At 36.9% G+C, this 144,179-nt stretch overlaps 4 protein-coding genes across 4 annotated transcripts; 2 read left to right on the forward strand and 2 right to left on the reverse strand.

The window, feature by feature from the left end:
* Positions 1 to 1,707: 1,707 nt before the first annotated feature.
* LOC131941597 (myosin-VIIa) lies at positions 1,708 to 43,146 on the reverse strand. Its single transcript, XM_059300913.1, has 48 exons — positions 43,068 to 43,146; positions 40,499 to 40,759; positions 38,250 to 38,434; positions 36,791 to 36,912; positions 36,255 to 36,511; positions 35,468 to 35,621; positions 35,080 to 35,156; positions 34,231 to 34,484; positions 33,239 to 33,449; positions 32,018 to 32,153; positions 31,537 to 31,643; positions 31,236 to 31,373; positions 30,441 to 30,686; positions 29,722 to 29,901; positions 29,222 to 29,317; positions 28,645 to 28,767; positions 28,245 to 28,352; positions 27,600 to 27,731; positions 26,786 to 26,806; positions 24,428 to 24,496; positions 23,785 to 23,997; positions 23,202 to 23,288; positions 22,937 to 23,032; positions 22,300 to 22,544; positions 21,715 to 21,832; positions 20,458 to 20,586; positions 18,917 to 19,090; positions 18,259 to 18,444; positions 18,048 to 18,089; positions 17,442 to 17,648; positions 16,560 to 16,768; positions 15,989 to 16,158; positions 15,162 to 15,349; positions 13,983 to 14,098; positions 13,479 to 13,639; positions 12,940 to 13,031; positions 11,564 to 11,625; positions 10,709 to 10,864; positions 10,200 to 10,305; positions 9,821 to 9,935; positions 9,617 to 9,703; positions 9,155 to 9,261; positions 8,602 to 8,720; positions 7,837 to 7,903; positions 7,536 to 7,652; positions 7,005 to 7,088; positions 6,420 to 6,539; positions 1,708 to 5,927 (listed from the first exon to the last, which is right to left on the reverse strand). The coding sequence occupies exons 1-48, from the start codon at positions 43,086 to 43,088 to the stop codon at positions 5,850 to 5,852; spliced, it is 6,549 nt and encodes a 2,182-aa protein (XP_059156896.1). The 5' UTR covers positions 43,089 to 43,146; the 3' UTR covers positions 1,708 to 5,849.
* An 11,400-nt stretch (positions 43,147 to 54,546) lies between these two features.
* Positions 54,547 to 61,309, forward strand: LOC131941586 (putative serine/threonine-protein kinase clkA). The gene is made up of 2 exons (XM_059300901.1): positions 54,547 to 54,631; positions 60,591 to 61,309. Exons 1-2 carry the CDS (start codon positions 54,547 to 54,549, stop codon positions 61,307 to 61,309), a joined length of 804 nt encoding a protein of 267 aa, XP_059156884.1.
* Positions 61,310 to 66,010: 4,701 nt separating this feature from the next.
* On the forward strand, positions 66,011 to 67,873 carry LOC131941596 (uncharacterized). The gene has a single exon (XM_059300912.1). The coding sequence runs from the start codon at positions 66,068 to 66,070 to the stop codon at positions 66,512 to 66,514; it is 447 nt and encodes a 148-aa protein (XP_059156895.1). The 5' UTR covers positions 66,011 to 66,067; the 3' UTR covers positions 66,515 to 67,873.
* A 22,753-nt stretch (positions 67,874 to 90,626) lies between these two features.
* LOC131941573 (WD repeat-containing protein 53-like) lies at positions 90,627 to 94,077 on the reverse strand. The gene is made up of 2 exons (XM_059300881.1): positions 93,977 to 94,077; positions 90,627 to 91,824 (listed from the first exon to the last, which is right to left on the reverse strand). The coding sequence occupies exon 2, from the start codon at positions 91,799 to 91,801 to the stop codon at positions 90,773 to 90,775; it is 1,029 nt and encodes a 342-aa protein (XP_059156864.1). The 5' UTR covers positions 91,802 to 91,824; positions 93,977 to 94,077; the 3' UTR covers positions 90,627 to 90,772.
* Positions 94,078 to 144,179: the final 50,102 nt, after the last annotated feature.

Genomic DNA, 144,179 nt, shown 5'->3' on the forward strand with positions numbered 1-144,179 from the left:
GCTCAACACCAAAACTGTCTTAGGTCAGGGGAAGCTACAATGGTTGACCTTACCTATGATATTATTATCTGACGTCAGACACTTGGGGTGAGGATCTAGCTTCATCTAAATTTAGAATCTCTGTTCGGCTTGTTAATGAATTATTTTTTTAAGGATTCTTTCATACTTGATATAACGTTTCAAAAAGGTGGGGTAGGGGCAGTGGCGTAGCGAGGTCGGGTGTCACCCGGTGCGGCACTTAATGGTGTCATCCCCCAGAGGCGTAGCGACCCTTCCCGGGGACAAATTTTCGATTTGCACCCCCCCCTCAAACTTTCGATTTGCACCCCCCCCCTCAAGTTTTTCTCTATATATTTTGATATTTTTTGCCTTGGTTTCACCCCCCTAAATGGTGTCACCCGGTGCGGTCCGCCCCCCGCCCCCCCCCTCGCTACGCCCCTGGGTAGGGGTGTATATTTGTGAAGATGTTTTGATAGTTGGATGTAGTCTGTAAAACACGAGTTCATTCAGCTTAAATCGGTACCTGGCGTCAGAGAAGAAAAGTTCTTCTGTCCACATATTTTTTCAGTTGCCATTCGATCATCTGCTAATTACATGATGAGCGTTGATGGGTGTGTGTATGTGTGTGATTTTTATATGTGAATGTGTGATCATATGTATCACATGTATACAATCTGTTTGAGTAAAGTTATCCTTTCGAACATCATGGCCCATGGGGGAGGTGAAGTAGAATTCACGTTTCAGTGACCTTGGCATGTGAAGGGATAGTGCGGTCAGCACTATGCCCTGCCGCCTTTACTTTCCTTAAAGTGAGCTAGGTACCCATCAGAGCTGGTTGGACTCATGTACTTAAATTTTTAAAAATATTTAACTTTATTTAATCATTTATGGAACAGGAAAAAAGCACTTTTTTCTGTACATTTTGCAAATTTTTGCCTTGGTGTCACCCTCTCTTAATGGTATCACCCGGTGCGGTCCGCATCCCCCCCCCCCCCTTCCGCATCTGCTCATACCAGTCGACAAAGATGTTTTTAGTGAACTTCTTCACATAAGTATGCTGTGGCCATTTCGACCTTTAGACCAAGGAAGCGCTATGTTCGCTAGATTTTGTTTTCAGTATAAACTTTATCAGTGTGTTGTGTTAATCACCTGCGAACTATCAAGGTCATTAGCGACTGACTCATGAAACAACAGTAACCAGGTCACCCGTGTTTTTACAAAATATGGATCAAGCTTTGTTTAACGAATTAAATTAACGAACATTTAGAAACAAATTCTACTTCTCTGACTAAACATAATGTGTAAAGAGAGGATCCGACTAAGCAACTTAACTATCCCTCCCTCCCGTCCCACAAGCTTTTTTTATTATTGCTAGTAGATAACATTTATAAATCAGTAGCAGTTTGTCCTACATACTTCACCTCAAAAAAGGATTATAATGACAATAAGATTACGTTTAGCTCGATATTATGATATAATGTTCATTGGTAAAGCTGGGTAAACTTTGCTATAGACAAGTAACTTGAAGTAACCCTAAAACGTATCAAATATATTGTACTATTCCTCCTAACCAAATAGGCAAAATTTAACATAAAATGAGATAAATACAGAGAGTTGTAAATTTTAAACTACCCCAGTCATCCTATAGATTCACACAAACAACACATATTATCCATCAAACAAAAAAAACCAAGAGACATTTAGTTAAAAAAAAATTATATTGTGGTATCCATAGTAATTAATTATAATATTTAGGCATGTATTTTTATTGCAAAAAACACAGAAAGAAACCAACGAAGATGCAGACAGTTCCCAGACACCTATGGTACATTTCCAGTGATGACTACAAAACTAAACATACATGCAGGGACATCACTCTTCAGATTTTAACTTTTTGTTTTTTTTACACATGACATGAAGAATACATTTTTTTAAAATTTAACAAAACCTGATCGATCAAAACATCAACTTCTCTAAATAAAATAAAATTGTATACAGTAGTCTAAAGCAGTATCTTAATTCCCCAGGATAGACCCTGTAAGCATATTATCTTTACCTTACAAATCTACTTAAGCAGAGAATATATATTTTAAAAAATATGAAAATACAGCCTTCCCAGTGACATTTATCACCTAAGTATCGGCAATTTTAGAATAAGTATGTTTTAATATTTCAAAGACATTGATTCTATCTCTTTAAAAATCTAATAGTAATAGCCCTGTTTTAACTTCTTCTTTAAGTTAACATCATATGTAGACCTGTATCAATTATTCAATGTATGTTGTTTTTCAGAAAAAATACAGTAGAAAAACACACATTATTAGAATATACCTTTCTTAAATAATGAATTAATTTTCTTGTTTCAAATTAATAAATTATCACAAATCCTAAAATTGTATCAAATTAAATTATTTTGACCCCATTTATTTTTTTTATAAATTATTAATTTAATCAAATAATTCCCATGAGCAGGTTAAAAAACACGAAACTAGTGTGAGCAGATGGGTAGATAGAGTTCAGGCACACAAATCTAATCTTCAGAGATTTGATAAGGCAGGACGTTGGTATACAGCCCACTGTGGGGAAAAAATTGAATGTCTTGTATTGTGGCATAAAAAACACTAAATAAATAAGTAGGTCGAGGGTTGCTATCTTATGTGGATAATCTCTATTTCACCAGCCATATTTGGCCATATCAGAAAGATTTCACAATACTCAAATGGCAAAAATTTAGCCCATTGTGTTATCAAGATGTAGCTAATTAAATAAAGGTGACATGGATAATTTAATAAAGTTGTCCCTTTCTTTGTAAAGAAGCTAATCCACATTTCTTCAAAACTTCTTATCCTTGCAGCTGTAGTACTGGATCTCACAAATGAAGCTGTTGTGATTTCTTTATGTACAGTAAACTTGTGGTACTAGTTGGAAGACCACTACCTCAGTTATGGTTTTAAATGTACAACTTGTACATAGAAAAAATGAATTATAGTCAAGTACATAATTATGACATTCTTCTGACATGACATCCTGCCAGCATGACAGTCTGCTGACATGACATCCTGCCAGCATGACACTCTACTGACATGACATCCTGCCAGCATGACAGTCTACTGACATGACATCCTGCCAGCATGACAGTCTACTGACATCCTGCCAGCATGACACTCTACTGACATGACATCCTGCCAGCATGACAGTCTACTGACATGACATCCTGCCAGCATGACAGTCTACTGACATGACATCCTGCCAGCATGACAGTCTGTTGACATGACATCCTGTTAGCATGACAGTCCACTGACATGACATCCTGCCAGCATGACAGTCTGCTGACATGACATCCTGCCAGCATGACAGTCTGCTGACATGACATCCTGCCAGCATGACAGTCTGCTGACATGACATCCTGTTAGCATGACAGTCCACTGACATGACATCCTGCCAGCATGACAGTCTGCTGACATGACATCCTGCCAGCATGACAGTCTACTGACATGACATAATTTTAAAGAATTAACTCAGGCCAAAGATATACACAGCTGAACCTTGTTTACATCTGTTGTTTACAAGAAACCAAATATACATTTTTGCATAAAAGTCTTTTCTCCAAATTGAGCTGCTGATAAAAATGAGTCCAAATAAAACCCCATCAACATATTTTAAAATGAAACATATCTAGAAAAACTCCAAGAAAATATTTTTCATTTAATATTCAAAAGATGCTTGCAGAAAAAAAAGGCACAGCAACATTTTAGAAATGAATAATTTTTTTTTACATCAATGTTTAAAAGTCAGATAAACCTTTAAGTTGAGAGTATTGACTACATTCATGGAAGAGAGGTTTACTGTGAGTTAGGTGAGACACTAAATAACCAAGAGTTGCTAATACAACAACCAACACGTTACAATTTATATTGGTTGTTTAATTTCAGTTTTATACATGTGTAACAATATTATTTAAAATTATGTAAAGCAATAATTGAACTTTAGTGAACTTATATGTTCGGATAATTATAAAATCTGCTTCTCTTTAGTAACTATGTATTTCAGAAATAATATTTTAAAAAAGATTTATTAATTTTAGCTAAAGCTTTTGAGGAAAAAAAATTCATAAGTGTATGAATGGGTATCAAACTGTAATATTTTACGGTAAAATTTCATGAAGAGTTGTCTCTGATGAGTACATTTTACAATACAAAAAAGGCAAGTTTAAAACAACACACACACATCAGAAACAAAAAGAAACAATTTAGAATCATAATTTCATTTTCACTAACCTAAGCCTTTAACCAAAATCTATCAAAGATTTTTATGTAAGGTAAAAAAAATACTAGGCAATATATTACATAAGTTTTTTTTCTGAGAGGCAAATGAAAAACTTGTAAAGGAAAATTGTGTAAAGTATAACAAAATAAATGTTCTACATGTTGTCACAACATAATAGAGATCAGTCAGCCATGCTGAAAATATATGACCCAGGTACTATAAATAGATTTTTTTTAAGCTAAGCAAATGAATATTCCATTGTAATTATGATACATAAAACAAAATAAATATATTGAGTAATAAAATAGTTGTTATTGGAATGTATACAATTTAAAAAAAAATGTATAAACAACCATTTTCCTCACTCATTCAATGTTTCTCATTTAATATAATATATAGCCCAGGCAGGTAGATATTGAACTAATCTATGGTATAACACACCAGTGTGTTACATTTTATGTGTATAAATTATATTTGTATATAGTTGTTGGGTTTTCGAATATAAACTTGTAAATACAATAATTAAACGACTACATTTTCTATTGGTTTTAATGTAAACTTCAAAAATATAATTAATTGGCCAAAGGAATGTTTATGTGAGCTGATACACGTATGACAACTTGGGATTATAATGTTTTTTTTGTTCCCAAATGGTTTAATTAAAGGGTGACAACTCTAAAATGATATTTTTAACAGGAAGTAATTTTGTAAAGCTAGGTTTAACATTAGAATAAAATAAAACAAACCCAGATGTGAATGTGTATTACTGAACAAAATTAAAATAGCAAGATGCTGCTTAGATATTTATTAAAGGAATACAAATGCTAGTAAGTACAACAACTTGAAACAATATGTTAAGTAAACATTACTGTCACAATCTGGGAGTAGTGTGTAGCATTAAGGTTTGCCCTACATGAATCATTAATTAAATGCACATTATAATATGAATTTATTAAAGTCAATTTTTATATTTTCAACAGAGGAGAGTCATTTTATTACTTGTTTAATTTTAACAAATTAAAAAAAAATCAAAATACAAATTCACAGCACATGATGAAATCGTTTATGTATTTTTTTTATACATTTGTCCGAGAAAAAAATTCTGGCATACATACAAACTTTTGTATCATACATTTATATAGTTACACCTGATTTCAAAAGATACACTGTTAGATTCAATACAAGAATTCTTACAAGAAAAAACATATCTCACCAGTAACGTATCGTATAAATGTGAAAAGAAAAAAAAAACATTTCATTAAATAATTTATTGTATATATATGTTATGATGAACAAAAGCCAAACCATAATATGATGAATAATATGTACAGTGTTCAAGTGAGAAATGCCTTCTAAGCTGAACATTTTCTAACGACAATACATTTTTTGATGAACTTAATGATTCATTTTTTCAAAACTCCTATACTGTGCACATTAACTGCTATAAAATTTTACCATCAGTATTTAAATTTGAGAAACTTTTCATCATCCTTCTTGTAATGGCAAGTTTTATAGCAGTTAAGTTCTTGCCTTTAGGAATTGGTGAGATCTATCACACTAACTATTGTCTAAGTTTGTTGTTGTTAAGTTTTCCGCTGTCGGTTTAGGTTATTCAACATCAGACTGATGTAGGAGGTCAAGAGGTCATCCATTTTGTAACCCTGAATAGTAAAAAAAAAATAATAAAATTGAATTTTACAGCATAAAAAAAGCATGAATCTATACATTAGTTTGCTTCTAAGCACACAAGTTTATGGGATTTTAATGTTTTAGAGTCTAATGCCACAGAAATACTAAAATATAGGCTACATTTCTATTTTTAAAAATGTGTGAGAAAATAATACAATATGGCTTCACAGTCTTATAAACCATTAGATAATTGCACCTTGGAAATCCAAAACTACGCATTAAGCTGAGAACAGTCAGATGTTGCCAATGTATCAACCCCCCCCCCCCCCCCCCCTCCCACCCCACATGAATGATGGACGCAAGTGACAGTAATAATATAATATAGCAACGATTTTTAAGTGAAAATAATATTTGCTCTATAGTACACTGATATAGAATCTCATTGTTTAAGATCTATTTTATTTATTATAATAATAATAATCAGAGTTATTGTTCCTTCCTGCATGCAACAAGCAAGGACTCACCATAGATGTCTCACACAGTAGCTTACTTCCCCTGACCAAGTTGCCAATGGTCATGTGGAAGTAAGTGTTGCCACTGCTCCAGTTGGAGATCTTAGAGAATGGGTGCGTGGCCAGAAGCTCCTGGAAAATATTTGTACAAGAATGTGAGATTTGATGGGAAATTTTATTACAAAAATTATATAACTAATACATGGATACCTGGGAAATTTTTAAACAGAAATTATAAAACTTATGCATGGATACCTGAGAAATGTTAGAAAAATAAGAAAAATGACATGGATGATTAGTAAAAAATGAGAAAAAAAAATGTGTGAAGTTGATATATGGATCTCCAAGAAATATTTCTAAAGTTAGAGCTCATACAAGTCTATAAGAGAATTTAGAGAATTCATGCATGCTTAGTTGCTGGGGTAGGTTATAAGGTAACAAAGATTTTCAGAAGAAAACTTTAGTTAGTAAATTCTGTAATAAATCTAGCTGATAAAGCAAATAGAGGGACACAACTTGATTTTAATCCATTTCAAAAACAGGTTACCAAGTTTTATGATCTACGTAGGTAACACAATGTTAAAATATCAGCCTTACCTTGGTCTGGGGGTGGATCAAGTTGACTCCATTTTTATTTATGGCAATAAGTAGATTCTCAGGGTAGTTTGGTTCTGTTGTTTGCTGTGTTGAGAGAAAATATTGGATTCAATTAATTATCTTAATTACAACAAAACAAAGTAGATTCTCAGGGTAGTTTGGTTCTGTTGTTTGCTGTGTTGAGAGAAAATATTGGATTCAATTAATTATCTTAATTACAACAAAACAAAGTAGATTCTGAGGGTAGTTTGGTTCTGTTGTTTGCTGTGTTCAGAGAAAATATTGTATTCAATTAATTATCTTAATTACAACTAAAACAAAGTAGATTCTCAGGGTAGTTTGGTTCTGTGTTCAGAGGAAATAATTTATTCAGTTAATTATTTGAATTAAAACAGAAAAAAGTGCACAGGATGAAATTGTAATCAGTACATGAATGATACAATTGTTACTGTGGGCATATGAATTTAACATTTTTTTTTAAAGACAAGTACATGAATGAAATAATGTTTTAAATAAAATACCACAACTAACCTTGACGTCAAAGAATGCTGAGCCAAATGTAGGCCACTGGTAGATAAGTTTTAAGAATTCAATTTTTGCATCGTTGGATGATTTGCCTGCATCTTTGTTGTAGGCAGATATTATATTCTAAATAGGGAAACAATTGTAAAAATTGAAGAGCTGTTGAGGTTATACACTGGTAATCAGAATTATGAACTAAACCCACACATTTTGAGAACCAACATTTCCACATTCACGCCTAGAACACAGAATTTAAAAAACCCATTAGATGATGACTTAAGTCAACAGTAGTATTTTGTGTAAAGCTTACCCTCTTCCAGTCATCAGCTGACTGAGCTTTGACCAAGTCACCTGGTATAAGTCGGTTCAAGAGCTCTCTGTGGATCAAACATTTATTTTTATATAAAACAATCCCCTCTGACTTATCATGACAAGAAATGTAAGCAATCATACAGGACAGGGGGAATGATGTACCCAATCATACATCACAGGGGGACTGATGTACCCAATCATACATCACAGGGGGACTGATGTACCCAATCATACATTACAGGGGGACTGATGTACCTAATCATACATCACAGGGGGCTGATGTACCCAATCATTCAGGACAGGGGGAATGATGTACCCAATCATTCAGGACAGGGGGGCTGATGTACTCAATCATACATCACAGGGGGCTGATGTACCCAATCATACAGGACAAGGGGCTGATGTACCAATCATTCAGGACAGGACATGTGGACTAGGATCATCCTATGGGCCACAGCCTGAAAACTGAGCTCTAAGACTTTGGGTGAACAATAGCACCATATACAACTTTTGATAGAGAATTAACTTGCTTATCTATGGTTTAATAAAAAGCCAACATATAGTAAAAAATGACTGTCACAATGAATAAGGATAAAAGATAGATTTACTAAAAAAAATCTTGTAGTTGTAGGGAAAATATGACATAAAACTAGAACTCATAAATATAAACATAAAGCAGAATTTCACTAGAAATAACAAGAGAGAGCTATAACCCAAGGGATGTGTGACAGCTTGTCTTCAGGATAACTCTTGTTGTACTTACGGGACTTTGGCGAGATTAGCCTTATCTTCTCCGTGTATAACCCTGTAGATGAGTGCACCAAGCTGTGCTGCCTCCTCTCTGGTGCACCTGTGATATCCCCTCAGATATTTTGGCAATTCCTGCATAAGAAATAGTAAACACATTTTTGGTTTACATTTTTAAAAATGTGTACAGTATTTTGGCAATTCCTACATACAAAAAGGTGAACATGTTTTTGGTTTAATGTTTTTAGAAAAAACCCTTAGATATTTTGACAGTTTCTTCTACTAAATAGGAGTATAAATATTTAAATGACTTTCAGTCAGAGGTACTGATTTATCTGATGATACTAGAATCCATGTAGCAAATATTTTTTATAAATCACTCAGATTAAAATATGTAATAGTTAATCTTTTTTTTTAGCACCCACATTTTATATGTTTAAAAAAATATAACTGGCAATATAAATAATAGAAATATTTATCTAAAATTATATTGGTAACTTTATTTAATGCCAGTGAGATGCTAAAAAATTGTACAGACAAGATTTTGTGGCTGCAACTCAAGAAATTACCTGGTGATAATGGAAGATAATGTCTGCCTGTACATCTCTACCTGGAACAGTTTTTATCCACAGCTTTTTCATGAAGAACACTTGGTAGGTAAAAGATGGTGGGGCACCTAGTGAAATTATTAAACACAGTCAACAGAAGTCCTGAGAACTTCATTACATTTTCAAGAAAGTCTTTCAGTTGATATACAATAATTTCAAGAAGCATTTCAACCCCAAGAATAATTTCAAGAAGCATTTCAACCCCAAGAATAATTTCAAGAAGCATTTCAACCCCAAGAATAATTTCAAGAAGCATTTCAACCCCAAGAATAATTTCAAGAAGCATTTCAACCCCAAGAATAATTTCAAGAAGCATTTCAACCCCAAGAATAATTTCAAGAAGAATTTCAACCCCAAGAATAATTTCAAGTAATTTTAATTAAGATGATGTAAATGTAGAATTTTCCCCACATGAGTACCTACCTTCTCTGGCTGGCCTGGCCTTACGAATCCAGTCTGTCAGATGTCGGACGAAGTCAAAGAAGAAATCTCCTTCAGGAACACTTATCACTGGAGAGGAAATATTTCTCTGATATATGGGGCTGTAACCATTTATTGTATATATCGAGAATGTATTGATCAGCAGCTATATTAACTTTATCAACAATGTAGAGATGAACAATTTACCTTTATCAACAATCTTGACAAACAAGCTAAAGCCATCTGCTGATTTGAGACCTAACTTGGTGGCAATATTCTGACAAAAATCTTTTGCTCGTGTGCTGGATTCCACTTCAAAACCCTAAATAAAATTTTGTATTGATATAATTTTTTTCAAGAAACCAATCTACTTATAAAACAAAAACTTTTAAAATTATTATAATTGAGGCATTTTTTTATTGAGATCATTTTTTCAAGAAACCATTCTAGTTTTAAAACAAAAATTTTTAAAATTATTACAATGGTGGAAGTTATAGGATTGCCACAAAATTTGCAGTTTATAAATCATGAAGCCTACTCAATTTATATATATAGATATTTTTGAAAAAAAAATGTAAAGCCTTGCCTCATCAGTATCATCAGGGAAGTAAACCTTGTGCAGGATTTGTGTGGTCTTGTGTTGTATGGCCTCCACCTCCACCTGGTGTGGGGGGTACTTGCGCACTCCATTCCTGGAACACACAATTTCAACCAACTTTTTAAAAAATACTTAAAAATATTTGTATTAAAAATTTTTTGGCAGGTTTTTAAAAGATAAATTTGAAGTCTTTAACATAGATTGTTAATTTATTTGATGGATGTTTTTAGCACAATACATAATTGATTCAAATTAAAAAGCAAAAAAAAAACAATGGAAAGATAATTAGATCGAATGGAAAATCTATCATTTAAAAAACAATACAGGACAGATAAATCAATAAATTAGCATACTTCCGTCAAAAATATAATGAACAGTAAAAAAAAAGAAACAATTGAAAGATAATTCAATAAATGAGTCTAACTTTATAAAAAATAAATATTTATAACTGTGAAAAAAAAAACAAGGGAAAGAACTCAAGAAATTGGTTGACAAACCTCAAACACTTCTGTAGCCTGTTGAGGATGTCTGGCACTATGGTGATGTGGGTACGGGTCCTCAGGAACTGCTGCAGCTCCTTCAGGAGGTTGGTGCTGGGGGTGAAGCAGCCAGTGGCCAGCCACATCAGGTCCCAGCCTCTCTCCTCACTCACACTGGGGGCAGGGAGAGAACATTAGTACAGGAGTTCTAGTATAGCTAACATTAGTATGTGAGCTCTAGTACAACCAACATTACTACATGAGTTTTAGTATAACTAACACTAGTACAGGAGTTCTAGAATAACTAACATTAGTACATGAGTTCTAGTATAGCCAACATTAGTACATGTGTTCTAGTATAACTAACACTAGTACATGAGTTCTAGTATAACTAACACTAGTACATGAGTTCTAGTATAGCCAACATTAGTACATGAGTTCTAGTATAACTAACACTAGTACATGAGTTCTACTATAACTAACACTAGTACATGAGTTCTAGTATAGCCAACATTAGTACATGAGTTCTAGTATAACCAACACTAGTACATGAGTTTTACTATAACTAACACTAGTACATGAGTTCCAGTATAACTAACATTAGTACGTGAGTTCTTGTGTAACTGTAACACTGTTGTTGCAAACAGGTCTTCAAGTAAAATTAACACTGGAAGAGGTCAACTAGTACATCTAACACTAGTTTAAATGTATTGGTATATGTTTTCTAAAAGAAACACTGAACTGAAAGTGCTTACAATTGGTTCAGGTTTTTATATAACAATAAATATATTTATAACTCTACATTATTAAACTATTTAAAAAAGGCTACAAAATGATCTTTAATAAAATATTTTTTAAAAATGTATTAGTTACCTGTTCTTGTTATCTGTGAGTTGTTTCATGATCTGGCAGTAAATCTCGTCTCTCAGAATCTCCTGGGAATAAAAGGTTATTTTGGTTGTAGGGCAAGGTGTTTTAATCTCAGTCTGTGGGACAAGGGTCATTGTCTCCTCAGAGACAAGGGTCATTGTCTAGGGACAAGGGTCACTGTCTCAGGGACAAGGGTCATTGTCACAGGGACAAGGGTCATTGTCTCAAGGACAAGGGTCATTGTCTCAGGGACAAGGGTCATTGTCTCAGGGACAAGGGTCATTGTCTCAGGGACGAAGGTCATTGTCTCAGGGACAAAGGTCATTGTCTAGGGACAAGGGTCATTGTCTCAGGGACAAGGGTCATTGTCTCAGGGACAAGGGTCATTGTCTAGGGACAAGGGTCACTGTCTCAGGGACAAGGGTCATTGTCACAGGGACAAGGGTCATTGTCTCAGGGACAAGGGTCATTGTCTCAGGGACAAGGGTCATTGTCTCAGGGACAAGGGTCATTGTCTCAGGGACAAGGGTCATTGTCTCAGGGACAAGGGTCATTGTCTCAGGAATAAGGGTCATTGTCTAGGGACAAGGGTCATTGTCTCAGGGACAAGGGTCATTGTCTAGGGACAAGGGTCACTGTCTCAGGGACAAGGGTCATTGTCACAGGGACAAGGGTCATTGTCTCAGGGACAAGGGTCATTGTCTCAAGGACAAGGGTCATTGTCTCAGGGACAAGGGTCATTGTCTCAGGGACAAAGGTCATTGTCTCAGGGACAAAGGTCATTGTCTCAGGGACAAGGGTCATTGTCTCAGGGACAAAGGTCATTGTCTAGGGACAAGGGTCATTGTCTCAGGGACAAGGGTCATTGTCTCAGGGACAAAGGTCATTGTCTCAGGGACAAAGGTCATTGTCTCAGGGACAAGGGTCATTGTCTCAGGGACAAAGGTCATTGTCTAGGGACAAGGGTCATTGTCTCAGGGACAAGGGTCATTGTCTCAGGGACAAAGGTCATTGTCTAGGGACAAGGGTCATTGTCTCAGGGACAAGGGTCATTGTCTCAGGGACAAGGGTCATTGTCTCAGGGACAAGGGTCATTGTCTCAGGAACAAGGGTCATTGTCTAGGGACAAGGGTCATTGTCTCAGGGACAAGGGTCATTGTCTCAGGGACAAGGGTCATTGTCTCAGGGACAAGGGTCATTGTCTAGGGATAAGGGTCATTGTGTAAGGGACAAGGGTCATTGTCTCAGGGACAAGGGTCATTGTCTTAGGGACAAGGGTCAATGTCTCAGGACAAGGGTCATTGTCTAGGGACAAGCAAGCCAACATCAATTTAATTTAAATAGAAAACAATAACCAAAATATTTGCAAAACTACTTACATTTGTGATTGGACTTGTAAAAATCTGGTCAGTAAACTCATTGGCTATTCTGCTTCTCTTGCTTGGGTGGTCTCCCATGTATTTTAATATAGGTAAATTAGTTAAGGGAAAGAATAAAGGGGAAGAAATCTGAAAATAAAATTGTGTACACCAACAAGCAATTTTACATACATTTTCATATAAGTTGAATTTTTTTAATATTAGCATAATAACCAGCAAGCTAATATATGTATCAAGACATTAAATTAAAACATTACATTTTTTTAATGATACCCATAAAAACTTAAAATGCTGTTATTGAAAGTTTAACGTTTTTATATTTTAACTTTTATATTGCAGTTTCAACAAGACTTATTCGAGAAGTATTAAATTATTGATAAGGTATTAAATATTGAAGAAAAATAATTGTAAGTTTTAATTTTTAAAGAACCAATATCCATGACATAAAAATTATGTTGTTCCTAATAAAAATTTCAAATAATTAAAAATTTAGTTTTAAACATAACCATTTTTGTAATTCATTTTAAAACAAAGGATATCCATAAAGCACATGCAAGCATCAGCACTCTGTTGCTCCTTGCCGATGAGTTTCTTCAACAATGGCTGCTTCAAGGGGTCTTTGGAATGTTTCCACAGCTCTTTGCTGCTGCGCTGACGGGGTCTGTTAAGTGTTCCTGATAGTGTGCGCTTTGGTGGCGCTCTGAGGTAAGAACGAAATTACTGATAGTTTTAAAAAAGTCAGTTTTTCTTGTAAGGTTTATTCTAATTTAATATAGTTTTTTTTTTTGAAGACAAATTCAAGAAGTTAAGGATACAAATTCAAATATACTTTTTAAATAGATTAAAAAGTCACTCAATCACTAAAAATGAGGAAACAAGACATAATATATTAAAGCGAACAATAATTTTAAAAAGTGATAAGACAAAAATATTTTTTTAAAAAGAAACAAAACAAAACAGATAAAATTAAAATAAACCAGAATTTAAAAAATAAAAATCTATTGAAAAACTATGAAAAAAATTAGGTCAAAATGTCACTGTACCTGAAGTGATCATATGAGTACTGCTCCAGTGTGTGAAGGGATGCTGATTTCTCTTTAGAAATTTCTTCCTCAGGCTGGTACTGCTCACTTAGAGATCCAGACTGCACAAACAGGTTCTGTAGAGTTTAAACAAGAGTTCTTGTAGGACAATTTGCTCACAAGTGGGTGGTATATTTCAATAACACAAGGCCATAAGAACAAAATCAACAATGATTTTTAAATACTCATACTATTCATACCAAAATTTCTATGGGAGGTTTGGTGATGGTGGGTAACATACAGACACACAGTTACGTACCAAAATTTCTATGGGAGGTTTGGTGAGGGTGGGTAACATACAGACACACAGTTACGTACCAAAATTTCTATGGGAGGTTTGGTGATGGTGGGTAACATACAGACACACAGTTACGTACCAGAATTTCTATGGGAGGTTTGATGATGGTGGGTAACATACAGACACAGTTACGTACCAGAATTTCTATGGGAGGTTTGGTGATGGTGGGTAACATACAGACACAGTTACGTACCAGAATTTCTATGGGAGGTTTGGTGATGGTGGGTAACATACAGACACACAGTTACGTACCAGAATTTCTATGGGAGGTTTGGTGATGGTGGGTAACATACAGACACACAGTTACGTACCAGAATTTCTATGGGAGGTTTGGTGATGGTGGGTAACATACAGACACACAGTTACGTACCAGAATTTCTATGGGAGGTTTGGTGATGGTGGGTAACATACAGACACACAGTTACGTACCAAAATTTCTATGGGAGGTTTGGTGATGGTGGGTAACATACAGACACACAGTTACGTACCAGAATTTCTATGGGAGGTTTGGTGATGGTGGGTAACACATAGACACACAGTTACGTACCAGAATTTCTATGGGAGGTTTGGTGATGGTGGGTAACATACAGACACACAGTTACGTACCAGAATTTCTATGGGAGGTTTGGTGATGGTGGGTAACATACAGACACACAGTTACGTACCAGAATTTCTATGGGAGGTTTGGTGATGGTGGGTAACATACAGACACACAGTTACGTACCAGAATTTCTATGGGAGGTTTGGTGATGGTGGGTAACATACAGACACACAGTTACGTACCAGAATTTCTATGGGAGGTTTGGTGATGGTGGGTAACATACAGACACACAGTTACGTACCAGAATTTCTATGGGAGGTTTGGTGATGGTGGGTAACACATAGACACACTCTGCAGGGAAATCCCCTTTCTTGTTGTTGGAGACATTCTGGCCAAAGCACCAACCAGAGTTCATGACACTATCTCCATTATGGGACTGATCTAAAACAATCAGATCTCCTTTCTTCAGAGGTAAGAAAGATGAATCTTCTGTAAGATAAAAACAAAATAAACTGGTGAAGGCTGTACATAGAAACATTATTTATTGAGAACATTTTTTGTGGTTCCTATATCTGTTTTTAACATTATTTTTTCTGAATTTTAAATACCTACAGCTAAACAAACTATAAAACCCCATGAAGAATCCAATATCACATGATTAATTTTGAATATGTTAAATTAAAATATACATTTAAAAAGTAAAAAACTGATGTTAAATTGAAAATGTCTTAGAATTTTCATATTGGAAGTAGAAAAATTTTAAAATCTTGTTTAATTAGATTTATGATGTTGCTATAGATGGCATGCTTTAAATGCTGTATTCCTAAAGGGGCATGCTTTGCTAGTGTAAGGCAAGTGATAAGTTTAATTGTGAAAGATTTAATGTTTATGTGATGTAGTGCAAAAGTTGGCACAATGATATTTATATGCTGTAGTAAAAGGTGTTAGGTACACTTGGTATTTTGTACATTATGTAGCATCTTCAAGGGTGCTATACACTGAAATTCACATGGTGTGTTTACAGTGAAATATCTACCCAATGTGCTGTTCATGTTGTAATATTTACCTGGGGTACTGTAGTCCTGTATAGCGATGACGTACATAGTGTGTTTACAGTGAAATATTTACCTGGGGTACTGTAGTCCTGTATAGCGATGACGTACTTTGACCTTTTCTTGAGCCCATCCAGGAATGTGACCACCAGGTCCCGAATGTCCTCCGCGTTGGGTGAGGTGAAGGTGTACTCATCCCCCTTCACTGTGGCCAGTGTAAAGCTCTGACCATGCATTTTACCTGACCTGTGGAGGAGGCAACAACCTTCTTCAACCAATTCCTTCTTATCATCTTTCTCTACATTTATTAAGAAACATTATTTCAAGAATCCATCACTACTAACAAAGGGAGACCATAGACCTAGGAAACAAAGCGAGACCACAGACTTCCTAGCAAATAAAGGAAGACCACAGACTTCCTAGCAAATAAAGGAAGACCACAGACTTCCTAGCAAATAAAGGAAGACCACAGACTTCCTAGCAAATAAAGGAAGACCACAGACTTCCTAGCAAATAAAGGAAGACCACAGACTTCCTAGCAAATAAAGGAAGACCACAGACTTCCTAGCAAATAAAGGAAGACCACAGATTTCCTAGCAAATAAAGAGACATTACTGACCAGTTTCTAACAAAGGGAGACGACTGACCTGCTACTAGAAACAGCTGTGATTTCAGGGAAGGACAACTCCAGCAGTACCTGCTCCTGGTCGTCCACCACATAGACACCTGTCCAGTTGACAGCAATGATGACATCATTCTTGGGCAGGCTGGGACCTGAGAACTTGTAGGCCTCGTAGAACCTGGAGAACAGGAGGGGCCACTTGTACTTGGCATAGCTGACTATGTCTTCCTTCACCTGGGGGAGAGATGATAGAATTAGAAGTTGATAAATTGGAAGATGGTAATTTAGGGGGAAGATAAGTTTGAGGATAATAAATAGGCAGATAATAAATTTGAGAATTTGGAGGCCTTGTAGAACAGAACTTTGAGAACAGGAGATGGTCACTTGTATTTGATGTAGCTCACAGTGTCCTTTTTTTTTACCTATATGCCAGCCAATAAGTTTATGAAGTACAGTAATGGTAGATGTTACAGTATGTCTTGTTATTGTTGCATCCCTTGTATTATATATATATCATAGTTATGTCCCTTGAGCTGGGTGGACTGTACATTGATACAGTTTCAAGCCCAGAATTGAAACAGAGACTTAGTAGCCTTGCGGTTAGTAATTAAGCACTAGCCTGTGCCAAATTTAAAAGTAGAAGTCAATTGTTTCATGCTTCACATAAAATATACGAGAAAGAATACAGACTGCATTTATTTTTTGATTACCTACATAATGAATAATTTTTACGTTTTCATTAAAAACAGAAAAATACTGTTACAATTTGTAAATACAAATGGTAGCTGCAGTGACGTTAATTAACTGTCAACTAAATAGTTAACTGTCTTTAACTTTTGAGGTAACTAACACTATCTGTTTTATTACTAATTGTCACAATTTCTGAAGTTAAAAGACTTTTTGTTACCTTGAGGGGTTCTATCCTGGTGTTCTGGAAGTAAGGACTCTTCAGCTTGCTGATGATGTTGCTCATCCACATCTGGCCGTCACTCTGCTTCTGTAGGTTGGAGTCTGGGATGTACGAGGGCAGCAGTGTCTGGAGGCGCTGGGGCTCAATCTCCAGCCCGTACTCTATGAAATACTGCTGGGCAGCTATCATTGCTAAATCTTCGTCCTGGTCAGATTAGTTAAACACAACATGAAGAAAAATAACTCTTTAATTTAAAATAGCATCAATGTAAAGTATTACATTTTAAATTATGTTACATTGATCATATAAAAAATTAAAATGAAAATACAAAATCAGAATTTGATCTGCTGTTAAAGATTTTGTACTTGATTTTTATTATAAACTCCCAAGCACATCCAGATTAAATGGGTACCCAACATAAGTAAGGACAAAGGGTAGCAGATCAACTACATCAACTAGTGACGATCCAGTGGGGAAAATGAGATGAGATATTCATCAAATATTTTATTGCACTATTCTCCACCAACAGAATGAACAGCAACAATGGGGAAACTATTTCAGCATACAGCCATAAATATAACTAAAGAGACAACCAACACTGACCTTGTCACAACGATATTCTCCAAACTTGATACCCCGGACAACCTAGAAGGAAGAAAGTTACAGTGTTTGACAATAAAGAATAACAAACATTTTTTATACATGTGAAATTTTCTTCAGTTAGTTTTTCAAACACGTGTGAGTTCACCCACCCACCTATGAGCTGACCCACCAACCTAAATGTGTAAAATAAGTGTGAGTACCACGAATGTACCTGCTGATAAATGAGGTGAGTGGCCACTGGGTCCTCACTGGGGTCATGCCAGGGGGCAAATATTTCCTTGCGGAAGAAGAGTCGCCAGGGGGCGTTTCTCTCCTGGGCACCTTGCTCTTTGGCGTACTGTTCACACTGGGATATGGCGTCCATCACGTGGTCACCACCACTGCCTAGAGATGACACCTGTAAACATACAACATAAGGTAACATCATATGGTCACAATCATGGTTAAGATACAACATAAGGTAACATCGTATGACACTAGCATAAAAAAAAAACTTTTTTCTTTATTCTACACATGAAGTTTGATTCAAATTAACTTCTTGTTATCAACCAACAATTAAAATAATTTTTTGAAAATTAAGATTAGCAACAAGCTATCTTGAGTTAGTTTATAACTTTAAAAAAATGAGTTCTCTCTCTTGGAAAACAACACCTCAAGTGACAGAGCTCACAGGCACAGTTGAACTTTCCTTACAGATTTTCAAAAATTTCATCATTAAGCATCAGGGAATCTTAAGTTTATTTTAAAGTAGGAAATTTCTATATAATGCTTACTTCACAATAACATAAAAAACTAGGAAATCCTAAGTTTATTTTTTTAGTATTTTTTGCTCAGTACGGAAAAAACCATGGATGACAAATCTTCCTTACTTTATCAAACAAGGCAATGTACAGGGAGAAGCCAAACTGGTCCTTGAGACCAATTTTTTCTGACAGCTGTTGGCACAATTCCCTGGCCGTTGTTGCTGAGTCTGCTAGGAGTGTTTTAGAGTTACTGTCCATGAAAGTTATTGGCAGTATCACAGGTTTCTTGGACTTGGTTGCCTAGGAAATTTCAAACAATGCCATACAATCAGAAATACAATACAAAAAATGTGCTTGTTCCATAATACTTTTTAATTATCTTATATATAAAGTTCAATTCTGTATGATTGTAAAATGTTTGTAATCGCAGATATATTATTTTTTTATTTGCAATTAAAACAATTAACATCAAACATATATGTGGTGACATATTTACATAGTATAATATTCAATACATAATTGATTTGCATTGATGTCATTACAATTTGTACATTAGTAAATACAAGTGAAAAGGAAAAAACATCCGTGTCAAGTAAATCTAAACAATATAAGAATTTAATAGACCCCATTCTTATAGTGTTAAATGTCTAAAGTGTTTATAGTCTAAATTTATAATTTAAAACATTAATATTGAAGACACTTTAAAACAATTAACATTTTTCATACTTAAAATATTAATTTTAACATATTTATTAAACGAAATTAAATAAAAAATCATCTTTTACACAAATTCTAATTATGTCTGTAAATTATTTACATTTTGTCATTTAGCACTCATTACTTCCCTTGATAAATTAGGAACGCAAAATTACTCCCCTTTATAAAAACCATACCATCAGGAGGAAAAAAAATTTACCTTTTAAAACTTTGTTTTGGTGTTGGGAAAAACAATTTACATAATTAGCATGGATTGATCAAGTGAAATGTGGTAGGTATTTTAAATACTGCCTTTTATTTATTTTATACATTGAAAGTTTTTTTCTTATCATTTTTAATCAAAGAGAGTTGAAGTAACTAAAGACATCTTTATTCAGGAACAAGAATTACCGCAGTTTTTATTTGTGTCTATTTTTTTTGCGCGTTCGTTTTGTCTGTCCTTTTTTTGTGCACGAAGGGGAATTTTTTTTTAAGCAGACGTTTTTAACAGTACATTTAGCAGTATATTAAGTTTTACTACCGAAGAAACAATTGGATAAGAAAGTTTACTTTGGTCTTTAAGTGAATCAAATCCGGGCGTCCTCCAGCGCACAGACAGGGTGCTATTTCAAGCCCTGGGCTTTCCCGCGTTCGCTTTGGCGCCTAAGTTCGTTTAAGTGAGTGCAAAAGACTATGAATAAGTTGGGGTACTTTAGTCGTTTACTAAGCTGAAACAGGTGGTTCCACCGGCACCCTAGCATAGTGCGTTTTGGCAATCATGTACAATACTGTTGTGTTCCTCCCCTCCCCACGTACATTTGGTATTACAGTAACTGTTGTTTTTAAAACAGCCCATTAAGTAACAGTTGTATGAAGACAGTTAATTATGTAACAGTTGTTTTTAAGACAGTTCATTAAGTAACAGAAATTTCCAGATAAAAACAAGTTCCATGTTTGTCAAAATATTTTACCTGTAGTTCTAACCAGCTAGGGGGTTGGTTTCTAGCCCCGTTAGCAAACGTCCTTCTCAGGTGATCCTCGCAGTATGGAGCATAGCCTGGTGGACCCTCTCTAATGAAATTAAGCAGGTAAGGTCGCAGCTGTTGCAGAGAAAAAAATTCAATGTTCCAATGGTTGGTAAACTTTAACAAAAGGCTGATGTGTTTTAAAAAAGATATAGAAAATGTAAATAAAAATTTTTTTTAACACAATGTGGATGTAGTTTAAACTAGTTTGAGGATGTTTTTTTATATTCATCTGTGGCTTGCTAAATGCTTGTACATAAAAAAACAACTAATTTTTGCACCATTCAACATCAAATTGTATCTGATATATTTGATCAAGGTATAATAATCAAAGCAAGATTAATATTTAATATAATTAAAATAAACCGGGAGTGATCTCCCCTAAACTTTCTCGAATATTCTAATATAACACTATGGGGGATGGCAACTCGGGATATAGATCTAGACTTCTAGACATAATTTTTAATCCATTTTAATTACTCAAATTTTTAAAAATAGAATATAATCTAGTAGAAAAAAGAAATGCACACCAAGTGAACGCTAAATAAAGATGTGCATAATAGTGCGCAATCTTATTAATACTTTATAAATTTACATGCGTTTTTTGAGAAATCGGAAATAGCGTAAAAAAGTACTTCCGGTCAACGGAAATTACTCAAAATTTGACAGAAGGTAGAGAATTAGATCTTTTACTTACATATCAAATTTCATTTATCTATCTGAAATAGTACTCAAGTTATAGGCTTTTGAAAAATTCAAAGTAGAAAAAGTACCACTTCCGGTTATCGGAAATTGCTCAAAAGTTGATACGGATCTACGATTTTGATAAAATACTTATATATGAAATTTCATCAACCTAGCTGTAACGGTACTCAAGTTATCGTGTTTACACACGGACACACAGACAGACAGACACACAGACAGACACACAGACATACGGACAAGATTGCAAAATTATGTTTTTCCGTATCAGTGAGGTGTAAAATGTCAAGATTTGTAAAAATCTCGATTTTTTTTTTTTGCACGATTACAAGACTTTATACTTCGTATATACGAGAAAGTAAAAAAGTAGATTATGTATAGGCTGCTGGTATTAGTTATCAAGTTTAATAGTAGGTCGAGTATTTTTATTAGGTTGTGTTGATGTATTTCTGCTGTATTGGCTGTTGTCATAAATCACAGTGTGATGGATGTGTTAACTACCTTGTCAGAAGGCGGGAAGCAGCAGACACACAGGCACAGGAGTATCCAGCCCCTGGCGTGAGAGCTGTTGGAATTGTTATTGGTCAGCTGTTTGCAGATCTGGCAGTAGATCTCATCTCTGGGAAAAGGGAATTTAGAGTTACCTACCCATAGATTTGTTACCTACCTTTAAATTATTTTAATAATTGTTTTTCAAAGATCAGGATATAAACATGGTATTTTAACAGCTTCATAATGTGAATTAATTTCTTCATAAAAAGTGTAAAAACAGTCAAAAAAGCATAATTAACATAATCTAGTTTTAGAGAGGCAAAATCAGAAAATTTACAGAGTCTTTCCTTCTTTATTAGTTTGTCAATGCCAACAATTAAAATGAATTTATTATTGTAATCCCAGCATCTTTAAGATATGTGAATACTTGCCAACATATGCAGAAATTTAAAAAAAGCATGTTTGATTCACAATATTGAAATTAACGTGTGAATGCATCAACCATTTAATTTCTGATGCTGGGAAATTAAGACTGACAAAGCACCAAGCATTAGATCCCATATGGGGGGAAATGCATTGTCAAATTGTACCAACCTCAGTTCTGGTCTGAGAATGCCATGGCCTATGATGAAGTGCAGTTTTTCCAAGTTTGACATGGGCCTGTCCTCAAGCAGGGCATTGCCCCCAGTGGTGGGTCCACTCTCATAGCCATGCTGCAGGCGGTGAGCGACATCCTCTGTGATCTTTGACCTCTTTTTCAATGTCAGGGACACAATCTTTTTCCTGGTTGATTTCTTGGCAGGGTTTCGAGCATATGGAATATTTGTTGCTTCTTTTTCCTGAAACATTCAAGTTTATTAAAATGTTGCAAAAAAAAAAAAAAATCAGGATTTAAAAAGTTCAGATTTATTTTATTTTAAGTGTGATAAAAAATATTGTATCAAATAAAGAAAAAACTAAAATATTTTTTAAAATTGAACCAAAACTTAAGGCTTAAGCAAAAATACTCTAAGTTTAAAATAAATGTTGCATTGAAATAAGATTTAGGATTTATAATATAAATTACATCTTTTGGAAATATTGCTAAAAATTAAGGATTTTAAAAAATCGCATTCAACAAAAACAGCATTAACTTTTTAAGCTTTAATGCCAAAAATTTAAAATGAAATAAATCTTAGTTTCAAACTATTTATAATATGTCAAAACAATTTTAAAATGTTAGAAATTTTACCATCTCCTCCCCCATCCTCATAGCCTCCTCCAGATCCTTCTTGTTAAACTTGCGACCAAGTGTTGAGTAGATTTTTGTCATGACAGGTGTGCTGTCCTGTAACAACAGATTTGGTTGGGTTCAATATCCCTAATGTAAGGTCACAGAAAAAAGTAATTCTACTTTCTACTAATTAATTATTGAGTTGGTTTCCATATCTCTAATTTAAGGTCACAGTTCTTAGATGCCAAGTTAACATTTCAAGTAAAAGAAAATTTTTGTTTACCTTGGCCTCTGTCATTGACGTGTGGTACCTGGGCTCAGGTAGGTCAGACATGAAGCGGAGAATTACAATCCACACAGCCAGGGCGGCCTGGAAAACAGTCATATCATACATCACACAGCATTCAGGTAGATAACAGACAACAACGTTGTATATAATTATTCATGTAAGTGTCATTTTTTATGTCATTTTTTATGGATCAAATGGGATTTAGTTAGGTAATAAACAACAGCATAAAGAAAAAATTCCATTAATTGTCATTCCAAACAACTACAAAATATAATATATTCTTGGTTTTCTACCATTTATAAAAATAATCAAACAGGTGGATAATGTCATAAATGTAGATTGACTATACACTAATAAATTTATTTGTAAAGCTTCTTTAAAAAAATTAATTTAAAAAAATCAGAAATATCTGGATACCTAACTGGTAAGTCAACTATAAGTTTATTTTATAAAAATATAAAAACAGAACTATCTGGCAATTTACAGTTATCCCTTTCAATGGACAGCTGCAATATTGTTAACTGTAAAGCTTATTTTATAAAAATGTTAAAAAAAACAGAACTATCTGACCACGTACCAGTTGATCCCCTTCACTGGCCAGCTGTAGCAGAGGCTGCCTGAGGGCCTTGCGTATGTGCGTATGTGTGGCGTTGCCCTGGAAGTACATGGCAGCAAACTTGGAGAACTTGAACTCCCTGACGTCCTCCCTAGCGTTATCCACTGTGTACTGCATCCTCTCCAGTCCGTCATCAATGTAGCCATTGGTGTCATGGACACTAGAGTCCAGGTCCTGTGAGAAAAGTGTTTCAGTAACATTGTCAATGTGGTTGCGTATGTGGCTGATGTGTGTGTGGCTGACGGTGTGGCTCACATTAGTGGGGATGATATTTAAGTCCAAGGACTGTAACATAAGTATTTTAGCAACATCGTCGATGGGGCTATTTTGAGTGAGTAAAATTAAGATCTATCCTACAACAAATTTTCACTTCAGGATTTACAACAATCTTGTTTATATTTCAGCAACAACACATTTTGTAGATTTGATTACTGCTTTTATTATTACCCCAAATGTCAGTATTGATAAATTGAAAGACAACAAGATTTAGACTTAATACTGTGTTAATTGAGTTGGCACAATAATCTCAATATTAATTAGCGAGCAAACATTTAGGGTGTTTAAAAGTGTAAGACCACCCCCCCTATTGACCAATAAGACTGACCCGAAATACTTCTGGGGCTTGATTGGATCTGTTCTGTCCTGTGTCTGTAAAACTGAACAACTCTTCCACCTGGTAAGGGAAAAAAAAGAATTCAATTCAAAAAGTCACAAAACAAGTCACAAAAATAAGTCACCAAAATAAGTCACCATAACAAGTCGCTAAAAAAAAATCACTTTATTAACAAAAAAAAAAAACAGTGAAAAGAAAATGTATAACGTAAATAAATGCTAGCAGTAAAATCTACTAAAACTATAAGAAATAAAATCATACATACAAAATGTATTATAATTAATTAGAAACTTAGAATATTAAAACAGTAATCAGTAGTATATAACTACAAGACAGTACTAATTTCGAAAAATGATTTTTTTCTATAAACAGAACTACGAATATTATGTTTGCAGAACTTCTAAGAAAGGATATGAAGTGAACATATCATTTAAGAGCTGTGTAAGAAAATATAATGATACTATAATGATAATATACTATTATTAAATGTAAATCTTTTGTCCATTTTTTAATGGAAAGTTGAAGTTCAGTGACCTCACAAATAAACCAGCGACAGTGAAACAAATTTACGAACACACATCAAAGAATTCCTTGGATTTCATCCGGATTTTTTGTTTTTCAGAGCACCAGAAATGATAAAAGCACAGAAGTGGAGATTTAACATTGTGATTGCTATTTATACTCTGTCATTATGTGCCTCTTTTAAAATTTAAAGGCCAAAGGAATAAATACTAATCATAAGAGAACTTAAAATGGTGTGAAAAAAAAGAAATGCATGCAGTTTAACACTTGGGTATATAGTACAAAGACTGTCAGTATGATATTTCAGTAATTCAGGCCCGTTAGTAAGATACAGGTAACAATACAAATATAAAGATATTGAGGTATACTCCTATTTATATCAACATTACACTATTACAGTGCTAGTTCTGTGTTTATAAACCTATATTGTGTATAAATTTATAACACAATTATAGATGAGAAGCATGCTGTTAATTATTGACAGCAGTGGCATAGATCATTTTTTCTATATCTTTTTTCCTTTAAAAAAGTGAGGCATCAGGAAAAGAAGTTGGGAATTTTTCTAAATCATTAGTTTTTTGCTGATAAAATCTTTTTTCCTTTAAATAATTGTTGAAAAATCAGAAAAAATGGTTGGAATTTCCTTTATCCGTCTTTAGTTCTCTGCTAGTAAAACATTTTTTCTCTTTTAATAATTAGTAAGTAGGAAATTTTTTTTTTCTCCGTCATTGATTTGTGGGTTAAAGTTCAACTTTTGAAAACTGAATCAGATGAAAATGTTTTGGATGCTGGCAGAAGAGTGGAATGAAAAGCTAACAAAATAAGAAAGAAAAGGGTTTTAGAATATTTTTAGCACAGCTCTGATAAAATTACAAGTGGTTAATTCTGCTGTTATCATTGCAGTTACGTGATTGAGTAGTTTTTCTGCATTCATTGTAATTGTATAGCATACAATTAAGCAATAACTAAACTGGGATAAGCAATTATGTGAGTAATCACTTAAAAAAAACTCTTATGGCGTTTAGTTTTATTGCTGTAAAATTACTTTCAAGGTACCATTGCAGAAAGTAGAAAACTATTATTAAAGAGTGAATATTGAAGCATTAAACATTGTCACAATTGTGAGTTACCATTGGATAAAATAACGGGCAGATAACTCTACTCCCAGAACTACATAAAACAACGAATATAAATAACCCAATAAAGACAAACAACCTTTAAAATAGTCTCAAATTATTTTAAATCCAAATCTAGGCTTCAAAAATAAAAAAAATTACTATTGAACCACCAGAGTACCAATTTGTTATACTGATTTTTTTAAATCAGTAATCAAAAACTTATATTCAAAAATTAGTAGGAACTTGAAAAAATAATTTTCCATTACAAACAAGCAAAGGAAAAAGAACTGACCACAAGAAAGTTGTTAATTTAATGTTAGTTTGCTTTAAAGTAATGTTTAAGTTTTCTTTGCATATTGTGGTCAGTTTAAATTTTCTTTGCATGTTTAGAAAAAGTAATAAACTAAAAAAACATTTAATAAAAAAACAACCAAAAACAAAATTTCAAAAGTTTACAACATACATTTTTCCAAAAAAATTATAAAATACCTAGCACCTGTAAATACAAATTTCTTATTCAAAGTAACTGATACACATTTTTTTATGAGTATAGATACACAACACTTGTCCAAATAACCTCTATACCAATATATCATAATAGTACAACAAAAATATGAACTTTTGGGGCGAGATAGCTTTGCATAGGCTGTTCATGTAATATAGATCTATGGCAGTAAAAATGGGTGGGGAAGGGTAGCAAAAGTCTTACCATGCCATCATAATCAACCTCCTACAAACAAAATGAAGAACAGAAAAAAAAGGCAAGTGAAAATAAATTAAAACAAAAAAAATTCTATCCACTGATAAATTGTAATATAAAAAAAAACATTTTTAAAGTAGTTAAAAAATTTCAACTAAGTAAAATGCAAAACTACACTACACAACTAAAAAATTTAGACAAAAAAAAATCTGTTTTAGGTTGTTAAATCAATAGTAAGCCTAATTGTTTAGTTAAAAAATTGCTTTTAAGCAAACTACACACAAAAATTATTTTTATGAAACAAATTATATAATTTAAACAGGCAAGAAAAGCTTTCATTTGTGAAGTTAAAATTTTAATTAAAATGTTCAATTCTTAATTTGTGAGAATATTTGATATTTTTAAGGCTATAAAATTTAATTTAAAAAGAAACTACTTAAAAAATTTGATTTACAGAAACTATTTAACTGTTAAAAGAAACATGCATGGGGTTTTTGTTTTTTAAATTTTTATTTTATTTTATTTTAAACATGCAAACAAAATATCAGAAAACAAAGTTTTAAAAAAATTAGTAAGTTAATTACTAAAATCTACTTTTGCAGTTTTTGCCTTTTTTAGGAGGAAATGTTTTTTGTATACTTAACAATACAGGCAAAAAAGTTATCTGAACCTATAGATTTAATCCTGTTTGTAGTAGATACTCTCATTCCAAGCTGATAGAAACACCAGCAAAATAGCTCAGCCAAGCAAAAGATTGAGAAGTAATTACAAGATGCATCCAACAGCTGTTAGAAGAGTTAGGCTGTACGTGAAATGGACCTACCAGTTTAGAATCATTGACTGTGTCATTGAGGCGCCGTTCAGCCTCCTCAAACTGCTTGCTCTTCTGCATGGCCCCCATCTTGATTTGCTGTTCTCTTTCCACAGCCTCCCTCTCAATAGCCAGTAGCCTTTCCTGCATTGTAAAGATGCCAGAAATATTACATCGTTTTTAAGCTTCAAATCAGAAATTTGCTGTATTTTATATAACTAGAGAAAAATTAGTTTTACTTTATAATAAACTAAAAAGGGAACTTTTTCACAAGGCCCTTTTTATTCCTATTCTATCAAAGTTAAGTTATGATCACCTTTCATTTCTTTAGTATAGATATAACATAAACCTAGTATAAACGATGCAAGTAGATGCAAATATAGGTAAAATCTTTAAGAATTTTTAGAACAATCACATTTCATCACTTTACTTACAATATACAAATAACATTATTTTGTAAAAGTTAATAGTTATCTCTCATTAAATATATTTTTGAAAACATTTTTAAGCCTGAAATTTTTTTTTTAGAAGGAAATAAATTAAAACTCCATTACCACTGTAAGAAGGTGATTATTTTCCTACATAATTAAGACAATATAAATGGTTGCCAATTAAGTGATTACATTCCTAACTAATTAAATGGTTTCCAATTAATACCTGGTGATGTCTTTCAGCTTCCTCTTTGGCTTTCTTTGCATTCATCTTCTTCTTCAAGTCTGCTTCTTCCAGCATCCTCAGTCTCTCTGCTTCCAGCTTCATCTCATGCTGAATCAGACAATAGGTTACATCACACCAGGCTTACTACATTGGGTTAACTGATTCTTCATAGTTCACCCCCATATCACACCAGGCTAACTAAAGTAAACCCAGCTATGAAGAGCACCCAACATGTTTGATAATTTCATTAAGCCAGAAAATATTTTTACAACTGAAAATCCAATCTAAAGACGCCCCAACTTTTGAGCAATACTCAGCCCTAACTAGTAACTGTCATATGACCTAGAGTAAACCAGTTTGATACTTCCATTCAGCCAGAAAATGCTTCAACAGTTGATACCTCAATCTTGAGACGCCTCAACTTCTTCTGAGCAATGATGGTCCTGACAGAGGCCTGAATCTGAGTAATTGCTATCATTCTTTTCTGTACCCACTGCCTCACTAGATACCCTCGGCAATATCGCTGTAAAACAAAATTTCAAGTTCAAGAAGATTAGCCAAGTTTTAATAGTAGCACTAAATAAATGAATTTTATATAATGAAACAAATTCTTTACAGTAAGACTTTAAATTTAATTTAACTAAAGATTTTTTCCCCAAAAAAGCACACCTATTTACTTTGAATTGCTATGTTCTTAACTTTATTGAATTACTGTTTAATAATCTAACAAACTCAACTTAACAAAAATTACCTAGAGTTAATAAACCATATTGATAATCTATATACTAACAAAACTTCATGAAAAAAAGACACAAAAAAAAGTCCTTGTAATTACATTAAATAGTTGAAAATATAAATGAACTTGTGAAAATTGTTTATGAAGTATATTAAATAATTGAAATGAAATGACTAAAAAAATAAAAGCCTTTAAGAAATGTACTGATCAAAAAATAAAAGTCATTATGAAATGTACTGACCTGTAGATTTTGTGCCCAGCCTCTGATAACATTGAACCTGGCAGTCAGAATTCTTGACCGGATCATAGCTTGCAGGCGCATGTACCCTTGCCTCATCTACAGGAGAACAACAATAGTTTTATTACTCACAGTGGCTACACCATGGTCAACAGATCAACAATAGTTTTATTACTCACAGTGGCTACACCATGGTCAACAGAACAACAATAGTTTTATTACTCACAGTGGCTACACCATGGTCAACAGATCAACAATAGTTTTATTACTCACAGTGGCTACACCATGGCCCTAAAGGTATTTTAACATTCCACTACAATAACAAGTAGCAATAACTTATCAAAACTTGTTTTTAAGGTACACATCAGGATCTCACCACTAAAAATCTCTTTCTGTCATGGTAGAACTACCATTTTCTAAAGGTACACAGTAGGACATCACCATTCACCACTAGAAATCTCTTTCTGTCCCCATTTTTTTAAGGTACACATCTGACCACTTACCACTAAAAATCTCTTTCTGTCCTGGTAGGCTCTAATGGTGGACTGGACGGTGACGATACACTTTCTCATCTTCAGGAAACGCCTTCTGTAATGCCATGACCTGACCATCTTTTGGATGATTAAAATCTTCTTTGTTAGAGTAATCTCTCTTTGTTGTTCTAGATAGGCATCTTGGGCGTCCTAAAATTGAAAAATAAATAATTTCTTTAAAAATAAAAACAAACTACAAACAATCTTAAGTAAAAAATTGTTTTGAAAGGTAATAGCAAATACTTGTAGCTGTCAATGTAAAAAATATCTTGTTATCCTTTAAGAAATTTGAATACAATCTAATAATTGCACGACACTTGTTTTCACAAATGAACAAAACTAAGTCTCGGAAAAAGCAAAGATTTAGAAAGAAAGTATTTATACAGCTTTGAAATACATTTAAAAAATGTTATTTACAATTCCTTAAACATAAGCTGTATATTTTTAATTAATAAAGCATAAAATTTAAAGCTTGACCTTTGAAAAGATGAAAACTATTTATTTGATTTATATGAATGATTTGTAATTGCATGTAGCATTGGTTAAATACTTTTTTTTATTATAGAAAATATGTAGATGAGCTTAGGTAAGTGAAGAGTGAGTGATTTGTAATTGCACATAGATGATCTTAGGTAAAAGAAGTGTTTACAATGATTATTTTCTCTCCACATATTAGTCACAAAACCTACCTTGAGAAATACTTTTGACTTGCCAAGTTGGTAGTCAGCATTGGTCAGTACAGCCTTACAGATCCTGGCAGAGGCAGACTTACAGTCCTCCTTGTGGGAGGGCCCAATGCCTTCCACCAGCAGCCTGTACCTGTCCACAAACTCAGCAAAATGATGGCGGATGGGGTACCCAGCACGGCGGATCCTGATGGTTTCCATCATGCCAGAGTACCTCAGCTGCTTGCAGCACAGTTCCCTGTCAAACAGCTGAAAGTGGAATTGGTGAATGGTTGAAATCCTCAAATGGTTCAAACTTCTCATACTGATATTGGTATATGGTTCAAATTTCTCACACTTATTGGTAAATGGTTCAAATTCTCTAACTGTATATGGTAAATGGTTCAAATTATCATACAGTATTTTGTAAATGATTCAAATGTCTCAAACTGTATTTGATAAATGGTTCAAAAGTCTCATACTGTATTTGGTAAATGGTATACAATTCTCAAACTGTATTTAGTAAATGATTCAAACGGCTAATACTGTATTTGGTAAAAGGTTCAAAATTCTGTATTTAAGTTTTTAAAATATTTGGGATTATATTTGTGAAATTGATTCAAACAGGGGATATATTTTAAAAATATTGTTAAATCAAATATTTATTATTATCTAATAAATGTGTTTATATTTATGAAATAGTTAAATAAACTATAATATTTCACCGATAAATGTGAGCAGAAAATGGTAAAGACTACTTTTTCTAAACTAGGCTAATTTGAAGAACTCTAACATAACCACAGATTAGTGATGACTTACCAAAGGCTTCTTGTACTCGTTAGGTTTGATACAACGCACAAAGAAAGGCTGGCAGGTACTTAGTGTGGACATGAGCTGCTCTAGAGACTTTTTAAACTGCGAGGCCAGGGTTGGCGTCTTCTTTCTTGTGTCAGTACCCTGTGGTCAGAGAGGCAGAAAAGCTTCATCAAGTGGCAGAAATGAATTAGAACAGCTTTGACAAGTGACAGAAATTATTAGTAATTTGCTTTGTGGAAAAATGACTATAATAAGATATATGTTTAAGGCTACGTTTTTCAGTAAAATTTCATCATGAACATACCATTGTGATGTCTGAGTTGAAGAGGGTGTTGATAAACTTGCTCTTGGAGGCTTGAATTAATTGCACCAAATCAGCACTGAAGGTGTCTCTGTTTTTCTCCAGGAAACCTTAAAAAAATGAAATAATTTTCTTATATAAATAACTGTTGATAGGAAATAAAATCAAATCATATTCTATGAAACTCTTTGAAAGCATTTAATAAAAAATAATTCATAATATTGATAATTTATAAAACAAAATAATAACTTGATAGTAAATCAAATCAAATCATATTCTATGAAACAAAATAATTGTCTTATATAAATAACTGTTGATAGCAAATAAAATAAAATCATATTCTATGAAACTTTGAAAGTGTTAAATAAAAAAACAGTTCATTATATTAATAATTTATAAAACTGATATTCGATGTTTTTATTTTGTAACAGTAAAAAAAAATATTTTTATTCATGAGATGGATATTGACAAAGACAGAACATACCCTTGCAGTCGTAGAACACAATGCCAGCAAAATGTTGCAGGCCAAACGTCTGGTTGACGGCAGCCTTTGGCTTCAGGTAGTTAGCGTTACTGGAGTGGTATTGGTGGAGTTTGTTGAGTAAACTTTCATCTGTGCCCTAACATACAACAATAGAGTTAAATGTTGAGTAAACTTTCATCTGTGCCCTAAACATACAACAATAGTTAAATGTTGAGTAAACTTTCATCTGTGCCCTAAACATACAACAATAGAGTTAAATGTTGAGTAAACTTTCATCTGTGCCCTAAACATACAACAATAGAGTTAAATGTTGAGTAAACTTTCATCTGTGCCCTAAACATACAACAATAGAGTTACATGTTGAGTAAACTTTCATCTGTGCCCTAAACATACAACAATAGAGTTAAATGTTGAGTAGACTTTCATCTGTGCCCTAAACATACAACAATAGAGTTACATGTTGAGTGGACTTTCAACATACAACAATATAATTAAATGTTGAGTAGAATTTCCTTTGTACCCTAAGTACACAATAATTGAAATATGTTGAGTTAACCTTCAACAGAAACAAATTTAGTAAACCTATTTAAACCTTAAGAACACAAAAACAGTAACTTGTTTTGTGAACTTGTATCTGTGCCCTAAGTATACAACAATAGAAACAAATGTTCAGTAAACTTTCATTCATGCCTTAAGCATACAAAAATAAGAACAAGTGTTTTAAGTTAACTTTTAGTTACATCTTAAATGGACAGCAATTAGAGCATGTTTACAAGTTCAAAGTTAGATTTTCTTGCATTGTCATTGTATGTATGTGCTTACGTGCAAAGTTTTCAAAAAAATGACTCCTGCAGAAATGGGTGAAAATTGAGTTACCTAATTTGACCACAAACTGAAGCCAACAGGGATGTCTTGGGAGACGGCAAAATTAATAGCCGGAGATCGGATGAAATGGAAGGAACTAAGTCAAGTAAGTAAATTTGACCAATAACATACAAATACTAACACACAGAAGACTTGGGTCAAAATTGAGTTACCTAAATTGACCACTAACATATAAATACTATCACACAGAAGAAATGGGTCAAAAGTGAGTTACTTTGACCTTTGACACACAAACACAACTTAAGAAAACTGTAAAATAAGAAGAGCCGGTGCTGACTTTTGACACACAAACACAACTTAAGAAAACTGAGTACAACCAGAAGAGCCAGTGCTGACCTTGGGAAACTTGCTCTCCTCATCAATCAGAGCCAGCATGTTCATTGGTTTGGCAGCGATGAGGTCCAGGGCGTCCTGGTTGTCCACAAACTCTATGTGCTGCCAACTGATGCCCTCTAGGTTGTACTCAGCCTGCTCCAGCTTAAAGATGTGGCGCACAAAAAACTGCTGCAGGTTCTCGTTGGCGTAGTTGATGCACAGTTGTTCAAAGCTGGGGGGAAAAGGTAAGTTGATACAGTTGTTCAAAGCTAGGGGGGGGGGGGGGGGAATGGTAAGTTGATACAGTTGTTTTAAGCTGGGTGGAAAAGGTAAGTTGATACAGTTGTTCAAAGCTGGGAGGGAAAAGGTAAGTTGATATAGATGCTGAGAGGTAGTGAACAAAGGTAAGTTGATACAGTTGTTCAAAGCGGGGGGGGGGGGGGGGGGGGGGGGGGAAGAGAAAAAAAGTAAATTATTCCATATGTTCGAGGTGGGGTAAAAGAAAGGTAAGTTGATATTGTTGTTGAGAGGTGGAAGAGGGGGGGGGGGGGGAAGAAAAATTATTCCATGTTAGGGGTGGGGTGGAAGATAGGTAAGTTAAATATGTTAAATCTGGTGAATGTTAAGTTTTGTAATGAAAGATCTACAAATGTAAACTTTAGACACCAGGTCACCTGAGTAATTTATAACCAGTAAACTATAAAATTGCTTGCCAGGTACCCATTTCAGCTGGGTGAACTGTACAGTTACACTTAGAGTTCCAACATCATGTGCATATTAGTTCTAGACCAAGTAAGGTTCTAAAAGACAAAATATTTTATGCTGCATACAAGCTAAGCAGAAGACCAGTATAAAAGCATAAATCACATTTCTTAGAGGTAATGTGTTTTTTAGATGTCTCTGGAACAAAATGTCTGAAAGGAACCCTGGCCTCTGTAATAATGTCATATACAAATTAGCAACAACTCGTTTAATTAACTGGATAATTAATATTTTTAAAAAAGCATAAAAACCTGTTTTTGTCAAAATTTTCAAATCCAAAAATATCCAAGACTCCAATAGACTTGCGATACTGTCCCCCTTTTGGTTTGTAAATGGCTGCATTGATTTTATCCACAATCCAGATGAACATCCGGCCGTAAATTCCCTTGACGAATGCATCCCTGACATCCAGCGACTGCTCCTTGTTCATGGTGTAGGTGACACTTTCACCCTTGGCGAAGATGGTCTTAGTGGTCAGTGAGTCCACCAAGGCTTGGGCATTCACCTGAAAATTTTTAGACAATAATTAGGGCTTGTCATATTGTCAATAATTATACAAATTTACAGTCCACAAAATCTGCTCAGGCTATAGCTCTACAAATGTACATAGTCCTCAAAATATAGTCAGCCTATAGTTTTACAAATGTATAGTCTACAAAATATGGGTCCTTAAATTAGGCTTGGTCTATAATTTTACAAATTTATAGCCCACAAAATATGGTCAGCCTATGGTTATACAAATGTACAGTCCATAAAATATCAAATGAATGAGTCCACAAATTTATTTTACACCGTAAATAATTTAAAGCTGGGCAACTTAATATTACACAATGTATGAGGGAAGTTAACCATCCATGGTCTGAAATGACCATCAATATAGCCCAGATGTTAATTTTCAGATCAAATTGAAAAAAAAAAACAACCCAAAAAAACAAAAGAGAAGCAGATCACATGTGGTTCTAAATGTAGAAGCCACAATGAATCCATGCAGTGTGCACGGGAGCTAATATTCTGAACAGAGAGTTATCTTTTATAAGCCAATGAAAGGTAATGGCAATCCAAAGTGGCAAGTGAAAATGAACAGTTTGGTCACAACTTACCTCCAAGTGTCTGGCAATTTTATTGATGTAAGAAATGTCTTGGATTTCAGTGGCTGCCATGTTGTCCAGCTCAATTTCTAAAGGTTTAGGTAGAAAAAAAAATCTTTAAAAGATCATGTTGTATATAAAACTAAAATATTTATTTTTCCTAGGAATGTTACTAGTTTTAAAACATTATAATTTTAAAAAACTTTCTGTAAACATTTAAAAAAAAAAGAACTCAAAACCTTTTAGTCTTTATGGAAATATTAATAATAGTTTTTAAAATTTAAATACATCAATAGATTGTTTAAAATGATTAATTTCATATTTTGGGGACGCTATTTTAAATAGATTTTGTACAAGTCCAGTAGCATTCTATAACCTTTACATATATTGACATACTGACCATTGTATTTGACATTGCCCAGATTAAGCAAGGCAGATAAAATCTTCAAAATCTCCCAGATATCTGTGTCATTGAACATGAGCACCTTCATGGCTGATCTAATATCTGAGAAATCTTTTTTGTCATCCCTGCCATCGCACACAATACTTCCACCCTGATCAGAAACAAGGAAAATATGGATTAATTGACCATGATTTACACAAAAATATGATTTAAAGTACTTAGATAGACTAAAATGCGATTGAAAGAAAATTTGATTTTCTACATTGATAGATACAAAAATGTGATTCAAAATTTTTTTCTACAATGATAGACATCAAAATCTGACTTAAAGCAAAGAATTAATGGCATACAAGTTTATGATACAAAGTAGATCATATATAGCAACTGATATAAAATGCGTTTCAAACATGATGATAAACACACTAAACTGCCATTTCAATCTTCTATATTCTCTAATGCAAAAGCATGTTTTACTATTAAGCAATGAAAGGTGTGGTTGAATGGTAGAGCTAGTGACTGCTAACCCAAAAGTCTCGAGTTCAGATCCTGGGCTAAAGATGCAGTACATTCCTGAGTCCACTCAGTTATGATGGGTACCTGACTCGCATTTAAAAAAACTAGGGCAGCTGGGCATAGTGCTGACCTTAATATTACTTGTATGGGGAGGTAGTTAAAACATGAATTTTACTTTATCTGCCCCATGTGTCTTGGGAACAAACAGGAAAAGATGATGCTGAATGACAAGTTACACTCATTGCCTTTAAAATCAAAGTGAAATGGTCACCTGTATCAAGTACTCATAGCTTGTAGCACCCTGTAGTTCCAACTTTGCCTTCTCTTCAGCAGTCATACCTGCCAGCATGCAGTAGAAAATGTGGTAGTTCCTCTCATCATGCATCTGGCTGACAATACGAGACTTCTCAAGCAGGTACTGCTCTATCCTGGCCCCTTCAATCACACCTTTCTCGTTGAAATGGATGTCGATGTATTTACCAAAACGACTTGAGTTGTCGTTCCTGATTGTCTTGGCATTACCAAAAGCTGAGGAGAAAAGGCATTACGATTTTTTAAAATGCATAGTTTAGGGTTGACATGGGCCAGTATATTTGTGATATAACATCACAACACAGGGATAAACTAATATACAACTAACAGACTGACAAAACTGAACACAAAAAAGCTTAAGCAGAAATTACAAATTGCTGAAACAATGAGAACGTTTATAGCTAGTTTTCTTTTGTGGAGGGGAGCATTTTTAAAAAATGGATAAAATGTAGATGTTGCAAGTTAAAACAAATGAATTATTAGAACTTGACAAACCTTCCATAATGGGGTTAGCCTCTAAAATCTGCTGCTCTATCCACGAATGCTGCCCTGAGACTGCAGCCAAGAACTGTAGTATAAGTTTGGTACTTTCTGTTTTACCTGCGCCTGACTCTCCACTGGTGGGAAACAGAAAAAAATTATTTTGATTTTATTTTAGCAGCAAAACAGGGATACAAGTGTATAGAAAATCATTTTTACATAATAAAGCGACATTCCAGCAAAAGAACTGTTACAACCATTATTACTTAACAGACAAACAAAAGGGGAATAACCAATAGTTCTATGGGCTACGTAGAGAAGACAAAAAAGTAAAGATATCTTTTTGAAACTCAGTCCGTAGGACAGATGGAGTAGAGTCCAACTGTTTAATTATTGACCATTGTCCTGCCACTGTTACTTTCTCTAACTTAAGTCAGGTACCCATTAAAGCTGGGTGAATTCAGGGATAGGAAACAAACTCAGACTTTTGGGTTGACTACGCTTACTACTGCCTAAACCTACATTTACTGCACTTATCCACAGCAATTATATATTGTTATTCCTAGTGACATTCAAAACAAACATCCATTTCATTTTTCAATGAGATCCCTCTCAGGTTTAAAAAAGTTATATAAAATTCTGACTATTTAAACAATTTAAAGTCTATACAAAAGCCATTAATTTAAACAATAACGCAGCATCAATCACTGTTGGACTGTAGTGGTACTTAAGTAAGAATCAATACTGTCGATGGTACAACAGTATTCTGCTCAACACTCAAACAGTGAGGGAATAGATTTGTCCATTAAACATTGATTGATTTATCCATTGAGTGGAAACTCTTTCAAGCAGGTATTGTCAAGATGATGAAGAGTTACACTGAACTAAACACAGCTAGTGATGGTTAGTTGAGTCTTTTAATGTACTTGAAGGAAATTGGTTAAATTATACTAATTAAAAATTAAAGGGCATCATTTATATCACTGGCTAAATTAAAAACTGTCTGTAGATTAGTACAGGTTTTTTTTTTTCATTTACTTAGAAGTTTTGCTTATTAAATTCTGTCAAATATAACATTGTACTCACAATTTAAAAAAAAAATTACCATTAAAAAAAATTAAAATGTCAGCTCAGAAAAACAAAAAAAAATTAATTTAAAAGATTGAATAAACCACAAACAGTGTGTACAATTATTTTTGACAAAATGGAGGTTAACCACAGGAAACTAAATCAAATACATGTAGTCATTTTCCATCAGACTGTCTCAAAAATTTGTTTTGTTTTTAAACTTTTGCAAAATTTGCTTTAAGAAAAAAAACAGCTGATAATTTGTTGTAGAACAGCTTCCTAGAACAAGAAAAATAAACTAGATCTCATTTGTTCATTGAGTAAACAGAAAAGGAATAGTTTAAAACTCACTTCCCCATCTAGTCAACTACTCATGCCATTTAGAAGGTGAGTAAAAAAAAATTACCTGATGATGACACACTGGTCATGCTGGTACCTCTTCATACTGCCATACGCATTGTCAGCAATGGCAAAGATGTGGGGAGGTAACTCTCCTATCTTCTTCTCCCTGTACAGCTGGATTTGCTCCGTGGTGTAGATGTTGAGGATTTCATAAGGGTTGACTGCCACAAGGATGGACCCAGTGTAGGTCTGGGGAGAAATAGGTCAGATGGTGAGGATTTTATGGGGAGACAAGGTCAGATGGTGAGGATTTTATGGGGAGAAATAGGTCAGATGGTGAGGATTTTATAGCGAGAAATAGGTCAGATGGTGAGGATTTTATAGCAAGAAATAGGTCAGATGGTGAGGATTTTATAGCGAGAAATAGGTCAGATGGTGAGGATTTTATAGGGAGAATTAGGTCAGATGGTGAGGGTTTTATGGGGAGAATTAGGTCAGATGGTGAGGGTTTTATGGGGAGAATTAGGTCAGATGGTGAGGGTTTTATGGGGAGAATTAGGTCAGATGGTGAGGGTTTTATGGGGAGAATTAGGTCAGATGGTGAGGATTTTATAGCGAGAAATAGGTCAGATGTTGAGGATTTTATGGGGAGAATTAGGTCAGATGGTGAGGATTTTATGGGGAGAAATAGGTCAGATGTTGAGGATTTTATGGGGAGACATAGGTTAGATGTTGAGGATTTTATGGGGAGACGTAGGTTAGATGTTGAGGATTTTATGAGGAAGGGTCAGATGTTGAGGATTTCATGAGTGGATGCGGTAGAATTATAAAATGTGTTTAAGAAAATTAAAAATAAAATAACTAAAATAAAATCTCATTTTAACCCTTTCACAACCTTTGAAACAAAAACAAAATTAAATGTGAGTTTGCTTCGAAGAACACCAATCAGATGAAACTATGAATAGTATCCTCAATAATTCAAATCACAATGTGCAATATCCAACGAAGATGGCTTTTAAGAATATCCACAAGTTATCCATTCTGTGAATTTTATCCTTTTCGCAGTAGTATCCATTTGAAACAGAAACATGTTAATCCAAAAGTTGTTGAAATAATTTTATCCATGTAGAATTGTTCTTTAATTAAACAAAGTAGAGATTTTTTTAATTTGGTGATCTAACACAGTAGAATTAAGTGATTTGTTTACATCAATTTTTACTCCAGTCTTATGAAATATTGGAATTCAACATTCAGTTGTGAAGTTTAAAGTGAAGTAGACATATTTACAGACACAAAAGTTCACAAAAAATATCCTGCTCAGGAGTATTCCACCCTGGTAATTTATTTATTAGCTTTTTTCCCACCACTAGCAATGTTCTGTATTTTATAGCTAAACCTATTTTCTTCCAGGGAGTTTAAGAAACATCAAAAGTACCAAATAAATTTGATTTATTTAACTGGAAAGAATTCAGCTATTTCTAAAGGTAGTTTGAGGCAGCAACTTTGAAGCTACATCACGCCATACTGCCCTAATGTACAGAGTGTTTGGGCATGTGGATTTCTGCTTAATTAAAAGTTTTTTTAAATTATAAAATACACACACAAACATGTAAGGAACTTTAAAGCTTTGTTGTGAGCATTTTTGAAAAGTGGAATTATAATAGTCTGGCTATAAATATATAGGCATACATCCATGTATAAACATGTAAGCACATAATTATGTGTAAAAATATCATATATGCAGGCTATTTTCTTTTTCTATCAATGTATCTAAATCAGCCACCAAAATAAGCCAATCAATACCCAAGTTATAAATAACAAGATTAGCCCTATTGTAAACAGTGTCCACATGCTTAACAACAGCTGATGTGGAGCCTGTTCTAATTTTAGCTGTTGAACTCTTGCTGAGGGAAGAGAATTTATTTACTGAAAAGTGGGCAGAATGCTCTTATGGTCAAAGGTTGCAATCTGTGAATTTATTGGTTTTATTTGCTTGGCCCATTTTGTGTGCCATGTTTATAATACTGATATATTGGTTTAAGTCTTATTTTTACTATACAAGAGTTCACTTTATGTGACTACTTGACCTCCTTTTAATACATTTTGACCTACTTGCATAAATATGGTGACTACATATTATGTCTAGATTGACCTTTGACCCACTCATGTATGTGTGTTTAATTTTTGTGGTAGAGAATTTCATGTATCAACACTTTCAAAAATGGCTACAATTTACAGCTCTGGGTTTCACCTTTGACCCACATTCCAAAAATGTATATATCAATATCTGAATGTGATCTTTGACCCACTTACATAAATATGGTGGTCCATATATCGTATAAAAAGATTCCTGAGAATGCCAGATTCGTTCAGATCTCCGAGACTGATCATGTCCTCCACCCCCTCCACGGAGGTGCTGTGCATGTGGCGTAGCACCTGCGACCCATCCACCCAGTGCTCCTGTCCATCGTCGTCCAGCAGTCGTATCCGGCCAGAGTCTGAGGTGACCACTTTGGCACCCAGGGAGACAGTGAACTCCCCGGGCTTTTCTGGTTCGATCCATACGTGATCCCCCTGGGGAGAGAAATGACAATATTTAAGTCTTATGTCTGATGACATAGGATATACGTCTACAGCAATATTTAAGTCATATGTCAGATGTGATAGGTTATACGTCTACAACAATATTTAAGTCTCATGTCTAATGAAATAGGTTGTATGTCTACATCAATATTTAAGTCTCATGTCTGATGAAATAAGTTGTACGTCTACAACAATATTTAAGTCTTATGTTCTTCTGACATAAGTTTTATGTCTACAACTTTATATTTAAGTCGTATGTCTGGTGAAATAGGTTGTACATCTACAACAATATTTAAGTTTCTTGTGTGATGAAATAAGTTATACATCTACAACAATATTGAAGTCTTATGTCTAATAAAACAATATTTAAGTCTTATGTTCTTATGTCTGATGAAATAAGTTATATGTCTAGAACAATAGTGAAGTCTTCTGTCTGATGAGATAGATTTTACCACAATACAAGTCTTATGTTTCATTAAATGGGTTACAGCCAAGCATTAATATTTAAATTCTGTCTCCTTTTGTCATGAATTATGAAATAATAATGAAGTGATTTCTCAAGGGAACATACAACAGTATGTGTGTGAATTCTCTGAGCAATCACACAATATCTAACATGCAGGCAGTACAAGGGAATGCAACCTATTACTAACAGACTGTTAAGAACTACCCTCTAAAAAAATTACAGCAGAATTTTCATGATGTGAGAGATGAGGAGAAGGAAGACGGGTGTTTTAAAAATAACATTATTGTAATATCAGTGGTGTTGGTCTATGGAAATTATATAATTGGGGTGAAAAGGGGAGGGGGGGGGGGGTCCTTAAATGTTACATTTTTGTTATAATATATACACGATCCCATATATGTCTAAGGTTACACGACACCCAAGCTTGAATGTTAAAAATCTGGACCGCTGGAGTAGTCGCCCATTGATGACGTCAGGCACTGAAGGGCCGGGGAAGTGACTGATGTGACCGGACGAGGGGGTTAAGACATTCGTGGGGAGGTGAGGAGGGGGGGGGGGGTAAGGAATTCGTGTGTGGGGGGGGGGGAAGAAAGGGAAGTGTCCGCAAATTCACAATTTTTTTAGCGTTGAACAAAATACTTGATTGTCAATACTTAATTATCAGGTCTATTACTGGTTAAACGTATTCCATCACTCCTGAATAAAACCTACACATCAGGTAACTAATAGACCGGCGACTTTAAACAGCAGAATAAGATATCGCGAATGGGGCTCTAGACCTTTGTCTAACACGCAGAGATTGACAGGCGCACCTTATCTGTTTAATCCAATACCGATTTCCTCATTCCCGCTTCAGCCGACACTATTGAACACTGCACAAAAACACGACACCACCAAATCTAATTACAGAACTGTTTTATCCCCTACGTCTATCAGAACAAATGATTTTAAAACTGTATTACTCCTGGGATTTATCAGAACTGATTTGGTAACTATTATTCCATTGTGCTGATTTTAAAACTGTATTATCCCATAGTTCTGACAGAATAACTGATTTTAAAACTGTATTATCCCATAGTGCTGACAGAATAACTGATTTTAAAACTGTATTATCCCATAGTGCTGACAGAATAAGTGATTTTAAAACTGTATTATCCCATAGTTCTGACAGAATAACTGATTTTAAAACTGTATTATCCCATAGTGCTGACAGAATAACTGATTTTAAAACTGTATTATCCCATAGTGCTGACAGAATAAGTGATTTTAAAACTGTATTATCCCATAGTGCTGACAGAATAACTGATTATAAACTGTATTATCCCAATGCGCTGACAGAATAAGTGATTATAAAACTGTATTATCCCATAGTGTTGACAGAATAAGTGATTTTAAAACTGTATTATCCCAATGCGCTGACAGAATAAGTGATTTTAAAACTGTATTATCCCAATGCGCTGACAGAATAAGTGATTTTAAAACTGTATTATCCCAAAGCGCGGACAGAATAAGTGATTATAAACTGTGCTATCCCACAGGGCTGAAAGAATAACTAATTATAAACTGCAATATTCCATGGTGTTGATTTTCAAACCTGACGTAAAAACTGCACTATCCCATTGTGTTAACTGATATAAAACTGGCTTATTCCATAGTGCCGGGAAAAAAACAACAAACTGATTATAAACCTATAATTCCAAAGTCCTGACACAGAATAACTGATTATAAAATGCATTATTCCACAGCGCTGAAAAACAAAAGTGATTATAAAACTATTATCCCACAGTGCTGAAAGAATAAAACGAATCCTATTGTCGCTATCACTAGTATCACCTTTAGCCTGAATGCCTTCATGGGTCCTAGGCTCTGTCACAACGGACTGACAGCGGTAGAGTGACGGCCTGAGGTGTATATCAATGCGTGCCTTGGTCCCATCTCATTATGTAGGCACAGGTAGAGTTATCTTGTATGGGCAGCACCCCCGGTTATCGTTCGTGTTGTAGTGACTGTATCGGCAACTGTCACTAGGGCTACTTGATACAATGATCGTAGTACAGTAACTGTAGGCCTTCTTGAGACAATGTTCGTAGTACAGTAACTGTAGGCCTACTTGAAACAATGTTCGTAGTACAGTAACTGTAGGCCTACTTGAAACAATGCTATACTGCAGTAACTATGTCGACTACTACTTGAAACAATGTTCAAGAATTCCATTCAACCCCCCCCCCCCCCACCCCCTACACACACTTTTGTTTTAGGCGATGTTTCGACTCAGCGGTTCTAAATTAAAATGACCAGATTTTAAAAAAAAGCACGACCCAAACCTACAGACTATACAACGTCTATTGCAAAGCTGTGTTTTCTACACTGAGTTTGCAGTGTTTATTGCTAAAACTGTTGAAGCCAAGAGTCTTAACCTAGAAATTGAAATAAAATAGTTTTAGAACCACTGGTTCCAGAGTATCTAACCTGACCGCTGTAATAAAACAGATTTAGAACCACTGAAGCCAGAATACCTAACCTGACCGCTGTAATAAAACAATGTCATAAATCACACTCAGCGTCAGTCGTGTCTCTACAAGGTGAAGGATGAGAGTGTACATCATAGGCTGATCATCGCAAACTGGTTTTTGTTTCCCTGCTATTTTTTACACCCATACCGCAACCTTTCTTCATTTCAACGTTAACACCGTCTCTTACTTTTAAGTTACCTCGCTGTAAATAATTTAACGGTGCGTCTGCCTCAATAAAGTAAACATTTTGACACCATGTTAATAAGCACGTTGACATTGTTATAGTCCTTATATATACATTATACATATATAAAAATTTTAATTACATATGTTAGGGGGGTTTAAACCGAAAAGGTGATCTTATTCACTCATCCGTGCACCCTTGCGTGGTGACAAAGGGGTCTAATAAGACCTGAACAAAACTAATTAAAATCCTAAACAACACCAATATTAAACTAAAAATAAAACATAGTAAACACACATAATATGCATTTATTTATCTTTGTTTGACGTCACAAAGGTTTATATGTCAAAAGCAAAAACACAATACGAATAAGACCTGGCCAGTCTTTCATATTCAAGAAAACATCACTTGAATTTCTAATACAAGTCAAAAGGACAAAAATAATCAAACTTACATTTCGATGTGGAATTATTCACCGTAGTTACTGACATTAATTCATCGAAAACACATATAAATGTGGATAGCAAACCTACATTTACACAACTCAGGATTCACACATGTAAATGCCATATCCTCTAGCCCTAACTTAAATACTTGCACTGCTTATGTAATCTCAGAATCACACTTGTCAAAGTTATTCTTCCTAGTCCTAATTTCACTTGTACTGCTATGTAATCTCAAATTCAAAAACGTAAATGTCATCGTCTCTTGTTCTAACTTTACTACTTACACTGTTATGTAATCCCAGAATCACACGGGTAAATGTTATCATCACTAATTCTGATTTCACTAATCAAACACGGTTAAAGTTCATCTATGAATACTCATCAGTACTCCCAAAAATCTAGCTCGATACTCAAGCGGCAGGGAGATTTCCAGCCACCAGAATACAACATTGGGCCACTGGTACAAACATTGGGCCACACAGATAATGGCCACTGGACGAAGAACACATCTACACGGCAGGAAGATTTCCAGCCACTGGAATAAAACATCTGGCCACTGGTACAAACATCGGGCCACAAAGATAATGGCCACTGGAACGAAGAACATATCTACACGGCAGGAAGATTTCCAGCCACTGGTACAACATTGGCCACATGTATAAACATAGGTCACATATGTAAATATCTGGAACGAAGCACATATGTACAGCAACAAAACATCGGCTTGGCCAATAATCCAGCCTTAGTGGCCAGCCATAAGGCTGCCACCATCCGAGGCCTAGACCATGGTGTCTAGCCTATGTGTCTGTCAGAGAAAGAGACCTCAACATAGTCGCCCTTCCTCATATATAGGTTAGTCTCACCCCCCTTATCATCTCCCTAGAGCTATAGAACCCGAGTTGGGCTCCGTACCATCTCTCGACGTTCGAGATAACACCGGTCACTATGCACCCATGCGTTGAACACCCGATAACTGACCGCTATAGATCTTCCCGTTGTCTCAGGGCTAAAGATCGTGTCATACACCGCTCGAGCTAACGCACGACCACGCGGCACTCCCGCCGCGTTTCACACCTGACAACTGACCACAACAGAGATCATGAGTAATGATTCTACCGGGACGTCCAGCGGCATGTCCGAACTCAACTTTAGACATAAATCACCGCGGGTGTCTTCCCAGCATTACGTGCCACTCATGCACCTGCATAGAGCTCGTAGCCCTTAACGACCAGAGTGAGCCAATAACATTTAATTAAATTTTAGATTTCCCCTGGCCTGCTCATCCCCAATATCTTAGATTAACCCCTTGGGTTTCCGTAACTAGTCCTAGTCACCTTAGCCCCTTTAATAAGCACCCAAGTTACCATTTTACTTAAAAATAAACAATATAATACCAGCCAACATGCTTACTTAAGAATCAACAATTTGGTACCAGCCAACACATATATATTTTAATCGATACCCCCATAGCGTCCACTGCACCCCCCTACCCATTGTTTTCATTAACTGCATGTACGCCTGTAGCTATAATTCAATCGTTTGTGGATTGCCATTATTTATTTACTACTTTTTACTTTCAATTGTATTTTTTTACCAATTGAATTCCTTAAAATTAAAATTCGTCCAGAGGCAGATATGTATAAAGTAATTAGAGACTTCACATGGCATTGATTTCCAATATGAAATTAACACTCGATATCGCATTGATTGGTGGGATGACGTCAATAGTCGATAGAGCCCAAACCACAACACGGGCATACATGTTCAGTAGAGCACTCAGCCTAAGGGGACTACTCGCTTTGACCCCTGTGGTTCAAAGGTCACTTTCTCACCCAAACCGTATCTCGGCTGAATGGGTCTACACACCTTGATGGCAATTGGCGAAAATAAGGTGGCCATGTTACTTTATATCAACAAATAACATGGATGTTACTTTACATGCATGCCTCTATACTGCATTACAACAAACCTCATTTTTATGAAAGGAAAATGTCAATGATTTCGAGACCTGCCTGGATGAAAAAAAAATCTCTTTCGAACATAACGGTCCGTGGGGCAGATGAAGAAGAGTTCGCCTGTTTCTCTGACCTCGGCGTATGAAAAAAAAAGGCGTCCTTACTTTCCCTACCTTTAGGTACTTGGCAGAACTGAGTCGACTCATGAAATTCGAACTCGAATCTTACAGGTTGGCAGTCAACCGTTCTATCGTCCGACCACGCCATCCCATAACCGGTCATGGACTCGAACCTTAAATCAAGCACCCCCCCCCCCCCACCCTCATTCCAAAATATGCTCCAAGATTTCAAATAAACCGCGCTTCAGGAAAAATTTCTCCCATCAACCTTCAGACCTACTCAACAACTTTAAGACAGGTAGGAACCCGTTACCTACCACCTACCCACTCCGACTACACCCCCTGCTATAATAAAACAGAAACAATCTCCAACACCGTCAACTAACCCTTCACTAATCCAACACCACCCAGTGTGGTGAAGACAATTCAGGCCACATTTAGTAATTAAAACACCTCGCTTTATCTTCCCTACACCCGGGCGCTTATCACAGCTCGTGTCATTTACTGTTATCTCATGTTTAAACGTTGAATCTGATCTAATTAGTTGGTCAAACAATCAGAGACGGTGACGGCTTCAATCGTGGCGGAGGCACGCGCGAAAGAATACGATATTTAAACACGTTGAAAAAAAGAACTGAGGAGCAAGTTCACGTATCTTTCGTTTTTTTTTTTAACTGTGTAGTATTAGGATTGAACGGAGTTTAAAATTCTAGGTTAAAATCGTAGAAATATGATTACTTTGATCAAAACTGAATATAGCGAGTTAAATTTTGTACAGGGAGAATTGATTGTATTGTAGTTATAGAAAATATAAGATTCTATTTGTGGAAAGGGGAGGTAAAGCAGTTGTGGAAAAGGGAAACAAGCCAGCTATTGAATCGATCGAGACGTGTTATGAAAATGTGCATGTTAAGATATATATATATAATATAACAATGAATCGGGTTGTAAGACAATCCGCCCTGTATCAACAGGGTTGTCATGAAAATTCGGGTTGCAATGATGCCCTGTCTCTGCTGAAAGAGATAGCACTTGACAGGCAGGTACGGTTAAAAAAAATAAAGAAAAAATGCAAATGGCCGCGTCATCCAATCAGGCTCGACGTTTCGTCAGCCTCCGAGCAGCTTCAGTTGCTAAAAATAGACCGCTTTCAATTCCCGCGTTTTTATCTTCAGCTTCTAGAAGTTCGACACAAGAACTGTAGTTACGGCTGTTATCAACAAAAAACTGAAACTTGTATCTTTTGGGTGCACACAATTTTTAAAAATTCATTTCATGTAAGGTAGCCCTTTTTTCTCGCGAGATGACCCCCCCCCCCCCAGCATAGAGTTAAAGTCAAGATTTATTATAAGGTTATATCAAGATTTCAGGAAAACAGAATGATGGCATTGTTTACATACTAGATCAGCGGTTCTCACAATATTTTCATGCCAGATACCGGAACCCCTCACCCTTACCACCCTGGGGGTATTCGTTTCCGAATCGTTAGGTCCCTGGGTCAGCCCTGAAGGTCAAAGGTCATGAAGGTGTGGAGAAGATTACCGGCACTATAGTCAGATGGGCGACAGAAAGCCTAGACCACCTTTGAGAGAACCACTATCAGAACCATCCACACCCCCAACCTACGATGTTGTTTTACTTTAGTCTAACAAGACCCTTTGAGTATTGAAACAACCAACCCAGGACAGCTACATAACTGACTGATACCATTTTTAATCTTAGTCCACTTGAGTATTAAAAAACAACATCCATCAAGAATCCTACCAAATGGACAAAGATTAAGGGGAGTGAGATAGCCACCTTAAATCTGCTAAATAACTTCACCAAATACTAGCAACACAAACCTAAGCAATAAACTAGTACTGTACACAATTCTAGTCTTAACCCTGTAGGTCCACAGGAGTGGGAAGGATCATCCTTATAATTAATATGTAATTAGCGAATCAACATAAACACACGACACTTAACATGAAGTAACTGGGATATTAACGTACAAACTGACCAGCACTCAACATACAAACTGACAAGGTGACCAACACACAATTAACATACACACTGACACTGTGACCGACACAATCGAAAACAAATTCATTTCGAGTTTGTCCTTCACCTTGTAAGATTTCGAGGTCAGAAAGTCAAAGAGCGTGACCTTGTACCCTGCCATGCGGAGACAAATGTCACATGAGTTCTTTGAGCTGTAGTACAATCCACAATGTCATGGCAGTAACGATACCTGCCTGAATTCACTCAGAATCGTTCACAAATAGATGCTACCTCGTGCTGATCTAGACCCAAAAATCCACTTGAGGGTTCAATATTGTGTACTACTATACGACCTTGTGAACGTGACGTTGTATATGCCATCCATTAACTAATTATACTGTCAAGTGAAACACAATATCCACGAACGCACATAGAATCATCGTTCAGTCAATATAAACATTACACCAATATCGCATATCCACATGAACGTTAACAAATTGTGCACTTGATTATTCGTCGATCTTTAACTCATTCGAATCTCCAAATACAAATTTCTAATACTTGTTAGCATAACTATTAACAGCCATTCAACGAAAGCAATTGGTTTCACATTTAAAACATAACTTTATAACATTATATAACCTTGACCTAATTGGAAAGTAATAGTTTTTATCCCATCAAATAATACAATTAAGTTTCAGGGCTGACATTAATTAATTAAGTGCATCAAAAAAAAATACGTCAGGTTGTTGTTGTTTTAACTATTGAACTGGTTGTTGGTCACTCAAATACACAGATATTTTAACTGGACAAGGCTTGACCCCCACACCTGATATCAAAGGGGAGACATGCAACACGAGATGGCGAGTCAACAAGGGATTAGGTAACAGACTGCAGCCCCAGCATTGAAAGTTTACACCTGAGGCGGGGATGTGGTGTTGTGAAGCCACAGCCACATGACAGGGATGTGGTGTTGGGGAGACACAGCCACATGACAGGGATGTGGTGTTGGGGAGACACAGCCACATGACAGGGATGTGGTGTTGTGGAGACACAGCCACATGACAGGGATGTGGTGTTGTGGAGACACAGCCACATGACAGGGATGTGGTGTTGTGGAGACACAGCCACATGACAGGGATGTGGTGTTGTGGAGACACAGCCACATGACAGGGATGTGGTGTTGTGGAGACACAGCCACATGACAGGGATGTGGTGTTGGGGAGACACAGCCACATGACAGGGATGTGGTGTTGTGGAGACACAGCCACATGACAGGGATGTGGTGTTGTGGAGACACAGCCACATGACAGGGATGTGGTGTTGTGGAGACACAGCCACATGACAGGGATGTGGTGTTGTGGAGACACAGCCACATGACAGGGGTGTGGTGTTGTGGAGACACAGCCACATGACAGGGATGTGGTGTTGTGGAGACACAGCCACATGACAGGGATGTGGTGTTGTGGAGTCACATCCACATGACAGGGATGTGGTGTTGTGGAGACACAGCCACATGACAGGGATGTGGTGTTGTGAGAATCACAGCCACAAGACGGGGATGTGGTGTCGTGGAGTCAAAGCCACATGAATGGGCTGATACAAGAGATATAGCACTTAATTCAACAGGTCAACCAAAGCTACCGTATGCTGTTAGATGTATGGCTCTTTATCGTAGATAACAAAATAGCCCTTACATCAAATGTCTTAAAGAGTTTGATTATGTGTGTGTGGAGGGGGTGGGGGCAGTTAAATTAACCGCCAAAAAATCCAATCTTCTATTATACATTGTTGCATGTTTATCCCCTGACAAGTGCTAACAAGGAACGGATTTAAATATCTACGTCATTGTTTAACTCAGTTACATAAAGATAACCGAAATCTATGCCAGAACTAGATCTTTCACACGTTTTTGTGAGAATAGGGCTAGTGTTGGCTAGGCTTTCACCCTTCTAAATTGATTGTCCATAATATTCACCAAATAGCTCAAGCTCGTATTAACCCTGCAGTTTAACATTAGACTACATACACGTTTCTAATCTAACAACAATATCTTTGGGAGATAAGAGGCATATCTTTCCTAAGTTATAAATGCCTTTAACACAAGACAAGAACACACACACACACACATGCATTGTGGTGTGTGATGGATTGATATCTAAGCTCCACGATTGCTTCAAATCTCCCGATGGGTAGTTCTCTAAAAATACGAAGCCTTGTTTATGAAGACGTCGTATAACTGACAGCAGCGTCAACACGACGCCCCTTGTGAAGCTCGGCAGAAGATCTCATCTGCCATCTTTAATTAACCGTCACACATGAACAAGTCTGGTCGATACAGCCCCCCCCCCCCCCCCCCCATCCACTGACCAACAGGTGATACATAATTTACTCGTTAGAGTTAGCGCTGGGTCAGGGGAGACAACAATGAAACGAAATTAGAGGCGAAGAGTAGCACCAAATGGTGAGGTTACTCTTATCAGCTGGACTGGACATTATCATACTAATTACCCAGATGATGCACTTAACATCAAGATAACAACTTAATTGAAATTAAATTATTAACCGCATTAAAGCTATCAACTTCAAATAAGAACATATTACATTTTAATTAACTTGGCTAAATAAAGATCAAGTAATGGTGTTTGTAATAACCATTAGTAAACGACCACTAAAACTAATTACAGCAATAATTTCCCGACTAGGAATTAAGGAAGTTACACATTATCTGAAGATTTCTTGAGCGTTTCTATTTCTAATCTATACATTTTGTTCAATACTCCACCAAGCTTCCAATACACAAAGTAATAACCAAAAACACAATAACTTATCAGATACACGTATTTCCTACATAAAAACATCAGATACACGAATAAATGAAGATCAAAGATAAAAACTAAACAACAGAAATAAAATACCCAGCCAAGCCGTAAATATCTTTAACGCGTAAAGAAGAATTGACCAATAAGTTAAGTAGCTCTATATCAAAACTGTTACACAGAAAAATCCTTTTAAAAATCTTGGATTACACGTTGAAGATCTAAGTTCACGTTAAAAATCTTGAATTACACTTTAAATCTTAAATTACACGTTAAAAATCTGGAATTCCACGACATAGATATTGAATTACATGTTACACATCTTGAATTACACGATACAGAGCATGAATTGCACATTAAAGATCGTAAAAACACATTTCACGGAGTCAATCTAGAACTAAAGGCGATTGGTGAGCGCTCACAGAAAGCACCCAATGTATTGACTGAGGCGAGGCTAACGCGAGGACTTATTTACGCCTTCAACTTTCTACCACGGTGGTTTAGTGCAATGATAAAATAGGCTAAGTGCAATCCATTGTCTGATGTTTTAATTTAAGTATATACACAAACACATGCGTACAGACATGAAAACCACAAACATATACTTACAGACAAGTAAAACACAAACACATATACTGAATGGTATTATAATGGGAGTGACGGTAATATGTTAAAAAAGTTGCTTTTGTAAGGGATTCTTTAGTTGTCAAAACGACGCTCCTAAAACAAACACGTACAAAGGCCGAACACTTGAATAGAAGAGCTCTTCGGCTGTTATGATGTTGAACCAACAACCACCCATATATACAGTACGGTAACACATAGTCTATTTTAACATCATGTCATAATATAACTTATTATTCACCCATATATTACTACATGTATGTTTTCTTTTATCTCTACATGAAAAATAGAAAAATAATTAACAATTTTGTTTTGCCCACAAGACCACCCTAAGGCAATGTGACTAGTCAGGTTATATAACATGTTTCCTCTGCTTGTCACATGTAACCGCTACTGAAGGTAGCCGGGTTGTTCAAACTTGGGCACTTAAGCCGTTTCTTGGCAGGATTGACTACTATGTCGTGCAGTGGCCCTAGGTCATGAAATATGCAGCGGTAGCTATCTCACGGCAAGAGATGAAGTCACCACTAGTCAACGGAGCGGTCGGAATGGTGCAGTTTTATTTCAGCTTAGTTTATAGAAGTCGCGGGGCTAGGGTGGACGAAGGCGTTAGGAGGGGGGGGGGGGTTGAAGAATCAAGATGGCATATTTTCTTTTAAATACCTGTAAGTCAAGACTTATAAAATAAAAAAGCTAGTTGTTTTGCAGGACGACAAAAGCGTTGCGGTACACAATTTGTGTGTGTTAACATCAACGCTGATAGGGTTGGGATTAGGGTCAGGGCTTGGATAATGATACTGAAGAGAAATCGAATACCGAAAAGCCTTCTGTCTAAGACATCCACTGGGCTCCTGAGTGCTGAACTAGGCATACCCCGCTGCTTCACATACATACGTTCTATCAGCAGTAACCCACTACGTCTGGCCCTACATCATTAACCCACTACGTCTCGCCCTACAACATTAACCCACTACGTCTGGTCCTACAGCATTAACCCACTTCGTCTCGCCCTACAGCATTAACCCACTACGTCTCGCCCTACATCATTAACCCACTACGTCTGGCCCTACAGCATTAACCCACTACGTCTGGTCCTACAGCATTAACCCACTACGTCTTGCCCTACAGCATTAACCCACTACGTCTGGTCCTACAGCATTAACCCACTACGTCTGGTCCTACAGCATTAACCCACTACGTCTCGCCCTACATCATTAACCCACTACGTCTCGCCCTACAGCATTAACCCACTACGTCTGGCCCTACAGCATTAACCCACTAAATCTGGCCCTACAGCATTAACCCACTACGTCTGGTCCTACAGCATTAACCCACTACGTCTTGCCCTATAGCATTAACCCACTACGTCTGGTCCTACAGCATTAACCCACTACGTCTGGTCCTACAGCATTAACCCACTACGTCTGGTCCTACAGCATTAACCCAATACGTCTCGCCCTACAGCATTAACCCAATACGTCTGGCCCTACAACATTAACCCACTACGTCTGGTCCTACAGCATTAACCCACTACGTCTAGCCCTACAATATCTGGCCCTACAAGATTAACCCACTACGTCTGGCCCTACAGCATCTATCCCTACAGCATTAACCCACTACGTCTTGTCCTACAGCATTAACCCACTACGTCTGGCCCTACAGCATTAACCCACTACGTCTGGCCCTACAGCATTAACCCACTACGTCTGGCCCTACAGCATCTATCCCTACAGCATTAACCCACTACGTCTCGCCGCTACTTCCCATTCTCCTGTTGTACAGCATTCACGTGAGTCAAACACGTGAACTAGGGTTACAAAAGTTCATAAGCCAGGTTTTTGCGATTACGTTACGTTCACACGGTGATATCATACCGGCATTTTTTTTTTCTCCATTTTTTTAGAGCTGAGGTTCAAAAATTGTTTTTATTTTTTTTTTGCAGGATGTTTTTCTATCCTTATGAACACAATTTTTGATCTTCTCCGGTGAAGAAACGCAGATACAGGATTCTGACAAATGGGGTGGGGGGGGGGGGGGGGGGGGTGGTGTTGGTGTAATGGTAAAAGTGCAATTTATTATATCTATGTGAAGTCCTTTTAAGAAGTGAGGGCCTAAAATTTTATTACGTGTAATGAATATTGCTGGGAAAGGGTGAAAATCAACAAAGAATAAAATGACGTTTTTATGGACGACCCCTCTCCGTGGCTTGATTACAGTAATACGTTTTTTTTTTTACTGTGCGTGTATCTTAGTGCCCCAAATCTACAGGGCAGCTATAAGTAAAAAAACATTTCCTTTTAAAATCTTAATATTGATAATACCTTTTAAGGTCTTTGTATAAAAATTACTGACATAAGCTAATAAAATTAAACACAATAATTTTTACAGCCACCTTAAATACTCAGTGTACAACTAGATTCCCTACGCAACTGTAGGGGACAGCACTCTAAATTAAAAAGTTCAACAACAGTACGTGCCTAATCAAAAGTCCAACCCTACACTCAAGCTTTAATCAATGCCACAGTAGTATCAGACACCAAGGTAGATAACTCCCTGTCAGTGTACCCCCCCAGACATTCTAGTACCTACTATTTATTCGTGAGAGTACAAAGGTCAGGAGAGTATGTCAGACCGGCATTCCTGAGGTACTCACCTTGGATAAGATCACCATGGTGGCAGCCTACGTCTCACAGGTACAACACGAGACACCTGGGGAAGAGAGGAGAATGGAGGTCAATCACTGGACTACAGGAGGTGGGTGTATGTTGGCAGGGATTGTCTGTGTCTTCATAAGTCAACACATGTCAATCATGTTGTCTTCATGTGTGCCCGTATATATATATATATATATATATATATATATATATATATATATATATATACACACACATATATATATATATATATATATATATATATATATATATATATACATATATATAATGTATGAGTATTATAACAGGATAATAACCTACGAAGTAGCATATCTGTGCGTACTACAATGAACCCAATGTGCAAGTGTATGTTAAAAGGTTACATCTTAATACCATTCACCAAGTAAGTATGGCGCGACTATCTGATATTAGAGCACGATAAAACTAAAAGCTGACACGTGAAAAGACACCAAGTAAACACCACACCGCCTACGCCTCCGACTGCCACACTACACCGCCTACGCCTGCCATCGTCACATTACACCACCTACGCCTCCAACAGCCACCTTTGAAGATGTACCTGACACCACTAACCAGTTAGGGAGAATATTAGGGAGTTAATCCGTCAAGTGGAATTACGTTTCATTCACTGCAACGTTATGTAACATTACAAGAAATATGACGGGCAGGTTCCGAGTGTACAGTAAAATGATAGGTTTACATTTCGTGTATATGGTTTACATTTGTATTATTTATAATAATCTTATTTATAGCCTTCTATAGAGTGGAGCTAGAGTACTTGGAGTAATATTTTCATATTCTTTAAAAACACGAATTATTGTTTATTACATTGCCAGAAGTAATGAAACAAATCCCAATCGAAAGTTAAAAGTTAGCTACGACAGATGCAGTAGAATTCGAATTAATAAAATCTCGCGTATATTCAATAAAAACGGCAACATCAACAAGATAATCATGTGACTGATGAAGTGTTGCAACATAATCACTGGCGAATGTTTTCAAGTTAAACTAAATAATAAACATATAACCTATTACTTACATCCTACTAGCGAAACATTGAATCTCCCAACATAGCAGAGATAACGACACGAGAGCAGAGCCTTATAACAACACATCCTTCATCTCGCAAATGAATAGAGAGAAAAAAATGCGAGCTCCCTAAACAAGACCAATGAAAAGCCTTGGCTCTATTTATATAAACAAATATATCGATGTTTTGGAGTAGCGTCCCCTGGAACACAAAGTCCCACAACCACGTTATGAATATATTCCTCCCGCAATGATTCTATCTCCTGCTCGGGAGATGCTCACTAGACAACGTGAGTGCTTTTAACACGCGCGTCGCACCCATAAGCCAAATCCTGGCTGGCAGGGGCGGGTTCATGTATGGACGGGCAAAGGTTAGACCGTTACACTTTACGCTGCATGAGGGCGGTGGGGGGGGGGGGGGGAGTAGGGGGTGGGAAGCCACACAGCTTAATGGTAAATTTATGTCATACAGCCGCATCATTATTTATCAAACACAACATTACGGTAATGGCATCTTGGCTTCCCTAAACTCCCAAGGACCGGCTCGGTACTGTAAAACATCCATTTCCCCAAGTAATCTGGTGGGATGATGAGGGTGGGAGAGGGTATGGAGAGTATTGGAGAGTAACATAAAGCACTGAGCCTAAGGACTTTATTGTAGGTATCGTGCGCTGGGCATTGTAATGACCACAGAATTCCCTTTATGAAGTCTGAGATCAAGACGGACTCCGGCGAGACTCTAGAAGAATCATGCCAAGACTACACGAAATGTCCCGTTGCTGTTTTTTTTACGACGGTAAATATGTTTCAATTTACGCTACGTAAAAAAAAGCTTGGATGTAAAAGCTACATGAAATAAAACTACTAGGGACTCCTGTGTTTACGTTGAGATTAATGCTAATATAGAAAGCTGGACAAGATTTTAGAACGTGGTTCAATAGGATAGAACATAAAGCAACGGATCATGGGAGGCTACTAGCTTAAGTCAATCTATGCTGGAAGCTACTAGGCTAATTATTTCAACTACTTTTTTGCTTTTTCCACAAAGTGGTACATACTATTGATTTATCAATGTTCAGGCTATAATAATATCTTCCCTTTTTAACGCCTAGGTATTTAACCGCATCTATTTTTAAACGCTCAGTCCTTCATACGATAAGTAATAGAATCTAACAAATGAAATTTATTTATCGTCAATAAGTAAATAAAAACTAAGCAAAAAGAAACGACACTTTATAGCTAACCAAACAGAAAATCGCCATTTTTAAATCCAGCAGCCCAAAACAATCAATCAATCAATCAATCATTCCCAACCAGTGGCGGCCAAATATCAATAATCGTGTTACACTTACAATTTAACACAAACCGCCCGCGATGAAATCAGGCATAAAATCGATGCGAGAACATTTCTACCCCCCCCCCCCCCTTTCCCATCCTCCTCTAGCCAAATATACAGTCATCGTAAACTCAGCCATTCTCCAGCGCTAGGCAAAAGCTGAACTACTGAAAGGACTGTCTCAATGATAGCTTCTTCATAGAATAAAAATATAGAAAAATAGAGTTCCCCTCTCCAACCCCCCCCCCCCCCCCCCCCGTTATTATCATAAACCTTAGCCGCTTTAATCTGATAGGATTATTATTAAAAAATAAAAGCCGTTACATTGTTAATTTTAATGCGCTTCATAAAGATTACAACAATGGGAGTAAAAGTAACTTGAAAATGATTGAAGCCAACCACACACCCTCATTGCCGTGTAAAGTGAAACTGGAAATATACAAAATAGACAAGGTTTTGTGTAGATAGCCATACAAGCTTGCCATATTCGCCACAAGGTTTCTTAAAGTTCAAATGAAAATCGCTGAGTAATATTATACAGGGGCAAATATGGTTTTTCCTCAGATGGAGATATTCTTTACAAAGTGCAATGGTTATGACAGTTTGAATATTCGAGGTGGTGCGAAAAAAACGTGGGTTCAGAGAAAACGGCATACAGACATAAAGGTATAGGCTAGATCAGTACAGGATACAAAAGGATAACGCAACAAGACATAGCGGTATATGGTATGGTTTTGTATTTGAATGCCGATATCACTATTAATAACAGAGGTAGGTACTAGCGTTAACATCAATGCTGGATTCAGGAGCAAGGGTAGTAATGTAGCGATAGTAGCAAAAAAATGTAGTGATGGATACATCTGAAGCGTCGTCTGAACAAAATAAGCGTCGGACATGGCGGCACTGCGTGGGTCAGTCATATCCCTGGTGCCAGGTTAAGCATCGCCTGTAGAATCACGTGATGTCAGGTCAACTCTAACATTACGTGGTACCAGGTCAACTCTAACATCACGTGATGCCCGGTCAACTCTAACATCACGTGATCTCAGGTCAACACTAACATCACGTGGTGTCGATCAACTCTAACATCACGTGATTCTAGAGGTCAAGCAGTGTCTGCAGCATGACGCTGCCTGATGAGTGAATCATCCCCCTCCCCCTCTATGATAGGCGGTCAAGGATAAGGTATCCAAATATCGACTTTTATTCCCTCTCTCTCTCACTCCCCCCCCCTCTCTCTCTCTCTCTCTCGCTCACTCTGCAGTGCAGGTCATGAAAACATTTGGGAGAGGGGAGTGAGAGAGGGAGAGAAGGAGTGAGAGTGATGGAACGTGAGAGGGGGTAAAGGGGTATGGTGGCAGATCGTTGTGGTAGAGCCACCAGAGGGACTCCAGCCATGTTTATGATGTGAGATCACGTGATCAGCTCCCTCAATGGCTACATTCAACACCCGTACAGATCCTAAATATCAGTGACAAGCCACAGGATCGACATAAATATTTTCACTCGCTCATTTTTTGCTACATAATTCTGTAGGGTGGTGTGTGGTTAGCTAAAGACGTTACGTGATTCTGTAGGGTGGTGTTTGGTTAGCTAAAGACGTTACAAGATTCTGTAGGGTGGTGGTTGGTTAGCTAAAGACGTTACAAGATTCTCTAGGGTGGTGTGTGGTTAGCTAAAGACGTCACTTGAGTCTGTAGGGTGGTGTGTGGTTAGCTAAAGACGTCACATTCTGTAGCGTGGTTAGCTAAAGACGTCACATGATTCTGTAGCGTGGTGTTTGGTCAGTTAAAGACGTCACATGATTCTGTAGGGTTGTTAGCTAAAGACGTCACATGATTCTGTAGCGTGGTTAGCTAAAGACGTTACATAATTCTGTAACGAGATCCCCGTTAAAGCGTTAAACAACTATGTAGATTAAACCCGTGTTGGGTTATCAGGACAAACTCACTCAGAAAACATGACCTTTGAAATTTGCATTATGCAGTTTCTGTCTATAGAATAAGTTGACACGTGCGTCGCACGAAGCACCAGGGTTCAACAAGTGTATCAAATGTATTGACCTAGAAAACTAGACAGCCTAAATATTTAATCAGGCTGTAAATATTCATGGACACAGTCTACGCAAGGCATCTAATTTATGGCGCACAGGGTTGGCTAGGTATCGACGTCCATCAAGTGTATACTGATGACCAACAAGTAGGTCAGTATATACTGATGACAAACAAGGTCAGTATATACCGATGACCAACAAGAAGGTCAGTATATACTGATTACCAATAAGAAGGTCAGTATATACTGATGACCAACAAGTAGGTCAGAATATACGGATGACCAACAAGTAGGTCAGTATATACCGATGACCAACAAGAAGGTCAGTATATAGCCTACTGATTACCAATAAGATGGTCAGTATATACTGATGACCACCAAGAAGGTCAGTATATAGTGATGACCATCAAGAAGGTCAGTATATAGTGATGACCACCAAGAAGGTCAGTATATAGTGATGACCACCAAGAAGGTCAGTATATAGTGATGACCACCAAGAAGGTCAGTATATAGTGATGACCAACAAGAAGGTCAGTATATAGTGATGACCACCAAGAAGGTCAGTATATAGTGATGACCACCAAGAAGGTCAGTATATAGTGATGACCATCAAGAAGGTCAGTATATAGTGATGACCACCAAGAAGGTCAGTATATAGTGATGACCAACAAGAAGGTCAGTATATAGTGATGACCACCAAGAAGGTCAGTATATAGTGATGACCAACAATAAGGTCAGTATATAGTGATGACCACCAAGAAGGTCAGTATATAGTGATGACCACCAAGAAGGTCAGTATATAGTGATGACCACCAAGAAGGTCAGTATATAGTGATGACCATCAAGAAGGTCAGTATATAGTGATGACCACCAAGAAGGTCAGTATATAGTGATGACCACCAAGAAGGTCAGTATATAGTGATGACCACCAAGAAGGTCAGTATATAGTGATGACCAACAAGAAGGTCAGTATATAGTGATGACCACCAAGAAGGTCAGTATATAGTGATGACCACCAAGAAGGTCAGTATATAGTGATGACCACCAAGAAGGTCAGTATATAGTGATGACCACCAAGAAGGTCAGTTATCTACAGATGACTTAACTAATGTTTATTTCAGACATTGTCTGTGGTGGGGGAAGGGGGGTAATTGTGAAAGTGCATATTTTTAACATATAGCCAGTTGAGTTGATGTTAGACCTTCAGCATAGAGCCATAGACAGAAACCAGTTGCTCCGGTGTTGGGAAACCTCACGAAAATCGTTATTTACCGCTGTGCTATTCAGCTCATAAACAAATAAGAGAGAGATTGAAGAGAAAGAATGGAGAAATGAGCCAAAAGGAAAAAGCGTGGAGAAATCTAGCTTGGAGTTAATGTACAAAAAATGTCTTTGACACGATTTGGCTATAAAAATAAAGTAAACAATGTATTGAACACGATACAACCACAAAATAAACAATGTGCTGTGGAAGATTTAACTATAACTATAAAATACGAAGCTATGCTGAATCCTATTAAATCCCTGATGTCATTCACTACCAGTTATAAAACACGATTACATTGCAGGCTCATGCTACAACATTGCTAAAGCTTTAGTCTAGCATGAGTTCCTATCTTAGCTATAGATAACTCTGGGCCACATAATGATGTCAACTATAGCTCTGGGCCACTTAATGATGTCAACTATAGCTCTGGGCCACATAATGATGTCAACTATAACTCTGGGCCACATAATGATGTCAACTATAACTCTGGGCCACAAAATGATGTCAATTATAGCTCTGGGCCATATAATGATGTCAACTATAACTCTGGGCCACATAATGATGTCAACTATAGCTCTGGGCCACATAATGATGTCAACTATAGCTCCGGGCCATATAATGAAGTCAACTATAGCTCTGGGCCACTTAATGATGTTGTCCAAAGCTCTGGGCCACATAATGTCAACTATAGCTCTGGGCCACTTAATGATGTCAACTATAGCTCTGGGCCATATAACGATGTCAACTATAACTCTGGGCCACATAATGATGTCAACTATAACTCTGTCCACATAATGATGTCAACTATAGCTCTGGGCCACATAATGATGTCAACTATAGCTCTGGGCCATATAATGATGTCAACTAACTCTGGGCCACATAATGATGTCAACTATAGCTCTGGGCCACATAATGATGTCAACTATAGCTCCGGGCCATATAATGAAGTCAACTATAGCTCTGGGCCACTTAATGATGTTGTCCAAAGCTCTGGGCCACATAATGTCAACCATAGCTCTGGGCCACATAATGATGTCAACTATAGCTCTGGGCCACATAATGATGTCAACTAACTCTTGGCCACATAATGATGTCAACTATAGCTCTGGGCCACATAATGATGTCAACCATAGCTCTGGGCCACATAATGATGTCAACTATAGCTCTGGGCCACTAAATGATGTTAACTAAAGCTCTAGGCCACATAATGAAGTCGTCTAAAGCTCTGGGCCACTTCATGTCAACAGCACACACCACAGAGAACCACGAGCATGTCACTTAGAGCATGTCACAGTGACACAGGTAATAAAACAGACACGTCCTGTCAGGGGGGGGGGGATAGGCAGGGGGACGAACCAGTTTTGTCAGTTAGGTGACAGTAGAGCGTATTATGAAGTCAGTGCGTATTATGAAAGTCAGTGCGTAATACTACAGTTGCTGGTATTAAGAAAGTAGTGCGTATTTTGACAGTTGTACGTATACTGAAAGTGGTGCGTATTATGATAATAGTGAAGGGCAGGCGCACTTGACGTATGAGGTTTAAATGGCTCAAGAAGATTAACTCGCTCTGTTCAAGACATACGTCGAACGAACAACACAGGACAATGCATGCCTTCAGGTTTAATTTATATATTCTTTTTTAATGTCTATCTATCTATCTATCTATCTATCTATCTATCTATCTATCTATCTATCTATCTATCTATCTATCTATCTATCTATCTATCTATCTATCTATCTATCTATCTATCTATCTATCTATCTATCTATCCATCCATCCATCCATCCATCCATCCACCCACCCACCCATCCACCCACCCATATATATATATATATATATATATATATATATATATATATATATATATATATATATATATATATATATATATATATATATATATATATATATATATATATATATATACTAGTTCGTGTTCACGTTTAGAAGAGTACTACGCTAAGAATAGATCTCTACCGGGTAAAAATACATGAGGAAGATGGAGGTCGAGGATCGTAAATCTGGGTATTACAATATCAGCATACACAAATCTTCACATCCCTCCACCCCCGCCCCTCCCACACACGTCTTTTGTTGACGTGCAACCACTTGCAATGAATGGGCCGGAATGTTTACTACCCTAGAGGCAAGGGATCCACATCTACATAGGTATTGGAGCTGATAGCTATCTAGCTCTTCCTCTATCTTTTGTTAGCAAGCGGTCTATAGTATGGGGGCTGGTATGGGGCTCCTACACCTACTTTTTTTTCAAACCGTAACTTTGGTAATGATGTCCGCAGAAAAAGACCATGAAAAAACACATTATGGAAATGTAAAAATGCCGACTTTAATTAGTTTTATCTTGCACATTTTAATGGTTAGATTATAACAATGATTGATTAGAGTTTATCATACACTTTCTATAAGCAGTAGGCTATATTCGTTCAACACTACCACGCTGAGTATTAGGGAGCGGAAGTTATAGTAAGCATGTGTATATATATATATATATATATATATATATATATATATATATATATATATATATATATATATATATATATATATATATATATATATATATATATATATATACTTATGTATATACAGGGAGGTGTATGTCTGTGTAGGTCAACACTGATGACCAGACATTCACCTCAGGTAACACACAGGCCTGACATCGCAGGTAACAGACAGGCCTGACATCACAGGTAACACAGGCCTGACATCACAGGTAACAGACAGGCCTTACATCGCAGGTAACAGGCCTGACATCGCAGGTTACAGGCCTGACATCACAGGTAACAGGCCTGACATCACAGGTAACAGGCCTGACATCGCAGGTTACAGGCCTGACATCACAGGTAACACACAGGCCTTACATCGCAGGTAACACACAGGCCTGACATCGCAGGTAACAGACAGGCCTGACATCACAGGTAACACAGGCCTGACATCACAGGTAACAGACAGGCCTTACATCGCAGGTAACAGGCCTGACATCGCAGGTTACAGGCCTGACATCACAGGTAACAGGCCTGACATCACAGGTAACACACAGGCCTGACATCGCAGGTAACACACATGCCTTACATCGCAGGTAACACACAGGCCTTATATCGCAGGTAACACACAGGCCTTACATCGCAGGTAACACACAGGCCTTACATCGCAGGTAACACAGGCCTGACATCGCAGGTAACACACAGGCCTTACATCGCAGGTAACACACAGGCCTTACATCGCAGGTAACACAGGCCTGACATCGCAGGTAACACACAGGCCTGACATCGCAGGTAACACACAGGCCTTACATCGCAGGTAACACACAGGCCTTACATCGCAGGTAACACAGGCCTGACATCACAGGTAACACAGGCCTGACATCGCAGGTAACACACAGGCCTTACATCGCAGGTAACACACAGGCCTTACATCGCAGGTAACACAGGCCTTACATCGCAGGTAACACACAGGCCTTACATCGCAGGTAACACAGGCCTGACATCACAGGTAACACACAGGCCTTACATCGCAGGTAACACACAGGCCTGACATCGCAAGTAACATAGGCCTGACATCGCAAGTACGAAAGGCCTGACATCGCAGGTAAGAAAGGCCTGACATCACAGGTAACAGACCTGACATCGCAGGAAACAGACCTGACATCGCAGGTAACACATGCCTGACGTTGCAGGTAACACACAGACCTCACATCGCAGGTAACATAGGCCTGACATCGCAGGTAACAGGCCTGACATCGCAGGTAACATACAGGCCTGAAATCGCAGGTAAGAGACACATGCATGACAGACACGGGTCTAACAGCGTTAGCGGGATGACCCGTCTTACGTTTCGACCCCCACGCCACACCACAGACGTAAATCATCTTCCACACCACATACGTAGATCATCTTCCTACCTCCATGAGTGTTTGGCGATGTTTAGTTTGATCTTAGCGCCAGATGTGAAGATCGGGAGGGGGAAGGGAGGGCAGTGGTAAAAGGTATCGAGCAGGGTTTGAAGTACACGAGGACAAACAAAGACACAGACAAACAAACAGACTGGACTGAAGAGGCGACTCGCTAATGTAAAGAGCCCAAAGTACAAGGAATTTGGTGGCAATAGGAAGCTGAAGACGGACGATTGAGGCTAGAGAAATTTAACACGAACACCGCAACATGGCGAGTGTTCTGATGGAAACATTAAGCCGGGTTATTAATAATCTCAGGTTATTATTGAACTCACGAGGCAGATTATATAAAAAAAGCCATTCGTTATTTGACGTAAACACAATCTTCTCTTCCTGGCTTTTTTCGGCCACACGAAAACGTGGCAAGAGTTGTGGTTCTTTTCTAACAATACATGTGAAGACGGCTGGCTTATAGATTATGCTGACAATTTGATCAGATGGAGAAAAAAAAAAGAAAAGGAAATTCGTTTTTAAAATTTGAGATAGAAAAATTATTTAGCAACATGTAATATGCCTGCCTTATATATTATTTAAGCAACGGTTTTGATGATATAAAAAAAAATAGACAATATGAATATTAATTTCAAGCAAAAAGTAAAATACGTGGTAGATTTATTTAGATTATTCTGAGGGGGGGGGGAAGAAAAGAATAAATACCCGAATCTGTTTATAAAAGAAAATATCAATTTCTATCAGACAAAAAAGTGGGATGCTAGTTTTATGGATTATTCAGATGCTGGATTTAATCAAGGATAAGACAAGCTGGAAGCAAAGATAAACACGCCAGCAGGCACACAATGTAAAGCGTCTTGTGGTGGCTGTTTTCGTGTATCTGAGAACTAGTTGTGTGACCATATCATTACTGGGGCTGTTTTCATATTTCTGAGAACCAGTTAAGTAATGAATATAACAAAGAGATTAGATTGACAATCTTTCTAAATTAATGATGAACAAAACACTATTTTAGTTGCATTTCACACATTTAAATTTCTAACAGTGATTTAAAATGGAGTGAAAATTTTATTTTCAGTTTAACAGTTCACATATATTTTTTTTCAAAACTGCAGATTAGAGAAATACCGATTTACCAAACAATACATATTTGATGAATAACACAGAGGGAAAGTTAATCTCATAGGTTGAAGACTAACAATCGTAGGGAAGATATACACTACAAAAACACTTCTGGGGTTGAAGACACACAAAGACAATCACAGGGGTAGAAGACTTACACTACTAACGTATTATACCCAGGGCTGGCCGGCACACGCCCATACTTATACACCCCGCATCGCTAGAAATCTAAAGTAAACAAGGTGAAGAAAGGTGCAAAAACTAGTTTTCTTCCGTACAGTCAACACCCTCGTCCACACCTGTACATAATCTTGAGGTAAGGAGAAAACCCATACAAACAGGGGAAGCTATCCAGACAATCAGGGGAAGGCATCCAGACAAGCCGGAAAAGCCAACACAGGCAAGGGAAACCACCCAAATAGACACTATTTATTACACTTAAGTTTATAAAACAATATGGGAGTTCTCTTTAACCAGGTCGGAGAAACAAAATAGCTTTTTTTTTTCTTAAAAGGATAAAAAATAAAACATTACCAGTAAAGGGCTTTTCCATGGCCAAAATTAACCTCTTATTCTCTCTGTAGGGCCTATATAAAAAAAAAAATTTTTTCTTCTTTAAAAACCGATTGGACTAGAAACTATTTCACTTTAAAATAATCTCTCAAGCAAACAACAGCTTGATGTGTCTGCCGTTTAACTTTTAAGCTAAACAGAATATTAATACCACCGTCACGCCGGCAAACTGTTCTTTCTTACTAGCATTTAAATTTAATTTAGGTAAACATGGCATCGGGAATAAAAATCGACGATTCGGTTAAAAAAGCATGGGCTGGATGTAGTATGATGAGTGTAAAATCCAAAAAACTCAAATATGCTGTTTTCAAATTCTCTGACGACGTAAAAAAAGTCGAAGTGGAGAAGACCGGCTCAACCGATGACGGAGAACCGTGCGAATACGATGTTGTTATCGGAAGTCTGCCTGCTGATGATGTTCGATATCTAGCGTATGATTTCGATTTTTGCAACAAAGACGGCACCAAGAAAAGTGAGATGATCCTGGTTTCATGGCACCCTGAGAGCTGCTCTGTCAGAAAAAAGATGATCTGTGCCTCTTCCTTCAATGCCCTGAAATCTGCACTTTCTGTTAGCAAGAATGTCATAGAAGGAGATAACTATAGTGAAGTTGATACTAAAGCAGTTTTAGAGAAACTTGGATGGAAAGCAGCTTAAGATGAAGAGGAATTTATTAGTTAGTATAGGTGTGCTAACAGCTTTTTGAGACATCAGTGTAGGATTCTTGTATGGAGGGGAATTTTTTTAGGTTTAGCAACAACTTTGCAACAATCTTGAAATCTATTTTTTGAGAACATTATGATGGTTATTGGATTTTTATAGAAATATTTTCATTGTTAAATTGTCATTTTTCTAATAGATATGCTAACCATTACACTCATCCTACAAAGACTTAAAGAAATGTTACTACTGGGGATATGTTTTTAAATTTACCAACAAGCATCATCTTTCCCTTTATTTTGCTTATAATGTTCATTACTGTAAAAGTCATTTAAAATCTGTAAAATATAACTTCTATTCTTTTGTGTTAGCATTAGTTGGTTATAAAATGTCCCCTCCAATGTATGTTTTTGTAAAATAATTCATTTCAGTTACGACAAGTTAATAAAAAAAAATAGGCTTTTCTTTTTCTGTTGCTACATAGTAATTTTGAAATTTTCTGTCATGTCTTGTTTCATCATAAAAAAATCATCTCTTGAGTAATTTATTTGTTGATTATTTTTTTAAAGTATGTAACAAATCAGTAGCCTGGTTCTTGTCTTATAGATTGAGAATATTTATATCAAAACCTAGCCACTGTGCTGTGTAATATAATGGTAATGTACCTATATACTGCTTTGAATAATAATTTCATTGTTAAGGCTATCCAGTCTCATTTGTAATATGACAGTTTTCTCTGCTAATTATTAGTATTTATAACATTGTGCTCAATAAAAGTTTTTAAATAAATTAAAATTATACAAAACTTGTCACATCTGTTTTTACCAATGGTTAATCAGTTCTGTTAAATGTTTTAACTCAGTTTGATAATCAGTCCAGAAAAGTGTTAACTGATAATATAGATCTCTGAATTTGTGGTGTGATATTAACAAAAGTAGGTGTGTCACATAGACTTGAACCATCCTGTTGGTGGACAGCATGAATACATTCAACAATGCGCTAAGAAGTAAATTTTTTGTGTATACATTTTACTTAAACTGTGAGCTTGTTTGATCTCTGTATTATCAATGTCAATTGTACAATGAGAACACACTTATTTTGTAACTTCTTGGATGTGAAAAAGTCATGGCATTTAGTGACATCTATTCTTTTTTATAAAACTAGTCAACCGCCATGTTATCGCGGTTAGCAAGTTACTCTTCAGTCTAGAAATATCTAAAACAATATAATGGATGGCAAAACTAGTATAAAAGAACATTGCTGACTGGTGGGTAGACTGATATTCTACTCACTGATGCACACACCTTCTGTGTACCACATTTTATATTCATGCAAATAATTAATAAAACACTGTTACTACTAAAAAAAAAAAAAAAAAAAAAAACAGAATATTAATACAGTAATTACGTCCACATAGTTTTAGTAAAAACTGTTTTTATTGATCGCGCTGTTGTAGCTAATCCCAAACTTTTTATCTAGTCGAATTACTAGTTTACATGGGAGGGTACCTTAGAATCGGCAGAATGAGATCCCGTTGATGTGAGATAACGTGAAAGTAAAGGGCTTCATGTGTTGTTGATAGGTAAAGAATGGCTTCAGAAGAAAATACATTCTCTCATATGGCTTGTTTTAATGGTCACCTTAACTTGGACTTGGATAAAATTAAAATGTATCAGGAAACACAACTAAGATTAAGTCAAGTCGATCTCGTAACATACAACTTAGAGTGGCGGAGAAGACAATCTCATTGATTATCTCTTGTTACGGGTTATCTCTACTTCGATGATATTAATCTCGAAAATCGATTACATTAAGTCATACGAGGAAAACACTAAAACGTGTAGAAAAGTTCAAAATAAACTGGGTCATTTAGTCAAGGTGTGTTAGACACAACTGTTCCCTAGTACGACTGATACAACACACTAGATCAGACGTGTCAACTTAAGGTGGAACAAAAGCGGCGAGAGTCCGGAAAGGGGGGGGGGGGGGGGCGTCCTGGGCGTACCGCAATGTAGAAATGACGTAAGGGGTTTTGGAATAGGGAATCCTGTTGATCCCCAATGTAGAAATGACGTAAGGGGATATGGAATAGGGAATCCTGAGAGACCCGGAAGGAAGAAATCACGAGAGATAATCGGATAAGGAGCTGAAATCTGGAAGAAAAACATCTGTGCAGTAGGAATCTTGAGTAAAGGAACTTAACACATCCCCATCTTAGCAATGTGTTAGATCACAAATATCTTACTATAGCCTACATGTGTAGATGTACCAATATCACTGAAAATAAACTTTTAACACATTATGTTAAAGTACGTCTATTAATATTCTTAAGACAGAAAATAAAGGATGTAAAGTAAAAAAAAAAAATGAAAGCGTAAAACGAGACGAGGCAAACAAAAGAGCGACGTGACCGCAAGTTGGGCCGTCAGCCAGTGTCACAAAAATGTCATTACGCTCCCATCAGTGGCGACACCTGGGGTGAGGTAATAATTTGTCAACATGGGACTTAACGTCAGGGACATGCGGGCTGGCGACACACCAAAACCTGGGGGTGTGGGGGGGGGCATGACGAGATGCAGTGGGCGGGGAAGGGGGAAAGAAAGGGGGTGTGCGCGTAATAGTGATAGGAAGGGAATATAACAGCTATAGAGGGGAAGGGGGGGTGGGCACAGAAAAAAGTCACAGAAATAAAAACCCACCGAATAATGTCAAAGATTTTACTACGAAAAAAATAATAATCACAGAGCAAAGTTACAAAGAAAAAATGTTATCGAAAAAAAAGTCACAGCAAAACAATCACAAAAATCTAAGACATAAACCGTATTTCCAACCCCCCCCCCCCCCACTCTCAGCTATTGCTGTGTATTACAAAACATGTTCCATTTGTGATTTTTTAAACAACCTAATTTTAGCTGTCCTTGAAACCAATAAACCATATTCCCGTAACAAGTTTTTTTTTTTTTAAATCTCATTTCCCCTGTTGTTGTGTAAGAGAAAACAAATGCCTCGAAATGATTGAAACAACCTAATTTTAGTTGTTCTTCTAGCTTGTGAGACAGGAAAAAACAACTCTTGCGAGGCGTCCGTAAAATATGGAGGTAACAAAAAGAAATAGTGTTCGGGCCATAAAACACGGCGAGTCATATTTTTGCACACTTGAACTCTGTATGCGGAGAATGCGCAGCGCTGTTACACTGACAAAACCAGGCAGTGTCACGTATTGATCAACAATAAACGGCCTTGACATTGACGTCCTCCACGCTCAAGTGAAGTGAGATGCTAAATACGGTGACACCAAAAAATGTGTCCGATAAATCTGGCACGAGCTTTTAAAAAAATTATTGACACAGTTAGCAACAGTCGATGGCGTCACATCTGAGAGAACAGACTGCACGGTTCCTGTTACAACAGCGCTTCCCTCAGACCTTGGTGCACGTTGTATCAGAAGATGTGAGCTGAATAAAACCTCAATTTCGTTACGGTCGCTTTCAATTGTGAGCACTAAGGTGAGGTGTAAGGAGAAAAGGGCTGGGTCGGATGGGGGTGGGGAGGGTGCATTCTTAGCCTACCTGGTTTTATGTTGAACTATATTTCTGCAGAATTTTTTTCCAGATACGCATTTCACACGAACTTTGGATAACATCTGTGACGGTTATTACATTACATTAACCCCCTTTGATGTTAATACCTAGACGAACTGCTGCTATTGTTTTAAAACAATCGTTTGAATTTTTTCCCGTTACATGCATAACAATAATAATATACATCAAAAGAAATTAAGCAGCCTTTTTTGAAAAGTCCATTTCTTTCTCTATTTCTTCAAATTATTTTTACGTCTGTTAATGTTTACCAAACGGATTATATTGGACACATCTTCACATGTTTCCCAAGCCCTATTTTGTTTTGTGTAATTTTTATGTTCGTGTTTTCATTTCAAACCACCAGCTCTTCACGTGTTTAACTAACTAGATCGTGTTTCGCATGTTTGTAGTTACCTCATCATACAAAATGTTTTCCCAACCGCTAGCGCAAAAAAAAATAATAATAATAATTTTAAACTCACCTTTCACAAAAAAATAAAAATAAAATACCCACATCCACCACACAAAAAACAAACAATTTACCCACATCCACCACACAAAACAACAATGTATCCACACCAACCACCACACAAAAAAACCAATTTACCCATCCCACCACACAAAACAATTGGCCAGCGCTATACACATCAACGACACTAAAATACAAGAAGCGAATACTCTCATAATCTAGTACACAATCTCGACTCCCAAACGTCGGTAACAAAAATATACCAATCCACCAAAAAGTCAAACCTAGTCTTATACGTGCGATTTAAATTTAAAATACTTCTAAGGCTTCTTGTTTTCAAATGTTAGTATTTATTAATCACAGCTTTGAATGGGAGGCTAATCTGTAAAATATCCCTAAAATACGGCCACAATCAGATAGATAGGCTATTCGTTTCACCACGCCATGTCGAGTCGGTTCGTTTTAGGAGACTGTGCGAACTTTGGCCTTGAATTTGTAGTCATTTCCATAAAGAACAATAACTCTAGTTACCATTTTTTTTTATTTGAATGGACAGGTCAATGCAAACACTGAGGATGTAGCAGTTTGGCAAACAGAGAAAAGAAAGAGTACAGTCGAACGTTGACAATCGGCGCAGAGGTTGGCTTTGTGTAAATAATGTGTAAACCATGTGTACAGATGTTGGATTTTTGTGCAAGGTAGTTTAACAAACAGTACCCCATGACCCCTCCAACACCGCCCAGTGATTTTTTAAAAGTAAAATTTAAACGTGTATTTGTAGTTCACACAATACAGTCCCTCACTGACCTACACACACACACACACACTCCTACAACACACGAGTCAAATTATCCCAACAATCCAGGTCATTTACAGGGGTACGACCTGACCCTGGCCTTGATGAGGGGGGTGTGGGGAGGGAGACAGGCATCAGAAATCAATGACGTGCAATCATGGCATCAAGCTACAAGATGAAGCCGGTGGGTGAGGGGGGGGGGCGGGTTAAGGATGACCTAAAATGGCTCTTGTCAAATTGTCTTTTGGGGGTGTCTTAATTCATATTCAAGTTATGCTGGGGTATGGTTTAGCTCTGAGCTAGGTATGGATCTGGCCACCCGGAAAAAAATGTCTGAAAGAAATACTAATCTGACAAAGCACAGATTGTTGATGCACATATACAACTAATCTCACGGCTACGCGGATATCTGGCTAAGCTCCGTGCTGTGAGGAGATATAAATAAACATTGGAAATCACAAAGCTTGGTCTAACATTTAAACTCGTAGCTTGGTCTAGATATTGAAGAGTGTGTAGCGAGGCAAGCATACTGAAATGAATGTTGCTCAATCTTAGTGTTGGTAGCTAGCTGTACATAACTTGGTACACAACTTAGAAAGCTACGTTGAAAACCGTACCTTACATTCTATACACTGGGATACCCAACATGACAAATAACCCACAAAACAAGTTTTTTTAAACGTTTCTTCATCTCTATCTGATTTGAGGAGTTTATTAACATTGCTGAGCCATTTAATTTATACTTTATTACGTTGTAAAAATTAAGTAAAACGCGTTATAAATCATTCTGCTGTCAAATCGATTTACGACTATTTTTACCACTTCACAATGCGGTAGACGGTATCTGAGTGGTAGAGATAAGATTTTAATAAACTCCCCGGCGTTTTAAGATGACGTCAAAACACACCCGACGGATTAAACACCATCAGGCGATTAGAACATTAGGTGGAGCTTAACATACGTTAGTATTAACCCGGTCTCGTTTATAATCTACGACACACCGCTTTATTTAAAAGCCCATTAACGGAATTAACTATGCATTCCGTTTATTATCTATAGTTCAAGTAAAGGGAGACAACTTTACATTTTCATACTGGCTGGTTCTTGGTGTGTTGTTACGAATAGAATAGAATATGGAGTGTCGCGAGAGGAAATTACTGTTAAGAAAATACTTACAGGTTGTCACGACATCCTAGAGCACATTAAAAGTGTGAAATCAATCCTCAGACCAAATGTATCCTCGCCTCCAGAATTAAAGCACACGATAATCCGTAAAATAATCCACCAACCTACGATTACTGGCGATAATCCACACATAAAAAGTACAATCAGAGGCGTTTCAATAAAATAATCCACAAGCGAAATATACCAAAATAATAAACCAACTGAACCAAAGAGCACCACCAGCCCACGAACACCACCAAAATAACCCACCAGCCTACAACCACCGAGGTGATCCACCGGTATGAGACTATCCCAAAAATAATCCCGCAACTGTTCAAACCGGTTCACTTCACCGTCAAATAAAACACACGTTGTATTTGAAGATAAAACGATTGTGCCTCCTGGCTACACATCGGCTCTAATTGACACGGTACACACCTGCTGCCTAGAATTGACACGGTACACACCACTGTCTAGAATTGACACGGTACACACTGCTGCCTAGAATTGACACGGTACACACCACTGTCTAGAATTGACACGGTACACACCACTGTCTAGAATTGACACGGTACACACCACTGTCTAGAAGTGACACGGTGCCTAGAAGTGTCACGGTACACACCTGCTCTATGTGACACGGTACACACCTGCTCTGACAAGGTACACACCACTGCCTATGTCCACAGGTGTGCAGCAGGAATAGCTGTGTCATTCCTCTTAGCGATAACAGAATTGGTGGCGATGGCATCCAATTAAAGACTAGCTAGTCAAGAAGCTTTAAAACAACAACGGCATTGGTTTCCGGCGTGACTCGACATGAATGGAGAATGTGCAAATGGATGCTACGTGGTGTATGTTCCTTTAAGTAACTGACAGTTATCACATTAACATTAGCTGTCTAGTAACTGCAAATATTATGAGGTTTATGCTTGCGGCTGATGTCATAGTTTTGGGGGATTTCATGATGTTGGTGTGGGACGTTGATCACCATCGTCATCCATGTGGGGCCCCTTACGGGCAGTTTCTTCTAGGCATCTCAACAGTGTCGTCCGTCCGGTCCCCCCCCCCCTCCCCCGCAGAAAAAGGTCTGGAAGAAACACTGCTTACGGGCATGGTAACCAACAATACTTCTCCATAAAGCTTGACTCTTTCAAGATGGATCAAAGACACTCTATCTGCTTGAGCTTCACTGACAACTCATCTTTTCAAAGTGTGTTTAGGCTTTTAACCACTTTCCTCTTTAGTTGGGGATTTGTCCAGTCCAGTCCCCCCCCCCCCCCCCTCCCCCCGCGCGATTGTTTTTGTATTTTTTGCCCAGTTTGTAGACGTAATTCGGCGTTGGTTAAATTTCTCATGCCACCTTATGTTCAATTTTTGTTTTATTTTTTTAAATATTATGTATTACATAAATAGTGTTGTTTGCGTTATCTCTTTATTGTCCCTTAGTTTACAGGGATTCGAAATTTCATCAATACAATTGAATTAATGTTCACTTTGCTAAGTAGCGGCAAGTGTGCAGGAATAACAGTAATACATCTCTTCCTAAAAATGAACTTGTATTTAATGTAGCCGGTACTTTCCTATTGGGTAAGAGTCTAATGATACTTCTAATTAGTTATGTAGTATACATAAGAGACAAAGAGTCGTTTAAGGTTTTCAATACTCATGATTTTAAAAATTATAAACAATGATCCACAAAATTTATTTTAAAACAAATGAATATCTCTGTATGCTTAAACACTTTCAGAAAAATGTCATAGGTTGTACCCCTTTACTATTCAAATATATAAATGGGACGTAACTATTTTGAACTGTCTAAACTTGTTATGCAATTACTCTTATTTAATTATCAATTACAATTTCTTATTGTGCTCTTATATCTGTATTTTTACTTTCTCGTATATACCAAGTATAGAGAAAGTATTGTAATCATGCACAAAAATCAATTGAAATTTTAACAATTTTCACCGTATTACACCTCAGTCCTTCATCACATCCGAAGTATAGAGGACTTATTTTAATCGGGCAAAAATTATCAATCCAGATTTATCAAAATTAAGAGGTTTTATGCGTAATCCAGCCTGAAAAACTGGGCTTTGCAATTCTGTCCGTATGTCTGTGTGTCTGTCCGTGTGTAAACACGATAACTTGAGTACCGTTACAGCTAGGTTGATGAAATTTCATATATAAGTATTTTATCAAAATCGTAGATCCGTATCAACTTTCTATTATCAAAACTTTAAGTTTAAGTATTTAAAATGGATTAAAAATCATGTCTATAGCCCGAGTTCCCATCCCCTGTTGTTTTATATAAGAATATTCGAGAAAGTTTAGGGGAGATCACTCCCGGTTTATTTTACTTATACATTTCTGGAAAACATTTCGCTTCCCAGTTTGGAAAGAGAGACACATAGCCCAGTAATGATGTTTAAATAATACTTTGTAACATGTTCTAAGCGCAAGAATCTTCGAGTGATTCTGATTGGTGTATTTTTGTTGTATTAATCCAGCGTCCTAATACTAATAGCATGCAACAGGGATCTGTATAAACATGTGTCTTGTTGCAGGTCCGACTTGTTTTAGGGGAGGAGTTCAAGTGATAAGCTTGTGCAACCATCTCATTCATTACACATTGATTATTTAAAGAATATAGCTTGATTACGTTGATATGAGCCTGTAAACTTCATGTTTTATATCACGTCCATCGCACCCTTTTGCAACCGCACATTCTCTATCAATAACTACATTTACGGTACACTACATACTGGCTGCCCCTTGATATATGATGCGTAAATTTAAATCTTTAAAAAAAGTTTATTTTTAGTCCCACCCCAGCACAATGACCCCTGACCTTTGTATTACTTGAGGTGTAGCGATGTTGACAAAGTGCTTGAAAAAACATTAAAGTAAAATATTTCAGCACAAGTAGAGTTTGGCGGTCTTTAGAAGTAAGTCAAGCCGGTTTTAGGATCTTCCTTGCGCATTAAGTGCACATATATACGTGTGTATGTATGTATGATATATGTATATATATATATATATATATATATATATATATATATATATATATATATATATATATATATATATATATATATATACACATATATATACATATATATATACATATATATACGTATATATACATATATATACATATATATATATATATATATATAATGTGTCATTAGACACAAGCATAACTAGTATGTAATACACAGGTGTGTGTTAAGTATCTGTACCTAGTACGTAATACACAAAGGTATGTTATCTATTTTTAACTAGTGTGAAATACACATGTGTTATGTATTTGTACCTAGGTGTGTGTTATGTATGTGTTCGAGATATTGGAAGCGGACAACTACCTGACAATGTAGGTGTACAAAGAGTGTAGGTGTACAGAGGTCGGTGTACAAGTGATTCAACAAGGTTTTAAGGGCGGGGCCTACGGCGACATTAACAAGACGCAAGTAGCTGAATGAATAAAAGAATTTTTTTTTTCAACGGGTAAATAAATAGCGTTAAAAACATTTTTATAAATGATCGTGACAGCGGATGTGGCAATACATTACAGTCTAGATCTATCACTGTAAACATGTGGTGTGTGTAAGTTTTCTGTGCATTTTTAGATGTCTTTAAATTCTGCGGCAACTATATTCTTTTAGGTATTTTTAAAAGTAGTTTCAGAACCTTGCGAAGTGTACACGGGATGGTTAAAAATGTAATCTTTACGTCTATGTAAATGTATGTAAGTAACTGATAAAAAAGTTGAAGCAGTAGGCCCTACTTGAGTGTGGTACTTAGCAGCACAGCCGAACAAGGGGAGACAATTATAACATGATAACACCGAGCCAGCAGTCTAAAACGGGACCTAGCTCAAACCTGCGCATCCTAGCTCTCAACCTAACCTTACAGGCCTGTATAGGTCTCAAAAAGAAGGTATCGTAATAAACAAGATTTAAACATAGCTAATTGAAGTAGCTATACACGCAGTTAACACGTCATTAACCACATCCGGCTGGCGGAGATACAGCAAGAGCAACCGCGTCCAGGCACGGACAAATTCCGACACACATCACGTAGTATGACGTAGTTTTCGGCACGGACTGAAAGAAGGGTCGTATGCATTAAGTTCGTTAGGTACTTCCCTAATTTCACAATCGCTAACAGAACGGTATCGATGTTTGTTTAATGGTATCAACACACTGATGGTAACCGTAATTTCTAACAGTAATCCCAAGTTCTGTAATATCTATCGGTTGAGCAAGTCGGTCGATTCTTCTTCTTCTTCTTAATCATGTTCGTGCCTAAGACACATGGGGCAGATGTAGGGTTCATCTGATTCATTGACCTGCTCGGCATATGAAATGATAGTGTGGTCAGCACTTTGCCCCGCCGTCTTTATTTCCCTACCGTAAGTTAGGTACCCATCAGAGCTGGGTGGACTCAGGGACGTTACAGTGATTTGAACCCGGATTCGAACTCGAGACTCTCGGGTTAGCAGTCTGCAGATTAATTAAAATAAATTCTCGGTTTAATAAAAAAAAAGTAATCAAATCTATCAACATTAAAACTATATTTCCATTTTTGTTTCTTTCATTACAGGAAGAATAAAAAATCGACTAGATATGACATCAGACGTTCTTTAAATAACATGTGTATCCTTTTAATCCATTATAAATTACAAGCATATAAAACGAGCAATAGGAAAACCCCTAGATCTAGATCAACATAATATATGCGTACAGCTCGCTACGTTTGTCTGTTATAAAGAAACTGGATCAAATACCCCAACACTTCTAGAGTCAAGCTTCAAAGAGGGACGGTGGATCGTATTCAATTTTTGTTCTGTCTTGATCTAGTAGTTTTGTAGGACATTCCAGCCGAACCCACGCGTGGTAAGGATAGAAGACACACGGCCAAACACGGCTAGTAGGTGGATGGGTGGGGGGGGGTGTATGGCGAGGAGAGTAAACTATTTAGAATGCTACAAAATCAAACTGTTACTGCCTTGCAGATTGTTCGAGGGTGAGTGCATCCAAAAAGAAAAGCAGGCCATAAGGCGCACGAAAAGTTGGTATCAATACATGTTCACGTCTGAGTAACGACAATGATGTAGTTTGTACTTGCGTTTTGATCCCATCCAATGTTATAGTTAATAAGAAGCTATTATTTGTCGGACTTAACTGTTTTACGCTTTTGAATTGGAGATTTCAAATGTAATCAAGTGTTATTATTATTGACAAACCCACAAAACGGTCATGCGCACAGGCAGTTCATCAAGTTTTTTTTTTTTTTTTGCTGCAGCTTTTATTGTTTGTACATCATCCTCAAATTGGCCTCATGGTTTAATTAACAAAGAGATTAATGGACATTTTATGACTGGGAAATACACCCGTTAATCTGTGTTGTTATTGTACCGGGTGGTATAGACGATTAACTGAGTCAATCGTCAATAAAGAAAAATAAACAAGGTGTTAGTCCGTGTATCAATTTGATAGGTGTCAAAGTGTGTATTGATAGTGTTGTGGACGGTGACCTGGACTAAGCGAGTGGGCCAAAGAGCAAAATCCAGTACCATATATCATGGAGACGTTCGTAGAATCTAGTCGTAGATATACGGGGGAGACATTCGCAGTCGTAGATATACGTGGGCGTTGGTAAAGTAGCAGCGTACAGGTGGTTAGCAATGCCGGGCCGTGTTCTGTTTGCATTGATTTAAAAAAAAATGTCTCAAATCTGACTTAGTCATCATTACGTGCAGGGTACAACCCTGATTTCCGGGTGAAGAAATACTCCCCCCCCCCCCCCCACCTCCCGGACAGTCACCTTATACCAAGGGTTACAAAGATCAATGTTTTTTAATAAATCGATAATCGTGTACTAAGATTTGGTTCACACTCTACTTTGGTCCATAATATCGAGGGTGGGTGGAGGAGGGTTGGGGAAACAGAAGATTGGATGCAAATTCAAATTGTGATTTGTTCAGGGCACAGTTGTGTTTTTAAAGAGACGATATGGTGATCCAGTATGATGCTACTATTTACACAATATACACATAGCTATATCCAAGTACCGATTTCCTTGCTTAAAATAGTTATGAAAATAGAAAAAGGTAGGTCTATCATTAAAAAATGAGATTAAATGGATGAATATACAGGAAATAGAAGGACCGACAATCAGAGAAACTCCCCAGCTAAAAGCCAAACATAATACCAGGCTATGGAGAGAGTAATAAAGCAGGCGGTATCTCAGAGACGTCCACCCGGCACGCAGAAGTCCAGACAAATTAGCATTTCAACGCCGCACGCACGCATCAGCTGGCTACAGGAAAGTCCCCGACCGAGGTGTCCCGCAGCAAATATTTGCCAACAGCCGGAAGTGAGCCCGTGAGTGTGTTTAACGCTCTGGACGGCGAGTACAGAGGAGTGGGTGATACGGGCTAATGATATCCGTTGGACTACATGGGGCGAATGATATCTATAAGACTATATGGAGCTAAAGATATCCGCCTGATGTTGGGCTAACGATACCCATGATATGAGGCTAATGATATCCGTCTGATTATGTAGGGCTAATGGTATCCGTCTGATTATGTAGGGCTAATGATATCCGTCTGATTATGTAGGGCTAATGGTATCCGTCTGATTATGTAGGGCTAATGATATCCGTCTGATTATGTAGGGCTAATGATATCCGTCTGATTATGTAGGGCTAATGATATCCGTCTGATTATGTAGGGCTAATGGTATCCGTCTGATTATGTAGGGCTAATGATATCCGTCTGATTATGTAGGGCTAATGATATCCGTCTGATGTTGGGCTAATGATATCCGTCTGATTATGTAGGGCTAATGATATCCGTCTGATTATGTAGGGCTAATGATATCCGTCTGATTATGTAGGGCTAATGATATCCGTCTGATTATGTAGGGCTAATGATATCCGTCTGATTATGTAGGGCTAATGATATCCGTCTGATTATGTAGGGCTAATGATATCCGTCTGATTATGTAGGGCTAATGATATCCGTCTGATTATGTAGGGCTAATGATATCCGTCTGATGTTGGGCTAATGATATCCGTCTGATTATGTAGGGCTAATGATATCCGTCTGATTATGTAGGGCTAATGATATCCGTCTGATTATGTAGGGCTAATGGTATCCGTCTGGTGTTGGGCTTATATTATCAGTGTGACTGTAGTTTCGAAAGAATCAATCGTGTCTGCTAACTTAAAATTAGTTTTTATCTACGGTCGGAGATATAGTTATTAATCCATTAGCAAAACTTTGTATTCGTATTGTGCGAATATCCGGTAGGGATACTTTAAATTAAAGACTATTAAAGTTTCTTATTTGAGTATTTGATATCAAAGAGAATAGATTGTGTGTGTGTGGGGGGGGGGGGGTGAAGGGACGACTCTCTAGCCACCAACGTTATTATAAAGTGTAATGTAAATGCTAATCCGTGTCATTCTACAACAGAGATAGGGCCACAGGAAAACACCCCGAACAAAACTAGCCGTGCAGGTATATCTACTGTTTAGATGGGATTTCTCAGAATTTATCACGGGCTCATCCAAGATGTGTTAAAGAGAACATGGGGTGAAGATTAAAACTTAGTAGGACACACACATTTTTAAAGGCGTGGCCTACTAATTTTAGTCACAGCTCGATTATTGGATACTAATTAAACTCCGGCCCGTTTAACTATTTGATACAAGCTAACACTGATCGCAAATGGACAGCAGTTTGTAGCAAATATCGATCAACCCTTCACACTGGGATTGAAAATTGCTATACTTAGCTGAACAGTTTGGGGTAGGCCTATGTATTAGGTACTTAGTTCGTATGGCGATAGGACGGGGTAGCTAAATATGTAAATAAGCGCAATAATTAAGCAATTAAGCTCCCAAAAAGCATGTTTATGTGTCGAGTTACACACAAGTTAATTTACACATACAAGCGAACAATGGATAATTAAAACCATCCATTAAATTTCAGAACTTCACGCGAACAGCAATTTAAAACGTGTAACTTGCATAGTCAGCACTTATTCAAACAAACAAAAAATAACGGTTTTTATTGATTGCTTTTGACTTGCTAAAGCCAGCGTGTAGGGTACAACCAAACAAGCTTCAGGACTTCAAACATAAATTTGTGAGATACAATACATAGAAGGTAGACTGGCCAGACAATATTTTAAATCTACCCCTATGAGAGGTATGCAGACAGGTACAAATAGATGGGAAAGGACGAGTGGTGTGGATAGGACACACTTTGAAATGCGGTTAAAGGCACAATGGACAAGCAATGGAATCTTGAGGGAAAGAGGAGAGACAAGAGATGTCTTGGATGAGATCGTTTAAGAGAGAAATGGGGTGGTTGGAGACTGGATTGACATGGCGTTTTAAAAAAGTTGCGACAAATCGAGCACTTTGGCAAAGTGTCGTCTAGCCATTATGCTCCTCGGGGGGGGCCGTAAGGTAGAAGGAGAAGATTCACAATTGGTATTGCAGATATCGACGTTAAGTCCATTTACTCTTCAGATTAGGTTTAGTATCAAGGGGTTTGTGGGTATGGAATAAACCTAATGTTCAATTAGCTCGGCCAGTTCCGTAGCTTCCGTGTCTCTAATCTATACAGAGAAAAAAAGATAACTCTAAATACCACAGGGGCGGTGTGGTAAGATAGCCTAGAGCAGTGGTTCTTGACCTGGGTTCGATCGAACCCCAAGGGTTCGATGAGTCCGTTTCAGGGGTTCGGCGGAGGTCAAGACACACACACTCCGCTCATACGATTCACGTTCGAATTGTGTCAATGCAGGTTCGGTGAATGCGCATGAAACAGGTATGGTTCGAACCCCCCCCCCCCCCCCCCCCCCCCCGAGAAAAAAAGTTAAGAACCACTGACCCAGAGATAACCCGGGTACAGCGGCTATTTCGTCACACACCCCAACTAGCCGTTATCTAACACTGATGAAACACTAAATGGACCGCTGGAGGTGGATGTGCAATCATTGATTGCTTGCATAATAAACCCGCACCATGTTTGCCGTAAACACTCTCTAATTTTGCTGGAGTTAATTGACCCCCAAAATCGCTGATTTGACAAATTCGTACCGTAAAGCAAGTATGAATATATTACCCAAAGCCTAAATATAGCTCTAAACTAACGGGCAAATCTATATAGTATACCAATAAAAAATACTACAAGACTTATTAATATCAATCTGGTGGGAACTGAAAAGACTACAGTACTGGCCTGTCGGTGTTTGTACAAGCATCATTAATTTAATCTGATATCAGTCCTAACGGTACAGTCATTAACTAGACCACATTCAGGACAACACGACACCAGTTGTGTTGATCGAGTCAATCACTTCCTACTGTTGCCAGATAAGCGACAGACACAACGACAGACACAAAGCCTGATTGAAACACTAGGGGAACAATCTGATAAGAGAGTGACCATTTTTTTTTACAGACAGACCACAACTGAAGAGGTGCTTAGTACAATTTAAAACAAACACAGGTACCAGGTAAAGGGACGAAGGTGCAGGGCCTTTGTTATAAAAGACGTGGTGGGGGGAGAAGAAGGATTCATTCTCCAGGGAGGGACACCAAGACTGTCTGGTTTCCATGAACTTAAATTTTGTGCATGTATTAGATAACAAGTTATAATTGTAAGCTTGTGTAAAGTAAGCAATTATAAAAGAGGAAAATTTATAAATGAATGGAATTACACAAAGTTTATCTGCAGCCTTATATATTCACTAGCTGCATCCCGTGCTCCGCCACGGTAAATCTTTTTTAAATGTACCAACTTTGGAACAGAACAAAACAAACAAAAACAACACAAACACAAAAAACACAACCACAAACACAACACAACCACAACACAACCACAACACAACCACAACACAACCACAACACAACCACAACCCAACCGCAACACAACCACAACACAACCACAACACAACCACAACACAATCACAACAAAACTACAACACAACCACAACACAACCACAACTTCAACACAACCACAACACATTCACAACACAACCACAACACAACCACAACTTCAACACAACCAAAACACAGCCACAACACAACCACAACACAACCACAACACAACCACAACACAACCACAACACAACCACAACACAACCACAACACAACCACAACACAACCACAAACAAAACACAACCACAACACAACCACAACCACAACTACAACACAACCACAACAAAAACACAACCACAACACAGACACAACACAACCACAACACAACCACAACACAACCAAAAATCAACCACAACACAACCACAACACAACCAAAAATCAACCACAACACAACCACAACACAACCACAACACAACCACAACACAACCAAAAAACAACCACAACACAACCAAAAAACAACCACAACACAACCACAACACAACCAAAAAAAAAAAACAACACAACCACAACATTAGAATCACCACCAAACAACACGCTTTTTTAGGCGTCCGCGCCCAAGGAGAGCCTTTCCAACATTAAAAATTTAAGTCACATAAATAGATCCTACTCCATAACTTACAATAAAACAATGCGATGCAAATGAATGTACGGCAAGTGGTGTTTACTTTTGTGGTTCTAAGAAAACACATTGGCAATGTAATTAGAATTACCACCGAAAAACACGCTTTTCCCAGGCGTCCGCGCCTAGAGAGAGTCTTTCCAGCATTCTCTATACTATAATTATAAAATTTCACCATCTGTTAACACCAAAAAAACAAAAACAAAAAATAGTGATTTTTGAGAAATCATAGACTAATTAGAAAATATTATAAATAATCTTAACATTTTTCTCTTTTAATTATGAACCTTAACATAGACTAATCAATGCGGTAGTAATAAAAAAAAGATTAACTTAAATTATTGTTGAGTTAAATATATTTTCAAATTACCTCCCTTGAAAAAATTACCACAAAAAAAAAGTTGAATTAATTAGTTTTTTCGACCTACTTTTATGGAAATATATCCATTTTTTCTAGGAATATAAACTAAAATGATATTTGACATTGATTTTTTTAATATGTTTTAGCAATGTGCGAATATTTAATATTTTCATAATGTTATGCAAAAAAGTAAACACAGTGGCATTTATAAAATAGCTCTATGCCGTTATATAAACGAACCCTACTCTATTACTTATAATGAGACACTGCGGTGCACTGAAAAGCACAGCATGGTGCGATGCTTACTTTTATGGTTCCAAAAGCTATAGCGATGACAGAAGGAAGGAAGGACTGACACACGCTCAGCCCGCTTATATTATAGATACTTGAATTGAGCTCCCAAAAAGCACATTCTTGTTTCAATGTATGTATATATAATCTATATATAACATACTTACATAGTAAGTATATATATATATATATATATATATATATATATATATATATATATATATATATATATATATATATATATATATATATATATATATATATATATATATATATATATATATATATATATATATATATATATATATATATATATGTATATATATATATATATATATATATGTGTGTTTGTGTTACACACACACACACATTATTTGTTCCTATGTGTGTCAAGTTCACTATCTTACCCTCCACCTCTGGCCTGTCACCATTAGTCAATCCCCCCCAACCCCTCCTCCATTCAACCTTATAACCTAAATATGTTACCTAAGGACAGAAAATAAAAGCCACATAACCCAGCAGTGAATTCCATTTTTTTCCATTCCATTGGATTTGGGCCCAGGTATAACCAAACAGGAAGAAACTATGTCAGGAGAGAAGAATGTCTACACACTATGTAATATATTATTTTTTCTACCCTAGCTGTTTTCTTCACTTGAGCTACCACATAACCCCCTGGAGGAACAAAGATTCTTGTGTAACAGGTTATAAAGAAAACCAGTGGGGTGTGCAGACATAGAGGGGTTAGAGTTGTAGAACTGCTGGGCCTTAGCACAATGTGCAAACAATGTACCATAACATCACAGTATTAGAGTAGTAGGACTTGGGGTGGGGGGGGGGGGGGGGTGATATTTTATCAGATGATAATGTTTAATGGGAGGGATGGGTGGATCAATGGGGGTGGGTATAGAGATGGAAGAGGTGGGTGTATAACTGGAAGGGGGGGGGGTATAGAGTTGGGAGAGGTTGGTGTATCAGTGGGTGGGTATTGAGATGGAAGGGGAGGGTGTATCAGTGTGTGTGGGGAAGGGGTATAGAGATTGTATGGAAAGCCCTGGTAGATGGTAGATGTTGCATGCATAGAAAGGCGGGGGGGGGGGAGGTATATGTAACAGGGAAGTGTTTGGGTTTGTACTGTGGGGTTATGTGTATGAATAGGAAAAGGTGGGTGGGCAACTGGGGATTGTGGGGTATTAAAGGAGGGGGTGTATCAAATGGTGAGACTGAGTAGACTTAAGAAAAAACCAAACAGGGCTCTATAGCCTTGGTTCTTATAATAACAACAAAAACATGACATTTTTATCAATGTCAACTATTTGAGTAACTGTATACTGTTTTTATTTCAGTAACTGTATACTGTTTTGTGCAGATTTGACTTTCCACATGCATAGAAAGTGACTGTTAAATTAAAAATTTTCACACATGCAAAATAATGCATTGTTAATTTGTTCCGATCAAAGTGAAACAATCCATACTACTTTGACCAGTTGGATTAGGTAATTAGTTGCACAGAGAGGGTTGAATCATAGACAATTGTGAGGTAAAATAAAATAATTGATTTATAATAGTTGTGACTTCACTATTTAGTTTAATTAGCTCAAGAATTTTGTAGCATTCGATTTCCAGTAAATTTTTTGACAGAATGGTTGTCACAAAGAATTTAAAAACTACCATTTAAATTGCATGATAAAGCTTTTAATTACTGATTCAGAGGTATGGCAGGGGCTAAAGAGAGATAACTTACTAAGTGTAAACATAATTCAACTGCATAACAAGGTAGACAATCAATATTTAAAGATCATAAAAACTTACTTTAATATAATTTACAAAATCCTAAAGAGCAAATAGATTTTACCTATAAAAATATTAAAGCTGCACAAATAAATAGTGATACATTGAGATATTTAATCATTTTAAGATCATGAAGTAAACATTTATATCTAACTCAACAACAGATACAAATAAAATTGTATTGTATGTCCAAATACTAACAAGATTAAATTTAATTTTTGGATTGGTCCCCTGTATTTGTATAGAGTTAGCAACAAGTCCAACTTCTAAGAACATTGGTAATTGTCAACCTGTTATATGGTGCCGTAAATTGTTTTGACTCTAATTTCAGCCTGCTTTTCTTTCTTTTTGGATTTGCTTCAACAGCATTTCTCCACCTATGTGCAAATTACAATGCAGCAGCTGTTACTCTCCTAGTCTCCTAGACGGATTGCTGTCCCCAGCTATTGTGCCTCCTCTCCCCCGTGGATTCTAACTCGGGACTTTTTGGTTTAGCAACCATGAGGATTAACGACCCAAACCACACAGACCCTACATTTTTCACTGATTTCCAAGATCTTGAACTTTAAGAAACAAATAAAAAATTCTAGTTCTTCACAGGTATAAAAACTTATTTTAAGTTAAGATGCAGCTTCAAAAATAAAAATGGCAATGCAGGTTCAATACATCTGTAAACATTTTATTTTAAGAAAATATTTAGGCTAACAAATTTAATTTATTGCTCAACTCTCAATTAGCCTCATTATATTTTTACCTGAGGTGAAATCTAAATAACTAATTTAGTGAAGCTGCAAAGCCTAGCCAGGCTTGAATGGTTATAAAAAGATTTAAGAGAAAATCTAAAAGTAAACTAAAAGAAACCTTAGTTGATAAATAACAGTGTGACACTGGCCAGATTTACTAATCAATCAAGATCAATTTTGATACTAGGCTTATGCAACTTGTACAAAGTGGCTGTCTTTGTTTTTTACCATTTCACCTAACCAACAAATTGATCTAGATCTAGATCTATCCTATTTTAGCAGCACTTACATACAACATTGCTGGCATAATTTTCAATGGTAGATCTAGATTTATATCTAGAATCTAGATCTAGATGCTTATACTTATTTATTTTAATTTGCAAGAAAATGTAGATGGAAGTAGACTAAGAGTTGACCCTAATAATTATTCAAATTCAATTTGTTTGTAACACAGTAGTTAGTTTAGAACCAGTAGGCCTAGACTCTAGATTCTAGATCTAATACTTAATACTTAATACTACTAGACTAGATCTAGATTCTACTACCTTTTACCTTAGGCAGGCCTAAATTTTTTTTCTCTATTTAGGGGGCCTAGAGCTTGAGTACCAAACTAATCTTAGAACCTTGGGACTTAGCCTTAGGAAGATCTAGATTAGATTTTAGATCTAGATCTAAAAAAATAAAAATAGGCATAATCATTCAAATCAATCATTGATCCATTACTTCATTAGTTTAGTCCTACACTCTACACTCTACACAAGTGGGCCACTTTTATTAATAACTTCTCGTGGATCTATTCTAGATTCTAGAGTTAGAGATCTAGATTTCTTGACCCAAAATGCTGACTGAGCGACTGTAATAAAAACCTAACATCTTTAACTTTAATAGATCTAGAATCTAGATCTAGATCTAGTCTAGATTATTAAATCTAGATCTAGATCTAGATCTACTAATCAAGATTGAACTTAAAAAAGGTGGTTTGGTTTGTGACTTCGTTTTTTTTTAACATCAAGAATCGCTCGATAATTTATTGTTTTGGTCGTTCTGATTGTGCATTGTTAAATTAAAAAAAAAAATGCCTACCTCTTTAAAGCACTGTTAACAATGACTGATTATCTTCCATCCACCATGATTTAAAAGCTCGACTGACCGTTAGATTGCAGACAGGTAATTTAGACACTACCACCACTAAGAGAAGGGTCACACCCTTTCATTAGAGATTATATCAACCATAGGCTTAGAATGAGGGTATTTTTTTTCAATGGAAAAGAACTGCTTCCGGGCTAAGTGACGTCATTGTACAAACTGGTTTATTACAAACATCCAGATTTGTAGCATTCCATCGCATTCAAGAGCCCACCGATCCTCCATGTTCTGTTTGGATTTAGCCGAAATGAGAGAATGTTTTCAAAATTCCCAATAGTATAAAAATTTTAGTCATTAAGTTTAGTTAACACGAGTCCTAAGCTAACATTTATTGCCACCCTTTAAATCTAGAAATAAAATGACTCATTAAAAAAAAATTATGTCCACGCATGCATTAAAAAGGGGAAGTGACTCTATTATTAGGTACTTTTGTGAAGAAATATGTATTGCTGTTACTGATGAATAAGTTAAACAATTCTGAATTATTTTACTGGATTAATAAAGATTTCCAAAACTAAATGTGCTTTTGTAAATATTTTGGATCAGGAAATCCCTCTATTGTGATTTAGCCATTTTTAGAGCAACTCAAGTCATAAAAAATGATGTCACACAAGTTTTACCTCCCCCTGGCAGATTTAGTAAAAAAATAAATTACAAAAAAAATTTCCAGACACCCCTACCACTACAATGACAGATCAATAACCTACAACCACCCCTCAGATCAGCAGTTTTCTTTGTGTCATTTAAATTCCCCCCCCCCCCCCCCCCAAGTAGTTTGACGTTTATAGACGACCCCCAGAGATGCATGTTTCAGTCAATGTCCCAGTATACTCAAACAACTGCTATAATTCACCATGTAATTGCAAGTAGTGTGCAACTCATATTTACAAACAACATCAGATCCAATATGTTTTTTCCATTTTTCAAAGAAATAAGTTTTAATACAATCTGTTCTAAACCTTTTAAATGCGATAAAACATAAGAGCGTCAGTCTTAAAAAAGCTTCCAATTTTTTTTTTCTTAGTCTGGTCACATCCCTGTCTAAACAAACAGCTTTCTGTTGGAGACTGCTGTTGCCAGTGTATGACAATAACATCAAAAGAGAAAGCTTTAAAATTAAACTGATATGAGCCAGGCAAGAGGCAGACACTGGCCCCAGCCCACCCCACTCAGGGAAAAATTATATGGGACACCTGACAAACTGGAAACCACAACCGGTTTGTCCATGAAGTTGGACTTGTTGTCTAATTCCTCCACCATATTCAAAAATTAAGAACGAAGAAGAAGAAGAAAAACTGATATGAAACAAAGACAATAATAATAATTGTCTTTGATGAGATGTTAAAGTAGACATGATGGACAAGTAAATATTTTATGACTGGGCTACTTTAGTGTTAGGCATTGAGTACATTTTTTAACTTGGCTGTGTACATCTCAGAAGCATAAAGAAAATGAAGACAAACACTTTTTAAAAAAATAGTTTATTTTACTCAGAAACTGGGAGCTAAATAAACTAAAAAATTAGCATGAAAATATTATGCCATTTAAAACAAAAAACATTTTGATCATTCTTTAGGTTTAGAAGTGTCTGGATGATTGAAGATAAAATGTTATTTTTATTTGTGACCATTTACTTTACCCTAAAGTAAGCTAAAAATTGAAGAACAACTTTACAAAACTTTAGTATGCTCTATATTTTAAAAATATTTATGCTTCCCCACTCAACATCCTCCATAAAAACAAAGTGAACTTAACTTAATTTATCCAAAGGATGTACAAGGCCTTTTTAAAAAAAAGTAGTAAACATTGACATCATTAGAACACCATTCAAAACATTGTTAAAAACAAAGTGAACTTTACTTAATTTATCCAAAGGATGTACAAAGCCTTTTTTAAAAAAAAGTAGTTAACATCGGCACACTATTCAAAACATTGTTAAAAACAGTGAACATCATTGGAATAATGAACCAGCAACATTCTTAGGTTACAATAACAGTGTTGTTAGATAGACCTCCACTTCCTAAAAGAAATTAGCAAAAAAAAAGATAATTTGTGAACATTCTAATAGTACCTTCAATGTACACAAGTCAAATGTTCATACAGGTAGCTAAACTGAGAACATGATCACTACTGGAGACAAAGTTCCAACAAATAAATGAAAACATTCCTATATCTTGGACTTATACATCTACGTCTAATACTTTTAAAAAAAACTTAGTCATCTTAAAGGACAATGTAAAATAGAATATACTTTAATTACTGTAAACATCATCCAAATATATACAAAGATCATGCTCTTTTTTTTGCTAGTTTATTGAGTTGAAAAAATAGATAACATCAGAACATATTTTTGAATGTTTCCTTTTTTATCTTAAGTTACATGATCAGTAATTTTTTGTTTTAATGTTACCTACATTGATTTAAAGTAAAACTACCTAATAAATAATATGCTAATGATCCACTTTATGGGACGACTTTCTGTTAAAACAAGTTAAATCTTAAATATAATAAACTAAAATGAGAAATGACACCTTAAAAAAGTAATCAACATAATAGATGTACATTATTAAACATGATACATTAACTTTTAAATTATTATGCCTGCACTATTTTAACAAAAGAAACTTTTTATTTAAACAAATTCTTTTTACAAAAATAATTACTCTACTACTACTACTATAAATGCTTTCTCTATATCTATAAAGATATATTGCTGTTCTCTAGTATATTTGTTAAAATGTAAGGTTATTAAAAGCAAAGGTTTATATATCAATATCAGCCAAAGTTCCCTTTTCGAACTTGATGGTCTATGGGGCAAGTGAAGTAGAGCTCACCAGTTTCTGAAACCTTGACCTAAGAAGGGATGGTGTGGTCAGCACTACGCTCAATCACCTATTTAAATTTTTCCTAAAGTGAGTTAGATACCCATCAGAGCTGGTTGGACTCAAGGACATTCTACTGACTTGAACCCGGATTTGAACTCAAGACTTTAGGGTTAGCAGTCTACCGCACTATTGCTAGGCCACGCTATCCCCTAACAAACAAAGACTTAATGAGATTAATGACTGGAGTACAAATCTAAACAAGGAGACTATTATTTATGGGTACAAATAATAAATAAAAATAATTTAGCTTAACCAGAACAGAAAAATTAATTAGTACATAGAGTGCCTAGGCTTAAATATACTCATATCTTTATATTTTACTATTAATATTTTACTACAACTCAGAGCAAGCAGACATCACAGAAAATCTAGTCAGGGAAAAACATTGGTTTGCAGGCAAGTAATTCTAACAAATTTTGTTCTTTAAAAAAAATAAAAACCTAAGTGGACAAATTTAAAATTGTTATATCAGGGGTTTGATCAGCAACATATAAAAATTTATTGTCTTGTGCTACATATGGCACCATCCAGTTCACTTTACACTGGTGGCTCAATGTTCTGACACGGCATAACTCAGTTATAGCCAGATTTCTTTCCTCGTCCGGGTCAGCACTTGCCCCGATCCCATTCAAATAAACAGCGCCTGGTTGATAAAGTGCCGCCTTAGTCAGATCCCACTGATTGATGCAGCAGTCATTACCAGCAGTGAGTAGCATCTCCTCCGTCAGAAAATGAACTTGGGACGCACCCTGCAGGTGCCCGAACAGAGTGTGTTTAGGCTGGATATTTTTCTGGCTGGCATCAATGACTGGGACCTGGCCATTCTCTAAAGCACACGCCAGGGTGTTGCCACTGGGAGAGGTAACCATGTGATGAACAAACGGAGGGTTTATCATGTGTGGCGTGTCACCAGGTGTAGCGTAGAACTCCTGCATATTGAACTGGTTCAGACATTTCGGCTTGGAAAAGTCCCAGTGAACCAACCTGCAATCTAGGCCCCCGGTGAAAATCTCCCATGGGCGGCCAGGACGGAATACAGCAGTTGAGCAGATATTTGTGTGTTTGTGGCGTAGGGTTTTAAAAACTTTCTTGTCTTGTAGGCCGAAAACTTTAGTTTCACCAGAATCATCGCAGGCAGCAAGGAACTGCTCTTTTGCATCCAACACGATCTGATTAACCTCATCTTGGTTTGACTGAAACACAAAAACTGGCTCCTGGAGTCTCTGAGCATCCAACATTAGAACTTCTTGTCCAAACGCAGCATAGATAATGTGAGGATTTTCCCGTGAGAAGACCACAGAAGTGCAGTCTGTGTTGGGTCGGGAAAGTTTTCCTTCCAGTCGACCTTCATTGGACCAGAGACATAAATCTCCTTCCTCACTGCCAGACACAACTTGACCTGTCTGATGCTGGACAGCAACACACAGGACAGACGATGTGTGGCCACCACTTAGTTTTGTCAGACTCATTTGAAATTCAGCCTCTGTAATGCCTATAGAGATTAAAATAAGAAAAACCATCATCAGTCAAAAAAATTAATTTTTTAAGTTACTAGTTACTTTTAACATTCATACCTAAGATGAATTATTACGCTTAGGCCTAAGTCAAATTAAAAACAATATTCTTAAAAACCTGAGAAATTCAGTAATGAAATCAGGTCACAAGCCTTGTAGTTTTTTTTATTATGCAATAAAGATAGGTTGACTGTGACTTTGGACATTGTTTTTGGTAAAGTTAACTTTAATTTAGTTAACTAATGCTTATTTCTAAATTGACTTTATAGATAGTTAAGATAGTAGATAGCTAGTAGTATATACTAGGCCTAACAACATCATAACTGCTGTAGTAACACTGTAGGTAGTAGTAATAAATTCAATAAATTGTTTATGTTTGTTAAGGCATGTGTGTGAGGTAATGGCCTACTATTATTAACTTATTTAAATGAGACTTTTTTGTTTTGAGTTTATATTTAAATCAATCTGCAACTAGCCTGCTGGCCATGGTAGGGCTTGTTCTGCTAGAGATACACTAAATTCATACTAGATCTAGATCTAAATACTAAAATACAAAGGGTCTGCAGTCTACTCAAAATGATTGTGAAAATATCGCCCCAATCCAATATTATTTTAATATTTTAGTTTTCAATGGACACCAGTGAGAAAAGTCTCAAAGGTATTTGAGAGGTGCATAAATTAATTAAAAAATCTTGCACGGCGTAGTTACAATTAACATGGTTATAAAATCCTGCCTGTCTGGGTTTTTTCGGACTTTACTAAAGATTGGATGTATTTGATGTTTTTAATATTTTCGGTAACTAGGCCTAAATAAAATTTAAAAAAAAAGCAAAAACAATTTGGTTTTCACGTGTAATGGCGACATAAACAATGGCATCCTGCTATTGGATAGGCCGCCATAAATTTTATTGTACACATTGTAAGCTAAAAATAGAAAACTAGGTCATGGGGTTTTAAATTTGCATTGTTATTTAAAAACTTGATCTGCAAAGTTTTGTAATCAAATAGTTATCGATCACTAAGTTACTGTACAGCCAATCAATATTTGTCTTACGAAAGTGAAACATCCGGTTATAACTTAGGCTTGATGATGAAAATAAATAGAAATGTAGCCTTAACCATTAATGTCCTGTAACGCCCGCTGCCGCCCGACACCGTTAATGTCCCGTAACGCCCGCTGCCGCCCGCTCACAATAAGCATAGAAAAATTAAATTTGTTTCATTCAAATTTGGCCAACAAATCCTAATTTTTAACTAAACAGGAAGTCGGACAGTTTCAGCATCCTTTTCCGGTCTTCTAATTTCAATGGCGCTTTTGAAAGATAAAAAATAATAGTTTCTTTCTATCTCGAAATTTTAGACTCATCTGTCCTATTTTTAGTAGATTTAATATTAAAAATAAAATAAAATAATGCCCCTAAACGTATCTAGTAATGTATTTTATGAAGTATATATCTTAAACATAACCAAATTAATATTTAACTGTTAAATTCGATGCATAGTTGTTTAGACAAAAATAAATAAAGTTGACTACCGAAAATGACCTGTTTTGAATTTTCTCCGACATTTTTTATTTTTATACTGTACTTGTACCGAATATAATATATTCTATTTAATACTGTTGGAAAGCCAGGTTTATTCCCAACATTAAGCAGTACTTTTTATCTTAATTTTCAATTTCATTTAGACAAAAACAAATATTTTGTGAAACTATTCACTTGATCATACAGAGTTATGCTCCTTACATTGGGCCGTCATGGGTGGAGTTTTGGTAGAATGCATGGGACATTAATGGTTAATTATTAATTAAACTCAACAAATTATTTTCAAGTTCTCTGGATTTGCAACTTTTATAATTTATAGCATTTATTCTAAAAATATAAAATTTCTAAATTAATTTTAGGCATAAGTTTTTATTTTTTATTTTTTTTACGGTCAAAATCTAAAAAGCACGTTTTTATTCCATGTCAACAACATTATGGAAGGAATCTCGTCAACTCGCTTGGTGTCCATTTCAGTGATTAGGCCTAATGAATTTAATTAATGTAATCTCAGTAATGTAACAAAGTGACTACTCAGGAAGAAGCTTCTAGATCTAGATCTAGTAAGTAATCTAGATATATTACTTACTAAGCTAGAAATCTAGATCTCGAGTATTCTAGAGAGTCCACTATTCTAGCCTTAGAGGTCTCAACAAGTTGAATACAACCTCCGCTATTCTGATTCACGCTGTGTACATCTAGAATCTAGAAATTTACTAGTGACTTCCCTTGCCATTTTAGATTTTGTTTCCGAAATAGAAAACCTGGAATGAGTTAGGAAGAAAATAAATATTTTCTAAACTTGATTTCTAATGAGGTTTATGTGATTTTTAAATGTGTTGTTAAATTTATTAGCGACACTATATTCCCAGGCGTGCCTTTCAGTTGGCAAATTTTTAATTAAAAAAACTCCACTGCTCATAAAAGACTCTAACTTACTGCTACGATGTAAGACTTTCAATAAGCATTCATTATGGTTTATGCCTTAATATCGTAATACACTCATTAAAAGGGAATTAAATCGTGCGCAACCAGAAATATATTTGTTGTCCCCCTTACTGCAACAATTCTTTCCGTCTTGTGTAGACCCTATGTAACACTTGAAATAAAAATTTGTTCTAGAATATATATGACTTTTTTTTGGGTATTATTTAAAATTTAAATGAAACAAGTGATTTTTTTCCTTATTTAAAATCTCACGGTGCCTCTTTTTGATAAATGGGGAGTTATTCATATTCCTAAAAATGTATATTATTTTGCATAATGGCAATTGTTTTTAAATATATCTCGTTTGAATACCACTGGAATTTTTTTTTAAAATCCTAATATATAATAGCACATGTGTGCACTTCTGTCTCTCTGTCTCTTTCTCTGTCCGCAATATTTTTTGGCAGCATCATCAGTATGTTCAGCGGTATATGGAGGACTTAAAGATACGGACTTTTGTTGAAAAAATATGGTGGACGTTATAATTGTATAAACTAAATTTTCTTTAAAGAAGGAAAAAAAAAAAAAAAAAAGGCTTTCTAATGTAGAAACAGATTTCTAACTAAAGTGTTTATTGTCGTGACATGAAAGCAAAAAAAAAACAATGACGTCACATTTCACAAGGTTAAACTGCGGAAAGAACACAAAACTAATGGCGTCATCTTCCAATTTTTGGAAATTATAAAATGAACTATTTCATTCAAATTTGATTTAGATCTACTTATCAAGACGTACACTATGAAATGTATACAGTATACAATGTTATAAAAGAATACTTATAAAAATTTACTTTATCTATTTAGATTCTAGATCTAGATCTAGAGCTACGGAAAAACTAGACTTAAGCCAGCCGTAGGTTCACGTTCTCACGTCACAGAAACCTCAGGGTTCACATACTCACGTCACAGAAACCTCAGGGTTCACGTACTCACGTCACAGAGACCTTAGGGTTCACGTACTCACGTCACAGAGACCTTAGGGTTCACATACTCACGTCACAGAAACCACAGGGTTCACATACTCACGTCACAGAAACCTCAGGGTTCACGTTCTCACGTCACAGAGACCTTAGGGTTCGCGTACTCACGTCACAGAGACCTTAGGGTTCACATACTCACGTCACAGAAACCACAGGGTTCACATACTCACGTCACAGAAACCTCAGGGTTCACGTACTCACGTCACAGAGACCTTAGGGTTCACGTACTCACGTCACAGAGACCTTAGGGTTCCCGTACTCACGTCACAGAGACCTTAGGGTTCACGTACTCACGTCACAGAGACCTTAGGGTTCGCGTACTCACGTCACAGAAACCACAGGGTTCACATACTCACGTCACAGAGACCTTAGGGTTCCCGTACTCACGTCACAGAGACCTTAGGGTTCACGTACTCACGTCACAGAGACCTTAGGGTTCGCGTACTCACGTCACAGAGACCTTAGGGTTCGCGTACTCACGTCACAGAAACCCCAGGGTTCACGTAATCACGTCACAGAGATCTTAGGGTTCGCGTACTCACGTCACAGAGACCTTAGGGTTCACGTACTCACGTCACAGAGACCTTAGGGTTCACGTACTCACGTCACAGAGACCTTAGGGTTCCCGTACTCACGTCACAGAGACCTTAGGGTTCACGTACTCACGTCACAGAGACCTTAGGGTTCCCGTACTCACGTCACAGAGACCTTAGGGTTCGCGTACTCACGTCACAGAGACCTTAGGGTTCGCGTACTCACGTCACAGAAACCCCAGGGTTCACGTAATCACGTCACAGAGATCTTAGGGTTCGCGTACTCACGTCACAGAGACCTTAGGGTTCACGTACTCACGTCACAGAGACCTTAGGGTTCGCGTACTCACGTCACAGAGACCCTAGGGTTCACGTAATCACGTCACAGAGATCTTAGGGTTCACGTAATCATGTGACAGAGACCTTAGGGTTCACGTAATCACGTCACAAAGACCTTAGGGTTCACGTACTCACGTTACATGAAACCTCACTCCACTGAGACCTCAGGGTTCGCGCAGTCATGTCACATGGTTCATGCACTTACATTACATAGAAACTCAGGGTTCACGTACGTCACAGACACCTCAGGGTTCACGTACTCACGTCACAGAGACCTCAGGGTTCGCTTAGTCATGTTACCTGAAACCCCAGGGTTCATGCACTTACATTACATGAAACCTCAGGGTTCACGTACACACGTGACAGAGACCTCAGGGTTCACGGTGTCATCAAGTCCATACGGTGCACGAACCCGAGTTTTAAAAATCTGAAGCAACGCAAGGAATCCCAGGCGAAATCTGGCATCAATAATAGATTTAAGTTATAAGCTGAGATTCGATCGATGATTTATGGAGAACAATGGTGGGCATTAACTAGATTAGGTTCAAGGTTTTATGAGCTAGGGACACAATTATAACCGGTATGCTGAAAGAGTTTGATTGTGTTTAGTGAAGTAGGAATCATAGTGGGAGAAGGGGGGGGGGTATGTCATAGGGAGAGGGATTGAGAGGATGTGGACATTTGCTATAGGAAAAGGAAATAGGACATTAGGGAGAGAGAATATGAACCTGTGCCATGGGGAGAGGGAATGTGGACTTATGCCATGGAGAGAGGGAATGTGGACTTATGCCATGGAGAGAGGGAATGTGGACTTATGTCATGGAGAGAGGGAATGTGGACTTATGCCATGGAGAGAGGGAGTGTGGACTTATGTCATGGGGAGAGGGAATGTGGACTTATGCCATGGGGAAAGGGACTGTGGATTTATGCCATGGGGAGAGGAAATGTAGACTTATGTCATGGGGGGAGGGAATGTTTCAATTAATTCAATAAAAACATACTTAATAAGACATCTTGTCATAAAATAGGTGTTTGCCTTGCAATAATTTACTGAAATAAAATGTACCGAGACAGGCATTTTGAAAATTTTGTATAACGAATCTGATTATTAAAATTTCCTGTTTTTTTTTAAATATAAAAGGAAATAGTTTTTAAAACAAAGTTCCTTTGTGATCTATAACTAGAATAGTTCCTATGCAGCTGAATACGTTACTTTTGATATATGTTATCGAAAAAAAAATACATTTTATTCTTATGAGTATTCCAGTCACATCGATGACTCCCCTCCCCCCACCCCCCACCCCCACCACGCCCTCTTATCCGGAGCCCAGCGCCACCTTCCCAAATTCTCATCGGTTCCAATTTCTCACTGCCGGGCACGGCTGGCACCAATACCATTAGGAGCTGTCACCAACGGCCCCAAGACAGGGTCCTGGGAGTGATGACCTAAATTTGACCAAGCCGCCCAAACTAGGGGCGAAAAATGAGGGGAAGTAACCCTGATTGACAGCAAACTTGTTTCTAATATTGGGAATTTTTTTTTTTTTTTTTTTTTTTTTTTTTTTTTTTTTTTGAGGAGAAAAAAATTTAAGATTTGAAGTCTGTAAAGTATTTTACTCTGGGGTAAAAGGAGGCTGAGACTTCCCCAAGAAATTGGCTGGTTGGAGCGGGGACGGGGGAAAAATTGAGTTGTTTTTTAAATAATGTTTTATTCAAGATTTATTGGTCGATTGGAAAGATTGGAATGAAACGAATTCGTGGTCATGAAATATTCGTGTAGCCACGAGCTGTAAATCTTAGTGCGGAGGTAACGATGAACACAAGGACAGTGGACGGTCATCACGTGACTGATATGCTAGTCGTCAGGTCAATGACTGATTCCGTCATCTCTACAACAGTGAAGCACCGGAACAATGTAGCACTAGGATCACGTTACACCATGGCATTGTAGCATCAGAACCTATAACTCCCAGACCTTTTAGTATCATGAACGTGCAGCACAAGAACCCTGTAGCACCAGGACCTTGTAGCACCAGGACACTGGGGCACCAGGACCTTGTAGCACCAGGACACTGGGGCACCAGGACCTTGTAGCAACATCAAGGTGAAGCACCAAGACCTTGTAGCACCAAGTTCCTATGGCACCAGGACACCGTAGCACACCTCTAGCACTATGATACTGTAGCACCAGCATTTTTAGCCTCAGAACCTTGTATGACCATCACCCTATAGCACCAGGACACCGTAGATTCCTCTAGCGCCAGGTTACTGTAGCACCAGAATTTTTAGCATCAGGACCTTATAGTACCTTAACACAGAAGCACCAGGACCCTGTAGCACATGGACATCTAGCACCAGGACCCAGAAGCAGCAGAAACCTAACACCAGGACCTTGTAGCATCAGGACCTTGTAGCACAATCAAGTTGAAGCACCAGGACCCTGTAGCACCAGTACCCTGTAGCACAAGGACCTTGTAGCACCAGGACCCTGTAGCACCAGTACCCTGTAGCACAAGGACCCTGTAGCACCAGGACCCTGTAGCACCAGGACCCTGTAGCACCAGGACATGTAGGACCAGGACCCTGTAGCACCAAGATACTGTAGCACCAGGACATGTAGGACCAGGACCCTGTAGCACCAAGACACTGTAGCACCAGGACCCTGTAGCACCATCAAGTTGAAGCACTAGGACCCTGTAGCACCAAAACCTTGTAGCACCATCACCCTGAAGCACAAGCACAGTGTAGCACCAGATAACTGTAGCACCAGGACAATATGGCACCAGGACCTTGTAGCACCATCACGTTGAAGCACCGAAACCTTGTAGCACCAAGTTCCTATGGCACCGGGACACAGTAGCACACCTCTAGCACCAGGGTACTGTAGCACCAGAATTTGTAGCACCAAGACCTTGTAGTTCCATCAAGTTGAAGCACCAGGACCCTGTAGCACCAGAACCTTGTAGTACCTTCACACAGAAGCATCAGGACCTTGTAGCACGAGGACTTCAACACTCCCTTCTTACGTCACTGGAACGACAAGTTCTAGGCAGTAAACAAATTGCTTGTTATCTATTTAATAATCATCTATTTAACTTGCCGGTAATCTAATATACTGCATAAAACCCAATAGATTCATGTATTTATCTAAAAGCTATTAATAGAAACTTTCTCAATATTGCGAATTAAGAATTTGAAATCCTTTACTATAAATTCGACATTATTACAGTTTTATTTCGCTATCGGATGATTTGATCCATCTTTTTGTTTTACCTCCTGGATGGCCCGAAGCAATAAAAACTCCGGTCCAAATTTAGCTCAGTAATAATTGTTTTCTTTGCAATTTCATACCCGCGGAGCTAAAACGGACAAAGTAATTGCATCCTATTATTGTTACTTCTCCGATTCTTTATGCCAAATATGGTTCGGCACTGTGGGTTTTTATTCTCCTGAGCGTATCCACGGTTGTTTTTTCTTTTTACTTTCTATTTATAGCATCGGATTTTCCTTCCATCTTTCCCCGAGGCTATGCCTGGAACTTGCGGTTTATGGAATACGTGGAAAACATTTTGATTCTGCACGTGCATATATGGAAGGTGTGGGGAGAGGGTATATAATTAAATGAAATAATTAACGAAGTTCCAAAAAAGTCTATTCGGGGCACGTGTTTATTAGCCTATTAGGTATCTCATTAAAGTAAGGTGGCGCCTAATCTACGCTCCACGCTAAAAATTGACAAATTGAGATTTTACTGACAGTTTTATTTAATTTATTAGGGGTCGTCCATAATTGACGTTACACTCCTAGGGGGAGGGAGGGTCGGAAGTTTGTGAGGATGTGTGACAAGGGGGAGGGAGGGGATGTTCAAAATAGTTAAATAATTTCTTCGTAGAAAGTCTACCCCCCCCCCACCAACGAAATGGAATTTATATAGAAAATATATACTTTTAACAGTGCCCCCCCCCCCGCCCAAAAGTTTCAAGTCCCCCCCCCCCCCCGAGAAAAAAGTCTGGAAGAAATACAGGTTCAGAAATGGTAACGACCCATTTTTGAATTTAGAAACTGATGTTACAAACTGAATTTCAGCAGTTATTTCGCATTTTTAAAAGGGCTGTTTTTGTAAACTGTCATAGAGTTGGATTATTATTCTTCGGGTGTGTGTGTGTGTCGGGGGGGGGGGGGGGAACCTGATACTTTCTTGGGAGGTTGGGCGGACACTAGTAAATGTATACATTTTCTAGATAAATTCTATTCCCCTCGAATAACACTGGTTAGACGAGCGAGGTGTGACGTTATTTTATGGGTGGGTGTCTGGTTGTTTGTGTCGATGTGTGACGTATTTTAGGAAGAAATCAATTTAAAAAAAACCCCAGAATCTGCGAGTTTGAGAGGAGTTAGAAGCTGAGGTGTGGCGTTATTACGTTGTTATATTGTATGGTGGAGGGGGGGGGGTGTCTTGCCTGTTTGTAAGGATCTGGGATGGGGTAAAATTGACAAAAAGCGTGACGTTAATTATGAATAAATCTTTAAACGAAATTAACCTATCAGTCAGTAATCTAAATTTGGATAACATTAAATTTTCAGTAACATTTGAAAAAAAAAATTGAAAAAAAAAATGAGCAAAATACGTTTTTTTAAAAAAAAAAAAATCAAATTTTTAGTAAAATTAAATAGCAGGATATCATTTTTTCGCAAATATCCCTGGCACTAACTAAAGCAGCCAAAACTTGTATCGTAGTAGTGTTCACCCTCTATACCGTACTAAGCTGTGTACTCACTAAAGTAACTATGGCAACCTAATTACTTTGAGCACGACCCGCGAGTAAAATCCACATACACAGAGGTTAAATGTTCAACTGCAGATGAAGCAGAGTTTCTGTGACGATTGCACTGGATATCAGCACCATCCCCCCCCCCAGACGTCTTTAATTCCCAGACTTAAGCCAGGTACTATTCAGGGCTGAGTCGGCTCAGGGGTGCCTAATAGAGTAAAACTCGAGACTTCCACGTTAAGAATCGCACGCCGCAGAATCCCATTGTCCACCAAAATTAGTGGAAGAAGATCTTGCAGACGTTCCCAACTCCCCAACAGAGCGCCGCCTCGCGGATCTATTTCCCCCTATTGTAGTGCGAAATTTAATTTACGCTTGCTAATGCTTAAATGGATCCCCCTCCTCTTCACCGACAAAAAAATAAAAAATAAAAGAAACTCGAGTTTGTTTCTAAATCTTGAAACGTCGTTTGACTGAGAATGCGATCCTGGAAGGTTAAGTGCGTTAGGTTCAACGTTCGTGTAACTTTGATTATAATTAAAGGCGTTAGGCAAACGCACGTGAGTAGGGTCACGGTGACCTGGTGCTGTAATTAGAGGCGGGGCTTATGTTTTGTCAGCCCCCAAACCTGGTCACTAGATTGATGGCGTCTCCAGCAGTTTTTCCCTATCGAAGCACGCCCTGCAAACAGAGCAAGTCGTGAGGTAAGTGCATGTCTCTGCTAATACCTCGAGAAAAATGTTTTTTTTTTTTCAAGTTCTATAGTTGGATAAAAGATTTCTGGGAATTCCGAATGTAGAGTAGAGCACAGCTAGGAAAAAACAAAATTATCAAGCTATTTCTGGTTGAAATATATCTGCTTGAGCAAATTCTTGTCTTAACCAAGTTTTTTTTAATGGGACTTGGTTTATAAGTGTAGACAATAAATCGGAGGCATATAAAAAGATAAAAATCTACTTCACCTCTCACAAGGTGGGTAAATTTTAACAGGGTACCTTCTACCCCCCCCCCCCCCCCACACACACACACTTTTTACTTTGTGACGCCACAGAAATGGTGAAGTTTCTGTTTTCTTCATAAAATAAAAAAAACTCAAATATTTCAGAATGAATATATTAAACAAATTAAATTTAAAAAAAACAACCCATCAATTACAAAGTTTATATTAACATGTAGTGTCAATATTTACCTGCAAAGTTATTACAGAACTCACGCGTAGATTATGTTCGTTACCTGGGGACAGCTACCTAAAGCTACCCAGAACTCCTAAAAATAAAAAAAATAAAAACTGCTACCTTGTATTTGGTTGTTTGGTGGACAATTCCTATAAAAGCAAATTCGAAAAGAAAAGCAGGCTGAAATCAGTCAATCGGCCTTATAGTACGTAACAAGTTCACACGTAATACTAAATTTTGTTAGAGGAAAACCTTTCCAACATTACATGAAATTAGAACATAGAAGAACTATTACATTACTTTCTTACAATTAGCCACAGAAGTTATTACATTAAAAATACCCACATTAATTAATTGTCTACATAATGTAAAACAGGCAATGCTACAGATATACCCCATTCATTAAATAGAGTTTAAACTTCAGCAATACACCTGAGTTTAATTCCACATGTGTTGGTGTTAACCTGGAAAAACTAACACGTGGTGGTGCAAACGGACATTCTCAACACGTCTGCTTAATTTTATTTTATTTACAGTAATTATTTTTAAAACGTAGTGGTACGAAGTTACCATGATCCAGAATGAATTCGTTGGATTAGGGGGTGGGGGGATGGGGGGTGATGAATGCATTGACATAATTATAAACAGATCATAGTGATAGTTACTTCAGTTTAAAAAATTATTTCCTTTAGAATTTAGTACATTATACGATCGGATTATCAATATATAAAACCCATATTTAAAAAAAAAAAAGCAGAATATAGAAATGTCACCAAATACAAACTATACACAAAAAACACCCCACACACCTCATAACTACAAAGTGACAGTTAATTTTTTATTTAAATTATAAGGCTTTTTAAGTTTGCCATTTTGTAGTTACCATTTACAAATATTATTTTGCATCAAAAACATTTGCTCGTTTAAGAAGTTCACAAATATTTACAATACAAAAAAAACCATCCAAATTGAGATCGCCGATTTAAAAAAAAAAAGGTTATTTCTGGTTTCAAAGCACAGCTATAAATAGCAACTGTCCCCGATTCGCCTCGTGGTATTTCTGTTTCTTATTCACCATTGGGAATTTCCTAATTAAAAAGGGACTTGGCCGCGGCTTTGACGCGAAACAGGAAATCCTGGCGTCATCAAGTAAAAACTAGTGCCCCTGATCACGACATAATCCCGGATAAAGAACGGAGGCTCGCCCCTTGCCGTACCCCTACCACAGCCCACAATACAAGGATACATTACCGGAATGAAAAAAACCCTCCGGAAAAATAACCACAGTACAGAAAAGTCGTTTAAATACAGCGACACACCGGCACACACACGAACGCACGTATTGGATCGTACTTGTATATAAATAGTCTCGGTAAAAATATGGGACAACCGTGTTGGTTAGATGTTTCTTGGAGAAGTTCCAGCTTCGTTTTATTGACCATCTTTTATTTTTCTTCTCCACCAAGCTTGATTGCGATTGTTGAACACCGTGTTTATTTAAATGAACACTGTGTTCAACCATTTTCCAAAAGACGTCATTATCCGGATCGCGAGATGGTTGGTGAGTAAAAGAGTGCCGGGCAGCCAATCGAAAGTCATTTGCACCCGACAAGGACGATTCCACTAGGGACTAGCTTCCAGATGGATATTGCTCTGTTTTTTTTAGACGAGAGTTTCTTATATTGTAAGTTGCTTCAATGAAAGAGCAATTACTAAACTAAAAATAATATCGGACCATCAGCCTTTAAGAAAATGGCATCCTCAGTTAACAAAGAAGGAAAATGGCTTGTGAATATAAGCTCATTAATTAAGATATGGGCAATCGGGTCACAGAAAGAAGAAAAGTTTTGTTTAAAAATATTTCAGAACGCTCAACAAATTTGAATTATTTTTTTTCCGATTTAAATAAAGGTTATTAATTTTATACTTGTCAAAAATGTATAAAAAAATGTTAGTTGCTAGAAAGGTATATAAATCTGGAATGATTTAGTTGCCTGATAGGGCGAATACCCCCCCCCCCCCCTTACTCCCCTTCCTTCCCCCCCCCCCCCCCCAGCAGTAAGTTTAATGAAAGCATTTTTTTCCTTCTTCTGATATTCAGGTCTTGGCACGAGCCGAGCAAGGTCACGGTGACAAATTGTGATCGATCTGCTGCTCCAGCACAGGGGCGGCGTCAGAGCCATGTTCACAGGGGTGGCGTCACGGGTTTTGTTCTCAGGGGCGTCAGGGTTTTGTTCTCAGGGGCGTCAGGGTTTTGTTCTCAGGGGCGTCAGGGTTTTGTTCTCAGGGGCGTCAGGGTTTTGTTCTCAGGGGCGTCAGGGTTTTGTTCTCAGGGGCGTCAGAGCTCATAGGGCGTCAGGGTTTTGTTCTCAGGGGCGTCAGAGCTCATAGGGCGTCAGGGTTTTGTTCTCAGGGGCGTCAGAGCTCATAGGGCGTCAGGGTTTTGTTCTCAGGGGCGTCAGGGTTTTGTTCTCAGGGGCGTCAGAGCTCATAGGGCGTCAGGGTTTTGTTCTCAGGGGCGTCAGGGTTTTGTTCTCAGGGGCGTCAGAGCTCATAGGGCGTCAGGGTTTTGTTCTCAGGGGCGTCAGGGTTTTGTTCTCAGGGGCGTCAGAGCTCATAGGGCGTCAGCATTCGTTCTTAGGGGCGTCAGGGTTTTGTTCTTAGGGGCGTCAGGGTTTGTTCTTAGGGACAACAGGGTTCTGTTCTTAGGGGCGTCAGGGTTTGTTCTTAGGGGCGTCAGAGCTCATAGGGCGTCAGGGTTTGTTCTTAGGGGCGTCAGGGTTTTGTTCTTAGGGGCGTCAGGGTTTTGTTCTTAGGGCGTCAGGGTTTTGTTCTTAGGGGCGTCAGGGTTTTGTTCTCAGGGGCGGTGTCAGGGTTTTGTTCTCAGGGGCGTCAGAGTTTTGTTCTCAGGAGCATCAGGGTTTTGTTCTCAGGGGCGTCAGAGTTTTGTTCTCAGGAGCATCAGGGTTTTGTTCTTAGGGGTGGCGTCAGGGTTATTCCCCACCCCCTGCAAAAAAAGAATGAGAAAACATTAAAATTAAACCATTTCATAAAAAATGCCAGTTGGAAAATAAAACTATAGTACAAATGGGCGTCAAGTATCGACAGACGTTGGTTTTTATTCGTTTTATAAGTTAGCGATTTAAAAATGAAAACATTTTTACAAATTGAAACGTGTTTTGTTCTACCGAATTTAGTTTAACAAGACATCAGATAAAAGGTATGACATCTGTATCTAACAAAATCAGCTTTAATGTGTCCCCCCCCCCCCTCTCCTTTTGTAAACTAAGTTACAGGGCAAAGACACCTAAACGCATGCTCAAATGATCGTGCAGCTATCAATGATGATAGATCACTTGCGGATTGGATCAAGGGAGCTAACCCATTTAAAAATATGAAGAGGGGTGGTGGTGAGGGTTGGGGGTAAGGGGGTGTACCGCAGAAGGAGGCAGGGAGTAATTTTGTTCTTGTGACGTAAGAGCTAATGGGTTCTGGGAGCTCTAGATCAGAGTCCAGGGTAGGGTTACACGGTGGGGCGAGATGTTTGTGAAATAGAGAGATTGTTATGAGATTTTTTTTTAAAACTCCACTGTGAGTTATGCGGATGTGGGGAGTTTGTGTATGAGAAAGTCTAGGGTGGGTGTTTTGTGTAGATGTGGTGTATTAGTTGTACCTTAGGGGTGGGTATGCAATACGTTGGGGATGGCTTTTGTGTGAGAAGTTTAGGGTTGGTGTTTTGTGTAGTTATGAGGTATTAGTTGTACCTTAGGAGTGGGTATGCAATACGTTGGGGTGGGTATTTTGTGTGAAGTGAGGTGTATTTGTTGTACTTAGGGGTGGGTATGCAATACGTTGGGGTGGGTATGGAGAAAGTTGGTGGTAGGTATGAATTTAATTCTAGAACGTCCCTGAGTCTACCCAGCTCTGATGGGTACCTAACTCATGTTATGGATAGTAAAGGCGGCTGGGCATTGTGCTGACCACACCTTCCCTTCATATGCCGAGGTCAACATACATATGAACTCTACTTCATCTGCCCAATAATCCGCTAGGTCTAAGGAGGATTTTACTTTACTTTACTTTATGAACTGAATTAGGGGTGGGTAATGACTAAGGGCTTTTTATGGGTTGTTATTGGTTGTTAGGGGTTGTTATGGGTTGTTTAGGTATGGATTGGGTTAAAGTAAGGTGGATATACAAATTAAGCGTGGATATTTATTAAATTAGGGTTGTATATAAGTGATGGGTTTTGTCTGTATTTCTGAGGAGGTTTAGTATGAATTCGGGGTATGCAGGCACCAATTCAGGGAGCATGGAGTAAGATAGGGTATAAGGATTAAGTTGGGGAATATGGATTAAGATAAAGAGCATAGACTTAGTTAAGGGTGAGTATAGACTAGGTGAGGGTTAGTCAGGCATGAACTGCGGTCGGGTTGAGTGACCTAGAACGAACATATTAATTTAAAATAAACCGGGAGTGATCTCCCCTAAACTTTCTCGAATATTCTTATATAACTTGAAATATAGACATGATTTTTAATTACTTAAACTTTTAAAAATAGAATAGAATCTCATAGAAAAAAGAATTGCGCACCAAGCGAACGCCAAAACAAAATGTGCATAATAGTGCGCAATATTATTAGTACTTTATAAATTTACATGCGTTTTTTTTTCAGAAATCGAAAATAGCGTAAATTAGTACTGCCGGTCAACGGAAATTACTCAAAGTTTGACAGAAGGTAGAGAATTAGATCTTTTACTTACATGTGAAATTCCATTTATCTAACTGAAATAGTACTCAAGTTATAGGCTTTCGAAAAATTCAAAGTAGAAAAAGTACCACTTCCGGTTATCGGAAATCGCTCAAAAGTTGATCAGGATCTACGATTTTGATAAAATACTTATATATGAAATTTCATCAACCTACATGTAACGGTACTCAAGCTATCGTGTTTACACACAGACAGACAGACACACAGACATACGGACAAGATTGCAAAAATATGTTCTTCCGTATCAGTGAGGTGTAAAACGTCGAGAAAGTAAAATATACGGCGTATTCAGGAGAAAAGAAAACGCTAAAATCAAATTAAAATAATATCACAGGACACACAGAACTTGCAAACAGAATCCGTTGTAATAATCTAGCACAAAGAAACAGATGAACTCTACTTCTTCTACAATACCTGACGGAACGATATGGTTCGATGAAAAGTTGTTGTGACAAGTTCAAACCGACGGCAATACCGACAAGTTCAGAGCAGAGAGCGTTGTTAGTGTCAAGTTTATGACAGAGTAGACAATCTAGGGGACCGGGATAACCTAGGGTATCGATTCTTGGTATCGGTTTTTTGGTACTTTTATTGTGAGGAAGTGGTGTTTATATTCGTATACTTTCTACACCTTTTTATTAGGTTACACACATACACACCCATACACACACACACACACACACGCAAACATATATACACATACACACATGCATGCATACACACAAGCACACGCATACACACATCGAAACAAATTTAGATATATTATGAGTGTGTGTATGTGTGTGTTTGTATGTACGTAAACCATTGATTGAAAGAAGATGTCATACAAATGACATTTAGTCAACAATCACAGAAGTCCACCATCTCCTTACTGCGCTATGGGTCACTCTAATGCAGATACCTTTGTGCAGAAACCTTATTAAGAGCATTCTCTCTCATTAACTCACAAATGTGTGCCCACCCGCTCCCCCGTTGATAATTTCGGGGTGGGCGGACTAATTTTTCCGAGCGAGTGGGGAGTGGGCGGACACTGGTAAGAGTATATATTTTCTATATAAATACAATTTAGTTAGGGGGGGGGGCGGTAGACACAAAGACAGACAGACAGACAGACAGACAGACAGACAGACAGACAGACAGACAGACAAACAGACAGACAGACAGACAGACAGACAGACAGACGGACGGACGGACGGACGGACGGACGGACGGACGGACGGACGGACGGACGGACGGACGGACGGACAGACAGACAGACAGACAGACAGACAGACAGACAGACAGACAGACAGACAGACAGACAGACTTCCATTTTATACTTACATATATATATATATATATATATATATATATATATATATATATATATATATATATATATATATATATATTGATGACAAGCCAATAATGAAAACTTTATAACAAAAGCGAATAAGGAGGCAAGATATTTGTTTTATCGATTTTATAAAATGATTATTGCTAAAGTGTATTTTAATGTTTTATTCGAAGTTTTTGTTTTGTTTTGTTTTAATACAAAATATTATTTAAAAAGTTTGTGTTAATGTATGTTTTATTTGAAAGTTTGTTTAAATACATGTGTTATTTGAAGGTTCTTAAAATACGTGTGTTATTTGAAAGTTCTTAAAATACATGTTCTATTTGAAAGTTTGTTTAATACATGCTTTTTTTGAAAGTACAAACCCTGTGTATTCGTCTGGGGTGGGGGAGGTAGTGTTAGAAGCACAATCAACAGGAGGGATGACTAATACCCCTAAGAGGAGCCCTAAAGACAGGAGATCACGGAGTGGGTGGGGCGGGGGGGGGGGTGGAGGAGTAAAGGAATGTACAATATTATATTATTTTTTGTATTGAAGAGTTGAAAGTACGATTGACAGAGACAGTACAGACATACTTTACGTGGAGTAATTAAGATGAGGTGGTTAGGGGCTAGAGTTAAAGGGAAGACACTGAACTCAGAAACAAAAGAGCACGCAGACGGGAGCACGCGGACAAGCTACACGACCGTGAATCGAAGCAGCGCTCACTCCCAGTCGCTCCGTCCAGCGCACACACACACAACACTCGCCGTGACCCTCACATCCAAACACGTGGCCTGCGCGCGCGTAGCAGCGCCAAAAAAATAATTCTTCACAACCCGCGCTAACCGGAACTGATGACACGAGGGCTGGCGCTGACCATGAAGGGAGATCTTGTAGAGCTTTCTAGATAAACAACGTCTACAAGACTCGGAAAAACCACACGCTTCGATTATACACTCTACGATCGTATCAAATTTATCGATCGTGGAGAATCGAACTTGGATATTGTGTAGGCAAGTATTTGAAAAAAAAAAATTGAGCGTTCTGTATAAAGAGGATGTGGATTGGTCAGCTCAATTTTCTTTAAGACCAGGGATGTGAGGAAACCCGCTGTGGATTATCCAGATCCGTTGCTGTGTCTTAGTTGGGAATTATTACACTATCGATTAGGGAGTCGGTATCGAACAGGAGGAGACTATTTCTATATTGTGTTTGTAATGATAGTAGCGATGTGTCTACTCATTTATGAGGCTATTTCTATATTCTGTTTGCAATGATAGTTGCCGTGTTCATTGCGCATAAATAGATTTAGTTAAAAAAGTTGCGTGGATACCAAGTTTAAACAAAAGTGAAAAAAAAAATTACTTTTACAAATAATAATTGTGAATTTGTTGCAAAAATAAATACAATACTTGTGGATATATTGCAAAAATAAATATAGAACTTGCGGATGTGTTTCAAAATAAATTTTCATGCGATTTTTAAAATGTTGTTTTCTTCAATATGAATTTAAATATAAATGGATATAAAATAAACTTTTTTTTTTAGTTTAAATTAAGCCGATCATTATTTTTATGAATACAACTTTCATTAATCCAAAATTAAATGAACTCAAAATACAATTAATATACATTAAAATACTATAAAAATAATTTATAAAAATATCATAGAAATAAAATATTGAATAACATATTATACATTTCATGTAAACATAAGCAAATTAAAGCTTTAGATAAAACTTAACGTTGATGATACGCGTCAATAGAAACAGGTTAATGCAAATTTGAGTTAATCCTTAATCAACTCAAGCCATGATTAGGTCAATATCTTAAAAATCATTTCAAATGTATATTTTTCTCTCAAAACATGTTTACTTTTGCTTTCGTTCCAAATTGATTAAAAAAAACTTTTCAATTTTGTTCACCTATTATTATCAAACTGTATCTTTTTTCTTTAATTCTCCTAGTTTTGCCAGTTTAGTTCCTCTTATATAGGGCCGAAGTTAATGTTTTGATTTATTCTATTGTTTCATCAAAATTTGCCTGTTTAGTTCCTCTTATATAGGGCCGAAGTTAATGTTTTGATTTAGTCTCATGTTTCATCAAAATTTGCCTGTTTAGTCCCTCTGATATAGTGCCAATGTTAATGTTTTGATTTAGTCTCATGTTTTACCAAAATTTGCCTGCTTACTCCATCTGATATAGTGCCAAAATTAATGTTTTGATTTAGCCTCTCTTGTTTCACCAAGTTAAAAAGATTATTCAGTAACTCCGGGCTTAATTTGTAAGCTGCTGTGGAATGTTTATGAGGGAAGGAATTTTTTAACTGCTACAAACTGCTACTTGTGCGGTTTCGCATTCTGTTGGGATTTATGAAAACTGAGCAAACAACTTCACGTCGCTGTAGACAGCTTTGGATAACATCGTTTTGGTAAGTTTTGATTAATTAATTTTTGTTTTTAATTAAGTGATAACATCGTTTTGGTAAATTTTCATTCATTATTTTATTTGTTTTTATATTAAGTTTATATGACAATGTGCCTTGACTGTTTTAAAAACTTATTTTTTTTAAATTTGAGTTTTATTTGCGAATCAATGTATCATAGTGAACATTGATCTGTTTGTGATGAGCTACGGGTCAGAGGTCAGGTGTCGTATAAGTTTGTAAAGGTGTAGCAAAAGAAACAAAACAACCAGACTACAACTTTTAATTTTTTATTTCGATCCTTATTTTGAAGGGAAATATACTTAGACCATTTTGAGGATTTAAATATTTCAATACTAACCAAATATAAAAGTTACTTCCCATGATCAATAGATGAGCAAAAACAACTATATAACCTCCCATGATAAGTAGAACAAAAGAAAATTAAATTAGTTCATATAACCATTACAAGAATATAAAAGCAAATTATCCCCCATGATCAGTGGAAGAGTATACAACCACATTAACTCTTAGGGACAGTAGAATAATATAAACAACATTACCTCCCATGATCAGTAGAAGAAAAAAAACTGCATTATCTCCCTTGATATCTCATAAACAGAATAAGAATGTAAAACTACATTTACTCTTAGGGACAGTAGAATAATATAAACGACATTGCCTCCAATGATCAGTAGAAGAAAAAAAAACTACATTATCTCCCTTGATTTCCCATAAACAGAATAAGAATGTAAAACTACATTTACTCTTAGGGACAGTAGAATAATATAAACAACATTACCTCCCATGATCAGTTGAAGAACAAAAAACTACATTATCTCCCTTGATCTCACATAAACAGAAAAAGAATATAAAACTACATTACCTCCCATGAACAGACTAGAAGGGCAAAAAAAAAACTACATTATCTCCCATGAACAGTAGAGCATAAAAACTACACGTAACCTTGACATTGGTGTTGATCAATGTACTCTTGTGGCTACATGTAGCCACAACGTTAACGTTTTGTTGCTGGACATTCATTAATTATCACTCATAATTAGTCATTCGAGCAGCTAATCAAGTTAATTGTATGCTAATTTTGAGCTTAAATTGTAGGGTTATTGTTTCGCAACAAAAGAAAAAAAAAGCTATCAGTAATTTGTGTCTTTGGCATTCAGTAAATTCAGTGAATCGATGTTGTTCCAATTAATTGATTTAAAAAAATACCAAACTATATTATAATGCTGCATACTTATTATAATATTACGCGAATAATTGACAACAATTAGGTACATAATGAAATATAATAAACTGGGAGTGATCTCCCCTAAACTTTCTCGAATATTCTTATATAAAACAACAGGGGATGGGAACTCGGGCTATTGACATGATTTTTAATCCATTTTAAATACTTAAAGTTTTAAAAATAGAATAAAATCTCGTAGACAAAATAATTGCACACCAAGTGAACTAGTGAACGCCAAATAAAAAAGTGCACAATAGCGCGCAATATTATTAGTACTTTAAAAATTTACATTAGTTTTTTGAGAAATCGGAAGTAGCGTAAATTACTACTTCCGGTCAACGGAAATTACTCAAAATTTAACAGAAGGTAGAGAATTAGATCTTTTACTTACATGTGAAATTTCATTTATCTATCTGAAATAGTACTCAAGTTATAGGCTTTTGAAAAATTCAAAGTAGAAAAAGTACCACTTCCGGTTATCGGAAATCGCTCAAAAGTTGATACGGATCTACGATTTTGATAAAATACTTATATATGAAATTTCATCAACCTAGCTATAACGGTACTCAAGTAATCGTGTTTACACACGGACACACACACACACAGACACACAGACATACGGACAGAATTGCAAAGCCCAGTTTTTCAGACTGGATTACGCATAAAACCTCTTAATTTTGATAAATCTGGATTGATAATTTTTGCCCGATTAAAATAAGTCCTCTATACTTCGGATGTGATGAAGGACTGAGGTGTAATACGGTGAAAATTGTTAAAATTTCAAGTGATTTTTGTGCACGATTACAATACTTTCTCTATACTTCGTATATACGAGAAAGTAAAAAGACAATATGAACGAAAAGTTACAGCATTTAGGAATAATCGTATATATATATATATATATATATATATATATATATATATATATATATATATATATATATATATATATATGCGGGATTTAAATATATTTATTTATATACATGCATTTGAAAACCTAAATTCAACTTAATACATAATCATAAACACACACATATGTATACATATACATAGACATAAATACATAAGTAAAACAAAAACATTGACAAAAAACTGCTTACACCAGATAGAAGTAAGCCATTACCAGAAGGGGAATCCCCATGGGTGTAGTCCCAAGCATCAAGGCTTTTTGTAACTTCGTTTGTCTTCTTGGTCTTTTGGCACCATCATGTGCTTTTTTTACAACATTAGACTGACCACGGTGGCTTGGGAACTGGACTCACCATGTAGCCGTTGTCTGAAGCTGTGCTACATCCTCTGCACCTTTATATTGATTATATATATATATATATATATATATATATATATATATATATATATATATATATATATATATATATATATATATATATATATATATATATATATGCATATATATATACATGTGTATATATATATGTATATATATATGTATATATATATGTATATATATATATATATATATATATATATATATATATATATATATATATATATATATATATATATATATATATATATATATATATATATGCATATATATATGCATATATATATATGCATATATATATATACATGTATATATATATATATATATATATATATATATATATATATATATATATATATATATATATATATATATATATATATATATATATATATATATATATATATATATATATATATATATATATATATATATATATGCGTGTGTGTGTATGTATGTGTGTGTATTTCGTGGCGTAGGTAGGATTCCGTCATATGAGCATCCAAGGGACCTCATTTAGATAACCTAAATGTTTTGTGATCAAATGTCGCCAACATTTCCACCATTTTTATCTGGCAATTCACGTCGTCTCCCCCGTTCATCTACCACCAATTGCTTAACTGGCATATCTGAACATACCCCCCCCCCCCCACACCTAGACGAGACTACCACAGACACACGCCTCGTGTTTGTCAAAGATGTCCCGTTGTTTTTTTTAGCCGGGCCTGGAATTGGTTCCAGTGTGGGCAGACGACTCGTGTTGTTTGACCAAACAGACAGTAAGACGGTCATTTTTCCATGTGGGCTAGAGTTTGTTTGGAGTTATAGAACTTGGACAGTAAAGGTCGACATGTAGAAATACTTTTAGGGGGAGGTTACATATGCTGCGTACAATCGGAAATAAAGTGAAACACTAGAAAGCATATATATATATATATATATATATATATATATATATATATATATATATATATATATATATATAGCTACACAAAATGGCTACACATATGTACAGTGCCGGCGCCAGGTTATTTAGCGCCCTAGGCAAAACTTATTAAAACGCCCCCTTTCACACAAATTAATTACTAAAACATTTGTATAAGAAAACAATTTATTAAAAGTGACATATTAGTTTATTATCAATTGCATGCACGTTATACGTAGACATCAAAATCAAATTTTACCTGTCTCCTTCGTCTCAAAAGTTTGTACTAATTCCTTCAATCCCAGTTTGCAAGCGCAATTACATTTTATTGAAATTGTTGCTAAGTCCACGAGTCTACTTTATACTTTACGACATAGCCCCACCCCATTTAAGTGTCCCCCCCCCCCCGCCCCCTCCCGGGAAAAAAATGTCTGGAAAACAAAAACACTGAAACAAAAATTTCTTGTATTGTTGGGCTCTGCAGTCCTCCCAAGGTGAGTTCCAAAACGGAACTTACCTGTTTTAAGCTTGACTGTCTTTAGTTGTAATTGTAAAAAGTCTATATTGTGTGATTATGTAACGATTTTTTTTGTTTTTGAAAAATAAAAGGTTATAAATGTTATAGATTTTAGCCTAAAATTGTTATATATGAATCCTTTAGGAGATGGTGAAAAATATAAAAAGACAATTGTCTACTAACATTAAGTATTGCAATCTACAACGGCTACTGATGTATTTGTTTTTCAACTTGATAATGCTAAAAATACCTACCAAACTATTTTGTTTAGAACTTAAGCTCTATATATTTTTTAGCGCAATTTCCATTCTGGAGAATTGCGTTTATTAACTCGTCATTTCTGGGAATGGATGGATGAATGAATGAATGAATGAATGTATGGATGAATGTGTGTCCGGGCTTTAAGTCGTATCTCCTCCTCAACGAAGCAATATCGATGACTAGTTCCAAAAGCAATTATGTTAAGCAAGTTACGAGAATGAGCATAGGCCATAAAAATTCCGGGTTTCTTTCATGTATTTCCCGGAAAAGCCAAAAAACCTAAAAAAAAATCAGTTTTGGCCCATATCTCGGCAACCAGACCACTTAGCGTCTTGAAACATTTACCAATCGATTCCTGCCATAATTTAGAACAATATTGCCGAAGAAAGTTTTCAAAAATAGCCTCTCGTTCGGTCACAAATTTTAAAATTACATAAACACCTACAAACCGATCGTTCTTCTAGCTTGAACGCACCCCAGCATTATACGTCAGAGCTATTTTTAGATAACATAAGGAAATTGCGCATAAATGTCACTAGACGTTTTTAATTAACTTGTTTACAATTGCAAATAATAACTTGTAAAGTATAAAGTAGACTCGTGGACTGTGCAACAATTTCAATTAATTGTAATTACGCTTGCAAACTGGAATTGAAGGAATTAGTACAAACTTTTGAGACGAAGGAGGCAAGTAAAATTTAATTTTAAGCTATAAGTTGTATTTATATGTAAGCGGTCAACCTGAGGTGCAGGAATTTGAAAGGAATGTAAAGTTAATCAACGAATTATCTCCCATTTGAAAATCCAAATTAGAAAATTTTATTCAAGGGAAATAACTTTCACAAGAATAGCTAAGTTAACCAAGTGTAACTAAGACATGTTTGAAAAATACAATAAAACGCTCTAAATGTTATTACGTAATAATTCTAACACATCTTTTATATTAGCTATGAAACCATGTAAAAACAATATATTTTACCTATTGAATACTTAACTGTAGGTTTTGTTTGAAAGTCTAATAACGGTAGCTTTATTATAACATACTTCTATTCAATTATGATGACGTACATTTATTAGTAATGGGTAAGAAAAATTATCAAAAGTAATTTTGGATCCCTAAAGGGACGTATTTTAGAAAAGCAAACACGGGTAATTGTTTAAGTTTAAGACATTGCTAGAATGTGTTCCGTACTGAATTGAAATCATCTAATTTACGATAAACTCGACTACTTGATATACTCTTCTACATTCACAACACACATTAAACTTCGATACCTAAACATAACTAGACTCGATGCTCCAGAACTATGACATCCATACAAACGGGACTCCCAATCATCAACGATTTCACTGGACCTACTACTACACTTTAACAGTCAATATAATTCGATACCTTAATACCACAAGAATCAATACTCTCGAACTCCAGAACTACGATACTTCATCCCCTGCATTCTCATTTCTCTATTATCAATCAAATTCCATTAGGCCTTCAACTACAAAACAATCAAATAAAAATTTTGACACTTTAACACTTCGATACTTTATACCTATGAAACCATATCAGCAACAGCCTTCCGCCGTTACTCCCAAATCTAAACGATTCATCAAAACTTACCAAACAAGTACAATACTTTGAACACCCCGTCGTTACAAAACTCTATACGCCAGGACAGATTTCTACTTCAAAGTCAGAGAAAACCAGACTTACAAGCCCTATTAAGATTAAATAACCGTTTGAAATGTTCGAAATTTAAATTACGAACTTATTTAATCGTTTTCTACATCAGTTATGTGACATCAAATTAAAAAGTCAAAGTGACTGGTAAAAAAGCGCCGCGACCTTTCCAAATTAGGGAGGTGGGTTGCATTTTCACCATCACGAATAAATAAAGGCCTATATAGACCTAATTTTGGGGTGGGGGTGCAAAATTAATAGTTCGTCCTGGGTGCCGAAATAGATCGCTACTCCTTTATAAAAGTTATTAATTATTAGGTATTTTTTTATAGTAGCGATTAAACGTTTGCGCCACCCCCTCCCCCCTTAGGGATGGTACCCTAGGCGACCGGCTAGTTCGACTTATAAGTATCTCCGGCCCTGAATATGTATATACATGAGGACCTTTCTGATGTTACCCCAACCTTTATGTGTTGGTTCTTCCAGTCGTGAAATATTAAGATATCCTGGCATATTTTATTCTTCGTTCCTAACTGTAATAACGGATGGTTAACTTCCAAAGTAGTGCACAGTATGCCATATGAAAGCTGTGTCAAAACTATGTCTACTGTCAATGTCGAGCCCCTGCCACCCCCCCCCCCCCCCACCACACACTCCCTCACCCTGCCCACGCGATGCGTGCCATTAATCTGGATCCATCGTCAATTGTTAAACAAATACAAGATTCTGTAATTGCTAGTCTATTTCTAGAATTCTGGAACAAAATAAAGGTCTTTTTTTTTATAAGGCTTGTCTTCACTCCCCCCCCCCCCCCACCAGAGAACTGGAGTTATGTTTTGCAACCCTCAGGAAATAAGATTTGATGTTTTCTTAAACACACAACATTTCCTTTTCTTTTTGGGCTCTTTCAAGTCATGTTTTGTGTAGAGAGAGAGAGAGAGAGAGAAAGAGAGAGAGAGAGAGAGAGAGAGATTAGGAATAAAATGACGCCATATAATAGCTCCGGGCCAGCATAATTTGTAAAGAAAACATTTTTATAAAGATCACGTGTGCAAAAAATGTGTTTTAAAAAACATGTTCACAACATTTATGTCTGATTTTGTTTCAGAAGTTTATAAAGTGTAACCAAATTAACAACTCGCGCTCATGTTAAAAACGACAAACAGTTTGGTAATACAAGTCATATGTGGCGTCATAATGCTATTCTTTTAGTTGAGTGGTTCAAATATAAATAAAGTTGAATACAAAAAGTACACATTTTTCGTTATTAAAAATAAAACTCGACATAAGCTTTGGTGTTAATATTCGTTAAAATATTAGGTTAAAAACAAAAGCTACAGTTTTCGTGTGTTAAAGCATACGAAGCATATCTGGATATTCCTAGTGTTGTTGGTTAAGTGTTATAAGTATCGGGGTGGGGAAAGGGGGGGGGGGGGCATTTTTCGTTTTTTTTTCCCTTTTCTTTAAACTAATATTTACATTTTCGAGATTCAAATATTAATTCGTTGAAACCGCTTGGAACATTTAATGGCACCAAAATAACAGAAAGCAATATATAATGGCACGACAATAACAGAAAGCAATATATAATGGCACGACAATAACAGAAAGCAATATATAATGGCACGACAATAACAGAAAGCAATATATAATGACACCACAATAACAGAAAGCAATATATAATGGCACGACAGAAAGCTACATTTAAAGGAACCACAAAAAGAAAACTAATTAAGAAATGAAGCCATTTTAAGCTAATTTGAAAACAGAAAAAAACACTCCCGCCCATAACCCTACCACCTCAAACATACAAATTAGTTAAATGAAATTAAGAGCACACGTTCAGAACACGTGTATAAAAACTTTTTCCTTCAACACCATTTCAACAGATTCTACAATCACAATGATACTAGTATTACTAGCTCACACAATCACATTAATGATAATACTAATAGTTCACACAATCACAATGGTACTACTATTACTAGTGCACGCAATCACAATGATACTAGTATTAATAGTTCACACAATCACATGTATACTAGTATTACTACCTCACACAATCACAATATTGATAATATTAATAGTTCACACAATCACATGTATACTAGTATTAATAGATCACAATCACATTGATACAAGTATTAGTAGTTCACACATTCATATTGACACTAGTATTAATAGTTCACACAATCACATTGATACTAGTATTAATAGTTCACACAATCACATTGATACAAGTATTAGTAGTTCACACAATCACATTGATACTAGTTCCCCGTATCACCCTGCCAATAGTTCCCCCAATCACCTAACATTATTTCCATTCTAGCCGCGTCGTCGTTGTGTTGCTTCACTTTATTTTCTTATAATTCCCTTTTACATTTTTTACTTTATCAATTTCATTTCTGTAACGAATAGCTTTGTTGTACTGTTTATCTAGTCTTATATTCATATTTATTTTATTTCATGTCTATTTTACACGCCTTTACTTCTTATGTATATATATATATATATATATATATATATATATATATATATATATATATATATATATATATATATATATATGATTGCTGTGTGCGGCTGCAGGCTCTTCAACTGACAGATGTCAAACGGAAGTTGCGCCGTCTGTTGGGATATCATTTGTCCAGAGAATATTGATTTTAATATGTGATCTTTTCTCGATAAACGAACCAGAGAAACACATTAAAAATCCCAACTCTGCTATCTAACTCTTACACTCAGTAGTTTTAACAAACTTAATTTTTACTTTCTCGTATATACGAAGTATAGAGAAAGTATTGTAATCGTGCACAAAAATCAATTGAAATTTTAACAATTTTCACCGTATTACACCTCAGTCCTTCATCACATCCGAAGTATAGAGGACTTATTTTAATCGGCAAAAATTATCAATCCAGATTTATCAAAATTAAGAGGTTTTATGCGTAATCCAGTCTGAAAAACTGGGCTTTGCAATTCTGTCCGTATGTCTCTGTGTGTGTGTGTGTCTGTCCGTGTGTAAACACGATAACTTGAGTACCGTTACAGCTAGGTTGATGAAATTTCATATATAAGCATTTTATCAAAATCGTAGATCCGTATCAACTTTTGAGCGATTTCCGATAACCGGAAGTGGTACTTTTCCTACTTTGAATTTTTCAAAAGCCTATAACTTGAGTACTATTTCAGATAGATAAATTAAATTTCACATGTAAGTATCAGATCTAATTCTCTACCTTCTGTCAAATTTTGAGTAATTTCCGTTGCCCGGAAGTACTAATTTACGCTACTTCCGATTTCTCAAAAAACTAATGTAAATTTTTAAAGTACTAATAATATTGCGCACTATTATGCACTTTTTTATTTGGCGTTCACTTGGTGTGCAATCTTTTTTCTACGAGATTTTATTCTATTTTTAAAACTTTAAGTATTTAAAATGGATTAAAAATCATGTCTATAGCCCGAGTTCCCATCCCCTGTTATTTTATATAAGAATATTCGAGAAAGTTTTGGGGAGATCACTCCCGGTTTATTTTGTATAATTTTTCGTGCGAGTTTTGATGACATTGTACCTATTTGGTGAAGTCGAATGACATGAAAATAGGATGGAAAAGAATGTTTAAAAATTAGACGTTTCAGAATATTCAGGTTACGTAGAGATATTCTACCTTAGGAAAATCGACTGTATGAAAATCGATATTTTGTCACTACATGTTGTTAATATTTGAGGTTGAATGGTCGATAATAGACATGATTTCATGGTGAAAGGTAATGTTTGAGATTGATTTCATGGTTAAAGTTAATGTTTGAGATTGAATCGTCGATAGTTTAAACTTTAAACAATACACACATGCTTTACGGTAAATTTACAAGAGCTATCAATTGATACATTTTTAATTTCTTTTCCCCATTTGCAGCCCAGTTTAAAATATACACGTTTTCAAATTCTATTTTAGGAGCAGTTCTCAATTTTAATCCCTCATTGTTTTCTGACGCGGTTCTTTGTTTTAAGCGTCTCTGGTTACCAGTTTTGTTGAAAGATTAAGTGGCAGATTTTAATGTTTATTTTTATTTGTGCCCCCCTCCCTCCCCCTACACCAACACTCGCACAGCATGACGCCACCCTATGTTAAATTAAAGTCATTAGTTTTTAAACCCGCAATACGACGTCCGTAGCTGAAATATCAAGCGATTATTGTGTTGCTGTTCCTTCCCGCGGCGGTGGTGCAGTAGTAGGAATCTAAGGTGTGGTTGGGGGGAAGGGGGGGGGGGGCGGAAAGGGGTGGGGGTAGGGTTCATGTTTCTCATTAACGTAACTTCTACACTGGAGTTGAACTTTTGAGAATGGTTACTCGTTTATATCGATTTCGTAGATGAAGTAGAGTCAAATAGTTTCGGAGTCCTCGGCATATATAGGGTTAATGTAGTTAGTTCTATGCTCACATGCCTTTACTTTCCCAACTGGAGTCACGCTTCCAGGAGAGTTGGGTGGGCATAGGATCATCCTACGCTGCCACGTCATGGATCCGAACACGAGACTATTGGGTTATCATCTTACGCTCTACCGTCCTACCATGCCATTCCATTTCGATAATCTTTTGTAATAAAACTCATCAGATCAATTTAGTTAAGTATCGATATGTTTCTTCTGGTATCGCTGTTACGATCCTTGTTAAGATTACGTTTAGGCTCCATACTTATAAAAGTTAGGGCAGAGTGGTAGGATTTAAGTGTGTGTTACGGCCAGTGTTAGGATTTAAGTGTGTATTATGGCCAGTGTTAGGATTTAAGTGTGTGTTATGGCCAGTGTTAGGATTAGGGTATCGATACCAGCAAACAAATAAATAAATAAAAACATCGAATACCTCCCACCGACGCTTTAAAATACACCACCGTAATCGATACTGTATGCACTCTTCAATTAGATCTGCTAACGTACCAGACAAATGACATCTACATCAATACCCCCCCCCCCTCCCACACTCCTCCTTACCCTCCCCCCACCCCAAGATTCCAGAACTGCAGAGAATATCTGAGTAGATCTGGCTCAATGTGAACCGAGTCTGGCCCAGCACTGAAAGAATCTCACAACTGGAGTCCAAATTGTATTTTCGATTCCCTCGACGCCGTTACCACATTACCTTTGCTGGACACGGGAGATAATGACGGTTTTTTGTTGTCAGATATCACAAATAATTAACTCCCCTTTTTAAAAAAATTCTTTGTATTTAAAAAAAAAAGTCCTGTTCAATTTTCTCCCCATGTTGTAAATTTGTTATCCAAAAAACGTAAATGGAGATTAGATTTACATCTCGTTTGATGTACAGCGCCGTAAATCTATACCTCTCCTGACCTCTTTTACTGACCCCCCCTCGTCTGACAGACAGCCAATATGCCAGGTTTTTCTAAAAATAAAAAAAAAATTGCAGCCTCGCCCTGGCAGCTACACATCATGTGACTGACATCCCAGAATTATCAGCCACATCCCAGATCCCATTTGACATCCCAGATTCCCGTTGATATTCTAGAATTTTGGATGACATCGCATTGTCATTCTGTTGATGGCCTCACATATTCTCATACTGCCCATGGCCTCTTATATTCTCATACTGCCCATGGCCACTCATATTCTCATACTACCCATGGCCTCTTATATTCTCATACTGCCCATGGCCTCTCATATTCTCATACTACCCATGGCCTCCCATATTCTCATACTGCCCATGGCCTCTTATATTCTCATACTGCCCATGGCCTCTCATATTCTCATACTACCCATGGCCTCCCATATTCTCATACTGCCCATGGCCTCTCATATTCTCATACTACCCATGGCCTCCCATATTCTCATACTGCCCATGGCCTCTTATATTCTCATACTGCCCATGGCCTCTCATATTCTCATACTACCCATGGCCTCCCATATTCTCATACTACCCATGGCCTCACATATTCTCATACTACCCATGGCCTCCCATATTCTCATACTGCCCATGGCCTCCCATATTCTCATACTACCCATGGCCACTCATATTCTCATACTACCCATGGCCTCCCATATTCTCATATTGCTGAGGACCTCCCATATTCTCATACTCCCATATTCTGTCATATTGTAATGGAATCTGTGATGACATTTTAAAATTGTCTATACATTTCGAGATTTATCGATGAATTGGTCGAATTTTCAATTGACATCCCAAATTTTCGATTGACATTCCGAATTCACAATGACATCTTGATGATATCACAATGGCATCCTATAAACATTTAAATATAGAATTATCGATGTCATTCTTGAATTTTATATATCATCCTAATATAACAAATGACATGTAGCAAATATTGAAAAAACCCAAACAAATGACACAATCCACCAATCGCGGTTATATTTCCACCGACAAAATATGTAGCCGATCCCTTTCTACTTTTCCGTCGATAATGTTCAGTTAGTACACGATAGCAGGGTGGTACGGCGTGGCCTAGCGGTAGAGCACTAGACTGCTAACACGAAGGTCTCGGGTTCAGTTCCGTGGAACTTTCCTGAATCGACTATAGGGAAAGGAAAAGCTGTCGGGCATTGTACTACCCACTTTATCACACACATGCGGGGTTAAAACAAATGAACTCTACTTCATCTGCCCAATGGATCGTTAGGTCTAAAGAGGAGTCTTATTTTAGACGGTGGTAGGCGTCTATTGCTCTCTATCAGCAGGTGGGTTTTTAGAAAATTAAAAACTTAACATATTCTCTCAAAAGTTAAATATAGCATACCCCTCGTCAAACCATAAAACCGTAATAATTGAAATATTTGAAGACGAAACTTGGATTCTCCCCTACTTTTCAATTATTTTTCTAATCAAGATTTTGTTTTTAAATTTGAAAAAAAATATATTTTATAATTCAAATTCAAGCGTTTTAATTACTATTCGCAATCACCTAACAAAGTTAGGGATAACAAGTTTTCTTGTAGACAAAATGCATTGTAAAATTTCACGAAAAACAACGGATTTACTCTGAAGGACAAAACAATAGAAAAAAAACCATCACAAAAAAATAAATTAATAAGCCTAAATAAAAAAACTTAAGTCTTATTTTGTTTTACTGATTTCTTTCTCTGTTTCGAGGAGAATTAAAATTATTGATTGACGTTTTCTATCGGTTAATTTGTGCCGTTCTTGGTGGGTTGCCATGGCGACAACAACGCGTCGTCCGCGGCGATTGGTTCTAACTCGTGTGCTCCAACTTCTACAATTTCGACTTCCGGCCTACGACAGGGTGGCTTTTGCGATGGGATATTGACCTATACATTTTCAAGCCTCTCCATTTGATCCCTGTAATTATATTTGTGGGTAATCGCTGGATCACATGCAATGCAAGCCTACACGCCACTTAACCGCCCACTACACGCCACCTACACGCCACTTACACACCAACTACAGGCCACTTACACGCCACTTACACGCCACTTTACCGCCCACTACAAGCTGCTTACACGCCGCCTACACGTAGACTACACGCCACTTACAAACCAACTACACGCCACTTACACGCCGCCCACACGCCGCCTAGATGCCGCTTACACGCCACTTAACCGCCCACTACACGCCACCTACACGCCACTTACACACCAACTACACGCCACTTACAAACCAACTACACGCCACTTACACGCCAACTACACGCCACTTACACGCAACTACACGCCACTTACACGCCACTTACACGCCGACTACACGCCGCTTATACGCCACTTACACACCAACTACACGCCACTTACACGCCAACTACACGCCACTTACACGCAACTACACGCCACTTACACGCAACTACACGCCAACTACACGCCACTTACACGCAACTACACGCCACTTACACGCCACTTAACCGCCCACTACGCGCCACCTCCACGCCACTTACACCCCGCCTACACGCCGCCTAGATGCCGCTTATACACCGCTTACACGCCACTTACACGCCACTTACACGCCACTACACGCCACTTTCACGCCACCTACACGCCGCTCACACACCAACTACAAGCCGCCTAAATTACCAAATATTTGCAGTTTATATCCAAACGTTTGTAAATCAGGTTTTCCCCCAAACAAAGCACGCAAACATACACGTACACAAAATATTGATTAACATTTCAAAAGTTTAATTTTTTTATTTTAAATCGCTGAAATTAACATATCATTATTGATTTAAGAAATAATAATTTACGATACTGAATAAAATTTAGAAAAATCCAAAATTTCAAAAGTTCAAAATAAAAGAATTATCTTCAGATTTTAAGGGATTAATAATTGTAAAGACAGTTTGAATCATTTAAAATTAAGACTTTGATCGAAGAAATAAAAAAAAAATTGTTATTTTTGTACAAAATGGAATTCCATAGAATTCGTCCCGGAAAACGTAAACTTCCTGTGCTGTGGTTAAAGCTACTTTGAGAAATATGTTTTATTTATCGCGAGTGTATTTTGTAAAGAACGGAAATCTCATCAACTGGGGAACGGTTGAGCTTAGTTGAGAACGTGACGGTTTTGCCGTCTGAATGTTTGTCCATTGCATGGCGAAGACGTCTAGAAGATGAGTGGCTTGTTCAGTTACTCCAGCCCATAGGTAGGTGGATTCTACAGATAAATTCTTACGCAACTGGTCAAACTATAGCTAGGTGAATTCTACAGATGAATTCTTACGCAACTGGTCAAACTATAGCTAGGTGGATTCAACAGATGAACTCTTACGCAACTGGTCAAACCATAGGTAGGTGGATTCTACAGATGAATTCTTACGCAACTGGTCAAACTATAGCTAGGTGAATTCTACAGATGAATTCTTACGCAACTGGTCAAACTATAGCTAGGTGGATTCAACAGATGAACTCTTACGCAACTGGTCAAACCATAGGTAGGTGGATTCTACAGATGAATTCTTACGCAACTGGTCAAACCATAGGTAGGTGGATTCTACAGATGAATTCTTACAAATCTTACGCAACTGGTCAAACTATAGCTAGGTGGATTCTACAGATGAATTCTTACTCGAATGGCCAGCCAATAGCTGCTTACATTCTACAGGTATATTCTTTGATCACCGGAGGCTAAGTTTTCTTCAAACTTTGGGGTTCGTTTTTTTTTAAGTCTCAGAACGACGGGACGGTGTCAACATAACACGTCAATCAGCAGACACCTTGTAGTGAGTGATTGAAGGGGGATGAATGGGGGGGGGGGGGATGTTGTTTATACTTTGTACCCTGTCCTGTTCGTCCCTGTTCAATCCTCGTGTATTGAGTTGTGTCAGTCCGGTTTGTACCTGTTTTCTGTAAGGGTATATAAGGTGTGTGAGAACGTGTGTGATTGCTTCAGTTCAGTTCAGTTCTTCTACAAGGTTAGTGTAGGTTAGTTCTGTACTGTTAGATAGCCACTGTATCTTAATGTGTGTACTCGCGAGTGTATTTATATTTAGAATAGCCTGTGTTGTGTACAGTGTTTCTTCCAGACTTTTTTTCTCCGTGGGGGGCACTTGCAATTTTCGGGGAGGCGGTAGACTTTCTTCGGGGGGGGGGGGGACACTGTTAAAAGTATATATTTTATATATATTTTATATATAAATTTTTTAAATTTCATTTCGTTCGGGCGGGCTTAGCTCCCCCCCCCCCTCCCCGAAGAGATGCCTAGAAGAAACTCTGGTTGTGTAGATAGTGTAGATAGTTTTAAACGCTTTTGGTGGTAACGAGCCGTTGTTTCCATTAGTTTTGTAACCCGTTAGTGGTTGTATGTCTTATATGTTGCGTGGCGCACTGGACACACGTAAAGGCGTGTCCGTGTGTTCACAACACACCAACATAAGGAGACGTGTTGACACACACATACAGGTACATGTGTTCGCAATAGTGTTTCTTCCAGACATTTTTTCTCCGGGGAGGGGGGGGGGGGCGGACACATTGTTAAAAGAATATATTTTCTATTGCGTTCGAGGGGGAGGGGGCGATAGACTCTCTTCGAAGAGACGCCTGGAAGAAACACTGATTCGCACACACAGAAATGTATTAAGAACACACAAGGCACACACGAACATACATACAAATATACAAGCATACATTCATATTTATACAGGTACAGACAGACACACTAATACACACACACACACACACACACGTAACAGTGACCATTTAAGCTAAAAATACCACCACCAAAAATAAAATCTCCGAATATTCGAGTCGACTCCATGGGTCAACAGAACTGGATTGGAAATTCCATCACCCTACCGTCCACCCTGCAGTCTCTCTTCCCCCCCCCCCCCCTTCCCATCTCTCCCCCCCACCTCTCCCGCAAGGACGCGGCAGTCAGGCATAAAATTCCAGCCTGTCTCCCCCCACGGGCAAACAGAATCGCTCACGCTGGTGATTTCTTCACGCTCCAGTGGTTGTCTTTAAAACTAAAACAGTCGTCAGGGGCGGGCATTCTTAGACACCACGTGAACACTAATTAATTTCAAAACAAATTTTTACCGCAAGATGTAACTACAATGTTTACCTTGAGTTTGAAGAAGTTGCGTTCTGATTTTGTTATTATAATATTTTTAACATCATAATATTTTTAAAATTACAACTTTGTTATTTTTTGTTATCGTCATATTTTGTATTATTCTATTTCTCATATTTTAACAGTCTTATAATAGTCTATATGGAAAGACACTTGTCCGTGCATTTGTCGTATACGGATACACGTCTATTAAGGAAAACAGCTTTTGGACAAAAGTTCATTTAGATACACGTGTTTTTCAATCATATAGACCCGTATCCGTTACCCCCCCCCCCTTCTCCCTCGAGAGTGTTGTATGTAAACTATGTACAGAGAACAGCATTCTCTGAATGTCCAGTTTCCCAAGGTCGGTATTGGCCAGCTTTGTTTCACCCAGTCTGTGCAGTGGCGCATTTTTAAAAAGTTGGAACGAAATTATTTGGTCCTTTCCCTGGGGATTTGACCTCCTAGAAGAACGATCGGGCACGGAACAATTTAAATACGAAATTTTCGCCACACAACATTCGACAATGGGTCGTGTAGTTACATTTTTGATTTCCTGTTCAAAATCATTGTTTTTTTTAAAAAATACTTTGTTAAAGCGAAGTCAGGTGAAATAGGACGGTCGTAGACAAGCTATAGTTTATTAATAGAAGATGGTTAAAAAATAAAAATAAATATTAAAGGGTTAAAATTAATTAACGTCTCATTGTCTCATGTCTATTTTAATAGATGCAGTTTAACGATACAAACTTCCAGACTGTTGTTTTGTTCTTTTCGGGTCTAAGAGATGCGAGCAGTTAAAGATTAATTAAGGGGTTAGAGATTACTTACCGTGGCTTTCTCTCTTATGATGTCAGTAATGCGTCAGTTTAAGGGTTAAACAATACTTAATGTTATGATCTCAGAAATGCCAACAGTAAAGGGTTAAAGGTTTCTTACTGTAGCTTTCTGTCGTGTGATCTAAGAAATGTGAGCACGTTTAGAGAGTGGGTAGTGCCACCTGACTATCAGACATCTATTTTTAGCCCAATCGATGGCTCATACCGCAATAAACATTTGACACGGTGCTCGCTTATAAGATGATAGGTTGGGATAAAGGGGGGGGGGGGGGCGTTAGTGACACAGGGAACTGGCCGGTATAAGATGATAGGTTGGGATAAAGGGGGCGATGGGATAGGGGGATGTTTGATTAGGGACTGGGGGGACTTGTTGGGGATAGGGGGAGGGTGTTGTTGGATTGGGGACTGGGGGACTTGTTAGGGATAGGGGGAGGGGGTTGTTGGATTGGGGACTGAGGGGACTTGTTGGGGACAGGATGCACTTGTTGGGGGCTAAGGGTAATTGTTTGGGACTGGGGGGACTTGTTAGGGACAGGTGAACTTGCTCTGTACAGGGGGGGGGGGAGTTGGGGACCGGGGGGGGCTTGCTGGGTATTACTTACTTACTTACTTAATCCTTATCACTCCCTGTGGAGTATAGGTAAAGTAAAAGTTTCCCTTTCAAACCTGACTGTCTATGGGGCAAGACCACTCCGTCCCATTGTGGAGTATAGGGCAGCAACAAATCTCCGCCATTCCACTCTGTCTTAGGCGAGCCACTTTATTTCATGCCAGGTCTTGCCAGTAGCCTGCACTTCTTCTTCCATCTCTCTCCTCCATGTTCCCAGTGGTCTTCATCTCTTTCGCTTTCCAGGCGGAGTCCACTTCAGCGCCATGTTGGGGAGTCTTCTTTTTCTCATACGTAGGACATGGCCCAGCCATCTACATCTTCTCATTCGAACTTCTAAAAAATGTCCTTTAAACCTATCCTTCGTCGTATTTCCTTGCTCGGGCATAGGGGGAGAATTGTTGGGGATAGAGAGAACTTGAGAATCAATTTTAAAATTTAATGTCAGATTTTAAAATTTAATGTCAGATTTCCTCTAGCGTGACGCTATGTGTTCTCGTTGCTCAGGCTTCAAATCTAGCAATATTGACAGACAGTGATATTTTAGCGCCGTGTGTCAATATTGCTGTTTCATTAACAACGCTTGCTTGCTTCCATCCCCTCCCCTCCACCCTTTCTTCAACTGTGAGGTCTGGGTCGGTATTAGTTGAGTTATTTTGTACACTCTGGTATTAAGTTTTGTTAAATTGTCATTCTCTGGCATTTTATTAAAAATATCACTTACGTATTGAGTTTAATTCTTGTAGGTGTAAAACATTGAGATTTACATACGTTTTTTCAACAATTGAGACTTTATATTAATTCTTCTTGTAAATCTATTGATATCTAATTCGATATGTTGGGATTTACTTTTTAAATACCTTTTCGGTGTATACATTTAGTCAGGAATTTTTTTTTTAAATCCTCGGGATAAACAAGTAAAATATTTTTAACGAACTAAAATGTTTTTATTTAAAACATGTAAATATTGAAACACATAAATTATACATTTAAAGTCAAATAATTAAAAAATAAAATAATTTTACATTAAATGTTTAATTATCACAACATAAAATAGATTCACTATAAATAGTAGGCCCAATAACTGCCAAATACAATATAATTATCATTACAAAAAAATCTAATTACTTCAATAGTTTAATAATTTTAAACGAATATTCCCCTAATTATAATAATTACTAAGGGAAAATGTTTTTTCTTTAAAAATTTAACAATTACAAAATAAAATATATTTTCTTTATAAATTTAATAATTTAAAAAATAAAAATATAGAAGTCTACTCCCTTTAAAAGTGTAACAATTACAAAATAAATTATATTCTCCTGAAATATTTACCAATTACAAAATAAAGTATATAATAATAATATAAATAATAAAAATAAGTATATAATAAAATATATTTCCGTTAAAAGTTTAACAATTAAAAAGTAAAATATATTTCCGTTAAAAGTTTTACAATTAAAAAGTAAAATATATTTCCGTTAAAAGTTTAACAATTAAAAAGTAAAATATATTCCAGTTAAAAGTTTAACCATTAAAAAGTAAAATATATTTCCGTTAAAAGTTTAACAATTACACAAAAAAATAGTTTCTCTAAAAGATAATTGCCGGTAGAGCCAGCGATGCACTTAGCCAGGAAATCCCAGTACAGCATATTTGTGCTCAATGATGCTAGCTCTCTCAGGCCGGCAATAAAGGAAAATTTCAGGAAGAGGTGAAGATTGCCTTGTTAGCGGCTGGCTAGCAACTCGCCTAATCAAACATGCATTAGATCGCATCAGGGGGTGCGTTGACAACCTGCGCTGTGTTCAGTCTACACACGGCTGGGGGGGGGGGGAGGAGTAGAATGTGGGGGAGATCTGTGGGGGGGAATCATCTTGGGAGGGGGTGTGGGGGAGGCTTGATATCTTTTAAGATAAATGTGGTGGGGGAAAAAGATGGTGTTCTAGGTTGGGCTGATCTCCGTGTGTGTTGGCGTCACTATTGTCACGCTGGTGCTTCGGTGACGCTGTGTTAAACTGACTCTAACGCCAGTGCTAACCTGACTCTGATGCTACTATGACGCCAGTGCTAACCTGACTCCTATGCTACTGTGACGCCAGTGCTAACCTGACTCTGATGCGACTATGACGCCAGTGCTAACCTGACTCTTCTGCTACTGTGACGCCAGTGCTAACCTGACTATGATGCTACTATGACGCCAGTGCTAACCTGACTCTGATGCTACTATGACGCCAGTGCTAACCTGACTCTGATGCTACTATGACGCCAGTGCTAACCTGACTCTGATGCTACTATGACGCCAGTGCTAACCTGACTCTGATGCTACTATGACGCCAGTGCTAACCTGACTCTGATGCTACTATGACGCCAGTGCTAACCTGACTCTGATGCTACTATGACGCCAGTGCTAACCTGACTCTTATGCTACTATGACGCCAGTGCTAACCTTACTCTGATGCTACTATGACGCCAGTGCTAACCTGACTCTGATGCTACTATGACGCCAGTGCTAACCTGACTCTGATGCTACTATGACGCCAGTGCTAACCTGACTCTGATGCTACCGTGACGTCAAGCTTGGAGATAGTACACAAATCATATATCGTAGTTTTAATACATAGAAATATTATATACTGATATATGGTTATATATAACCGTTTCTAATGTTTTCATAACTTCTGGTTTTTTGTTATGTAAAATATTCACGATTTCCAAATGACGTCAGATATCAAGACAAACTCTAATCTACTCTACTTTATTGCGCGTTAGGTGCTAATGCTCAGTGATGTGTTACTCTACTCCACTTGTACGTAAGTAGTAAACTCCCTGACTCTACTGCACCTGTACATCAGTATTTATCACACTGAGCTGTGTTTCTACAGACAATTTAAAAACTTGGATTCCAACTCAATTCATCATGTATCAGTTCCTTATTTGAAACGTACGAACAATACTTTCCTCGACAACACAAAACAGAAAATAATCTAGTCAGCCCTTCCTCCCCCTCCCCCTTACAACAAAAAAAAAAGTATCATCACAAGTATGAATATGAGGGTATAAAATGTCTGAGGCAAATGAGATTTGTTGCTGAAAAGCCTGAAGGAAATTAAATTTTACCGTCATGTCCAGTGGTGGGGAATACAATCTGTTCTCTTGCTGGTGGCGGAGGTATGGAAAAAATAGTTCAAATTAACTGCATAGTCTGTGTGTGTTTGTGTGTGTGGGTGGGGTGAGGTGGGGTGGGGTTTTGTGTGGGGGGAGTGTGTGTATGTGTGGGAAGGAAATGTAGAAATCAGACTTGGGTGGGTGAGGGGGCGGGGCAGGAAGGAAGTTGGTGAAATCGAAACCAAGATGTGGTGGGGAAGAGGGTAAAAAAAATAACAACTCGGGGAAATCGAAAGTAGAGATTTTCGGTGTGGGAGGAGAGGGGCATGGACAGTGGGGGTGGAGGAGGGGTGAGGAGAAAAAGCGGCTAGAAATACGTGTGGGGGAGGGAGAAATTAGAAGTGTGTGGCGAGATGGAGAAATTGAAACTGGAAGTGAACAAAGGAAGGTTAACATCGGGGGCGTGTCGGTCTGTAACTGCTGTTGTTACAACATCGGGGGCGGGTCAATCTATAACTGCCTTTGTTATCTACCACGAACCGTTTTCTTTCGATCCGATGTCAACATGCCCAGAGCTATCTTCCTCTAGTCGAACGTCTGATTCAATAAGTAAGGCAACCAGTGAACTGTAATGGGTGCTAGCACGTTTAGAAATATTACGTGAGCCGGTGTAGGTTTATTGGAGAGATATAGGTTAAATGTAATGATAACCCTGCTAGCTGTCTATATCATGACCCTGTCATCTGTCTATATCATGGCTGGCTGTCTATAATATAGCCCAGCCGGCTGTCTATTAAATAACTACTACAACAAACACCTACAACCAGTTTACACCTACAAGAAAATGAGATGTAACCATCAACAAATATACACCTACAAACTATTCAAAACTACAACAACATTAAGTATTCACCAACAAAATATATAGGTCTACACTTACAACATATATACACTTACAAAAATATACACTTTACAACATAATATATAATAAGACAATACATATACAAAGAGCATCAAATTTTAAAACACTAAATGACACTCTTAAAGAAAAACAGCAACAATACGCAACTGGATCAATCATACAGCCAGCCAATCACATGATGTATTGCAGCAATCACACAACCATTAACTCACTTGATAAATTGAGCAATCATACAACCAATCACACACATGATGAATTGCAGCAATCACAAATACACAACAACATACAACAAATCACACACAAAAATCACACACATGAAGAACTCAGGACAACATTAGCAATTAACGTGAACATTAGAAATTATTGATTAGTGGGATCGATATTTGATGAAGTTGTTGATTGTTTAAAAGCTCTCGCGAATTATCGTTCATCTTTAACCAGGGCCTAGAAAAACAATATTTTATTCTCTCCCCTTTTTTCCATAAATTGTGTTCTCCGTATGAAGATAATTTCCTCCCCTTGTAATCTCTACCCATGCACAATTTTTTTTAAAATTCTAAATAAACAGTTTATAAACGGAGTACCGTCCCTTGATTCATCCAATGAATAGTCTCCCCTCAACCAGAGGCGTAGCGACCCCTCCCGGCGCCCGGGGACAAACTTTCGATTTGGCGCCCTCCCCTATATTTTTTATATTTATAATTCAAAATAGCAACTAAAATGAGCTTATTTTGGCGCCCCTGGGGTCGGCGCCCGGGGACATATATACACCCCTGCCCCCCGGTCGCTACGCCTCTGCCCTCAACACAATTTGCCCTCCCCTGAATAGTCTTGCCTCCCCTCAACACAATTTTCCCTTCCCTGAATAGTCTTGCCTCCCCTCAACACAATTTTCCCTTCCCTGAATAGTCTTACCCCCCTTAAACCCCCCCCCCCCCCAGCCAGAACACGTCCATGTGTTAAAACTTTAAATCTTCGACCTGTCGCTAACTAAAATCAGTAAACTTGAACAGAAATCTAAAAGAAACTTATTTGAGTGTGACTGCAGCTAGCAATGCAGACCCTACTAATGTGCACGAGAATTGATTTCTACTTAAGAATAAAACACAGTATTTCGGAGCTTAATAAGAATAAAACACTGTATTCCGGAGCTTAAAGAATAAAAATTTGTATTCCGGAGTTTAAAGAATAAAGCACTGTACTCCGGAGCTTAAAGAATTAAACACTGCGTTCCGGAGCTTAAAGAATAAAACACTGTACTCCGGAGCTTAAAGAATAAAACAATGTATTCCGGAGCTTAAAGAATAAAAAATTGTATTCCGGAGCTTAAAGAATAAAACTCTGTACTCTGGAGCTTAAAGAATAAAACACTGTTCCGGAGCTTAAAGAATAAAACACTGTGTTCCGGAGCTTAAAAAAACACTATGTTCCGGAGCTTAAAGAATAAAACACTGTTCCGGAGCTTAAAGAATAAAACACTGTGTTCCGGAGCTTAAAGAATAAAACACTGTATTCCGGAGCTTAAAGAATAAAACACTGTGTTCCGGAGCTTAAAGAATAAAACACTGTATTCCGGAGCTTAAAGAATAAAACACTGTACTCCGGAGCTTAAAGAAAAAAATTGTATTCCGGATCTTAAAGAATAAAATATTCCGGAGCTTAATTCTACTCTTGACAAGGTAAACATAAAGGCAATGAGATTTTCAATTAAAATGTTAGAGAATTAACTTTATCTCCCAATTAATTTACAGTAATTATAAAATGTCTCAGTACTACCGTAATAAGACATTTATTTTCACATAATTCTTCTTTTCACATTTTTAACTCGCTGTAAAGATAACACATTATTTATCCTCGTTTTATCCTTGTCTATCCCATAAAATGTCGTGTTTATTCATATCTTTATTTTATTCAAGCTTAACTGTGTATAAATACATCAGGATTTATACTAACATAACCAGATATTAAATGATAACTTTTCACAAATTTTATCCAAGATTATCCCTCTATAAAAACATTACCATCCACATTATCCTAAATTTATCCAAGCTTTTTCCTCTATAATAACACAACTATTCACATTATCCTAGTTTTACACTAGCCTATTACAATTCCCTCTTCACCGACTGTGTTCCCCAACAACTGAATATTTCAGCACATGCCACACAACTCACTAGAAATCGGCTTAAATTTATAAAAAAATATCTGGTCACATTGTGGTCTTGTTCAACTACCGTATTATTCATAAAAAAAAAATACCAGATATTGATTTAAATAAAGAACAATTTGTTAGGACCGCTAGACAAGACTTTGTCAATATTTCCAGTTTTAAATAGATCGCAGGGTAATGGCGCCGTCTGGCAGATTTGATTTTCGTGCCAGTTTATTTGATTGTAAAACTTGATTTCTGGAACTATTAGACTGGGATTTTATGATGTTGGTTGAATAGTATCTTGGTAGTTAATAGAAATGGTTGAGGAAATAAAATAATGCGATTTTTTTTAGTACAACAATGACGTTCAATTTTAATGTGTAGTGATATTCAATAGGATTTTGTTTGGTCGTAAAATGTAAAGAATGCAAAAGAAACTAAAATGTCGTTTAAATGTATGTATCGTGGCTATGTATAGGAGAGTAAAGTTTAACATAAGGTCAAACGCACAACAGTGGCTGTCGAATTGTGTTGGAAATAGTTGGAGGAATTCATTATTCATAGAAGATATGAACCCATTTAGTGAGTTTATTGGATGAAAAGCTAGTCTCTTGGCTGCATGGCCAGTCACAGGGAATGGCCAGACACATCGAATGGCCAGACACAGGGAATGGCCAGACACAGGGAATGGCCGGACACAAGGAATGGCCAGACACAGGGAATGGCCAGACGCAGGGAATGGCCAGACACAGGGAATGGCCGGACACAAGGAATGGCCAGACACAGGGAATGGCCAGACACAGGGAATGGCCAGACACAGGGAATGGCCAGACACAGGGAATGGCCAGACACACCAAATGGCCAGACACACCAAATGGCCAGACACATTGAATGGCCAGTTACAGGGAATGGCCAGACACACCAAATGGCCAGACACAGCGAATGGCCAGACACAGCGAATGGCCAGACACATTGAATGGCCAGTAGCACTAAATGACCAGTAGCACTAAATGGCCAGTAGCACTAAATGGCCAGTAGCACTAAATGGCCAGTAGCACTAAATGGCCACGAGCACTAAATGGCCAGTAGCACTAAATAATGGCCAGTAGCACTAAATGGCCAGTAGCACTAAATGGCCAGTAGCACTAAATGGCCAGTAGCACTAAATGGCCAGTAGCACTAAATGGCCAGTAGCACTAAATGGCCAGTAGCACTAAATGGCCAGTAGCACTAAATGGCCAGTAGCACTAAATGGCCAGTAGCACTAAATGGCCAGTAGCACTAAATGGCCAGTAGCACTAAATGGCCAGTAGCACTAAATGGCCAGTAGCACTAAATGGCCAGTGTCTTGGCTAAATATCTCCCAAACATTGTTGAAGGATACGATACAAGAACACTTCGGTCGAACAACAAAAAAAATAAACTCCGTAAAAACATTTTATAAAGCTGTTTACTGATTTAGAAATCCAAAACTCTAAACATAAAGTGCTAGACAGTCATTAAAAATGTGTGATTACTGTTAGTGTTGTATTTTTATCAAATGTCAAAATGAATGAAAACAAATCCCCAGCTAAACAGAGTACGCCAATTAAATCATTATTAAAATAATTATTTTAATGATTACTAATTTACTTTAAAAATTCTAATTAAAGAATGGGAAGGTGTCCTAAAGTTGAATTTTCTTCGAAATGGGTTTGGTGAGGTTAGGAAATTACTCCATTAAATATCTTTCAGACTGGGAGAATTTTTTCCCCCTCCATTTTTTCAGTACTATCCTGATCAAATTTGTAAACCTCTTCAGCTGTAGGAAGGGGGAGATTTTTAAAGTTACCCAGCTTTACAAATCAGTAAATGCCGATGCCTTTAAGTTCTGGAATTGCCGTATCGCTGTATTGAGTTATCATAACACAGCCCCCCCCCCTTTCATTTTATAATAGTAATCAATAGCAACTGCTTTACATATAGCTGGCATTTTCGGTACAATTCAAATGTACGACCCATTAATCAACTTTTATGTACGCTACAGCTGTAGTCCATTATATTGTATAAAACATTATTTACTTCATAATGCTATCATCATTCTCATAAATACACATATACACCATTAAAAAAACCCAACCAAATCCATACCCAGAGGCAAGGTCTAGTTTGGGCCCCGTAGTCTCTTATTAGAGATTAATAAACTACTTGAAGTGGCTCTGAAGATACGACTGACCCTCAAAATATAAAGTGCAAATCAAATCGCCATTGATTAGGCTAATTAGTTTCATCTAATTAGTTTCAGTGTGTTCTCTAGTGTGTACGGTTGTCGTTAGTAACGTGTGAATGTCTGCTCATTAATTGGTTTTATTAATTATATTTTGTCGTATTATGTGTTCATTAGTGTGTTCTGTTGTCGTTAGTTAGGTGTGAATGCGTGTTCATTAATTGCTGTTGTTAATTACATTTTATCGTATCTATTCATTCGTAGCTATCGGTAAGTTAATTAAGTTTCTTTTTATGCGTCATTAATACAAATTAGTTTCATTAATTAAGTTTAATAGTAAGTGGTCCTTATTAGGTATTGGTGTCATAATTTACGTTTCTTCGTTAAAACTTAGCGTGTATTCATTAGTGGCTATTTGCATATGTTGATTTACTTTTTAAAATTTTACAAATAATTTATTAGATCAAATATGTGTGTAAAATAATATAAAAATAAGTCCTAAATTATCTATAAAAATTTTTTTGAATTTTTCTTCTATCAGAAAAGTAGTATGTGTTGTTTTTTTTTTAATTGCCGCAGATATGTACAATGTAATTTACCAGCGTCAGTTTACCTTGCCATGTTCGCTTTAGTATTACAGTTTTCATCATCGGCTTGTGAGGACTGATACATATCTACAATAATAATATTTCTTTCTGACATGTACTGTCATATATTGAAGATGATTCATTTACATATAATACAAAACGTCTGATTTCAATTTTATTTTTAAACACACACACACACACACACACACATATATATATATATATATATATATATATATATATATATATATATATATATATATATATATATATATATATATATATATATTGTAAACAAATCTAACTACTAGATCTAGGTGATTTTATTTTCACAGTAAAACTTTATTTGGTGTATAAACACGATAAAACATTACAGAGAAACTCACACACAACCACTCACTACCGCTGTCTACAACACAAAACATTGCATACAATCACACATTACAACACAAAACCTCGCACAAAATCACTCAATATTACACACAATCTCGCACGAAATCACACACAATCACACACAAGAACACAAAACCTCACACACAATCACACATTACAACACAAAACCTCACACATTACAACACAAAACCTCACACACAATCACACACAACAACACAAAACATCACAACCATTCATTCGACTTTACTATTTCTTATCTCAACAAATCTTCTATATCACTTTCGTCTATAATCTTCCATTTCTCAAGTAAAATATCAAAAAGTTCGTCGTAGTGGCCTAGTGGTAGAGAGCTAGACTACTAACCCGTAATTCAAGCTCGAATCCGGGTTCAAGTCAGTAGACTGTCCCTTAGTCCACCCAACTCTGATGGGCATCTAACTTATTTTAATGAAAGTAAAAGCGGCTGACCACATTATCCCTTCATATGCCGAGGTCACCAAAACTATACTTCACTTGCCCCATATACCGTCGATGAAAGGAAAAAACGTCGCAGGAAAAAAACCACAGAAAAAAAGTCAGTTTTTGCTAGGAAAAAATGTCAGAGAAAAAAAGAAAAGTCACAATGGAAAAATTTTATCGGAAAAAAAGTCACAGAAATAAAGTCATAAAAAAAAGTCAGAAAAATCTTATAAGAAATATTTTTGATTTATTTGTTGAAAATTGTAAAATTTTGTATGTTTATTGTTGTGGGTTGTATTTTTTTATAGCATAAATTATTTATAGACGTTTAAAGCAGTTTGGTTTATAACATTTGTAAAATAAATACTCAAAGATAATTTACATAACCATCTCAACTTGTGTTACGTATTTAGTTAAATACGCGGTAGAAAAGCTAATTATAAAAGAAATTTAGGCACATCATTGTGTTTTGCATGTTTTGCCGCAGGCTATTCTCTGGTTGGCCTCTCCTCAGTAGGCCTTGTGCGAACGTATTGTGTGTTGTGGACGGTTTGTGTCAATGACAGCCTTTGAACCTTGTCGGCTTTCTGTTTTGATCCTAAGTTTTGTTATGTAATGAGCGTGATAAATGTGGGCAGTAAAGGTGGTTCAACTAATCATAACTATTGTTGCGATGAGTTGAGGGCAGCAAGTCAGATGAACTTACCCTTTCACAGTAATTTAATGCTAGTAATTTTTAAAAACACGACGAAAACCGAGGACGTTGAAACATTGTATTCAATGCTATTAATATTATGTTTTACATAACTACAATCTACATACTTCATACTAAATATTTTTAGATGAGTTATAAAAATTACCATGCGTATACAACCTACATACATTACATTACATTTAATTATTCCTAAGTTAATTTGCACTCACTGAATATGTAATTCATAAAAGTATTAACAAATTCCATGCAAATATATATTTGTGACTTTTTTCCTGTGACTTTTTTTCCTGTGACTTTTTTCTGTTTTTTTTTCTGTGACTTTTTTTCCTACAATCATACCTTCCGGTTTGGGAACTTTACTTTTACATAACCCACGTTGGATAGTTTCCATACTATTTAACATGGACACCACAATATAAAGTTTTACAGTACTTAACAAGGACTCCACAGATTAAAGCTTGGACACGATATTTAGAAAAAGTCACAGGAAAAAACACAGTAGCTCAGGTCAAGTAAATTATAGGGCTTGTAAGTCTCTTTGCTTCTCTTACATAAAATTTGAAATCTCGTTAGCCAGGGTCAGGTGAATTCCCAAAATATCATTATCAGTTTTTACGATTTTAAATAACTTAACAACAATAGCGTTAGTAACTTTTATTTCTTTTTTACCGATTTAATAAACACATTCACAATTGGTTTAAAAAATACTAGCTGGCTAGTTTTTTTTTATTGATTTAAGATTGAAGATGGTTTATTTCTAGATATAACAAAACCAGAAAACTGAAATCTACTAGTCAATGATAAATAATATCGGTGTAAAGTTAAATATTTTTACAAATTTAATGTTCAACAATGTACAGGGTCTTGAGTTTAAACTAAAATAAAAAAAAAACTCTATATAGAGTAGACAAATATTGTCACAAACGTATACAATAAGCTTTGTTATTAAATATAAAGCAATTATCAACTTTTAAAATAATTTGCAGCTAAATCCCTGTACTTTTAGCACTTTTTAGAACTTGTATAAGGGTTGTTTCCCTTGATTATGTCATATATAGAAATGTGACTTAATCATCAAAAAATGATATCCTGTTAAACAAATGGAATTTTATTTCACCGTTTGAACTTATTGAACAATGAAGTATTATTTTTTAATAGTTTAAAATGATTACATTACATAGGATTATATACACACATGTATATATATATATATACATAAACCACCAATTCTGACCCTCACATAAACCCACCCAATTCTGACCCTCACATAAACGCACCCAATTATGACCCTCACATAAACCCACCCAATTCTGACCCTCACATAAACCCACCCAATTCTGACCCTCACATAAACCCACCAAATTCTGAACCTCACATAAACCCACCAAATTCTGACCCTCACATAAACCCACCCAATTCTGACCCTCACATAAACCCACCCAATTCTGACCCTCACATAAACCCACCAAATTCTGAACCTCACATAAACCCACCAAATTCTGACCCTCACATAAACCCACCCAATTCTGACCCTCACATAAACGCACCCAATTCTGACCCTCACATAAACCCACCCAATTCTGACCCTCACATAAACCCACCCAATTCTGACCCTCACATAAACGCTCCCAATTCTGACCCTCACATAAACGCTCCCAATTCTGACCCTCACATAAACCCACCAAATTCTGACCTCTTACAGAACCTCCACCTCCCTCTCTTCCACCCCCACCCCATTCCCCCCACCCCCCCCCCCCATCACTGACACCCATCTATACCTGCAGCTTCGTTGCGACGTAAGGCTTCACATAAAACACCACTGATCCAACTAATCACATCCCATATCATCCAAACACACACTAACGCAATCGGCTCACTAGAATCGAGCTGAGAATCCCCACCACGTACAATACCACCAGAGTAAAATCGATACTGCCCACAACCTTGAAACAAAGACATCAAATTAGGACCACTAGTTGCAAATAACATTTAAATAAAAATAAATCACAGTTTACTATTGCATACTAAAGAGCAAGTTGTTTTTTTACGTAAAATTATGCAATACAAAAAAAAACTACAAAAAACATGACATTGTTGTGTATAAAAAAATATATTTGTTTTTGAGACGGAAGTTGGGCGACTTGGGAAGAAACAAACAAAAATGTAATTTTATTTCAGTGCGCTTCACTTGCTAATCAACAGGATCTAATCGTGTTTGGAGAATGATGAAGGTTTTTATTTTTTTATTTTTTGGAGGGGAGACTAAAAAAGTTGGATGGAAGTTAAAAACAAAACAAAAAACAATACTGATGCAATGGCGGTTTTTCATATGGTTGCTGGAAATTGGATGTTTTTCATATGGTTGATGTAAATTTGATGTTTTTCATATGGTTGATGTAAATTGGATGTTTTTCATATGGTTGATGTAAATTGGATGTTTTTCATATGGTTGCCGTAAATTGGATGTTTTTCATATGGCTGCTGTAAATTGGATGTTATTCATATGGTTGTTGTAGATTGGCTGTCAAAAGCTAAAGGCTGTTTTAGCTGTCGATGCTGTAATTTGTCGTTGTGTCCGTGACTCTTTGTTGGAAATATTGTGTGCGTGCAACAGCTAACATTTGTTGTTTTTTTGTGTGAAGAGTTTCGTATTGGCTGCTTCATCGTCTGCTGGTATCTCACCGTCAACCATCACCTCATAGTCTGGCGGTACCTCACCGTTTTCCGGTACCTCACCGTTTTCCTGTACCTAACCGTTTTCCGGTACCTCACATTTTTCCGGTACCTCACATTTTCCGGTACCTCACCGTTTTCCTTTACCTCATCGTTTTCCGGTACCTCACCGTTTTCCTGTACCTCGCCGTTTTCCGGTACCTCACCGTTTTCCGGTACCTCATCGTTTTCAACGTCTGCCGGCACCAGACCGGCGACCGGCACCTCACCATCTGCCGGTACCTCACCGTTTGCCGGCACCCCACCGTCTCCCAACACAACTCTGTTTACCGGCACATAAACCGTATAAAACAAATCCGGTCTTTTGTCGTGAATGACATATAAATGTCACATGTCATAGTTCAACTACCTCGGCTAATTCCGTACAGACTCTCGCGTGTCTGCAAGCCCGGGGGTCGAGAGGTGATCTTTTCTGGGTGGTGACCTTAAAACCACACCAATCTTGAGCATATCGTAGCAAAAATAGACGTGAGACTGACGGAAATAGGACGCTGACTGGTCTATTCGACAATAACAAAGACGCACTTATTAGTGACAATAACAAAGACGCACTTATTAGTGACAATAACAAAGACGCACTTATTAGTGACAATAACAAAGATGCACTTATTAGTGACAATAATAAAGATGCACTTATTAGTGACAATAATAAAGACGCACTTATTAGTGACAATAACAAAGACGCACTTATTAGTGACAATAACAAACATGCACTTATTAGTGACAATAACAAAGACGCACTTATTAGTGACAATAACAAAGACGCACTTATTAGTGACAATAACAAAGACGCACTTATTAGTGACAATAAAAAAGACGCACTTGTTAGCGACAATAACAAAGACGCATTTATTAGTGACAATAACAAAGACGAAATTATTAGTGACAATAACAAAGACGCACTTATTAGTGACAATAACAAAGACGCACTTATTAGTGACAATAACAAAGACGCACTTATTAGTGACAATGTAAAAGTTTCAAATCTTTTTATTGTGAACAAACGTGCCTTTTTACTTTCTCAAATACGAAGTATGCAGGAAGTATTGAAATCTTGCAAAAAATCGAAATCGAGATTTTCACAAATCTTTTAGTCTTATAACACCTTAGTCGTTAGTTGTATTACAGTTTAGTAGTGTCACACCACACTGTAGTAGTATAACGTTTTAGTAGTGTGACGCTCTTCCTACTTGGTTAGGCCGAAGCGGAACTTATTCTTTCAAAGGGCGGCATTTGGCTCATGGGCCATACAGTGAAACATCACAGAGTCCAGAGGCGTAGCGAGGGGGGGGGGGGGCGGGGGGTGCGGACCGCACCGGGTGACACCATTTAGGGGGGTGACACCAAGGCGAAAAATAGCTAAATATATAGAGAAAAACTTGAGGGGGGGGGTGCAAATCGAAAACTTGAAAGTTTGTCCCAGGGAAGGGTCGCTACGCCTCTGGGGGGTGACACCATTAAGTGCCGCACCGGGTGACACCCGACCTCGCTACGCCACTGACAGAGTCGGCTATACAAGACAACTTTTTGTACACCGACAAAACCGACTTATGCTATTAATTTCACTGACAATAAACCGTAGCTTTAAGAAGGAACAATTTTTTCACTAAATGAAAGATGAACGACACTTGTTGATATTACAGAAGTGCATCTAGATTTGATGAAATGCAAAAAAAAAAAAAAGATTTATAGCTGTAATGATTTGCCCTAGAAAATAAATTAGACATATTACACAGATGTCAAAACTGACGGATTTCTTTAATTCTTTCCCCTTTATTAATTTTTTTTCCTCATTCTTTACTTTTTTAAACAGAAGCATTCATTCATTTATTTTCCTGGCTAAACAATAGAAATTTCGTTTCGCTTTATGACAGCCTCCTGCAAGACAATTCGTCTTTTATAGCAGCCAGACCTCATGTGTTGGGTGTAGAGAGACGCTACGTGGTTCATCTACGTGTTGTCTGAGTGTATTCGTACTTTGATTAGCAAGGCTGGAAATATTTCGATTTAGAGGGAAGGACAATTAAGTACAAACTTGTAGACATGACGTCACGTCCCGTTTGGTATAAAGCTGGATTCTTGCATGTGTTACATTCTTGGTCTAAATTTAGAATCTTACTTGTGTTACTCTTTTAGCCTGTGCTCTATGTGTAGTTCTCTTTGACGGAATTTGGATTATTGCACATGTGTTGTACTCGACACATATTTTCTCATATGAATTTTTTTTTTGTTTAATGCAGTGTCCCCTTTGAGAAGTTCCCCTCGAATGGGCAGGTAAAGTAGAGTTTATCTGTTGCTTAAAGCTCGACTTAAAA

This window comes from Physella acuta, unplaced genomic scaffold (genome assembly GCF_028476545.2).
Source record: "Physella acuta isolate Inbredline_101_S28 unplaced genomic scaffold, ASM2847654v3 ptg000366l, whole genome shotgun sequence".
In the NCBI taxonomy this organism is placed as follows: domain Eukaryota; kingdom Metazoa; phylum Mollusca; class Gastropoda; family Physidae; genus Physella; species Physella acuta.

Coding starts and splice junctions, on each gene's coding strand:
- LOC131941597 (XM_059300913.1), bottom strand. CDS start 43,088: ATGAAGGCATTCAGGCTAAAG. Junction 35,622..36,254: donor GCTATGAGTACTTGATACAG/GTGACCATTTCA, acceptor GTTTCTGATCAG/GGTGGAAGTATTGTGTGCGA. Junction 29,318..29,721: donor ACAGAAAGAGATTTTTAGTG/GTAAGTGGTCAG, acceptor GTTCTCCTGTAG/ATGAGGCAAGGGTACATGCG.
- LOC131941586 (XM_059300901.1), top strand. CDS start 54,547: ATGGTGGCAGCCTACGTCTCACAGGTACAACACGAGACACCTGGGGAA. Junction 54,632..60,590: donor CAATCACTGGACTACAGGAG/GTGGGTGTATGT, acceptor TTCCTATCTTAG/CTATAGATAACTCTGGGCCA.
- LOC131941596 (XM_059300912.1), top strand. CDS start 66,068: ATGGCATCGGGAATAAAAATCGACGATTCGGTTAAAAAAGCATGGGCT.
- LOC131941573 (XM_059300881.1), bottom strand. CDS start 91,801: ATGAGTCTGACAAAACTAAGTGGTGGCCACACATCGTCTGTCCTGTGT.